This window comes from Zosterops lateralis (genome assembly GCF_965231275.1).
Source record: "Zosterops lateralis genome assembly, chromosome: Z".
NCBI lineage: Eukaryota > Metazoa > Chordata > Aves > Passeriformes > Zosteropidae > Zosterops > Zosterops lateralis.
Window position 1 is genome coordinate 766,325 of NC_139800.1, and position 134,114 is coordinate 900,438.

Genomic DNA, 134,114 nt, shown 5'->3' on the forward strand with positions numbered 1-134,114 from the left:
ATATATATATAATAATATATTATCTATTATATGATTGTATAATTGTGTATTATATATAGATACGATATAATATATATGATATATAATATATATAAATTGTATATATAATTATATATAGAATATATATATAATATATTACATATATTCTTATATAATTATATATAATATTACAATATGTTTTATATTATATATATTATGTTATATATATTTATATGTATAATATATAATATATAATATACAATATATAAAATATTTTATATATTATATAATTAATATATATATAATATAATATATTATCTATTATATGATTGTATAATTGTGTATTATATATAGATACGATATAATATATATGATATATAATATATATAATATAATATATATAACTTAGATATTATTATATATATAGATAATATATATAGATAATATATATATAGATTATATATAGAGAGAGAACTATATAACATTATATATATATAAAAATGTTATATAGTTCTATATATACAGTTCTTCCTGCCCTGGTCGGGTTGAGGCACCATTTGAACACAAAACAGAAAGGAAAAAGGTGTGTGTGAAGCACCTCATCCCCTGAAAAATACAACACATTTTTGCTGAATACGTGGGGACTTTGTCACGGTGTCACAGCCACTCTAACAAGAACCAAGAATAATGGGAGCTTTAAAAAACTGTTATACAGCCCCATCAAAATATCCTGCTTGCTCTACTCAGTCATTTACAGTCACTTCCACATCCTGAAGACATTAGGGTTGAAAAGCAATTTGTAAGAGGAGAGGAGAGGAGAGGAGCAGGATGGAGTAAATCTGAATATACCACGTTAAATTCAGATTTTAGGAGGGGAAATGCAAACTTTGGGGCAGTTTTTGGGTTTATTTCAGAGGCAGGGCTGAAGGGGGTGCAGAGGCCAGGGTGGCACAAAATCTGCATTAAATCCCAGGGTGTTTATAAACACATCATTTCTCCTGTTCCTAAAGCCATTCCTGTGTCTCCAAATCGCCTGGGTGGAATTCCTGCCCTCGCTCCGCTGCGGGTGCCCCTCAGTGTGTTTGTGTTAATGGTAAAAATAAAAATAAATTGTCCTCGGTGTCTCTGTGCCAAGGGCTGATCTCAGGGAGAGCCAGGCCAGCCCTGACACCTGCCCAGAGCTGGGATTTCTGGAAAAAAAACACCCCAGGTAAATAATTAATGGGCTTTTCCTTTGAATGAATGTAACTCGGTAAGAGCCAATTCTTCTTAGGTCTGTTTAAAAAAAAAAACAAACCAAAACAAACAAACAAAAAAAACCCAACCAAACAAAAAAAAAAAAAAAAAAAAAAAAAAAAAAAAAAAAAAAAAAAAAAAAAAAAAAAAAACAAACCAACCAAAAAAAAAAACCCTCAAAAAACCCAAACAAAAAATAAAAAACAAAAACAACAAAAACCCAAAAAAACCCACAACCATAAAACCCTCCAAAAAATAAAACTAAAAAAACCGAACCAAAACACAGACACACAAAAAAACCTCCAACAAACAAACAAAACAAACAAACAACACAAACTCAAAAAACACCCAAAAAACCAAACCAAACCCACACACACAAAAACCACCAAAAACAAATAAACAACAAACAAACAAACCAACCCAAAAAACCAAACCAAACCAAACACACACAAAAACCCCAAAAACCAAAAAAACCCAAAAAACCAAACCAAACCCACCCACACACAAACCTCCAACAAACAAACAAACAAACCCAAAAAAACACCCAAAACCCCAAACCAAACATCCACACAAAAAAACCCAAAGCCAAAAAACACCCAAAAAACCAAACCAACCAACCAACCAACCAAAAAAAACAACAACAAACCCCACAAATAAAAAACCCCAACAAAACAACAAAAAAAAAAAACTCCAAAAAACAAAACAAAACCCCAACAAACCAGCCAAAACACAGACACACAAAAAACCCTCCAAAAAACCAAACAACGAACAAACCCCAAAAACCAAACCAAACCCACACACACAAAAAAACCCCAAACCCAACAAACAAACAACAAGCAAACAAACAAACTCAAAAAACACCCAAAAAACCCCAAACCAAACAACACACACACACAAAATCCCAAAAACCAAAACCCAAACAAACTCAAAAAACACCCAAAAAACCAAACCAAACACCCACACATAAAACCCCCAAAAAACCAAAAAACCCCCAAAAAACCAAACCAAACCCACCCACACACAAACCTCCAACAAACAAACAAACAAACCCAAAAAAACACCCAAAACCCCAAACCAAACATCCACACAAAAAAACCCAAAGCCAAAAAACACCCAAAAAACCAAACCAACCAACCAACCAACCAAAAAAAAACAAAAACCAAACCCCACAAATAAAAAACCCCAACAAAACAACAAACCCCCCCCCCAAAACCCTCCAAAAACCAAACCAAAACAAAACCCCAAGAAACCAACCAAAACACAGACACACAAAACCCCAAAAAACAAACAAACAACGAACAAACCCCAAAAACAAAACCAAACAAGACACACACACACAAAACCCCCAAACCCAAAAATCAAACAAACCCAAAAAACACCAAAAAAACCCCAAACCAAACAAGACACACACACACAAAACCCCAAACCCAAAAATCAAACAAACCCACGAAACACCAAAAAACCAAACCAAACACCCACACACAAAACCCCCAAAAACCAAAAAACCCCCAAAAACCCCCAAAAAACCAAACCAAACCCACCCACCCACAAACCTCCAACAAACAAACAAAAAAACAAACAAACAAACAATCCCAAAACCCACCCAAAACCCCAAACCAAACATCCACACAAAAAAACCCAAAGCCAAAAAACGCCCAAAAAACCAAACCAACCAACCAAAAAAACCACCAAACCCCACAAATGAAAAACCCCAACAAAACAACAAAAAACCCCAAAAAACAAACCAAAACAAAACCCCAAGAAACCAGCCAAAACACAGACACATAAAACCCCCCAAAAACAAACAAACAACAAACAAACCCCAAAAACCAAACCAAACAAGACACACACACACAAAACCCCCAAAAACAAACAAACAACAAACAAACCCAAAAAACACCAAAAAAATCAAACCAAACAAGACACACACACACAAAACCCCCAAAAAACAAAAATCAAACCAACCCAAAAAACACCAAAAAAACCAAACCAAACCCACCCACCCACAAACCTCCAACAAACAAACAAACAAACAAACCCAAAAAAACACCCAAAACCCCAAACCAAACATCCACACAAAAAAACCCAAAGCCAAAAAACACCCAAAAAACCAAACCAACCAACCAACCAACCAAAAAAAACAACAACAAACCCCACAAATAAAAAACCCCAACAAAACAACAAAAAAAAAAAACTCCAAAAAACAAAACAAAACCCCAACAAACCAGCCAAAACACAGACACACAAAAAACCCTCCAAAAAAACAAACAACGAACAAACCCCAAAAACCAAACCAAACCCACACACACAAAAAAACCCCAAACCCAACAAACAAACAACAAGCAAACAAACAAACCCCAAAAAATCCAAAAACCCCAAACCAAAACACACACACACAAAATCCCCAAAAACAAAAATCAAACAAACCCAAAGAACACCAAAAAACCCAAACCAAACCCACACACACAAAAAAACCCCAAACCCAACAAACAAACAACAAGCAAACAAACAAACTCAAAAAACACCCAAAAAAACCCCAAACCAAACAACACACACACACAAAATCCCAAAAACCAAAAACCAAACAAACTCAAAAAACACCCAAAAAACCAAACCAAACACCCACACACAAAACCCCCAAAAAACCAAAAACCCCCCAAAAAACCAAACCAAACCCACCCACACACAAACCTCCAACAAACAAACAAACAAACCCAAAAAAACACCCAAAACCCCAAACCAAACATCCACACAAAAAAACCCAAAGCCAAAAAACACCCAAAAAACCAAACCAACCAACCAACCAACCAACCAAAAAAAACAACAACAAACCCCACAATTCAAGGCTCATCTAAACCAAACCAACCAAACCCTTCCACACACACTGGAAGAGTGATGCCCCTTTGGAAGATGAGCACAAAACCCCCAAAAAACAAACAAACAACAAACAAACCCCAAAAACCAAACCAAACAAGACACACACACACAAAACCCCCAAAAACAAACAAACAACAAACAAACCCAAAAAACACAAAAAAATCAAACCAAACAAGACACACACACACAAAAACCCAAAAAACAAAAATCAAACCAACCCAAAAAACACCAAAAAAACCAAACCAAAACCCACCCACCCACAAACCTCCAACAAACAAACAAACAAACCCAAAAACACCCCAAACCCCAAACCAAACATCCACACAAAAAAACCCAAAGCCAAAAAACACCCAAAAAACCAAACCAACCAACCAACCAACCAAAAAAAACAACAACAAACCCCACAAATGAAAAACCCCAACAAAACAACAAAACCCCCCCCCAAAACCCTCCAAAAACCAAACCAAAACAAAACCCCAAGAAACCAACCAAAACACAGACACACAAAACCCCAAAAAACAAACAAACAACAAACAAACCCAAAAAAACAAACCAAACCCACACACACAAAACCCCCCAAACCCAAAAATCAAACCAACCAAAAAAACCAAACCAAACCAAACACACACACACAAAAACCCCAAACCCAACAAACAAACAACAAGCAAACAAACTCAAAAAACACCCAAAAAACCCAAACCAAATAAAATCCATACACACAAAAAATACCCAAACCCAAAAAACACCCCAAAACCCAACCAACCAACAAAAAAAACCCCAAAACAAAACAAAAAACAAAAAAAACCCAAAACAAACAAACAAAAAAACCCACCAAAAAAACACCCCAGAAACCCCCCCCAAAACAAACAAAAAAACACCCCCAACAACAAAACAAAACAAAACCAACCAACCAACCAACCAACCAAAAAAAAACAAAAAAACAAACAAAAAAACCCAACCAAACAAAAAAAAAAACCCAAAAAAACCACCAACCAACCAACCAACCAAAAAACCCCAAAAAACCCCCACAAAACAAACAAACAAACAAACAAACAAACAAACAAACAAACAAACAAACACACAAAAACCCTTCCAAGTGCAGGTGGTGTTTCTTTCCTGACTCAACTCAGGGGAACTCTTCCAGGAAGGCAGGAGGGTGTTTAAAATGAGTTATTCTCAGCTGAAGGATAATTTTAAGATAATTTTTACTTTACGTACCCAGAACTTGTCAAAACTCCCTCAAAGTCCCGAGCAGAGTCTTTGTCAGGTGGAACTCTGGGGCAGAACTGTGTGAATGCAAAGGAATTTTGGTCTCTGGTGATCCAGAGATGATTAATGGAAGGATAAACTCGTTGGGAAAATAAACAATTTATGGTGGGAACCTTTCCTGACCGGCACACGCGTCCCCATTAATTTAATTCAGGTTTATGAGGTGATTTGGTGTCCAGACTGAGAGTGGGGCAGGGTAAGCCAGGACACGCTGGAGAAGGGGCAGCTGTGACTCCTTTTCAAAGGCTAAAATACATTAAATTGAATGTATTCGATACATTACATTGAAATAAATAAAAATAAATAATAATAAATAAAATAAAATACATTAAATTGAAAGTACGGAACTGGTGAATGTATTCGATACATTAAATTGAAATAAATAAAAAATAAATAATGATAAATAAAATAAAATACATTAAATTGAAAGTACAGAACTGGTGAATGTATTCAATACATTAAATTGAAATAAATAAAAAATAAATAATGATAAATAAAATAAAATACATTAAATTGAAAGTACAGAACTGGTGAATGTATTTGATACATTAAATTGAAATAAAAAAAAATAAATAAAATAAAACACATTAAATTGAAAGTACGGAACTGGTGAATGTATTCAATACATTAAAATTGAAATAAATAAAAATAAATAATAGTAAATAAAATAAAATACATTAAATTGAAAGTACAGAACTGGTGAATGTATTCAATACATTAAATTGAAATAAATAAAAAAGAAATAATAATAAATAAAATAAAATACATTAAATTGAAAGTACAGAACTGGTGAATGTATTCAATACATTAAATTGAAATAAATAAAAAATAAATAATGATAAATAAAATAAAATACATTAAATTGAAAGTACAGAACTGGTGAATGTATTCGATACATTCAATTGAAATAAATAAAAATAAATAATAATAAATAAAATAAAATACATTAAATTGAATGTATTCGATACAATGAATTGAAATAAATAAAAAATAAATAATAATAAATAAAATAAAATACATTAAATTGAAAGTACGGAACTGGTGAATGTATTCAATACATTAAATTGAAATAAATAAAAATGATTAATGATAAATAAAATAAAATACATTAAATTGAAAGTACAGAACTGGTACATAATCCCAGCACTGATTCACTGACGTGCCCCAAAGCAATAATTTTTTTTTAATTGATAACAAATGATCTGGCCTTGAGCACAGACTGAGCAGCCTCAAGCTTTTCTCCTCAGTCCAGGGGAAAGGAACATTTCCTTCCTTGATTTTCCATATGCAATAAATGGCATTAAAATTGCACTGATGCTTCAACTGTGTAACAAACCCCCAGACCTATTTCATGAAGAGATCCTCACCTGTCCCTTCAGTTTGACACCCTCTTCCCTTGCTGTTTTTACCCAAAATTGCCCATTCTCACCCGGAATTTGGGCCCTAAACCAAAGGCCTGAGTCTGTGCCCTAAACCTCCTGCCACAGCAGTTTGGGGTTGTCCCAGAAGCAGATGGAGCAAAATGAGTTGGGACAATAAAGTTGTTGTTTTTTTCCCTGTGTGAGACCCAGCAGAGGTGGAGCAGCTCAGCTCCTGAGCGCCCCAAACTGTTGGGAAAGATGGGACAGGAAGGACTGATGGATAGGATTGTCTGGTAAGAAATACTGCAGGTGTAAAACCTGTGAGTGAAATAGGAATGAAAGCCAGTTTTGGGATGTGACCATGGCAGGCAGGAAAACGGTGATGAGCTGGAGATGGGTTGAAGGACAGGAAAACAAAAGACTCAGGAATGTTGCCTTTCCACCCTGCCAAAGGCATCAGGGAGAAAACAGATAAGAAAAGTGGTCTGTAGAGTTTAGAATATAAAATGACATGATAATACAGTAGTTCTTATAGGCTGCATGCAAAGTTTGTAGGTTTTGTATCTCGCACTGGTTGGTCACTGTAAATTACAATATTCAACACAAAAAAAAAAGATCTAATGGATTGGAACAAGGTGATCTCTCTCTTCTCTGGCCCTCTTACCTCTTTCCCCCTCTCTTACCCTCTTAACTCTCTTCTTTTGCCTCTCTTACCCTCCTCTCTTCTCTCCCCCTCTTGGCCCTTCCTCTCTTCCTCTCTCTCTCTCTTGCTCCTGTTTTCTCCCCACGCTTTTCCCCTGCTCTTGCCCCATTTCTACCCCTGAGCTCTCTTCTCTTCTCTTCTCTTCTCTTCTCTTCTCTTCTCTTCTCTTCTCTTCTCTTCTCTTCTCTTCTCTTCTCTTCTCTTCTCTTCTCTTCTCTTCTCTTCTCTTCTCTTCTCTTCTCTTCTCTTCTCTTCTCTTCTCTTCTCTTCTCTTCTCTTCTCTTCTCTTCTCTTCTCTTCTCTTCTCTTCTCTTCTCTTCTCTTCTCTTCTCTTCTCTTCTCTTCTCTTCTCTTCTCTTCTCTTCTCTTCTCTTCTCTTCTCTTTTCCCTTCCCTTCCCTTCCCTTCCCTTCCCTTCCCTTCCCTTCTCTCTCTCTCTCCCCATTCTCTCTTTAGGGCTTTTCTCCAGCCCAGGCTGGTGGCTGAAGGCAAAGCCCTCTTTACCTGCAATAATACCTGTAATAATAAACCCACGTGTTTCTAGAACATCTCAGCTCTGCAGAGTTCCTTGTCCCACCATCCACAAAAAAATTTCTACACTAAACAGAGCGTGGTACCGAGGCCTCTGCAGGGTTTGTATCAGAGAAATAAAAGTCAGTTTGTGAGGAGACAGGACTTGTCTGCATCACCCACAGACCCTGCCTGCTTTACACGGTGTTTCTGAGAGGAAAACACAGAGATCTGCTGCCCCAGAGCTTGTGTTCCTCCAGCCTTACATGGTATTTCTGAGAGGAAAACACAGAGATCAGTGGGCTGCTGCCCCAGAGCTCGTGTTCCTCCAGCCTGCAGCTCTTCCCACCATCACTGCTTTAAAAATCAAAGCATCTCTCCACACCTGAAGAATTTACAATTATGGATGTTGGTGTGTTCTAGTTGTGATTTACCACAACCACAGGCAAGGCAGAGTCTGTTTGAAGGCGTGAAAAATGAGCTTTAGTTTTTGGTAAATTTTAAGAAATATGTTTAATTAAAAAAACCCTAAGACAATTAGGAGATTAAAAAAGCAAAGTACGGCCAGTGGGGTGACTCGGCACTCAGCTGAGTCCACACTTTGCTATTTTAGAGACATTTGTTAAATATTCTTTTTATTGCATCGGTTTATGAATATTCATATATTTCCATAAACTAGTTTCTGTATTTTAGGAACTGTTTTTTATGTTTTTTCTTTGGGTTTGCCTTTCTAGAGCCTGTGTGTTTCTGGGCTGTGTCTTCATTATCCCCTCCAGCCTGGGCCTTGGAATGTGCTTTTTTTACGTGGCAGATGCTGATACTTGGTGCATCACTAAAATAATATTTTTTATATTTTTACTGGATGTTATTTTGACCAAACAAACAGTTTAAGCAGACTTACATCAACTATTACCACTATGCTTAATTTTTTTTTACTAACAGCAGAAAATAAAAAACCTTATATCCTATATCCTTACCACCACATTATTAATTGTATAGCACACATCTTGTGACAAGACAGTTTTATAATATATATTTATAACAAAGGGCAGGGAGAGTATGTGGAATTCACCTTGATCCACACAGACACCAGGGAATCACATCCCTTTATTTATCTTTGGAGGTTTTGTTGGATTTCAGCCCCAGGACAGCCCTGACAGAGCCCCAGGGGTGGGCAGACTCTGCCAAATTCCAGCTCCCAGGAGGAGAGACCCTGTCAACAGCACGGGTTGGGCTTTGGATCAGCAAACCCAGCCAAAATTTGGGAAATTCCAGCTCCTGGTTCGAGCTGGGGAGAAGATAAAAGTGGGGTCTGTATGTTCATTAACGAGGGAAGGAATGAAGTCACTGCAGGAACAGACTGAGCACAAATTCCCCCACAGGTGGTGGGATTCTGGAAATTGAGATTTCAGGATTTTAGTGTGTAGTGATAAATGTGAGTGAGATGGAGGGTTTTGGGTGTTGGCCAAGTCCTTCTTCTTCATCTTCTTCCTCCTCCTTCTTCATGGGTTTGGGTGGTTTTCTGTAATTGGGTGAAAAAGGTCCATATTGGGGGCCTGGGGTGGTCATTACTGAGCCAGAAATATAAAAAATTATAAAAAATTATAAAAAATTATTAAAAAATTATAAAAAATTATAAAAATTATTAAAAATTATAATATAATATAATATAATATAATATAATATAATATAATACAATACAGTACAATATAATATAATACAGTACAATATAATATAATATAATAATATAAATAATATAAATAAATACCTCGTTATTGGGTGATTAGCACTTAAATAACCTTGGAAAGAGTCAAAGGTACTCTGTTTTACCTTCGTTTTCTAACTTGCTACTTAGAGCTCACAGCTGGTGAGACTGTAATATAGATAAGAAATAATAATAATAATAATAATATTATTATTATTATTAATAATAATAATAATAATAATAAACCGAGTCCCAACACAAAGAAAAAATGATAAAAACCTCACACACAGGAGCGTTTCTGCAGACACAAATACGCTTCCATCAGGATGGTTTATCCTTTAAAATGCTTTTGGAGGGATGGTTTAATAAAGACCACTGGCCACCTGCCTTGAGGCTTCCAGAGCACACCTCCAAAATGTTTCTGGGTATGAAAATGTTGATGCTTTAGAACTTTGAGTGGATTGAATTGTTAGAGAGTAATTCACTAAAACCACTATAAAATATAATATTATATATTATATAATTCACTAAAACCACTATAAAATAAAATATAAAATTCAGAAAAAACACTGTCAGGAAGCCTGAAGTGTATTTATTTATGATAAAAATTCATATGCAGGTGGGGAATGAGAAGAGCCCCATTACCAACTGCATCCTCTCCTCTCCCTTTACAGAAGTGACAATTCCCTGCAGTTCCACAGAGCCCATCTGGGCACCAAAGGCTCAAATGTTCCAGGGCTGTGCCAGCCCACCCTGCTCCCTGTCCCCACAGACAGCTCAGCACCACCCTTCTCACTTTTGTATTGGGATCTTTGTGGTCACAGAGTCCCCAGTTTTTCCTTTTTCAGTGGGACCTCAGTTGTCACTTGTCACTTTTTCATTGGGATCTCTGTTGTCATAAAGTCCTCAGTTTTCTCTTTGGATCTCAATGGTCACAAAATCCCCAGTTTTCACTTTTTACTGGGATCTCTATGGTGATAAGTCCCCAGTTCTCTCTTTTCCATTGGGATCTCTGTGGTCACAAAGTCCCCAGTTCTCCCTTTTTCAATGGGGTTTCAATGGTCACAAAGTCCTCAGGTGTCACTTTTTCAGTGAGATTTCTGTGGTCACAGAGTCCTCAGTTCTCCCTTTTCCACTGGGATCTTTGTGGTCAGAGTCCCCAGTTGTCACTTTCTCAGTGGGATCTCTGTAGTCACAAAATGCCCAGTTTTCACTTTTTTTACTGGGATCTCTATGGTGACGATGTCCCCAGTTGTCCCTTTTTCAGTGGGATTTCTATGGTCACAGAGTCCCCAGGCGTCCCTTTTCCATTGGGATCTCTGTGGTGATGAACTCCCCAGTTTTGTCTTTTCCATTGGGATATCTTGGTTACAAAGTCTCCAGTTTTCCCTTTTTTTACTGGGATCTCTATGGTGGTAAGTCCTCAGTTCTCCCTTTTCCATTGGGATCTCTATGGTCACAAAGTCCCCAGTTTTCAATTTTTCACTGGGATCTCTATGGTGATAAGTCCCCAGTTCTCCCTTTTCCATTGGGATTTCTGTGGTCACAGAGTCCCCCAGTTCTCCCTTTTTCAGTGGGATCTCTATGGTCACAAAGTCCCCAGTTCTCTCTTTTTCAGTGGGATCTCTGTGGTCACAAAGTTCCCAGTTTTCACTTTTTCACTGGGATCTCTATGGTGATAAGGCCCCACTTCTCCCTTTTCCATTGGGATTTCTGTGGTCACAAAGTCCTCAGTTCTCCCTTTTCCATTGGGATCCTTGTGGTCACAAAGTCCCCAGTTCTCCCTTTTCCATTGGGATCTCTGTGGTCACAAAGTCCCCAGTTCTCTCTTTTTCAGTGGGATTTCTATGGTCACAAAGTTCCCAGTTTTCACTTTTTACTGGGATCTCTATGGTGGTAAGTCCTCAATTGTCACTTTTTTATTGGGCTCTCTATGGTGATAAGGCCCCAGGTGTCACTTTTTCAGTGGGATCTCTGTGGTCACAAAGTCTCCAGTTTTCCCTTTTTCAATGAGGTTTCAATGGTCACAAAGTCTTCAAGTGTCACTTTTTCAGTGAGATTTCTATGGTCACAGAGTCCCCAGTTCTCCCTTTTCCATTGGGATCTCTATGGTCACAAAGTCCCCATTTTTTACTTTTTTACTGGGATCTCTGTGGTCACAAAGTCCCCAGCTGTCACTTTTCCATTGTGATCCCTGTGGTCACAAAGTCCCCAGTGTAGTCCCCAGTTTCCCTGGGGAAGAAGAGAACCCTGGAAAAACGCTTTGGGAAACTCCAAGTTTTCAGTGCCATAAGCAAAAGGCTGATTGATGTGTTATGTAAATTGTTGCCAGAAAATTCCTGGTTCTGTGTATGTTCCCATAGGCTGATTTTTGGTGCAAGGATTTTGATATTCACAATCGTTGTCTCCCATTGGACCCTTCCCCAGACCCCACCTTAACTCCCCCCCCACACCAGGGTACATAAACACCCCTGTCAGAGCTCAGGCCCCACATTTTGCCCCTTGTTACTGCCTTGGTCTAGTTTGTTACAATACACTGGACACCTTGTTGTTTGTTATTTTTTTATTATTAAATTTACTTTTTGGACAGGTGGATCAAAGCTGTTTCTCTCTCCATTAAGTCAGCACTGGGCTCTGAGGAAACTCAGAGGGGTCTGATTGTCTGGGCTCAGATTCCCCGGCAGTTTGACCCCAGTTTTCACTTCTTCAGTGGGATCACTGTTGTGACAAAGTCCTCAGTTGTCTCTTTTTCTCTGTGATCTCTGTGGTCACAAAGTCCCCAGGTGTCCCTTTTCCATTGGGATCTTTATGGTGATGAAATCTCCAGCTGTCACTTTTTCAGTGGGATCTCTGTGGTGATGAAGTCCCCAGTTGTCAGGTGTTCAGTGGGATCTCTGTTATCAGTTGTCCCTTTTCCATTGGGATCTCTATGGTCACAAAGTCCCCAGGTGTCACTTTTTCAGCGGGATCTCTGTTGTCAGTTTTCCCTTTTTCAGCGGGATCTCTATGGTGATGATGTCCTCAGTTTTGCCTCTTCCATTGGGATCTCTGTGGTCACAAAGGCCCCAGTTGCCACTTTTTTCTCCGTGATCTCTGTGGTCACAAAGTCCCCAGTTTTCCCTTTTTCAATGGGATTTCTATGGTCACAAAGTCCTCAGGTGCCACTTTTTCAGTGAGATTTCTATGGTCACAAAGTCCCCAGTTGTCTGTTTTCCACTGGGATCTCTATGGTGATGATATCCCTACTTCTCCCTTTTCCACTGGGATCTCTATGGCCACAAAGTCCCCAGATGTCACTTTTTCAGTGGGATTCAGTTAGTCAGTTGTGCCTTTTTCAGCGGGATCTCTGTGATCATGAACTTCTCCCCTTTTCAGCGGGATCTCTATGGTCATGAAGTCCTCGGCCAGTATCACCTGCTGGCCGTCCAGCACGGCCTCAGCCTGTCTCCGCAGCTGGGTGACATCGTTGTCCCTGGTGTCCCCAGTGTCACTGTCCCTGGTGTCGGTGTCCCCAGGGCTGTCCCCTGCAGTGTCCCTGCTGTCCCCGGTGTCCCCCGCGGGGCGGTACCGCTGGCTGAAGTGTGTCAGCACCAGCCTGTGGACGCGGCACCGCCGGGCCAGCTCTGCGGCCATACGGGGCGTGCTGTGTCCCCGCAGCCGGGCCGTGTCCCCGTGGCTGTCCCCCAGCGTGGCCTCGTGCACCAGCAGGTCAGCCCCCCGGCAGAGGCGCAGGGCCGTGTCCCCCAGCGGGGCCGAGCAGTCCCCCAGCACACAGACCTTCCTGCCGGGGACTGGTGGTTCCAGCACGTCCTGCGGGGAAATCACCGCGCCGCTCTCCAGGACAATTTCTGTGCCACTCTTCAGCTTCCCGTACAGCGGGCCCGGCTGCACCCCTAGGGGAAACACCCATCAGAGTTGGGATAATTCATTGTGTTATTATATCCCTGTCAGCTTTAAAACAGCACTCAGATGGGCTAGACGTGAATTTATCTTGCTGAGCACAGCCTCAATATGAAAAACTTAAGAAGATTTCAATATGAAAGTCAATTGATATTTCACAGTTTTCGTGCAAATTAAGAGATTGTAACCTTATCAGGAACAGGATCCTAGAATGGTTTGGGCAGGAAGGCACCTCAAAGTTCACCTTCCACTGTCCCAGGGGCTCCAGCCTGGCCTTGGACACTGCCAGGGATCCAAGGGCAGCCACAGCTGCTCAGGGAAACTATATAAAAAGCCCCCAGTTACATTGACTGTATTAAAGTCACTGGAGATGGGCTAGACATAAAGCTGTCTTGCTGAGCATAACCTCAGTATAAAAAACTTAAAAATAAAGAAATTTCAATATAAAAGTCAATTGATATTTCACATTTTTTGTGCAAATTAGGAGAGTGTAACCTTATCAGGAACAGGATCCTAGAATGGCTTGGGTAGGAAGGTACCTTAAAACTCATCCTGCCATGGGCAGGGACAGCTTTAATTGTCCCAGGGTGCTCCAGCCTGGCCTTGGACACTGCCAGGGATGGGGGAGCCACAGCTGCTCTGGGAAACCACATAGAAAGCCCCCAATTATATTGATTGTATTAAAATCACTTGAGATGGGCTAGACATAAAGTTGTCTCGCTGAGCTACAGCCTCAATATAAAAGTCAATTTATATTTCACATTTTTTCTGCAAATTAGGAGGTTGTAACCTTATCAGGAACAGGATCCGAGAATGGCTTGGGTAGGAAGGGACCTCAAAGCTCATTCTTCCATGGGCAGGGACACTTTTAATTGTCCTAGGGAGCTCCAGCCTGGCCTTGGACACTGTCAAGGATCCAGGGGCAGCCACAGCTGCTCTGGGAAACCACATGAAAAGCCCCCAATTCCAATTACACTGCTCGTATTAAGTCAATAAAATGATGCAAATTCACTGGCCATCTGTTTTCCTGAGCTGTTCAAACCCTGGCACCTGGGCCTGTTCGCTGTCCCCACAGTGAAAACGGGCTGTGACATTCCCCTGACACCATCAGTGTCACACACCAGCTCAGAGCCCTGCACAGGGGTGGGGGGTCAGCTGCCAAAACTGTCTGAGAGAAAAGGGAAAAACTGAGTTAAAATAGATTGTGGAGAGAGAAAAATAGCTTTGATTCGCTAGAACATGTGGGAAGGTGGTCACAAAAAGACGAAAAAAAGAGGAAAAAAAGAGAAAAATAATAAAAGAGAAAAAAAATAATAAAAGAGGAAAAAAACAATAGGAAAAATAAGGTACCCAGGTCTTTCAGCTTCTGCACGTTGAGCCTCCCGGGTCGGGGCTTCTCCTCCAGCACGAAGCCGAAGGAAGGCACGCGGTGGAAGAGGCGGAACGCCCTCACCTCCACCTGCTCATCCTCCAGCAGCAGGTACGAGTCCTCCCCCGGCGCCAGGCGCAGCACCCGCCCGGGAGAGCCATCCCCGCTGTCCCAGCCAGAAAAATCCCTGAATTCCTGCGGCGGGCACTGGTCGGGCGTGGGGACCAGCTCGTGGACGGCGTAGGGGAAGAGGAGCTGCGAGTGGGAGAGCTCCAGGCTCCTCTGGAGGAAGCTGCGCAGCCCCAGCGGCCCGAAAATGTCCAGAGGAGCTTTGCTGCTGCTGTCGGGGCTGCTCTGCAGGCTGAGGGTGCACAGCAGCCCCGGCAGACCGAAGATGTGGTCCCCGTGCAGGTGCGTGATGAAGATCTTGGTGATTCTGGCTGTTGGTTGGAACAGGGGGAAAAAAGAGAGGGAAATAAACAATGTGGCTGAAGCGCTGATTTAGAAGAGTTAAAGGCTTTAGTTAAAATAGATATTGCTGAGGTGAAGTAGATAAAGTTCCCTTCTGTTAACAGAAGCTGGATTGAAGGAATTGATAAATCATAGAAGGAACTGATAAATCACTGAAGGAACTGATAAATCATAGAAGGAACTGATAAATCATTGAAGGAACTGATAAATCACTGAAGGAACTGATAAATCATAGAAGGAACTGATAAATCATGGAAGGAACCAATAAATCATGGAAGGAACTGATAAATCATGGAAGGAACTGATAAATCATACAAGGAACTGATAAATCACGGAAGGAACTGATAGATCACGGAAGGAACTGATAAATCATGGAAGGAACTGATAAATCACGGAAGGAACTGATAAATCATAGAAGGAACTGATAAATCATAGAAGGAACTGATAAATCATAGAAGGAACTGATAAATCACTGAAGGAACTGATAAATCACTGAAGGAACTGATAAATCATAGAAGGAACTGATAAATCATTGAAGGAACTGATAAATCACTGAAGGAACTGATAAATCATAGAAGGAACTGATAAATCACTGAAGGAACTGATAAATCATGGAAGGAACTGATAAATCATGGAAAGAACTGATAAATCACGGAAGGAACTGATAGATCACGGAAGGAACTGATAGATCACGGAAGGATCTGATAAATCATTGAAGGAGCTGATAAATCATGGAAGAAACTGATAAATCATGAAGCTGTCAAACTAGGCTTTTGCATCCTGAATAATCAATAGACCCCATGAATACAATACAATCATAAATCAAACAGTCCTGGAAAAACAGGATTCAGCTGTCAAAGGTTAAAAAGTCAAAGAGAGGAAGACCCATCTTACTTCATCATTTTGGGACCCCACCCCATAAAAAAGACCACCGACCCATTTCAAAGAACAAACTACTCATGCTTAATGGCTTTTTGGGCTAATTACCATACAGAGCAGGGAATGGGATGCACCAGAGTTTTGAATGAGCATTTGTGTTTTGGGTATTCAATACTCCTGTACATAAAAAGACCCTGTGATCCTCTGTGGATTGAGGTATTTGTGTATTTGGGAGGGATCCCGGCGTCGTAATAAACATAAATAAACCTACACTTTCTAACTTTAAACTGTTAGAGAGTCTTTGTCCCTCATAGTTGGATATTTTACATCAATATCCATAGTTTTTTTTTAATAATTCAGACAATTCAGAAATGATCGACGTTTGGCCAGATGTGTGAAATAAGCCAGGAGGGCAATTAAAAACTGTTTAACGAACAAATCCCAACCCAAAAGGTGTTTTTTTTTCCCCGTCCCTTCCACGTGAGGTTTGTTCTGGCCTGATGTGGCAAGAAAAGGCTGCAGAGATGCAAGTTTTAGCTTTTAGCCTTCTACAAGCATGGAAAGGGACTGGCTGGTGTGAAATGCAAAGAAGTGCTGGGGAGCATTTGAGCTTAAATCTTACAGGAAAACTGCAGACTAACAAGGAGCACAATGAGGAATTTATGTTGCTCCTCCTTTTGACTCCAGCCCATCAAAAGATCAAAAATCACCCAATCCAAACCACCATGCTCTCGGGGTTTAAATCCGGTTGTTTCCACCCGAGATTCCAAGGCTGGCTGGTGGTTCGTGTGGGCACGAAGGGAGTGATTTTCCCTCCTGACCTCTGAAGGATTTAGGGTCTGCTGTCTGACTCTGTGTCTCTGTGTCTGTGCTGAGCTCGGTGCTCGGTGTTCGGCGCGAGAATGATGAGGAGTCTCAAGGTCTTGCTTTTCTGGTTTCTCGCGTTGTTTATTAGTTCTTATCTTACAATTCTCTGTGTCCGGCCATGGTGTTCACAGCAGCCTGGACACGAGGTGACTCCCCTGTGTCCGGCCAAGGTGTTCTCAGCAGCTCGGACACAAGGCGACTCCCCCCTGTGATGGGAGGTCGCTACCTCTTATACAGATAACTACGTACCCATTGTTTACAATTCTATGCCAATTTCTATCACCTATACTAACAGGGTCATCTCTACTCTGACCCAATCCACTGAAACTACTTTGTGCCCACGTCACTGCAGAAGATGGATGCCAAGGGAGAAGAAGAAGAACCCAGGGCACCACCCTAAAATCACCATCTTGTCCCTTTGCATCTACATTCTAAAAACCCAAAACTACAAAATCTTCTGCACAGTGATAACTACACTACTCTCAGTAACACCTTTGTGACTTGCAATTCTTCTCTCTGTTGGATGTTTTTCACATGGACCAAAATCAAAGACTGTGTCTTTCTGGGCTCTGTGCCAGGCAAACCCCCCTGCACAGACCCCAGACCCTCTTTTTTGGGTCCCAGGCCTCTCTACCGAGGTCTGTGACTTCCCAGGGCGCCCAGAGGGATGCTCTGGACTCCAACACCATGCAGTTTTGATTTCACAGCTTTTTAAGAGGCAACAACCCCAGTGCTCCTGATGGGTTTGTTTAAAACAAGAGGAAAATTGCTCTGTAGATGTCTGGGCTTTCCTTAGTGCCTGAGCTGTCTCTCCCCAGCTGGGCCCTGCTCTGGCTGGGCCAGAAGAGCCCAGAACTCTCTCTCAATTGCAGACAATCCTTTAACCAGGCTGCCTCTATCTCCTCTCCCACACAGCCAGGCATTTCCTCCAGCACCTGCTGGGACTGAGCCACAGGAACAACAGAATCTCCTTCTTTTAAGATTAATTCAGTATGAAATTCCGTAGAAATTAATCTATCTACGTGGCATTAAACTCCCTGATAGGTTTTGGAGGAGCAGGAATTTATATTTCTGTTTGTAACTGACAGTTCACCTTCATTCCTGGGGAGACAGAAGTCAGCTCCTGCCTCTGAGGACTGTGAAAACACAGTGATTGGAGTGAGCTGCATTTCTGATTTATTTACCAAAAGGTTAAAGTTACCCCCAACACACACAGCCTCGCTCGAAAAGAGACATTCCCCCACAGGAAAGCTCACTGCAGGTTCTGTCAGGAGCTGCCTGCAGATAAACAACAAACCTTTCCTGTTCCCAGCCGGTCTGCGGTGTGCGTTTGGAACTGCCGAGCCCGAGAAATTAATTCAGATTGTTTCTGGGAGGCAGCTCTGCACCGAGGGGCAATCAGAGCTCGCTGCAGAGCAGGTTCTGCAGCTGCTGCCACCCGGAGCAACCCCTTCTGGTGCTCACACTGATTTATCCTGCATGCAAACACCCCTGAGCGGGGACAAAGCGCCTCACCCAGCTCCTCCCCGCCCCAAAACAGCACCGACCTGCCCGGAGGTGGCTCCTCATGAGCTGTGTCTGCGTGCCCTCGCCGCAGTCGAAGAGCCAGCACTGCCCTTCCCTGCGCAGCACCAGCGCCGAGGCGCCCCGCGCCGGGGACGGGAACGCCGCGCCCGTGCCCAGGAAGGTGATCTCCAGAGACATTCCCAGCCTGGGGGCTCCTGGAACAGAGATGGAGATAACAGAGATAAGGGATGGTCAGGGACAGCACCAGGGAAAGGCTGGAGCTGTGCAGGAAGGTGATCTCCAGAGACATTCCTGACCTGGGGCTCCTGGAACAGAGACGGAGATAACAGAGATAAGGGATGGTCAGGGACAGCACCAGGGAACAGCTGGAGCTGTGCAGGAAGGTGATCTCCAGAGACATTCCCGCCTGGGGCTCCTGGAACAGAGATGGAGATAACAGAGATAAGGGATGGATAGGGACAGCACCAGGGAAAGGCTGGAGCTGTGCAGGAAGGTGATCTCCAGAGACATTCCCGGCTGGGGCTCCTGGAACAGAGACAGGGATAACAGAGATGAGGGATGGACAGGGACAGCACCAGGGAAAGGCTGGAGCTGTGCAGGGAGGTGATCTCCAGAGACATTCCCGGCTGGGACTCCTGGAACAGAGACAGGGATAAGGGATGGACAGGGACAGCACCAGGGAAAGGCTGGAGCTGTGCAGGGAGGTGATCTCCAGAGACATTCCTGACCTGGGGCTCCTGGAACAGAGACGGAGATAACAGAGATAAGAGATGGACAGGGACAGCACCCAGGGAATGGCTGGAGCTGTGCCAGGGAGGGTTAGGTTGGATATCAGGGAAAGGCTCTTCCCCCAGAGGGTTCAGGCACTGCCCAGGCTCCCCAGGGAACGGGCACGGCCCCGAGGCTGCCAGAGCTCCAGGAGAGCTTGGACAGCTCTGCCAGGGGTGCCCAGGCTGGGATTGTTGGGGGGTCTGTGCAGGGCCAGGGGCTGGGCTGGATGATCCCCTTCCAACGTAGGATACTCCGTGATTTGATGTATTCATGCAGGGAAACCAACAAACATTTTTATTTTAAGTGAAGCCATCCTCCACAGTTCAGCGTGAGGATCAAACTCCCTTTTCCCTTAAAACATAAAAGTAAAACCTCCCTAGAGCAGGATATGACTTTCAGACAACATGTTATTTACAAGCAGAGATTTCCTTTTTATGTCGGTGCAAACACACAGCCCGAGCACCAGCCCTTTGTGGATTACCAGGGAAAACAGCCCTATCCAGTTGGAACAGCTCTAGCCTCCAACCCCACCATTATTTATTTCCTCTGAGCTCTGTCTAAATGCTGAGTTTTCCTGCCTTCCCTCTAGCAGCCTTTTCAGAACGACTTTCACTGAGCAGTCTCTGCTGATATTTAAACACCATTCTGGATTTCAGGAGCGGCAGCCCAGAGGTGCAGAGAGGAAGGGTCATTTCCCTCAGGGCCCACGAGAGGCAGGGGTGACCCAGAACACGTGTTTGACCCCAAATATCTGCACCCCAGCTGTGGATGTAGCTGTGATAATGTCCAGGTGAGGAACCTGGCTGCTCTGCAGGGCAATCTTTGTGCCAGGGGCAGGATGGACAACAACTCTCTGCTCTCTCACCTCATGGAATGTGTTTTCTCCACCCTTAGTCTTACCAGATTTTGCTACTGCCTTGTTTTCAGAAGAATTTAAAACTCCGGGTGCCTTAATATCTTTCAAAAGAATTTCTCAAGTTTAAGTAGCTTTTAAAGGAGTTTCCACAACTTTCCAGTTTTTCTCCTCTGTGAGGGTGGGGAGGCCCTGGCACAGCTGTGGCTGCCCCTGGATCCCTGGCAGTGTCCAAGGCCAGGCTGGACAGGGCTTGGAGCAGCCTGGGACAGTGGGAGGTGTCCCTGCCCATGGCAGGGGGTGGCACTAGAGGGGCTTTGAGGTCCCTCCAACCCAAACCATTGTGGGATTCTGGAATTCCAGAGGAAAGCACTCTTTTCCCTTGCAGGGCTTGAAGGGTCCTCTCAAGCACGACGAGGTGCAGCCTGACCTTGGGGGCTCAGGGGGAATGATGATTCATGCCCATCACAATGGACAAAATGCACAAAATGCAGAAATAAACGCCTTGAAAATGCAGATATTTGCATTTTCCTATTCCTCTGTGTAAAACAATGGAATAAGACAAGAATCAAATTGTTTGGGTTAGAAGGAACCTTAAAAATACTTGCATTCCCACCCCCTGCCATGGGCAGGGACACCTTCCACTGTCCCAGGCTGCTCCAAGCCCTGTCCAGCCTGGCCTTGGACACTGCCAGGGATCCAGGGGCAGCCACAGCTGCTCTGGGCACCCTGTGCCAGGGCCTCCCCACCCTCACAGCCACCAATTCCTGCCCCACATCCCATCTGGCCCTGCCCTCTGGCCCTGGGAAGCCACTGCCTGTGTCCTGTCCCTGCAGGCCTTGTCCCCAGTGCCTGTGCAGCTCTCCTGGAGCCCCTTGAGGCCCTGGCAGGGGCTGTGAGCTCTGCCTGGAGCCTTCTCTTGTGCAGGTGAAGAGCCCCAGCTGTCCCGGGCTGGCTCCATAAGACATGACTCATTAACCTAAACCCTTTCCATTCCTGTGCCAGCCTGTCCCCATTGATGTTCCAGCAGTGGCACCCAGGGCTGCACTGTGTGGGGACGGGGCCCTTTGTGGCTCCCTTCCAACCCAGGATATTTTATGATTCTATGGTTAAAGAACACCCTGTTATAAATGCCTGTGCCCCCCGGCAGGGGCTCTGAGTTGTCCCTGGAGCCCCTTGAAGCCCCGGCAGGGTCTCGGAGCTCTCCCTGGAGCCCCCTGAGGCCCTGGAGGGGCTCGTAGCTCTCCCCGGAGCCTCTCAGACTCTGGCATGGACTCGCAGCTCTATCTGGAGCTCCCTGAAGCCCTGGAGGGGCTCGGAACTCTCCTGGAGCCCCCTGAGGCTCTGGCAGGGGCTCTGAGCTGTCCCTGGAGCCTCAGCTCTGGCAGGGGCTCGGAGCTCTCTCCCTGGAACCCCCTGAGGCTCTGGCAGGGATTCTGAGCTGTTCCTGGAGCCCTCTGGGCTCTGGAGGGGCTCGGAGCTGTCCCTGGAGCCCCCCTGAAGCCCCAGCAGGGTTCGGAGCTCTCCCTGGAGCCCCCTGAAGCCCCGGCAGGGGCTCTGAGCTCTCCTGGAGCCCTCTGAGGCCCTGTCAGGGCTCTGAGCTCTCCTGGAGTTCCCTGAAGCCCTGGCAGGGGCTCTGAGCTGTCCCTGGAACCCCCTGAGGCCCCGGCAGGGTCTCGGAGCTCTCCCTGGAGCCCCCTGAGGTCCTGGAGGGACTCTGAGCTCTCTTGGAGCCCCCTGAAGCCCCGGCAGGGCTCTGAGCTCTCCCTGGAGCCCCCTGAGGTCCTGGAGGGACTCTGAGCTCTCTTGGAGCCCCCTGAAGCCCCGGCAGGAGCTCTGAGCTCTCCCGGAGCCCTCAGGCTCTGGCAGGACTCGGAGCTCTCCCTGGAGCCCTTTGAGGCCCAGGCAGGGACTCTGAGCTCTCCTGGAGCCCCTTGAAGCCCCGGCAGGGCTCGGAGCTCTCCCGAGGCCCCTCAGGCTCTGTCAGAGGCTCTGAGCTCTCCCGGAGCTCTCCCGGGGCCTCTCAGGCTCTGTCAGGGACTCTGAGCTCTCCCGGAGCTCTGCCGGAGCCCCTCAGGCTCTGGCATGGACTCTGAGCTCTCTCTGGAGCTCCCTGAAGCCCTGGAGGGGCTCGGAGCTCTCCTGGAGCCCCCTGAGGCCCCGGAAGGGTCTCGGAGCTCTCCCGGAGCCCTCAGGCTCTGTCAGGGGCTCTGAGCTCTCCCGGAGCTCTCCCGGAGCTCTCCCGGAGCCCTCAGGCTCTGTCAGGGGCTCTGAGCTCTCCCGGAGCTCTCCCGGAGCTCTCCCGGGGCCCCTCAGGCACGGCCGGCCCGCGCTCCCCTCAGCCGCCCCCGGCTCCGCCCGCGCTCCCGGCCCGGGGTCTGGCCATGTGGGGCACACGATGGGCTCCGGCGGGCCCCGGGGACACGGGATGGGCTATGGGGGTCTGGCCGGGCTCGGTACTGACCCGGAATCGGCCAGAACCGGCTCCCGACCCGGTCTCGGCCTGGCCTGGCCTGGCCTTACCTCCCGGGCGGCCTCAGGCGGGGCGGGCGGCGGGAGGGGCCGTGAGGGCAGAGCCCGCCCTGCGCTCTCGGGGGCGGGAAACCGGCCGTAAATTGCTATTTCAAATTGATTATGTTGAAAAACACCCAGTGCTGGAGCTGCGCCTGGGTTAGAGCAACCCCCAGGCTGGGGATGAGCAGAGGGAGCAGCCCTGGGAGAAGGAGCTGGGGGTGCTGTGGGGGAGAGCTGGACCTGCCCCAGCCTGAACCCCCCGTGCCCTGGGCTGATCCCCAGCGTGGGCAGCAGGACAGGAGGGGGATTGTGCCCCTGTGCCCCTGTGCTCAGGTCAGAGCCCACCTGCAGAGCTGCCCCAGCCCTGCCTCCAACAGCACAGGGACGTGGAGCTGCTGCAGCCAGGCCAGAGGAGGCCACGGAGATGCTGCCAGGGCTGGAGCCCCTCTGCTCTGGAGCCAGCCTGGGACACCTGGGGCTCTTCACCTGCACAAGAGAAGGCTCCAGGCAGAGCTCACAGCCCCTGCCAGGGCCTCAAGGGGCTCCAGGAGAGCTGCACAGGCACTGGGGACAAGGCCTGCAGGGACAGGACACAGGCAGTGGCTTCCCAGGGCCAGAGGGCAGGGCCAGATGGGATGTGGGGCAGGAATTGGTGGCTGTGAGGGTGGGGAGGCCCTGGCACAGGGTGCCCAGAGCAGCTGTGGCTGCCCCTGGATCCCTGGCAGTGTCCAAGGCCAGGCTGGACATTGGGGCTCATGGTCATCTCATGGTCATCTCATAGTCCTGATCACACACGGCCATGGGGACAGGGGAAGGTGTCCCTGCCCACGGCTGGGGGTGGCACTGGAGGGACTTTAAGGTTCCCTTCAATCCAGAGTGTCTCAGTGTTCTCTGATTTGAGGGATTTTTCACTTGTGGGGCTGTGCATTAGTTGGGGTTGTGTTCCCATTGCCACATTTATGGGCTGTTCTCGTGGCCCAGCCCCGGGCACCACCATCCCCTTGTCCTGCCCTGGAATTGTCATTTGGGATGGACCCCGAGGGGCTGGAGCGTGTCCAGGGCAGGGAACGGAGCTGGGGAAGGGTCTGGAGCCCCAGGAGGAGCTGGGGAAGGGTCTGGAGCCCCAGGAGGGGCTGAGGGAGCTGGGGAAGGGTCTGGAGCCCCAGGAGGGGCTGAGGGAGCTGGGGAAGGGTCTGGAGCCCCAGGAGGGGCTGAGGGAATTGGAAAGGAGCTCAGCCTGGAGAAAAGGAGGCTCAGGGGATCCTTCTGGCTGGTGGGACCAGATGGTCATTCACGTTCCCTTCCAACTCAAACCACCCTCTGATTTCATGATTCTAGGAAAGGACCTTAAAGATCATCACATCCAACCACTTACAAAACCCCTTTGCAAAGGGACTTTTTCCAGTCTTGGACAGATCAAGCATTTTTGATTTTTGTTTTGCTTTTTTTTTTTTTTTTTTTTTCAGAATAAAAACCATCAGGTACCACTTAGGCAAAGGGAATGCATTTTTTACTAAGAAAATAGAAGACTAGAACACACATTTCAACAGAGTTACAACGTTATAAAGTAGGAAGAAACCCCAACCAGTTCACATTTTACATAGTTTTAGTTTCAGCTGAGCAATGACCCTCCCAGGCACAGCCAACCCTGTGCAGACAAGGCTGGAACTGCTCCCCAAGCGCCCCAGCCAGGCTTACACTGATCTGCGTACAGGTAGATATGTTTGAGATAGAAATAAATGCAGGTTATTTCGCTGTTTTGTTGGCAAACCAGCCATCTTTAGTCCTAAGAGTATTTTTATTCCCGTTAGGAAGGATCTAGTTGAAGGATGGATGAGACAAAGTCGATGGCAGGCGGAGAGCCGAGTTCAGCCGAGCGCCAGTTTGGGGAATGCGACTCCTGGTGCAGCACAGGCAGGACGTGGTGACAGAATCTCTTCCTGCAGCTGCTGCCCTGGCCCGTGGAGCCCCCAGCACCGTGGGTCAGTGCTGTGGGTCAGTGCTGTGCCCACAGAGAGCTCCTGGCAGCGGGGGAAGCGCGGGGTTGGAGCTGTGCTGGACCATCCTCAGCGCTCTCCTGCAGTCCCACGGAGTGCTGACACCGTCCTGACGTGTCCCTGGGGAGCAGGCAGGGCAGGGTGGGCTCACACAGAGTCAGATGTGCCTTCAGCAGCAGCAGCAGCAGCTGAACGGCTTGGCCCAAATTCAGCTGCCAAGCCAGTGCAGTCAGAGCTTTGCTCTGGGTTTGCTCCCTCCGTGTCACACCGGTCCCTGCCCGCGGCAGGACGGATCATCCCAGAGAGTCCAGGGATTGCAGTGGTTTCTCCAACGCAGGAAGCACCTGGAGTGAGCCAGCAGCCCAAACTGCTCTCAGGCTGGTCTGGAGTCGCAGGCACCTCTGTGTGACCGGCAGAGGAGCTCAGCCCTGCACCTCTGCAGTGAGAAAGAGCCCAAGAACTGCCCGAGGCCCAGAGTCAGCTGAACTAAAACCAGGGTTGGAGCTGTACAATAGTGATCCCCACGCTCCCACAGGAACAGTCACCACGGAGAGCTGCTAATGAGAAGCTAAAAGGTGTATCGTTCATCTTTGCAGGTACTAGCAGAGGAGTGTGACAGAGTTAACTTTTATCCCCGTAAAACAGCGTGCTGGAAACAACAGTACAAAGAGGAAGACACGCACTGACCACAGGAAACCCGTTACACACCACTCTGCAGGTAAAGTGACACTTGGTTTGAAGCTTGGAAAACAAAACACAACGGACCAGGATGCATCACTGTCCACAAACGTAATGGAGAACTTGTGCCACGAGTTGCACTGGGGGTTTAAAATGTTTCAGACACAACATTTTAATCGTCTCCTTCTACGTGTCCCGTTGGCACCTGGGCAGAGGCTTTAGGAACACACAAACCTTGGCAACATCTTCAACAAAAACACATGTACTGTATAAAGAAAGGCTGTGCTTCATTAGATACCTTTACTCCCCCCTAAACACTTCTTGCAGGTTGTTGCCAAGAGGCTCAGTCCTGCTCCTGCTGATTTTAAGGAAGCAAAGTCGGGCAAATCCTGGAAAAGACTGACCTCAGTGAAGTTCCTGATCCTCTTAGAAGGGTTCTGCGTGCCCCAAAGAGATGTGGAAGACACTCTTTTGTATCATTTTGTAAGTCACCAGGGCTGTGTGACAAGCTACAGCACTGGTGGTCCTTTAGGTGATGTGTTTTTTTGACTTACACGATGTAAGATGACAAAATGCATCCTGGTGACACCTGTTTCCCTTTGCATACTGTCTAAGAGAATTTTCTGTACAGAATAAGGACCCAGTAAATATTTTGAATAAGCCAGCAAAGAGACAAAAATCATGTTAAGTAGAATATGAGAAAGGAAACTGGTTCTTTACTAGCCAGCAAGATTAGCAGTTGTAATTAGTTCAAGGATTAACTGTACCTGAAGAAAAACTGAATGTGAATCAATGTATCTTAAAACCCTATATATTAAAAAAAAAAAAATAAAAATCTGGAAAGGACAAAAGAGGGAGTGAAATGGACTTTAAAAACTCTGTGAGCTGGCAGGTTACCTGTTGCCAACAGGAAACATTGGCTGCACACCAAAGGGAAAATCCCACCACGTCCACACTGCAGGCTACAGAGGATGCACAGAGCCTGGCAGACAGAGCCCAGGAGGGTGTGCATGGCCCAGAGCTGGCTGGCACCACCCAGCTGGGACAGGGGACAGGGGACAGAGCCAGCCAGACCTCCAGCACACCTGAGGCAGCCCACAGGACTCCTAAGGGCTGCTTTTCCCTCCCCTCTGCAGTGGGATTTCCAGAAAAATTACTGTGCAGGAACATCTGTGCTTGGGAAAACCCTGCTGCCAGCCAGGTCTCAACGATCCCTCCCTGGCATCAGCAGGGGGGCTGTGCCAGAAAGGGAAAGGGCTGCTCAGAACAGGGAATTTCCCTCATCCTGACTGCAGGATCCTTGCCCAAAGCAGGGCCCCTGCTGCTCACAATTCCCCAACTCCAGCTCTTCCTGAGTGCTACCGATGGCCACTGGTTATGGACAACAGCTGCTGTCCTTGAAAATGAAATAATCAGACTGAAGGGGTGGGCGCGGACCTGTATTTCCTAAGGCAGAGCTAGGGAGTGGTTCCCCTGCCTCTGTGATCACTCTTAGCATGTGATCAGTGCATTTTTGGGTGATTTCTGTTACTCATCTGTCTAATTGGGCTGTTGGCAGAAGGGAGGAAGCTGCTGTGTTCCCAGTACTCTGGAGTCCAGTGATGCAGAACTCCACTGGCACAATACAACTGGATTTTCAGAAGGCAAAAATAATTCATACATTGAATAAATAACTTTTTTTTCTTTTTTCAGTAAGATCACTAATTTAAATACGATAAAAACAAGGCATAGCAAAAATAGATGAAAAAAACACTCTTTGTAAAAACATCCTATGTGTGTGTTGGTGTTTTTTAGACATTAACTTGCAAGTGCAAGCTCATGTGCATGTGCAACTCAGGACTCAGCAGTGAAGCACTTCGAGCCCCACCACACAACATTTTACCACAGCTTGAATACCACAGTTTTTTCCCCACATCACTCTTTTCTGTGTTTATATAATCAGTCTTCTTTTCCCACTCAGGCAGTGCCTTCCCACAGTTTACTGTTCTTTGTATGAACATAATTTTCGAGCCAGAGATTAGGCTGTAGGTGTAAGGGGGGTACTGAGACCACTTTCCCTGCTCTGCTCTGGCCTGTTTTGTGGAGAGATTGTGTTTTGCTGTGTAACTGAAGCATGAGAGCAGTGCCTGCCATGGGTGAATCCTGAACAAGCTTCACTCTGTCTCTTTGGATGATGCTTGTCAGTACAGCACTGCTGGCACATCCATCGAGTTATTTGCTCCTGTCCTTTTTCTGCCTTGCCTGTGGGACAGCACAGTGGCTTTATTTCTGTTCCTGACACATGGCTGCACACTGGGGGAAATCACAGACTGTGTCCATCACTGGTGTCCCTGCCTGTCCCTATGGAGTGACCAGGGCACTCCAGCCTCACTCCCACGGGATCAGGGGAGTGTTCACTGCAGCAAACCTGCAGCACCAGCCCTGGCAAAGGGAAAACTCAGCTGGAGATTTCTGTTCTGGAGTGATCAGTGCAGAGCTCGTAGGCACTGCGTCTTTTGGGTCCAGTGTTCACAGGGGCCAGGAGCACAGGGAACACTTGGTCAGACTCATGTGAACAGCTGCCTGACAACATTTTCTGCTTCAGCTTCATCAGCTGCCTGCGGGGTGGTGGTTCAAAGTGAGTCCACTTTGGAGTGTTTGAGTCTGCAATGCCATAAAACATCACACACCAGTCTTTTTCTGAGAAGAAGGGGGTGCAAGGGAGAAAACAACCTGGCTTAAATCGAACAGAATCTTGGAAAATTAAAAAATTAAGTAAGAAAATCCTTTGGTACATCATCTTGCAGTCCACTGTGTAAAATCCCCTTGTAAAATCTCTAAAAGATTTCCATAAATTACTTCAGGTCCTACCTCTACCCGATAAAATTCATTCCGCAACAGCGTGGCTTTGTTTTTAAAAGCTATGAAGTGATTATTATTATTTTCTGGCTTCCCAAGGACAATTTGAACTAGTTCACATTTTTCCTGAGAACAGATTTCATGGAGTGATGAAAACAAGACTGCAAACTTTCCTGCAGACTCCACACAAGTACATCTCGCTGCTCCTCAAGGAAACAGCAGCCAATGCCACAAGGATGTCTGGACATCTTTAAACATTAAACAACACAGAAGGCCCATTTAGACTCTTGGAGTGGTCTTTAACTGCCCTTTTTTTTTTTTTTTTGACAAGTGGTGTCCCTTGGTATCACAGCTAATGCAGTGTGACAACATTAGGACAATTAGAAGACTGATTATTAAAGGCAGAAATGCGTAATTCTGGAGATCAGTGGTGATGAGAGAGCTACAGTTCATCATCAAACACAGGTAGCTAAAATGTCATTAATGGAATTCTTCAGTGTGGTGCTGGCTCTGAGCTAGAAATGCAACGTCATTATTTAAATTAATTTTGGAGGGCTCTCTCATCCCTGTGGCAGATGCCACCATCCATACAGCTTATCAGGTACTCAGGACAAACCAGGTGAAAAACAGGTTACGACGGGGGAGGGGAGAAAAGAAAACAAACAAACAAAAAAAAGGCAACGCAACGAGCGGAAATAAATTACAGGAGCCAAAGATCATGATTTAAGTTGGTCTGAGAAAGGGATCCCTGCAGAGTAGGAGGCACTGCCTGAGGGGTGCGAGGCCACATCACTGCACCTTGGACTCGGGCCAGTCGTAGACGTCGGGCATGAAGGAGTCGTACTCGTAGGTCCAGACCTTGGAGCGCACGTAGCTGTTCTTGTCGGTGGGCTCGGGGTAGTGGAAGGCCATGTTGTTGGCGTACAGGAACTCCATCACCTGTGGGGTGACACATACACAAACACACACCGGGGTTGGCTCCCAGCCTGCTGCCGGGACAGGTAGCTCACACACAGAGCACCCACACCAGCTCCAGGGCTGTAACAGTGACACACAGAGCACCCACACCAGCTCCAGGGCTGTAACAGTGACACAAGTGACACACAGAGCACCCACACCAGTTCCCGGGCTGTAACAGTGACACAAGTGACACACAGAGCACCCACACCAACTCCAGCGCCGTAACAGTGTGTCTTTTTTGGGGTGCAGCTACAGCCTTTCTAGATCCCAGTCAGCCTCTCCGTAGAGAAACTGCTTGAGAAGAATTCAGGCAGCAATTCCAGCTCACACAACCACACACTTTACTGGGAGCCTTCTCTGCTGGCTCAGATCAATTCCCCAGATCAATTCCAGCAAGTGTTTATTCCCTGTGCTGAAGGTGAATCCTGAGCTAAAGAGAGGGACCATGTGGATTTTCTCAGTTATTCAGGGTCTCAGGTTAGTGGGTGGTACAAGGGGCAGGGCAGGGGGCAAGTGACCATAGGGAAGAGAGGAACAGGACACCAGGCCCCATAACCAATGGGGAAATAGGGAAAGGAAATACCATGGAGGGGTGATAATTTGCCAAACCCAAAGAGAAAATTGCACAATGTCTGCAAAGATCCAAGGGGGAGAAGCCTTTGTTACAGCTGGGGTATCTTTAATCTTTGCTTTTCCAGGGCAGGGCAGTTGGAAATTCCTTTAATGGCACAAAGGACTCCACACAGTGCCTTCACAGTCCCCTAATGCCTCGGCCAGCATCTCAAAATTTAATTTCAGCAATCAGAGGGGCGTGATTTTGGCCCCTGGTCGCTGCCAAGCTGAAGCATCCAACAAAGGGAACGTTTTTATGGGCATCTCTTATTGCAGGCACAAAGAACTGGGCACTCTGTGCCCCAGCAACTCGTGTTCAAGGGTCACACTGTGCAATTCAGCAGGTTAACACAGACATAAACCACTTTTAGTGCAGAGCAATTTTATGTTTCACACTCACCTTGACAGCAATATTAATAGAAACTTCCCTGATATTGGACAGTGGAGGATAAAGTCTGCCTTGTGCAAGCTCTTCATCTGTCAACTGTTCTGCCAATGCCTGAGTTAGAGAAACAAACATTTTTTATTAACTGCACCCCAGGTGTGACTAATAACACGCTAGAGCACCTGAGAGAATCAAGTTGCTCTGAGCACCAGAGTGCTCCCAAAGCACTGCAGTGAGGCATCAGAATCTCAACGTTTTCAGCCTGAGGAACTGAGGATCAGCACACTGTGACCGTAAGCATTGAGCAAAACCAGCTCTGGCATTCCAGGGAATGAATTCCCCACAGCCACGGAAACCCCTGGCCACAGTGACAGCTGCAGAACCCAGGGCAGGGCAGGGCCCTGCTGCCACAGTAATTTACACAGGGACACACTTCCTACTTCATTAAAACTGCAATGGGACCTGATTCTTGGCACAATTTCATTTGATCAAAACATCAAAACACTTTTTTTTTTTTCCACTGTGGAGGGATAAACCAAGAAAAACCAAACAGGAAAGCACTGTGTTCCACCAGGATCAGAGCAAACCCCTGGTGTGTCAGAAGCCACAGCCTGCTCTGCCCCCAGACTCACCTTTGCAGCCTCCAGGAAAACCTTATCGCTGATGTGCCGGACACTGCTGAGGATCACGGCCAGAGCCACCCCTGCAAGGAAATCGCTGACACTTAGGGCCACACCACCTTAAAACGGGCAGCCTGCCCCTGAGAAGCTGCCAGTCATCTCCAGAGTTACCCCTGAAAACCTTCCTGCACCTTTCTGCACTCAGTGACAGAGCCATAGGATGGTTTGGGTTGGAGGAGACCTTAAAGATCATCTGGTTCCAGCCCCTGTGGTGGGCAGGGACAGTTTCCACACTCACAACACTGTGACCATGTGTGCAGCCACTGGACAGGGGAGGTGGCTTTCAGAAGGGGTTGGAGCTTTGCAGCTCAGGGAGGAAAGGGGAAGGCACAGAAACATTCCCAGTCCTGGTTTTCTACCCCCGCCCTGTGCAGATACCACTTTTAAAACTATCAATTCTGAGAATTATTTACATAACTTCAAGTTTGTATTTTCTCCTTTCCTCCCCAAACAAGCAGCAGAATCCATAATGCAGCAGCCTCCAAAGCCTTTAATAATAACACCCTTCTGTTTTCTCAGCAATACCCAGCTGTGTTTGCTCACTGTGTGAGCTCCATGTGCCCCCCATCTACCCTGGACTGGTTGTCCTTCAGCCACTGTTTTTTCCAAGCTCTCACATGCTGCAAACACCTCTGCATGCTGCTAATTGTGCCTCGTGCAGGGAGGGTACAGGCAGCCCAGAGCTAGAGATTAAAGGTGACAGTGTCCTGTGTTACCTGGGAAGATGTAGGCGTTGTTTCCTTGGCCTGGCTTGAAGGTTCTGCCATCCTTGAGGGTCACCAGCTCGAAGGGGCTGCCACTGGCAAACAGGCACCGGCCCTGGGGAAAGAGAGGGGCAGTCAGGGTCAGCAGCCCTGTGAAAAAACCCTGGTTTTTCAGCCTTCTGAATTGTTTTCATTCTTGGACTGGAGTTTTCTCACCAATTGTAAGATAAACGAAGACTGATGTTTTGTAAACAACATTCTTTCCAGGAGGAAGGACAAAATGATGGACTTCTGAGTTGACCACTGAGGTCAGACGGGTTCTCCTCTTGTCCCCCAGTCCTTGACCAAATCCCAGAAGCTCTATAAGCTGAGATTCCAAAACAAATTTTCCTTTTTTCCCTTCATCTCACAAACTGACCGGTGAGGGTGGTTCTTTCATGTGGTGACTCTGACACCCTGAGCAGCCACCCCAGGGCAGGGACAGGCAGAGGACAGAGCTGTGACACCCCGAGCAGCCACCCCAGGGCTGGGGACAGGCAGAGGACAGAGCTGTGACACCCTGAGCAGCCACCCCAGGGCTGGGGACAGGCAGAGGACAGAGCTGTGACACCCTGAGCACCCCAGGGCAGGGACAGGCAGAGGACAGAGCTGTGACACCCTGAGCAGCCACCCCAGGGCTGGGGACAGGCAGAGGACAGAGCTGTGACACCCTGAGCACCCCAGGGCAGGGACAGGCAGAGGACAGAGCTGTGACACCCTGAGCAGCCACCCCAGGGCTGGGACAGGAGCTGTGACACCCTGAGCAGCCACCCCAGGGCAGGGACAGGCACCCAGCAGAGCTGTGACACCCTGAGCAGCCACCCCAGGGCAGGGACAGGCACCCAGCAGAGGACAGAGCTGTGACACCCTGAGCAGCCACCCCAGGGCAGGGACAGGCAGAGGACAGAGCTGTGACACCCCGAGCAGCCACCCCAGGGCTGGGACAGGCAGAGGACAGAGCTGTGACACCCTGAGCAGCCACCCCAGGGCTGGGACAGGAGCTGTGACACCCTGAGCAGCCACCCCAGGGCAGGGACAGGCACCCAGCAGAGCTGTGACACCCTGAGCAGCCACCCCAGGGCTGGGACAGGAGCTGTGACACCCTGAGCAGCCACCCCAGGGCAGGGACAGGCACCCAGCAGAGCTGTGACACCCTGAGCAGCCACCCCAGGGCTGGGACAGGAGCTGTGACACCCTGAGCAGCCACCCCAGGGCTGGGGACAGGCACCCAGCAGAGCTGTGACACCCTGAGCAGCCACCCCAGGGCAGGGACAGGCACCCAGCAGAGGAAAGCTTTTGTTTAATCACATATTTGAGCTGTGACTTGGAGAAACCCCCCCACACACAGAGAATGAAGTTAACCCTGTGTTAACCCTGAGAGCACCACGAGCAGCCACAGGGCCCTTGCAGACCCTGAATAATGGCCCCTGTCACAGGAGGCTGCAATGGAGTGTAAATAATACATCACTTTCTTACTGCGGGGTGGGAGGGCAGAGGGAGGAACTGCTGTGTCAGACTTGGCTGCCACAGCAGTGAAAGGAGTGAATAATGTGGTTTGCTCATTCCTCCTTTGGAAAGGGTTTCAATTGGCACAAAATATCAAAACATGTCTGAGCGTGAACCACACCCTCTAGATAAATGACCCTCTTCTCAAGCAGTAAAACCGCTGAAAGCAAAAAAAAATCTTTACTTTCTTTTGAGTAACAGGTTTAGGAACATCAGTTTAAAACCTTTCAGGCTCCCCAGGACTACTGTGTTTGAAAACAAACTACCAAAGAAGCTGCAGGCTCTGGAAATGCATTTGAATGTCAGGGCACAACCACAACAAAAGCCTTTTTGTGGAGGGAGCAAAGCAAATGGATGCAGGAGAGTACAGGACTAAAAGACAAAGAAAATTAAAAGGCAGCAGAAGCACAGAGAACACACAGGGGCTTCCACAGGCATATTACAGGTGCCATCTAGTGGGAAAAAAAAATGAGGAATGAAAGGTTAGTGGTGGTATCTTTGTTTCTTTGTTGCCTCTGGTGCAGCCTGAGACGCCACCCCCGCCAGGACCAGGCTGTCCCCAAGGCCTGGGGACAACAGGGGGTGACAGCTCCCATCCCTGACAAACTGCATTAGCTCCACGACAAAGACAGGGACGCTGGAGATTTTCGGAGAACCACACAATAGTCAGGGGGTTCTGGAGTCTATTTCACGGGTAATTACTGCATCTTGAAGGGAAAATACATTTTGAAGGGCGAGCTATGGGTCCAGCTGAGGACATGTCAGAGAAACAAAGAGCACGGTGACAACAAACAGCTCAACTGCAGGAAAGTTTAAAGGGACAGAAACATTACAGGATTTATGAGTAAGGACTGGAGCAAAACTACACCTGTTCATTTACTGACCAGCACTGCTTAATTGCCCAAACAACCCACGTGTAAAAACAACTGGAAATGCAGAAAATCATTAATAAAATAAAATATGGATGCAATACAGGAAAAAAACCCCAAAGATCTTCTCTCCACGGGGCTCAGCCTTTACTGTAAATACCACGGTGCTGTTACAGGGAGGCTGCCTGACCCCAGGGAGCAGTGTCCTGCCTCTTCTCCTGACAGCGAGGTCCAGCCCCTCGGGGCTCAGCCACGGCCAGTCAGCCTCTGGCCTTAAAATATCTGTTCATCTCCTCATATTCTATAAGAAGTGCAAGCAAAAATTAGGTTGGTTGCCCCTCTAATTGGGCTCCTGGCCTCCTTCAGCTAGAGATGGCAGCAGTTTTTACACTGATTTATGCCAGCTGAAGTCTCGGTTGCACAGCTAACTCCTGTTTACCTTCTATCCAAGGTAGTGGAATTTATACACTGAAACACTGCCCAGTTCACTCTTCTGGTTAATGCAAGACATCTGAGAGATATTAAATTACCTTCATTTAAAAGTTTGTCCAGGGCAGGGAACGGAGCTGGGGAAGGGTCTGGAGCCCCAGGAGAGGGTGAGGGAGCTGGGGAAGGGTCTGGAGCCCCAGGAGAGGCTGAGGGAGCTGGGGAAGGGTCTGGAGCCCCAGGAGAGGCTGAGGGAGCTGGGGAAGGGTCTGGAGCCCCAGGAGAGGCTGAGGGAGCTGGGGAAGGGTCTGGAGCCCCAGGAGGGGCTGAGGGAGCTGGGAAGGGGCTGAGCCTGGAGAAAAGGAGGCTCAGGGGGGACCTTGTGGCTCTGCACAAGTCCCTGACAGGAGGGGACAGCTGGGGGGGTCGGGCTGTGCTCCCAGGGAACAGGGACAGGAGGAGAGGGAACGGCCTCAGGCTGGGCCAGGGGAGGCTCAGGGTGGATATTGGGGAAAATTTCTTTATCTAAAGGTCTGTCAGTCCCTGTCACAGCTGCCCAGGGCAGTGGTGAGGCCCCATCCCTGGGGGGATTCAAAAGCCCTGTGGATGTGACACGTAGGGACAGAGGTGGCCTGGGCAGAGCTGGGAATGGTTGGACTCAAAATGGTGTGAAGGCTTTTCCAACCCAGACGATTCTGCTGCTAAAATGTATGATCCAGACTTTGTCCAGAGGCTGCCACTGCGGGCTGCAGGTCTCTGCAGCAGGAGCTCCCTGAGCTGACAGCCCCAGGAAGGCGGGAGAGAATCCAGGTGTCAGATGGGGACAGTGGAGGGCCACCCTGGCTGGGAGGGTGGCACTGCCACTGCTGGGGCTGTGACACTGGCAGCTGAGCCCCAGGACAAGGACAGGGCAAGGGAGGAGCTCACAGCCTGCAGCAAGGGACAGGGAGAGGCCTCCACCCGCCCATTTGGGACTGTATTAAAACAATAAAATAGGAACAAAAGGAATCCCTTTCAGCAGCCGCAGCCCGGGGCCTGCAGGGGGTCAGCACAGAGACCCCCGCAGCAGCTGCAGAGTGAAGGAGCAGCCGGCCCGAGCCCCAGAGCCCCCGCCGTGCCCGAGGGTGGGGCCCACACCTCCCTCCCCTCGGCTCCCTGCAGAGCCCATCAGCCCCCCATAAAAACCTCAAAAGGACCACAAAACTGCCCTTTAAAGGCACAGCCGAGGTCTGCACGGGCCAGCAGGATAATGGTTGGGTTATTAAGGAAAAAACCAGCCCCAAACCCCAGCTGGGAGCCCCGCGGGGTGTGCTGGGGGTGTGCAGGGGTGTGCTGGCTGCGAGGGGAGGGCGCAGGACGGGAAGGGGTGTGTTTGTTCCTGACTGACTCTGTGGGGCTGCCAAGGTGCCACAGCTGCTGGGGACAGAGGTCACCCCTGTCTGGGGACACCAGGGGACAGAGGTCACCCCTGCCCTGCCCTGACACACCAGGGGACAGAGGTCACCCCTGCCTGGGGACACCAGGGGACAGAGGCCATCCCTGCCTGGATGGGGACAGAGGCCACCCCTGTCTGGGGACACCAGGGGACAGAGGTCACCCCTGCCTGGAGACACAAAGGGACAGAGGCCACCCCTGCCTGGGAACACCAGGGGACAGAGGCCACCCCTGCCCTGTCCTGGGGACACGAGGAGACAGAGGCCATCCCTGCCTGGATGGGGACAGAGGTCACTCCTGCCATGACACACGAGGGGACAGAGGTCACCCCTGCCTGGAGACACGAGGGGACAGAGGCCATCCCTGCCTGGGAACACCAGGGGACAGAGGCCACCCCTGCCTGGAGACACGAGGGGACAGAGGCCATCCCTGCCTGGGAACACCAGGGGACAGAGGTCACCCCTGCCCTGCCCTGACACACGAGGGGACAGAGGCCACCCCTGCCCTGCCCTGACACACGAGGGGACAGAGGTCACCCCTGCCTGGGGACACGAGGGGACAGAGGTCACTGTGCCATGACACACCAGGGGACAGAGGCCACCCCTGCCTGGGGACACCAGGGGACAGAGGCCACCCCTGCCTGGAGACATCAGGGGACAGAGGCCACCCCTGCCCTGCCCTGACACACCAGGGGACAGAGGCCACCCCGTCCTGGGGACACGAGGGGACAGAGGTCACTGTGCCATGACACACCAGGGGACAGAGGCCACCTCTGCCTGGGGACACGAGGGGACAGAGGCCACCTCTGCCTGGTGACACCAGGGGACAGAGGCCACCCCTGCCTGGGGACACGAGGAGACAGAGGCCACCCCTGCCTGGTGACACCAGGGGACAGAGGCCACCCCTGCCTGGATGGGGACAGAGGCCACTGTGCCCTGACACACCAGGGGACAGAGGCCACCTCTGCCTGGGGACACGAGGGGACAGAGGCCACCTCTGCCTGGGGACACGAGGGGACAGAGGTCACCCCTGCCTGGGGACATGAGGGGACAGAGGCCACCCCTGCCTGGATGGGGACAGAGGCCACCCCTGTCTGGGGACACCAGGGGACAGAGGCCACCCCTGCCTGGATGGGGACAGAGGCCACTGTGCCCTGACACACCAGGGGACAGAGGCCACCTCTGCCTGGGGACACGAGGGGACAGAGGTCACCCCTGCCTGGGGACGTGAGGGGACAGAGGCCACCCGTGCCAGGGGAGCACAGGGCTCCACAGGTGACAGGTGACTGCTGATGGCCTCTGCAGGACTGAGTGCAAGCACAGCCCCTGCACTGCTGGAAGAGCTGCAATCACCTGCTCCAAAGACTCTGCTCAGCCTTTACATTGCAAAGCTTGCTCTTAGTCTCTGCTGCGAGGCCAACACGCTTCATTAAAACACAAAATAATTAAAAAGGGCGGTGGGAAACAAGACTGAATTGATCAAAGCCACCTAACAGCACTGCTGGTCATTCTCTTAGAGAAGTGGTAACAAAATTCGGCCTATTTTAAGCTTCGCAAAACATTGTCAGAAATGGTGAAAAATCTTTTCGAATCACCCCCATTTACTTTTGGCAGAAGGCGATAAAGACCCGTCCTGTTCCATCAGGAAGCCCAAGGAATACCGGAACACTCAGAGCCCTGGTGTTCAGCCCCTGACACCCAGCCCAGATCACACACCTCTGTCACGGTGTACGCCTCCTCTGCAGTGCACTCGGCCTTCACCGTGGGGTTGCTCAGGGCAAACACGATGGGCCGCTCGTTGATGGAGGCCATGGCCTTCAGCACCTCCTTGGAGAAGAGACGCCCTGCCCCAGCAACTCCTGGAGAAACACACACAGAGAGAGAGACAGGATCAGCAAAAATTTACCCTGAATTTTCCTAGTTTTTACCAGATTTTTTTCCCATTTCCCCCCCAAATTTCCCTGAATTTTCCCTGAATTTTTTTTCCCCAAATTCGTAATTTTGTAGGGAATTTTTGGGGAATTTTTTTGGGATTTTTTTTTTTTTTTGAAATTTTGGGATTTTTTTGGGAATTTTTTAGGAATTTTTTCTGATTTTTTTGTGAATTTTGGGCTTTTTTTTTTTGATTTTTGGGGGAAATTTTCGGGAATTTTTTTGGGGGGGAATTTTTTGAGATTTTTTTGGGAATTTTTGTTGGGTTTTTTTTTTTTTTTTAATTTTCGGGAACCATTTTTTATTTTTGGGAGAATTTTTTAGGTTATTTTTGGAGATTTTTTTGTGAATTTCTGGGGAATTTTGGGCAATTTTTTTGATTTTTGGGGGAAATTTTCAGGAATTTTTTTTGGGGGGGAAATTTTTTGAGTTTTTTTTTGGGAATTTTTTGGGGATTTTTTTTTTTTTTTTTTTTTTGAATTTTCGGGAATTATTTTTTATTTTTTGGGAGAATTTTTAGGTTATTTTTGGAGAATTTTTTGGGAATTTTTTGCAAAATTTTTTAGACTTTTTTGAATTTTCTTGTGAATTTTTTCTGAATTTTTTGGGGAATTTTTTAGGATTTTTTTGTGAATTTTGGGCAATTTATTTTTTTTATTTTTGGGAATTTTTTTGGGGGGGGAATTTTTTGAGATTTTTTTTGTGAATTTTTGGGGGACTTTTTTTTTTTAATTTTCGGGAATTATTTTTTATTTTTGGGAGAATTTTTAGGTTATTTTTGGAGAATTTTTGGGGAATTTTTTGCAAAATTTCTTAGACTTTTTTTGAATTTTCTTGTGATTTTTTTCTGAATTTTTTTGGGAATTTTTTAGGAATTTTTTGTGAATTTTGGGCAATCTTTTTTTTGATTTTTGGGGAGAAATTTTCGGGAAATTTTTTTTTTGGGGGGGGGGAATTTTTTGAGATTTTTTGGGGATTTTTTTTTTTTTTTTTTTGAATTTTCGGTAATTATTTTTTATTTTTTGGGCGAATTTTTTAGATTATTTTTGGAGAATTTTGGTGAATTTTTGGGGAATTTTTTGTGAAATTTTTTAGACTTTTTTTTTCTGAATTTTTTTGAGGATATTTTTGGCAATTTTTTGGGAATTTTTAGGACAGCCTCCTCACATTCAGCCCTCAGTCTCCCACCCAGGGCAAGGCTTCTCTGGGGATGGAAACCAGGCACTGCTCCTGGCTGACTGACATCCACAGTTTTCACAGCAACACCTGCTGAGTGTGCTCCAGAAGCCTATTTCACATTGTTTTTTGGTGCGGATGTGTACAAAGAAGATAAGCAAGTGGGAATTCCAGGTGGTTTGTAGATGATTCATCCCAGCTGGGTGTTACCTGTGCAGTGCACACCTGACACTGCTCCTGGCCACGCCCAGCTCACAGGTACAAACACACAGCCATGGTGTATTTGTACAGTGGCTACAAGCTTCAGGGTACTCAGCCAAAGAAAAAACAAAAACAAACAAAAACTCTCTCCTTTTCCAAATAAATCACGTGCCAAGGAAATTGCAGTCACACCAGGAAATACCTGTAATCCTATCTGCCCTCTGCAGAGAGGCACAGTTGTAAATAAACACCTGCAGATGTCAGTGACCTAAGAGCTGCTGCTGATCTGCTCCTTCCAGCTGTGCAGCTGGCACAGCCTGACCAGGGGAGTCTGGGGGACTGAAGGTCTCAAAACACCCAGACAACTCCAGTTAGGGATCTCCTGTAGGAAACACCATGGTTGTGGCTGCTCTCTGTCACTAAGGACACGAGGTTCACAAGGAGCACCACAGCTCAGAATGTATTTTCAAGCAGAAAACTGACCTCACATTTCCATCCTATTTACACCAGCAGAAATGCAGTAGGCTGTCACTGACCTGCCTGGAGCCCTGTCAGCAAATTAAAGGCAGCCAAACCCCACACTGTAGAAAAATAAAAATAACCTCCCTTACCAATGATGGCTGAAGGCCGGAGTACATTCACTGCCTCCTCAAAAGTCTTTGGCATGTCCTCTGGAGGGGGATGTGTGAAGGGCTCCTGGTTGGAATCCACCTTCTGCTCCCGGCCCTGCAGACAGAGCGTTGTTTCCTCCCGTGAGGGCACAGGGAGGGCAGTGCCACCCGTGCTGTGGAACCCCAGGGGTGGTGCTCCCCTACCTCAACCAGCAAGCCGAACTTGTCGAACATCCATATCCTGCTGTAGGCCTCCTCAGAGGACATGCCGCTTTCCATCATGGCCATGACAATCAGGTTGGCAATCCCCAGGGCGGCCTGGCCGAGGAAAGGACTCGGGTTTGTCACAGGTCACAGCACAGCTCTGCCCTCAGCATCCCCCCAAACCCTCTCTGAACACAGGCAATGTTCCCCTGGCTGGGGTAGGCTCCTGGGGCAGCAGCCTCACACCTGCAAGCAGCACAGGAGGGGCAGCTCTCCCAGGGGCTGTGAGCTGTGCCAGCTACACCAACCCACAGTGACACAAGTGCTCAGCCCCCCTGCCATGCGCTGTGTGCCCCCAGCCTGCCCCTCCTGCCCAAGAGAAGGGTGTTCCTGGCCCCCCGTGCCTCCCCTGGCAGGAGAAATGAGGCACAGACAGATGCAGAGCAGGGCTCAGTGCAGCACCGGCCAATTACTGCCATCAGGGCCTTTCCCCAGATGGAGGACTTCTCAGATAATTAAGTTATTTTGTCAGCACCACAGGAGCAATTGTGCTGATGTACCAAGAAGCACAGAGCTGCTCCTGGCGCTGCAGCACCACTAACTGGTGCCTGCTGCAGACTGAATCACCTTGCTGAGAAAAACTCCCTGTACTTCTCTCCAGTGCTATAAAAATTATCACGGTGGTCTCACTACATCATAATTTTATGGTGAGTTTCCCTTCAAATACACACAAGTCCCTGATGCTTTTTTCAAGGCCATGCAGGAAAATGAAGAATGTGAGTCCCTGCAAATGTTAAACACCTTTCTTTCACACAGTCCTGTTTAAACAGAGTCCTTTCTGCTAATGCATTTCAGCTGGCCTTGTATGAAAAGTTGTGCCATGGAATTCAGAGAAAACCTCCACGATGAGAAAATACACATTTCAAATCTCTCTTGCTGCTCTCAGGGCCTTAGGAGGGCTCACCTCTCCCGCTCCAAGGAACAGCACCTTCTGGTCTGTGAGTGGTTTCCCAGTGGCTTTCTGTGCTGCCAGCAGTCCTGCCAAGGCCACTGAGGCTGTGCCTGTGAAAGCAGAGCAAATCTGAGCGCAGCTGAACACACCTACAGGGCAGGTTGTGGCTTTGGGAAGAACTCCTGCACGGGTGTCAGGGAACATGAACAAAGGGTATACCTTGAATATCGTCATTGAAGGTACAGTACTTCTCCCTGTATTTCCTCAGGAAGCGGAAAGCATTGTGGTTCCCAAAGTCCTCAAACTGGATGAGCGTGTTCTGGCCATACCTAGAGAACAGGGCAAACACCCCCATCACTGGACAGAGCCAGAGACAAGAACAGACCCTGCTGTGATCAGTTATCTCTGGGGCAGGCTGTCCTCAGCCTGAGCACCTCTGTCTCTGCTCTGTGCCTGTTTCAGATAACAACAAGCAGCGTGTTCTAGGTCACTGAGGATGTCACTCCAGGGACACACACGCGCGCCTGCCTCAGCTTCTGGTGCTTTCCTTGCTGCTCAGAAGGCTCCTTCAAGGACAGAGAGTCAGGGCTGCTGTGTGGCAGCAGCTCAGTGTCGTACCTGTCGGTGATGGCCTCCATAAACTCATCTATCAGGTCGTCGTAGACCTGCGAGCGATCCCTCTTCTGGTACAGCCCCATGTAAAACGGGTCCTTTAGGAGTGTCTGCAGAGGAGAAAACCAAAGAGAGCAGAGGGTGAATCACTGCCCTGCTCACAGGAGAACACTTCACACACTCCACACAGCCCTGGAACAGCCCCCACCCAGCCTATGTCAGTGTTCTGTAATTTCAGCCGGCACTTGGGGCTTGGTGGTGGCCGCTTCTAAAACGGAACAAATCGATACTGTGAACAATAAACTGCTCTAATAAATCTAATTCCCATTTCCAGCTTCTGAGAAGTCAGGTCAAAACTGACTGACTGCCTGTCTTGCAGTGTTCCGGCATTCCAATTACTTCCAGATGCACCCTTTCATGGATAAATTAATGGGCACTTTTAAATCAGAGTATAGTGAATTCCAAACCACTTACCCTCTGCATAAAATTTTTGAGTTTATCTTAAATAAAAGTGCTCAAAAAAAACCCCCCAAAAAAAAAAAAAAAAAAAAAAAAAATCCCACAAAATAAACCAACCAACCAAACAAAACACCACAAAAAAACCCAAAACAACAACAAAAAAACCCCCACTGCTATAATATGGAATATTAAAAAAAACCACTCGTTTTTATAGGGGTAACTCACTGTGTTATCAGTCCCAACGTCGATGCACACGGGCAGGCATTTATCTGGGTGTATCCCTGCACAGGCTGTGTACAAACACAGCTTTCCCACTGGAATTCCCATCCCATACACCCCCAGGTCTCCAAGACCCAGTATTCTTTCTCCATCAGTGACGACAACAGCCTGATAGGGAAAAAAAAAGAGAAAGAAATAAAAAAGCAGGTCAAATCATACATGATCACTAAAATTTATAAGGATTAGATCAACTGCAGTTGTGTTTTTTTCCTAGCCACAAACTGAGGTATGTTTGCACAATCAAATGAACAACAGATGAGGAGCATTTCCCTCAACCCATAAACCTCACATTTAGGATAAAACACTGATCTTTAAGATGTGCATTACCTTAATTAGCTGCATTCTGCCATCATCGCTAAAGAGCCAAGAATTACTTATAAATATTTATGTTCCCTTCGAATACTAGTAAATCTTAAATTACTCAGCTGAGATGGAATAACAACTAGAAACTAAATCACACAGTGACAGTACCTTCACGTCATTCTCTGGCCAATTGCTCACAATTGACCTGATGTGGCCTCTGTCTGAGATAGAGATAAATAATCCTCTGAAAGAAAGAAAAACAAACAAACCCACAAGTCAGAAATATTTTGTGGGTGACAATTAGAATTTTCACCAAAACTAAGTGTTAATCAGGGCAGTTTAAAATTCAAAGTTTTACAGCCACTGACATAAATCACTCAAAGGACAATATCTGTTCCTGCCTGGGGCGTGACCTAAGGAACCCACCTGGAATCATCCCACCTCAGCAGGGAGTGAGGGAGAAATCCTTTTCAATCTGCATCCCCTTCCAGATGCCCTGTCCTGACACAGATCCTCAGACCCAAAGGAGGGACTCTGATAGCTGGGGAAATCCCTCTGGAATTACAGAGCTGTATGGACCCACAGAAGGGACTCTGATAGCTGGGGAAATCCCTCTGGAATTACAGAGCTGTATGGACCCACAGAAGGGACTCTGATAGCTGGGGAAATCCCTCTGGAATTACAGAGCTGTATGGACCCACAGAAGGGACTCTGATAGCTGGGGAAATCCCTGTGGAATTACAGAGCTGTATGGACCCACAGAAGGGACTCTGATAGCTGGGGAAATCCCTCTGGAATTACAGAGCTGTATGGACCCACAGAAGGGACTCTGATAGCTGGGGAAATCCCTCTGGAATTACAGAGCTGTATGGACCCACAGAAGGGACTCTGATAGCTGGGGAAATCCCTCTGGAATTACAGAGCTGTATGGACCCACAGAAGGGACTCTGATAGCTGGGGAAATCCCTCTGGAATTACAGAGCTGTATGGACCCACAGAAGGAATTCTGCTGGGGTAATCCCTCTGGAATTACAGAGCTGTTTGGCACCTAGAACAGCTGGAAGCGGGGCTGAAGCCCTGCACTTGGGATATTTATTTAGACATCTCCACGTCTGCTTTCAGATGTTTGGTTTCTCAGTATAAATTGTGTCCTGAGATGTATTTTCACAAACTTTCACTGCCCTGACTCGGCACGAGCCTCGTGCGGCTGAACCCAAATGAAAACAAAACAACCCCTTTCCAAACCTCAGGCAAACAGGACGTTTTAGTGACGTTTTCCTGCAGGGAGAACATCACTAAAAGCAGCAGCAGAGTGTGTTTGGTGCCCTTACTTTGGTCTCCTGAAGATGTGTCCGTACTGGGAGCAGGCCAGGCCCACGGTGGGGGTGTACACGATGGGCATTAAGCGCTCAATGTCGTCCTGCAGCACCCTGTAGAACAGCTTCTCGTTCCTCTCCTGGATACCCATGATGTAGATGTACCTGGAATCAACCAGCAAAGGGAAAACTCCACTCACTGCATCCCATTCCTCCTTATTTCCTCGTGGAAGTCCCACCTTCCCTCCCAAGTCAGGCTTCCAGCACTAAAGGGAAGCTGGAAAAGAGGGAGCAGCAGCACTGAAGAGGTGAAATAGAAATTCCTGGCTGGGACACACCGTGTGTGATCACACTGTGATAAAAGACAACCCACGGGTTTACTGCAGGATGCAGCAGGGAGCCTCCTTACTGCTACAAACAAAATCATAAACAATTTTTCACCCAAAAAATGTGTCTTGTGAATCCCAACATCAACACTGAGCCCTATCAGGAAGCTCATTCTGAAGGACTTAGGTGGGTGTGTCAATTAAACATGAATTTCTGCAGATTTACCCACCAATTTGCTGTGTATCAACCCATAGTGAGTCCTGCTGACCCAAGGAGATCAAGATAATGAATTAACATTCTGCCCTAGGCTACAGCAGCTGGGCACTCAGCCAGCACAGATGACACCACTGTTTTGGACCAGCAAGTGACATGATGTGGATTGAAGAGCCACCTTTCAGTTCTGATGAGAACAAAAGAGCTTTGATGTGGTCCAGTGAGCCCCAAGGCATCCCAGTTCTCCTCCTGCCTGCAGCAGACTGTGTATTTTTACAGGCAGAGATATATAAAGATTATGTGAAAACAGTAACGGGATGCTAAAAGCGCAGCGCTCTAAAAATAAAACAAAAATCCTTTGCAGTTCACCAAACCAGTGGGTTAAGTGATAAAAGACATTAAAAAAAAAAATACACATTATGAGACTCAAAATTCTACTCTCGTAGTTCCTTTTTAGCAGCAACTACTGTGTATGTTAAGCACTGGTTTTGGTGCCTCAAACGCTCAATTTACCTTCATCATCACACATTTTTATGGAATGGGCTGAGTGCCACCTTCTGTGCTCTAACAACCTGCCACTCCATCTCAAGTATCACAGAAACACGTATTAAAGGTTATGGGCAGGTTTGCAGCTTTGTTACTTGTTTTCACACATTCTCTTCTGGTGTTTTATGACCCAGAAATACTGGGAAAAAAAAAAAAAAAAACAACCAACCAACCAACCAACCAACAAAAAAAAAAACAACAAAAAAACCCCAAAAAACCACAACAAACACAACACCAACCAAAAAACAAAACAAAAAAAAAACCCCAAAAAAAACCAACACCACAAAAAAAAGCTTCCCAACCTCATTTAACCACGGGATGAAAGCAGTTTTCTGTGCCAAAGTGAAAACAACACCCAAGAGCTGAAAAACCCAGCGGAGGCACGAGAAACCTTGGTTATCCCCACGCAGTATTTTCACATTTCCATTTTATGTCCAGCCTCAATATTCCTGTTTACTCACACAACAGGACGAGGCTGGAGCAGCACTTACTTTTCCAAGGGGTCAGTCATCTTTGCCAAATTCTTGTGGAAGCGTAAGGCTTGGATGTCCTGTGTCTCTATTTTGGGAGGTAGGAGTCCCTGCAGCCCAAGCATTTGTCTCTCGTGCAGGGTGAAGGCCATGCCCTGAAAACGAGAGGTGAGCAACAATTATCAATCCTGGAACTTCCTTTTCCTCGGAACTGCTCCCCTGCACCCTTTTCTCCAGGCAGGGTTGGGTGTGTTTGCCTCTCCTGGGGTTTTCCTCATGGATATTCCTTTTGACCACAGCTTGCCCACATTTCCCAGACCTTGTGCCCTTGGCCAGATTTTGTTGTGGAATTGGAGAGCAGCCGAGAGGTCCTGCTTTCACTTTTTTTTTTTTTTTTTTCACTTTTATCCCCTGCAAGGAGGGGATAATTTAATTCTTTAATTGCTTCACCTGGGTCACCAGGTAAAGGGCCCTGCAGCCACAGGCAGCAACACTCACCCCACAGATTTTTATTTGAATTGCTGCTTCTTTCTGCACACACTCGGTAATACAGCCTGACCACCAAGTTACTGAACTGCCCTGGGGCTTCTGTTAAGATCACAGCTCAACCCAAATACTAATTTTCACTCAGGGATAGATCTAATCTATTTGCCTATTACCAAAAACCCTGATTGGTAGCAAATTACCCGAGTTCAACTGTAAAAACTTCCCATTCTTCTCAATTTGGGAGACTGTGGACAGAAAGTGGATGGAATTTTAATTTATTGTTATTTAAGTATTAATTTGAACTGTCTCTCAACTTTTGGATTCTTAATGCCAAATTAAAAAAAAAAAAAAAAAAGAAAAAAAAAGAGATTAAAAAAGCTTTCTAAGGCTTGTTTTACACCTTGTAATTACACTCCAAATTCCTCCTGCCATCAGAAAGGTCAGAGAGTCAGAATATCCTGACCTGGAAGGGACTCACAAGGATCATCCAAGTTCAACTCCTCAACTGACAAGAAAAAAAAAATCAGTATTTTTCCACCTGACAATAAAGGCATCAATTCTAGAATACAAATATTTTTACCTCTGCTTATCTGAGAACAGACTCTTTGCAGGTATTTGTAGAAAGCATACCCATTCAAAAACTTCTAAAAAGAGTTGTAGTGTAATTCATCACACCTTTATGGTTTCTAAACAACAGTCCTTAGAGAAAAGAATCCCATCATTAAAATATGTACTATTTTTACATGATTTTTCTCTTTCTATTTAGGTCACATTTAATATCGTTTTGTGGGAAATAGAAGAAACCATAAAACTCCCACAGCAGTGTGGATGGAGGCCTAGAGTTAAAAAGATACAAGAGTGAGGACAAGGAACAATAAGACTGTGCTTTTCTGCTGTGCAGAGTCAGGCCTTAGCAAGTAGAAAAATATGTTAAAAATACGTTAAGCAAGATAACAAAGTTTAATAATGAGGCTCTGTGCTGTGTTTACAGAAGAATATAAAAAAAGTTCCTGAGTAACAAGAAACATCAAACAAGCACCTATTGTTAGATATAAAGTATATGTGTAGTTTTAATGATTGGTTTATGCAGATGCCTGTGAACTCTGAACAATTTACTATTGGTTATAAAACTTTCCAAAGGCCATGTAACAGAGAGAATTCTGGCTGCTGTTGGCAGGGCTGAGCTGTTGCCATCTTTCAATTGTCTCTCTCTGTCCTGGGGCTGATGCTGCAATAAAGGGGAATTAGATCCATCAGAATAGTGTCCCACCTTCGTCTTAAGAAGAGATAATTGCCTATCCATCAAACTGTTGGAAGACACAGACAGGATTATTATAAAGATCCGTGTCAAGAAGTGGATAACACTTGCTCTCAAAAGGAAAAAGCAAATCCTCTCCTGTGCCTGCCCTGCTGGTCACGCCGGGACTGAGCTGGGGACAGACCTGCTGAACACACAAGGTGAGCTCGGAGTGACTAAAAATGGGAAACGATGTGTCTCTTGAACAATGGGATGCTTATCACCAATTAAAAACACTTACCAAATCTAAACCTCATATCGAAATCGATAAAAATGAGCTGAGGGACCTCCTAACTTGGGTGAATACCAACTTTCCTATTTAGTGGGCCCTAGATCTTCTCTCACGTTTGATCTCTAGGACCTGGCAAAGCGGAAACTTTATAACTTTATAATTTCTTCACATTTCAACGAGATCAAACCTTGGCCAAGCCGCTTCCTGGCTGCCATGCGGTGTTGGGCATTTTTAAACAGCCCTCCCCACCTGTGGCTTTCCCCTGTCCCCGGGGTGGACCCGGGTCTCCTCTCGCTGCCCACGGCGGCTCCTGTATAAATTCACTCTCCTCCCTCCTCCCGGAGCTTTAGCCAGCTCAATGATTAGGAGGATTTGGAGAGAATTATACCAAGGGCGAGGTGAGAGATCTCATAAGAGCCCTCTCCCTAGGACATTTGTCCCAGGCATTTATTCTTCGCAATTCCAGGGGAGAAAGGGGTAGAACAGAGAAAAGGGAGACAATTTATAGCCCTCGGCTCAGGGAAGAGACAGCTGGACCACAGCCAGTGGGGTCAGAGGAGGAAGGAAGGGTCACTCTGAGTGCTCAGGGACTCCAGGGGGTCAGAAGGGAAAACCATTCCCCTAAAGGATTACAACAGGCTCCCTCAGCTCCTCACAGCCCCGGTCCCTGCATGCCTGGTGAACACCCTTCAGACCCCCGGCTCTCTCCGTGCCCCGTCTCAGCCCCTTGATCCTCTGCTTGCTCCAACTGCTCCGGCCCTGCCGCGGCTCTGCCCGGCACAAATCCCTCCGTGAGCTCGTGTGGATCAGCCTCAGCCTGGGGAACCCGGGTCTGCCTCCATCAGAGCCCCACACGGCCCCGAACGGCCCCAAACAGCCCCGAATGGCCCCAAACAGCCCCACACAGCCCCGAACGGCCTCAAATGGCCCCGAACGGCCCCACACAGCCCTGAACGGCCCCAAATAGCCCCAAACAGCCCCAAACGGCCTCAAATGGCCCCAAATGGCCCCATACAGCCCCACATAGCCCTGAACGGCCCCACACAGCCCCGAACGGCCCCACACAGCCCCGAACGACCCCAAATAGCCCCACACAGCTTCACACAGCCCCGAACAGCCTCAATCAGCCCCAAACAGCTCCACACAGCCCCAAATAGCCCCAAACGGCCCCAAACAGCCTCAATCAGCCTCAAACGGCCCCAAACAGCCCCATATGGCCCCGAATGGCCCCGAATGGCCCCAAATGGCCCCAAACAGCCCCGAACGGCCTCAAACGGCCCCGAACCGCCTCAATCAGCCCTGAACAGCCCCAAACAGCCCCAACGGCCCCAAACAGCCCCAACGGCCCCAAACAGCCCCACACAGCCCCACACAGCCCCGAACGGCCCCAAACAGCCCCACACGGCCCCAAACAGCCCCACACGCCCCCCCGCCCCCCCCACAGCCCCATACGGCCCTAAACAGCCCCGAATGGCCCCACACAGCCCCACACAACTCCAAACAGCCCCGAATGGCCCTGAACGGCCCCACACAGCCTCAAACGGCCCTGAATGGCCCCAAACGGTCCCACACAGCCCCAAACAGCCCTGGCCCTGCCATCCCGCCCCGCAGACCTCTCCCCACCCCTGTCCTTGGACCCCCTGGGCCCTGATAACTCAGCCCTGCTGCCTCTTCCCCTGCATTTCACCAGCAGTTTGACATTCCCTTTATCCCCGGCTGTCCTTCCCCTGCCACCCCGGCCTTTCCCAGAGCTGACACCGGGCTCCTTCCCGTCCTGGCTCCGGGAGGGCATGAACGCTGCCCAGCCACTTATTCCCAGCCTCAGAGAGAGGGAGAAGAGTTTGTCACCATCAGGGAGCTCCACAGCCTGTTCCCACAGCCAGGACATGCCAGCTGTGATAAATGTGGCATTGGGTAAAAATTCGTGATAAAAGAATATAGCAATATATGTTAGATTGGTATTAATATAAAATTAAATAAAAATATAATATAAATAAATATAAAATAAAAAATATATAAAATATAAATATATAAAATATATTATAATATATTAAATATATTATAATATAAATAAATATAAATAAATAAAAATAAATATAAAAATATAAATATATAAAAATATAAATATATAAAATAAAAAAATAAAAATTAAAAAAATAATATAAAATTAAATAAAATTAAATAAAAAGGTACAGTCTGTAGAAACTTTCCCCCAAGCCAGGTTTCCACCGTCCCCCAGTCCTGGGACAAAGAACAGGACAGGAGCCATCAGGAGGAACAAAGACAATCGGCATCGCACCCAGACAGAGAAATTCCTCTCCGAATGAAAAGAGAATTCTCCATCAAGGAATACACATTGAAATAAACATGGGCCGGGCGAGCTCCATCCACATGTGAAAGGACCTTCCCAGAATATGATCTGCAAAGTTCGACAAATCCGGGAAGCCCATCCGAAAATTATCTGGACTATTTGGACTATCCTGGCCACCTGTTTCACCTCAGGACATGAAAACCCCTATAAAACCCCGAGCTGCGACCTGCTCCGTGTGGATTTGGGAAATCCGTGCCTTAGAGTGTGGACCCCTTATCCACCCGGCGCTGCGCTGTGAATCCTTTTGTGGTTTTCTCTCTTTATTGGTGATTGGATTGTTTTATTAATAAATTGTTTCTTTGCCGTTGCATTTATAACACCAGCCTTACGGTCTCCCTCATGGTAACGGGGCAGTTTGCAGGGAAGGGCAGGAAAAGGAGCAGCTGCATCCAAAACACAAACCACACAAACTGCTTCCAGCTCAAATGAAGCTAGGAAACACCCTGCATTCACTACACAAATACCAGATACGAAATCTAGCTCAGATGATGATTTTGCCTTGACTAAATTTGGCCCCATAAATACAAAACGAGACCTTGATTTATTTCTGTCTAACTCAAAGAATCCCTCGTTTTTTGCAAAAACTGGGGACCCTCCAGCAATCATTCCGTAAAGTATTTCACTATGTTTACCTAATTGGTCTGAGATCAGCCGAAATCTCAGGCAGGACAGGGATTCTGATTCATTAAATGGACAACTCCTAGCAGTGTCTGTGGGACACTGTGGAAATTATCTCAACCCTCAGCATGAATCTGTATCACATTACAAAATCAAAGAACTCACACAAGCAATGAAAGACAGTGGGCTGACCTCTCTCTATTTTAATAATGTGGCAAAAAGCATTTTTAATTCCTATGATCTTACTCGCGCAACGTGGCTTCCATGATTTTAACCAATTCACAATTTGATTTTAATCAATTCACAACACATCTTACGGGACTTGGAGTGGAGGAAGCTTCTGAACAGGTAAATAGATAATTATTTCAGTAGTCCCTATGCTCAGTTTAGTATTTCTCAATTAGTGGGGGATGGCCCAAATGACAAGGCACAAGATCAGGTGACTATATTGCCTAGGGGGTATATATATGTATATATATATGTGTGTGTGTGTGTGTATATATATATATATATATATATATACTGCTCAAAGATATAAAAAGTGCAGTGAGAAAAGCCTTCTGGAGGGTGGAACCAGCAAGGATCCAGAGAAATTCCTACTCCACCATCACAGAGATATTGAAAGGCAATGCTCAGATAAACCAGCTCATCCCTTATTAAAAGCCTGTCTTTTTCTAATGCAAACGAGGAGTGCAAAGGAGTTATCTCAGCTTTGCCCAAACAGCCACTGCAGTTCCTCAAATGTGTCACTACAGGACATGAAAGGAATGACATGTACACAGTCAAGTCCTCAAGGCAAAAAGAGGGAAGTTTATTTTTCTGCTTTGATTTATATAGATTTTGGACAACGACCACGGATTGGAGGATGAGGTTGACACTTCTCCAACCACACACTGGTCAAACTAGAAGTTCATCAATTGTCCTTCCTCAAGAGAGGGATGAAAACATCACTTTGTTCACATGAAAATCTGTAGTGGAGAAGCTCCACTACAAAAATGCAAACAGGAGAAAGTTGAAAAAGATCAGGGCGACACAAATGCTTTCAGCTTGCTGTAAACTTAACTCTCCACAGCATCTCGTTAAGTTTCGGTTCCAACTATCAACAGAGGAGAACCACTGCAAAGGTATCACTGGAAATCTCTGCCTCCAGGGATGAGGAACTCACTCACAATTTGGCAATATTTTGTTATACAAGCACCCACAATCCATGATTTTACACTACATGCATAGACAGAGATGGAACAAACTCGTGACAGCGTCACTGCCAAAGTCCAAAATGCTGGACTGGAAATCTCTACATTGAAAATAAAATAAATCCCACCCTGGAAACACTTGGGATGGAGGATGGCTGAACAAACAATTAAACCACAGAAATAAACTCCAGACCAGTGTCAACACCTTGCAAGATTTACCAGAGCTTTTTGGGAGGAATTAATTAGGTCAGGCCTGTCTTGGGAATTACCAATGTTGAACTTGCCCCACTTTGAGTTATTGAGAGGAGACTGTGACATCAAATCTCCTACAATTTTAACACCTGAAATACAGACAGTCCCTGAAAAAGTCACATCAGCTTTCCAAAAGAGACAAGCACAGAGTTGTGCTCTGGAAAAGCTCTTCTTTCTTGCAGTTTCAGGAGAAAAAAATGCAACTTTATGGCCTCATCTTACAACGGGATTCTTCCCGTTAACAAAGGAAGAGATCCTTTGTTAATAATGGGGTGGGTTTTTCTTCCTTATAGATCCTTAAAGACGATTTTAACTATGGAAATGATAGCACAGACTGTAATCAGAGCCAGAACAAGATTATTAACCTTAATAGGTCAAGGTTTTGCAATTATCTATTTACCCTTGAAAAAAGATTACCTTGATTGGGCATTGCAAAATTCAGATGATTTACAAAACTTGATAAATTTTAAAATTACAAAAATTGATAAATTTTCCTGATGTTTGTTCTGTTCATTATCCAGGCCACAAATTGCTGCAAGCAAAATTAAGTTTTAGAGAAAAACCCAAGCTCAGTGAAGAGCCTTTGAGTGCTACAACTCTCTTCAGTGACGGATTGGGGAAAACAAAACAAATCAGTAACAGTGTGTTTAAATCAAACAAATAAAACTTGGGAATCGGATACTGACACAGTATCAGATCCCCTCAAATTACTGCAGTCAGGGCCTTTTAGCTTTTTCCAGAGCTTTTTAATTTAATTACAGACTCTGCTTATGTTCCTAATGCAGTTAAAAGAATAGAGAGATCAGATTTAAAAGATGTTGTCAATGATACCCCATATCATTGGCTTTCATGTCTTTATACAATTTTGTAATTCAGAACTAACCCGTATTTTGTCAGGGCTCATTCCTCACTTCCAGGATTCGTGGCAGAAGGAAATGAGAGAGCAGACAAACTGATAATGGTTGTTTCAAACATTTTTGAAGCAGCAAAGCTGAGTCGTGGCTTTTTTCACCAAAACACACAAGCACTTGTGTGACTGTTTCATGTTTCCAAAAGTCAGGCTAAAGCTGCCATCAATACTTGCCCTGATTGTGCAAACCTCTGTCCCTACAGGAGCTGCGAAACCCACGGGGTTTGCAAAGTTTATAATTGTGGCAAACTAAGTACCCCTCCTTTGGGAAATTTAAAAATATTCATGTGTGATGGACAGTTCTCAGGTGCAGTCTCTGCCTCTGTCCACACAGAGGAAACCAATCATGCCTGTCAGAATTTTTTACAAGCATTTGCTCCACCAGGTGTGCCCCAAGAAGTAAAAACAGACAGTGGCCCTGCATATACAACCCAAAAACTTGACAAGTTTTTGATGGACTGGGGTGTTCAAACACCACACTTTTGGTATTCCCTACTCCCCCACAAGTCAAGCAGTTATTGAAAGGACACATCACACCCTAAAAAGCATTCCAGACCAACAGAAGGGGAGCAGAGGCCATATCTTAGATGAGGCTGAACAAAGCTTTGTATGTTTTTAATTTTTCAAACAGCTCTTTCTCAGTACCCGACCCACCGATTTTCAGGCATTTTTCAAATAGCACACAGGGAAAACGCAAAGAAAATCCCACTGGTTTAATTAGAAACCCTGAGACAGGATAAACTGAAGGTCCTTTTTGACTAATAACTTGGGGGAAAGGGTGTGCTGGTGTCTCCAGAGGTGCTAAGTGGGTTCCAGTGAAGAACATCAAACCATGACACACTCAAGAACACAATGACAATTCCAGGAGCAGAGAAACAAGCAGGCAGGCAGGAGCAGAACAGAGAGACCACGGGCCACACCTGACCTCCCCTGTCCACCTCTGGAACCTGCAAACATTCATTTTTATGCCACTGTGAAAAGTGTGTGAGTTGTTGGTTTCCCAGAGCTCTTTTGCCAAAAGTGTGGTTGGTGTTCCTTGTGTTACATTGTAGAGTCAGAAAAGGGTTTCAACCCTTGTTGAATTTGCAAAGGTGAAATTACCCCTCCTTGCTACAGCTGGCTAGTCCCCAAACAAATTTGGGAAAGTACAAACGCAGAATTTGGGAATTGAGATGCGTGGAAAAGTCTTTTTGCCAAAAAACAGCTCACAAAAGTTATGGAGCTGAATTGAGCGCTGTGCTGGTTCTTGCCTGTCTCATGCAGAGCAGATTTGCCTGTGGAACAACCAAAACCAAATGTCTGGGCTGCCTTAGCCAAGGCTGCAGGCTCAGACACCATTTCCCCGTCCAATTCAAACCCAGAAAAGCCTTCTTCACCCTGTCTAGTCAGGTGCCAGCAAAATAGTGGCCAATACCTATATGTGATGACCCTTCCACCGAAAAGCAACTTCATAGTAAACCAGGTGAAGTTGCTAACGGGAGCAATCCTGTGAGTGACCGGGACATTTGGACCAAAGAACTTCCCAAAGCAATATCCCAACCCTAAGAACTGGAAATTCTTGGTTCTCTAACAATGGATTTCTGCCTTGAGTTTTCAGATAGTGATTGGCAAGAAAGCAGCTCCTCAAAGTACAATGTTACTCCCCATTACTCTCCATGTAGAAACTCAAGTTTTTGGTGCAGTTACTCAGACTGTTGGGGTGGGCTTTCCAGGGTTGACCAATATCCATAACAATTACCAAAAGGACACTGGTTCATTTGTGGGGACAAATGGCAAGGCATTCCATCACACCTGGGAGGTGTTCCATGCAGCACTAGAGAGCTCAGTGACAGCACCAGGGGCTAAACCAGTCATCATGAAAAAACAAACAGGAAAAAGATTTGCCTGTCGATATGAAGAAACCTGTAACAGTGATTTTATTCCCTGGAAAGCTGCAAGAAGAGTCTCAGCAGGTTTGTTTCTAGCCCAAGATGCCCCAGCCATGGCATTGAAATGATTAGATCAGGTGAGGCGTTGGCTGAGTAAACAAACCTATGCCACATCCACTGCAATCAGCGATGTGCTGACAGGTGTCAGCACTGTTACACATGCCACCCCTCAAAACAGAGCAGCAATTAATTTTATTTTACTGGCACATGGACGTGAGTGTGAGGAATCTGAAGGTTTGTGCTGTATAAACCTCTGACCATATCAAATCTATCCACAAAAGCTGAAAGATTGAAGAGCTCAAATCAAAGAAGACAGTGGGTCATGGGGAGATGATTTGTTCCAAGGATGGAGCTTTGGGAACTTTGTGCAATAGGTTTATGTGTGTTGGTTATTTTAGTGGTGGCATTAGTAGTAGTACCTTGTATACTTTGGTGTGGATGATGGACAGAACCATCAGAGAAACCTTTATTGTCTGAGAGAGAGATGTAGGAAATTAAGTCACAGGGAATTCTCAAAATCTCACAGAGATATCACAGGGTCTTGTGCAGATGCCTGCTGACCCCAAAGCACTGTACACAAACATAGACACAGAAAAAGGCTTTGAACTGAGACCTTGGAGCAGAGGGGACTTATCAAAACAAGAAATAGCAATTACTACAGGATTAGATTGCTACTCGTGTCCTTGGAATAGACCAGATCTTTTGCAGCATTAGAATTGCCGTGGTCCAAAGTTAAAGCACTTAAAGCAATCAGAAGAGGTCCCTTAGGTAAGCAGAAAGAAATACATTTAAAAAGGACACACTGTATAAGAGCTCTGCAATGCAGGATGGTTAAGAATTGACAAAGCTCTCAGGAGGGTTTCTTTGTGGGGCAATTGCGGGAAATAGAAAAAGCAGAAAACTCTCACAGCAGTGTGGATGGAGGCCTAGAGTTAAAAAGATACAAGAGTGAGGACATGGAACAATAAGACTGTGCTTTTCTGCTGTGCAGAGTCAGGCCTTAGCAAGTAGAAAAACGTGTTAAACAAGACAATAGAAAAGTTTAATAATGAGGCTCTGTGTTTACAGAAAAGGATAAAAAATCCCTGAGTAACAAGAAACATGAGACAAGCACCTATTGTTAGATATGAAGTACAGGTGTAGTTTTAATGATTGGTTTATGCAGATGCCTGTGAGCTCTTAACAATTTGCTCTTGGATAGAAAACTTTCCAAAGGCTGTGTGACAGAGAGAATTCTGGCTGCTGTTGGCAGGGCTGAGCTGTTGCCATCTTTCAATTGTCTCTCTCTGTCCTGGGGCTGATGCTGCAATAAAAAAGCTCCAGGAATGTCTCCAGCAGTCCTGTCCTGTTATTTGGGAATTAGATCCCACATCAGTGTTTTCACTACATTGACTGAAGCTACTACATTGACTCCACCTGCTTTCCTGTACTGATCCTGCACTATGCTCTGTGGTAATAAAATAAATACCTGAAAGTTAGAAACCAAGAAAAAAAACACAACCCCAAAAAACTTCAGTGTTTTGCCTCTTTGCAGAAAAACTCCAAGTATTTAACCCTAAAATAAATTTATTTTTCTCTGTTTTTATTTTCATGTGTGAAAACCTTTCACGTAATACATTTGATACTAAATACTGATTTCAATTTAACCTTTTACTGTTAGGACAGTAGAGGTTTTCTACAAGTACTCAGAAGTCATTTGCAAACCACTGTTTTCCTTCCCAATCTAATTGTTATCCTCCAGTATTCTTCCAGTACTAAATACAAATAAATTTCAGATGACAGCTCGTTCTTCAAGTTTTCAACCTTGCCACTGCTTTTTGGGGGGTTGATATATATATATATATATATATATATATATATATATATATATATATTTTTTTTTTTTTTTTTTTTTTTTTTTTGTTGGGGTGTAGCAGTCACTTTAGCCACTTAAGTGGTATTTTTTCCAAGAAACTGATCTGAATAATCCAACAATTCCACATAACCATGTAAACAGCACTGACACCAGAGAAAAACCCAGGGAAACACGCTCTGGGTGCCACAGAGGGTTTTTGTAAGGTTGCAAAGGACTAGTTTCACTTCTGCAATACCTCACAAGAAATATATATGCTTTTTGAGCAGAAATGCAAGTTCCACACAAAAATCTCTCAGCTCTCTTCCTCAACAACCCCCAGCCTGCTGCCATCAGCAGTTTAATAACTTTTAAATACAGTTAAATACCTTTTAAATTTTTAAATACAGTTAAATACCTTTAAAAAGCTGTCCTTCCCCAACACCAACTGTGCTTGCAGTGAAAGTGATTTTTAGGCCACAAGGCCGAGCACAGCTGGTAAACAACTGCAGTGTGTTGACTGTTACTTTAGACACCACAAAAACAAAAATGATGCCAAAATATTTACAGTGCTTAAAGAGGAAGAAGGACAAAAGAGTTCACTTTCTTTCCTGTCTGTAGGAAACCCGGGTGTTCAGTGTCTCTGGGGTTACAGTGACATCAAACAGGGCGAATTTTTCAGTGACACTAAGTACTTTCAGCTGTTGATTCACATGACAATTACACCTCACCGCATTGAAAGGCGCTTTAATTGCGGCCTAGGCCTAAACCAGGAATCAGAATGACATCAGAATTTCTGCACGCAGAAACTCAGCCCTTGCTCCAACTGGAACAGGACAAGTTTGGTCCAGAGCTGTGAGATAAAACCCCCTGAGTCCTTCTAACACTCACTGTATCTTTGTCCACGACCATGAGCTTGTTTGGGATTCGGATTTAGATCTGGATTTGGGATTGCCCGTGCAGGATGGAGCTGGGAGCTGCAGGATCACACACTCAGCACTCTCCCAGGCCTCCTGTGCCCCGGCAGGGCTGGGCAGGATGGAGCCAGCCCCAGGACAGCAGGAGGCATTCAGCCCACGCAGCCTGGTGTCCTCAGAGGCGGCACTTAAAGCCAAACTCCCTCTGGTTTTCCCGGGGATTAAGTGCTTTAATACTCCTGCAGCCCTGGCTTAAGCAGCAGGGATCCCTTTCTGCAGGCCAGGTGTCCTTTCCCCAAAGGACTTTCACTCCATTATTCTCCTTGATCCTCCTCACAGCTCAGAACAAACAGGACAGAGCAGGGAGCACATCCAGGAGGAAACTCAAAGCACACCTCAAAGCTTGCAGATTGATTAATTAATTAACACTCCACGGACAAACCCACTGCAACAAAACCAACGCTCTGCTGGGAGGGGGAATGAAAAACGCTGCTGGAGTGAAATGCTGACAGCATTTCAAGCTCACACTGAACCACCACCAACTTTAATCCTCAAACTCTGTCTCTGGGACCTCGCAGCAACTGGTCTCCATCAGACAAAGCCAGTGCTGCTATAAATACCAATTCTAGCTGTGAGCAGCCTGGATGCTGCAGGCAGGATTTTTATGGCACCACTGAGAAAGGGATTCTGAGAGGTTTCCGAGCAGAGAAGTGGCAGTGGTGATAAGTCTTCCCCGCCCGCAGTCTTGCAGCCATATATATAAAAGAGAGTGTACTTTTAACCAGCCATAAATGCTCCAATATACATAAATGCTCCATAAATGCTCCAATATACAGCAAAAATCCTATCCAGGGTTCCTGACAAAGATGTATATGCAGTTTATATCTGAACGGGCTGCTGTCGGGAAAATTAGTTACTCTGCTTCAGAAAAGGTTTAAAAAATTATTTCCTTGTGACTCCCAATGACTGTTAGAACAGATGCAGCAGTGTAGCAGAGCCTTTGAAGCAGCATCATAAACATCTTGAAAATAAAGTAGATTTTATGTTGCGTTGTGGGCTGCTTCTCTTGACTTTGCTCCCTTGGGCTAAACACAAAGTTCACTATTGCACAAGATGCCCCCACTGCAGATTAATAAAGCTCATTCATAAGAATCAAAGGTGTCTTTGCTATCTCTACCGGAGATTAAAAGTTTATGAGAACAAGGTCAGAAGACGAAAATCTCTCCTGACTTCTTTCCTCCTTGATTTTTAAACTCAATTCTCCACCTTTATTCTCCCAGGAGCAGCACGGTCTGTACCCTGGCGGGTGTGGCTGACACAGCCTGGCAGTGCACTGTGACAAAAACTGGATCTCCATCACATTCCAGCCCTTTGAACACCTCCATCCCTCTGCAGGAAAAGGTGACACCAACTCCTGGACCTCCTCTGCAAGGGTGGAACCAGATGTGAACCCCTCTGGTTGATCACCCACACTCAGCCAGCCCACAGTTTGCTAGTTTGATAAAGATGTGGGCGCAGCTGAGAGCACTGCCCTGCAGGAAAGGGGAAAAGCCAGGAGCAGGAGGAGCAGAGAGCCTCCACTCACTGCCAGGGAAGCAGCCCAGCCTCTCCCGGGTGCATTTTCCACGGTTACAGCAGAGCTGCACTCTGCAAATCACCAGCACGATGATTGAAATGGCATCCCTGAACGCCCCGGGGGCATCTCCTTAAACTGCTGTTTTTCCAGCTGAGCAGATGTGCCTGCTCCTGTTCTGCTTTCAGGGCATTAATCCCACAATGAAAAACCCAAGGGAGAGCCCTTCCTCCCTCCACCCCAGGTCCTGAGCAGAACACCTGATCTCAGGTAACGAGGTTTGATCCCCTCCCACCTCCTTTCCCAGCTGGTTACAGATTAAACAGCCCCGTGTCCCCAGATGTAATTTCTCTGGAAAGCACACAAGGAAGCTGATAAAACCTGCAGGTGCGTGGCCAAGCAAACTCCATCCAGGAATCCTTCCTGTGCAAACCAGAACTGCAGGGGGACTTCAGGGCCGGGGGTGTGTGCACGGTTTTTTCTGTCAGTTTCCTGCCTGCTCGGGTCTTTCTCCCTGACTGATCAGAAACTGATAGCAGCCTTTCAGGCACCGCATTTCTTATCAACGAGACAATCACCGTTCCCTCCCCACATCCTGTTTATCCTGGTTTCCCCAGGAAGGCATGGGGGGCACTGAGTATTCCATAACCCAGCTGGCTAAGCCTAAATCTAAAACATATTAAAATAAATGAAATGTGTCAAAAGCAGCGTGCTGAGAAAGGGCAGTGGAAAGGAGTACCTGCTTTTACATCTTCAAGCTCATACAATCCTCGCTTTACATTCTCTTGTCCCAAAAGAGAATTGTTTTACTTTGTCCAAACAGCTTTGACTTTGGTTCTCTTTTTTTCTGTCCATTTTTCGTTCTGAATTGGAAATATACTTTAGGGTATTTCACACAGGTCAGTGAGGTCATGTTCCAATTTGCTAAGAAAATTGTCTCTTTACACAAAGATAAATTTATCGCAGTTTCTAAAAGTACTCTGGAAGCCGTGCATGAAACTAATTCTGAAAAAGCTGTGAATGAACACAGATGAAACTGTGAGCAAAACACGACCACCTGTATAAAAGATGAGACACTGGTAAAATTCCTCTGGTATTATTAACCTGCCACCAGTGAACGTTTCTTCAACATTAATCAGGTGTTTCCATGCACATGTCCATTGCCATTTCCAGGCACCTACACACACACAAAAATGTGCACGTATAAACCCTAAAGATACCAGCTGAAGCCAAAGATTTGGGAGGCACTGACAGTGCAGGAGGAGTTTTTGGACTAGAGAAGGGATTTCCCACAGAAAGGATGGAAAGACTGGAAGGGGCTGCCCAGGGAGGCGTCCAAGGAAGGACAGGAGTGGCACTGAGTGCTCTGGGCTGGTGACAAGGTGGGGATCAGGTGACAGCTTGGACTCTGTGGTCTGAGAGGGCTTTTCCAACCTCGGGGATTCTGTGACAACCCAACTAACAATCCTGAGAAACGGAGTCACAGGAAAAGGGGTAATGGAATCCACCGTGCAGGATACAATCACACACTTCTCCACAAGAACAACAGCTGCCACAACCAAAATCACCAACTAAAGTACAGGACGTGTCACCAATTATTCAGAGTCTGGAATTTTCTGCAAGCCACGGAAAGCAAACACACAGATAACATTACAGGCCAGGCATTTCCAGTGGAGACAAGGACACTCTGATGGCACTCCATGTGGCAGAAGATTTTGGTATCACCAAAATCAGGGGCCTTGTCCTCCTGCATCACCTGTTCTATGATGGAAGAACAAACTCTGGCCCATCTGAAAGACTACACAGTATCAATTAGCAATTTAATTAATTGCCAGCACTAAACCAGTGAGATTGTCCTCACAGTTTCCTAAGCATCCAGCAAAGCTTAAAATGCTGCCTGGGCACAGCAGGGGCCTCCAGCAGAATACAATGTCCTGCAGCCAATTAACTGCAATTTGAATCCCTGTCAGGGAGCAGAAATCACACATCACAGAGGACTCTGAGCAGATGAGGATGCCAGCAACAGTCAGAGCAGGCTCTGCAATAGCCTGGCTGCAGCATGAGAGCATGGCCAGAGAGCTCACTGCCTCCTCCAGGCATCCTGACAATGAACACCTGAAATCTGCCCTGCAGACACAAAAACCCAAACCAGCCCTCCTGACAATGAACACCTGAAATCTGCCCTGCAGACACAAAAACCCAAACCAGGCCCCTGACAATGAACACCTGAAATCTGCCCTGCACACACAAAACCCAAATGAACGCCTGAAATCTGCCCTGCACACACAAAAACCCAAATGAACACCTGAAATCTGCCCTGCAGACACAAAAACCCAAACGAACACCTGAAATCTGCCCTGCAGACACAAAACCCCAAATGAACACCTGAAATTCTCCCTGCAGACACAAAAACCCAAATGAACACCTGAAATCTGCCCTGCAGACACAAAAACCCAAATGAACACCTGAAATCTGCCCTGCAGACACAAAAACCCAAATGAACACCTGAAATCTGCCCTGCAGACACAAAAACCCAAACGAACACCTGAAATCTGCCCTGCAGACACAAACCCCAAATGAACACCTGAAATTCTCCCTGCAGACACAAAAACCCAAACCAGCTCCCTGACAATGAACACCTGAAATCTGCCCTGCAGAAACAAAAATCCAAATGAACACCTGAAATCTGCCCTGCAGACACAAAACCCCAAATGAACACCTGAAATCTGCCCTGCAGACACAAAACCCCAAATGAACACCTGAAATCTGCCCTGCAGACACAAAACCCAAATGAACACCTGAAATCTGCCCTGCAGACACAAAAACCCAAATGAACACCTGAAATCTGCCCTGCAGACACAAAAACCCAAACGAACACCTGAAATCTGCCCTGCAGACACAAAAACCCAAATGAACACCTGAAATCTGCCCTGCAGACACAAAACCCCAAATGAACACCTGAAATCTGCCCTGCAGACACAAAACCCCAAATGAACACCTGAAATCTGCCCTGCAGACACAAAACCCAAATGAACACCTGAAATCTGCCCTGCAGACACAAAACCCCAAATGAACACCTGAAATTCTCCCTGCAGACACAAAACCCCAAACCAGCCCCCTGACAATGAACACCTGAAATTCTCCCTGCAGACACAAAAACCCAAACCAGCTCCCTGACAATGAACACCTGAAATCTGCCCTGCAGACACAAAAACCCAAATGAACACCTGAAATCTGCCCTGCAGACACAAAACCCCAAATGAACACCTGAAATCTGCCCTGCAGACACAAAAACCCAAATGAACACCTGAAATCTGCCCTGCAGACACAAAAACCCAAATGAACACCTGAAATCTGCCCTGCAGACACAAAAACCCAAACGAACACCTGAAATCTGCCCTGCAGACACAAAACCCCAAATGAACACCTGAAATCTGCCCTGCAGACACAAAACCCCAAATGAACACCTGAAATCTGCCCTGCAGACACAAAACCCCAAACCAGCCTCCCTGACCATGAACACCTGAAATCTGCCCTCCACACACAAAAACCCAAACCAGCCACCCTGACAATGAACACCTGAAATCTGCCCTGCAGATACAAAACCCCAAACCAGCCCCCCTGACAATGGATACTTGAAATATGCCCTGTACACACAAACCCCCAAATGAACACCTGAAATCTGCCCTGCCGACACAAAACCCCAAATGAACACCTGAAATCTGCCCTGCAGACACAAAAACCCCAAACCAGCTGGGGCAGCTGTGGTGTCCACCTGCAAGAGACAGGCAAGCCTGGGCAAGAAAAGAAAAGAAAAAAATTATAAGAAAAAACCTATCCAGTGTCAAAGAGCAACAGGGTAATCTGCACAAGGGTGAGGGCTGGGTTCTGCCCCTGATGCTGTCCTTCTGCAGCTCTTGTTTTAGGGACACATGCCTTAGGGGAGACCAAACGTTCTGCAGAGTTGATAGAGGATGTAAAAATTAAATGTAATCAAGTAAAACATGATAATCTCAACAAGCTGAAAGCAAGAGATAGCACCCTTTATCTCTTTCTGTACGTAGATAATATATATATCTATCTATACATGTGAGGCACAAGGGGTAAAGTACTCAGAGTGTTTAATAAATAATTTATGTCTTTGCTGAATATCTAAAATGCATTTCCACAGAGATATTGCATCCAGCAGTATCACTCAGTGAGCTGATCCATTCCAACAGCAGGAGGGACAGGCTGATACAGCAGAGACAAACTAATGCAGAGTGGGGCTCCCTCTCACAACTGTAACTTCTTGGAGACATTAAAACATTAAAAAAAAAATTCAATTGCCATTAACTAGAAGCTCCCTAGTCCCTTCTGCTCCTCAACAAAAAAATTGCATTGTGCTCAGTCCAGCAGTGAATTCCAGGGTTAAAAAGAAAAAAAGGAAGGATATTATCACTATAAAAACAGTAAGAAATGACCTATTGTTCTCATTTCTGAATACTGTTGCATAATCAGCATTTGGAAAAGCTTACAGGGGTTGAAGTAATTTCCACTGGCATGTCAAAGTCTTTGGAGTTCAGAAAGTCTCGAGATAATCTGATCTGGACAAACCACACCAACTTACTCTTTTCTCCTCCCTGACACAGCAATTTCAATTTCAGTTTTGCAGTCAGCCAGTCTCTACCTTCCACAGTTCTCTCTCCCTCTCTTTAAGGAGATGGATTCCTGCAGGACTGAGGGATCTTGCACTCTGCTGTGCAAGGGGAAAGGGAAAAGCAGCTCCACTGCTCAGGAAATGCCCTGTCTGATTTGCCACCTTTCTTGACCACTTCAGACATCTTGGATCACCACCAAAAGCCCTCATCTGATTTCCTACCAGTTTTAACTCACACATTAATGGCTTCAAGATTTGTGAAGGCCACTGCAACTCCAGCAGGAAAATAAACAAATTCAGAGGCTGAGGATGGGCTTGTGGTAATAGGGAACAATTTTGTGAAGGAAACAAAACGCCACTTTCCTGTAAGTCTGCCTCAATGCATGGAACTGACATGATATCTGTCCCTCCCAGTTAGCTCCCATCAAGGTTTATTTTTAGATGCTCTTTCAGAATCTGCACAGGGAGTCCCAACCCTCAGTCTTCCCAGAAAGGGCCAGGGCTAGGACAGAGAGGGCTAAGACATTTTCTGTGAGCAGCAGGCTGAGCTCAAAATTCACTTCTGCACACCCTTAAAGTTGGTCAGTCAGACCCTCTCTCTGCTGAGGGAGCCTTGGCCCTGCAGGTGCCCCAGGAACTGCTCCCCACCTCCACCACCCTGCTCTGGCTCTGCCCCAGCACAAGGGACAAGGGACAAGGTTCACTGTGCAGGAACATCTGTGGACGGCAGGGAGAGGGAACTCGGCACACCTGAGACACTCTTGAGAGAACACGTGGGTTTATCGCAAGGCTCGTGGGTAAAAAGGGCTTTGCCTTCAGCCACCAGCCTGGGCTGAAAGGAAGTCCCAAGGAGAGAGAAAGGGAGAGAGGGTGAGAGGTAAGAGAGGTGGCAGGGGTAAGTGAGATAAGGTGAGTGGGCCAGGAAAGAGAGGCAAGGCAAGAGAGGTAAGGTAAGAGGGATGGGGTAGGTAAGAGGTAAGATAAGAGGGGTAAGGTAAGAGAGATGGGGTAGGTAAGAGGTAAGATAAGGGGTAAGGTAAAAGAAGTAAGAGAGATGGGGTAGGTAAGAGGTAAGATAAGAGGGGTAAGGTAAAAGAGGTAAGGTAAGAGAGATGGGGTAGGTAAGAGGTAAGGTAAAAGAGGTAAGAGGGATGGGGCAGGTAAGAGGTAAGATAAGAGGGGTAAGGTAAAAGAGGCAAGAGGGATGGGGCAGGTAAGAGGTAAGGTAAGAGGGATGGGGTAGGTAAGATAAGAGGGTAAAGTAAAAGAAGTAAGAGAGGTGAGGTAGGTAAGGGGTAAGGTAAAAGAGATGGGGTAGGTAAGAGGTAAACTAAGAGAGGTAAGAGAGGTGGGGTAGGTTAGAGGTAAGGTAAGAGGTAAGGTAAAAGAGATGGGGTAGGTAAGAGGTAAGATAAGAGGGTAAAGTAAAAGAGGCAAGAGGGATGGGGCAGGTAAGAGGTAAGGTAAGAGGGATGGGGTAGGTAAAAGGTAAGATAAGAGGGGTAAGGTAAAAGAGGTAAGAGAGATGGGGTAGGTAAGAAGATAAGAGGGGCAAGGTAAAAGAGGTAAGGTAAGAGAGGTGGGGTAGGTAAAAAGGGATAGGGCAGGTAAGAGAGGTAAGGTAAGAGAGGAAAGGTAAGATAGGAGAGGTAAGAGCAGTTTGGTCAGAGGGTAAGAAGAGAGTGAGGACCTTGTTACAATACATTATATCTTCTTATATGTTAAATATTCTCATTTACCAACAGGCGCGAGATACAAAACCTACAAACTGCACGCAGCCTATGAAAACTACTATATTACCACATCACCCTATATTCTAAACTCTAAAGACTACTTTTCTTCTCTACCTTTTCCCTGACACCTTGGCAGGGTGGAGAGGGAGAGCACTGTTGGGTCCCTTAGCATCCCACTGTTTGTTATCACTCCATCCATCTTCCTGCCAGCCATGCCTACATCTCAAAGCTGGCTTTCATTTCTGTTTCCCTCACAGATTTTATACTTTTAGTCCTTCTGGCCAATCGCATCTGTAAGCTTTTCCTGCGTCATTTTTCCCAACACACCTGTGAGCAGCTGCAGATAAGACAAGACACGTGGGGAGGGGAGGAGAGGGCACCCACCTTGTTGGTGCGCGGGTTCAGCATGAGCGGCTTGCCCTTCTCCTTGGTGTGCAGGTTCTGCCGCACCACCGTGCCGGGCGCCGTGGCCGTGCGCAGTCGGGACAGCATCCTCCCTTCTCCTGGAGCACCTGGAAAGGCAAAGGGAACGCTCAGACACCTCGCAGAGCCAGCAGCAGAACCCGCAGGACTGCTCTGTACATCCAGAGAAGTATAGGCAGCGTGAGACTCTCCTTTTAACACCACGAAGTGATAACCCAAACCCGCCCCGTGGGGCCATGGGGAGGAGAGAGAAGGAAGGGTGTGGAATGCTCAGAGTACAGAGTGGAGGGAACACGCAGGGACCCTGAGGGGAGCTGGCAGGACGTGCGGGCAGCCAGCTCTCCCTGGGTGTTGCCTTACACCCTCACGGCGGGGCAGAAAGGCCAGCGGCAATTTTAACTGTCCGTGGTGACCGCAGCAAATGCCAGCCAGGACAGGACAGCCCGGGCAGGTGCAGCCAAAGAATCCCCACTGAGATCCTCCAGACCTTTCCAACAATGAAATCTCCCTGGCCTGGACAGCGTGGGAGAGAAACTGTGTCTGTCCGTGTTTTAAAACCATGCTACAACGAAAGGTGGAATTAAAATGGCCAAAACTGCCACTGAGCTGCGGATTCCAGGCTTAGATTTTTACTATTACTTAGATTTTTACTATTCCAAACTTTAAAAATAGAAAGGTTATTTTCAGACAGAATACGTCCTTTTAACTAAAGGATGTTTCCTGGAAAGAAGAGGGAAATTTGTTGTAATTGTTAGTATAACTCCAGTTCCAATCCTGACAGGCCTTAGCAACTCTTGAACTCGTTTTACTCCATTATTGATCACAAGCTCTTTGCAGAAGAAATTACCATTTATCACGTGCTTGCGTAAGGCAGCAGAGAATGTGCAGTGGACTCATCTCCCAGAGGTAATTTCAGTGAGACAGAGAGAGAAGGGGAAGCACAGCAGGACCTAAGGAGGACCATGGTCTGTGTGGTGACACGGGGAGGGGACACCCCAGTGAGGACAGGCAGGGACCAGGAGAGGGGACACATCACCCCCCAGCCCAGACAGCCAGGGACAGCAAAGCAGGCCACGAGACATTTTTAAGGAAAGAAATGATGCATGGCTTGGATTTTTAATTTCTTCCAGATGGGAGACAAAATTGAATTAAGGGACAAAACTTCATTATCTAAATCATCGCCTGAATACTTTAGAAGACCTTTCTGTAATCGAATTTGCACATAATCAGCTTTTAAGATGGCAGACTGGTCTTGCGAGTTACAATCTGAGGATTTTCTTGAAAATCTTTACAAGGATTAAAAAAAAAATGCAAACATTTAATATTTTTCATTATTGGTTAAGCCTGAGTTTCTCTTCTACTTGCTGTGAAGTGCAGAGGGAAGCTGCCCTGCATTCAGAAGCATCCCTTTCCCTCAACCTTTACTTGTTTGGTTAGGCCTATGAATGACAAAATTTCCACTCGAGCCTCCTGTGTTTATTTGTTTTGGGGTAAAGACCATAAATTCGCTGTGTGGAGTGGGACAGGAAGCCTTGCCAGCACCACAAACAAATGTTGCCTCTAACGTGCTCGTTCCTCCCCAAACCTGCTCGTGGTGGAGTGAGCACAGCTGGCCTGCCAGGAAATCAGGATCAGACAAGGGAAATTAATTCTGTGCTGCAGAACATGTTAATTTTGTGCTGCCTTTGGGGTCACCCAATTCAGCTTTGACTGGTTTTAGCTCTGGCTGCTCACCTGCCATCACCACATGGTTGCAGGTCCATTTCCCCCGAGCAGGGGAGGCCAAAAATGGTCTGTGACTGCAGTGTCACAGCAAACCCCATCCCACAGCCCCACCAGCCTGGTGACACCGTGGCTGCCACCTGCCACCAGCAAATACCTTAAACAAGGAGTTAAAAAGTGAGACAAACACTACACCTGGCCTTTCTCTAATTAAATGAAAATTACGTTGTTGCAATTAAGAACCAAACAAGATTGTGGCCCGGATTCACTAGAACTTGATCAATTAATTCTAATCAAGGAGGCAGAGGGGAAAAAGGCTTTTCAGAGGAGCGATAGAAATCTGGCTTTCTTCTCTGGTGTGTGAGAGAGGAGATTTGCTCCTCTCCAAGGTGTCACACCAGCACCTAAAATAATTCTCTCGACGAGTTATCTCAGATTCATAAAAGGAGGAGAATCAAGTTTCATTTTCCACTGAGCCCTCTGTTTAGATCCTAGAGATATGATCCCAGGTAATTTATATCCAGCACAAAACCTGACTGGTCGCTCAGCCCTGAGCTCTCCCTCCCCTGCTCTTCTAATTGTTCCCTGTTTCTGTTTCCTCTCCCATCCTGCCCATCTCCTCCAGCTCCTTTTGTCTTGGATTTTTGACTGTGGTTTAGCAAGGGCTCTCCTCCAAAACCCGGCTTAACCCTGACCCCAGAGAGCAGGAAATCCTTTCCCATGGCTGTCCACATTGCTCTGCAGGGCTGCCACGGCCCTGTGTGACCCATCCCAGCCCTGCCAGCCTCCAGCCCTGTCCCTGCACTCCTGGGGAGGGACAAAGGGACACACACCTCATATCTGTGGGTCACACTGCCTTGGGGAGCACTTGTTTATGGGGGGCTGCAAAAACAGCTCTGGGGAAAGGTCCCCAAACCACCACCCGGTCTGAGGGAGATGGAAGGGCTGGATCTGGGGAGTGCTGATGTCTGGGGAGGTTTAAAGCGGTTTAGGATGGTTTTGTAGGAGAGAAGCCAGGCTTGGGAGGGCGGTGGTTTAAAAGAAGAGAGAATTTTGGCAGTAGAGGCTGACAGAGAATCCCGGAGTGGTTTGGGTGGGAAGGGACCTCAAAGCCCATCCAGTGTCACCTCCTGCCATGGGCAGGGACACCTTCCACTGTCCCAGGCTGCTCCAAGCCCTGTCCAGCCTGGGCTTGGACACTGCCAGGGATCCAGGGGCAGCCACAGCTGCTCTGGGCACCCTGTGCCAGGGCCTCCCCACCCTCACAGCCACCAATTCCTGCCCCACATCCCATCTGGCCCTGCCCTCTGGCCCTGGGAAGCCACTGCCTGTGTCCTGTCCCTGCAGGCCTTGTCCCCAGTGCCTGTGCAGCTCTCCTGGAGCCCCTTGAGGCCCTGGCAGGGGCTGTGAGCTCTGCCTGGAGCCTTCTCTTGTGCAGGTGAAGAGCCCCAGGTGTCCCAGGCTGGCTCCAGAGCAGAGGGGCTCCAGCCCTGGCAGCATCTCCGTGGGGAAGGGATGTGAACTGAGGAAAGGGCAGCACTTGCCACGATGTGAGAACACACACAGAGGGCTGAGGTTGTGCAAGGTCCCCTGAGGAGGAACCAGCAAGAAAGAAGCAGAATAGAATGAGGAATAAACTGCCCAAACATGTGTCAGCACAACCAGGATCTCTGTTCTCTCCCCAGAGCCTGACAATGGTGAGAACTAAACAAGGCTGTGGTGCTCCTCCAGACTGAGGCAATTTTTGACTTGCTGTGCCACAATTTAAGGGGATTAAATCCTTCAGCACACCAGAGGACAGATCCCTGCTGTGCCTTATCAGGAGGCATCTGGCCAGGTCAAACTGATTACCAATATGCACAAGTGCCCTTATCTGGGAGCAAATGTTCTGCTGCTCCAATTATGGATTTGTTAAATGGCAAAACCCACTTCTAAGGGAAAGGTTCATCACGCTCTGAAAAGGCAGAATCAGAAAATTGGTCAATTAAAGCAAGGCCAGCTTCAATTACTGCCCAGGCTGCCCTGACCTGTGGATCTCCCCAGTGCCAGGGAGTGTCTGTCAGTGCACAGAAACTTGTCCTGCATGACTCTGCACTCTGCCTTCCTTCACTTGGAAGGGTGGGGAAGCATAAATGCATCTCCAGTGCTCCTGAAATCCTGTGTCAGTGATTTGTTCCAGCCTTTTTTTTCATGCACAGAAACTGCCCAGTGTTGAGGAGCCTTTTTTTCATTGACAAGATGAAATCATTAACTCAAGGCCACAAGGGCCCACGGAATTTCCCATCTTTTAGGCCTCAAATATTTCTAAGCCATAGGAGAGATTTTCTCCCATGTCCCCATAGCAATTTCCAATCTTTTAGGCCTCAAATATTTCTAAACCAACAGAGATTTTCTCCCATGTCCCCATAGCAATTTCCAATCTTTTAGGTCTCAAATATTTCTAAACCAACATAGATTTTCTCCCATGTCCCCATAGCAATTTCCAATCTTTTAGGCCTCAGCCCTTTCTAAACCAACATAGATTTTCTCCAATGTCCCCATAGCAATTTCCAATCTTTTAGGCCTCAAGTATTTCTAAACCAACTGAGATTTTCTCCTGTGTCCCCACAGCAATTCCTCTGGTGAGCCTGCACCACCTCAGGTCTGCTGTGGATGCACAACACACTCTATTCTCTTTTTTTTCTCCCAGTAATAAACAGCCCAGCCTGGCCCACCCAGGCATGACACAAACCAGGCACGCACTGGCTGGCTTCATCACCTCAGCAATGATAAAGCAGTCTAAAATTATTACATTAGGCCGGCGCTGGCTGTAAGTGTGTCTTCCCCACGAGACTTCTACCTAAAGAAAGCAGCTCTCCCTGCACCCACCACCCCTCAGCAGGCCAAGCAGTCTCTTCATTCCAGAACAGGAGCATCCCAGGAGGAAGGAGCAGAGGGCTGAGGATGGGGGATATGGTTCTACACAGCACCTCTGCCTCCCTGAGCTGACCAGATGCTGCTGCTGCTGCTGAGGAAAAGTGAGCAGGAAACAGTGGCAAAACTACTCCAGGTTCCCTCCAGCAAACTCCTGGGCCACCACTTCAAAGGGCATTTCTAAGGCACCTTGAGATCTGCAGATTAAAAGGAACAGTCGTGGGCAGAAATTACTAATTAAGTGTTTGGCAAGGCAGGCAGGCAGGTTATTTTGGAAGCAGGTCTTTAGCATATTGGAATTACTTTTCTTCCCTTTTTTATTCTGAGGCAGCCGGTTCAACAGGCAGAAAAGTTGGGTGTGGAGCACCTGAGTACTGAGTTAATTCACCATTTGAAGCTGGAAACAGTCACTAAACAAAGCACATTTGAGTGAAATCAGATGAGAATTGTTTCAGAACACCTTCCTGAAAAGAGTATTCGTCAATTACTGTAATTTACAGTATGATCGGCCTTCCTGCAGCACAAGGAGAAAGTAGGGCTGAATTGGTATTGGGAGTTTTGGTTGGTAGCAGCTCCTACCAGCCAAGGGAGCTGTACTTTTATACATTAACAAACCTGTCCTATATATTCTGATCCTTAAGCACAAGAAAGTCCATTATCTTTTACTGTGGAAACAGCAGCAGCAGGATTTTTTTGGCCAAGTCTGACAAAATACATTGGCATTCTTGATTTATTTCCATTTGTGTGACTAGAAAGGGTGCTGCTGGTAAAGGTAAGGAGAAAGTCCTTATCCTAAAACCCTTCAGAAACACTCCAGAAATAAGCAGAGAGGTACTCACACTCTGTTCTGGAGAAACTGGTACTCAGCCCTGTGCCAGGGCTGCTCAACTCACACACACAGATATTTTTTGGATTCAAACTGAGAGGTGGACAAGGGTGTTCCCAACAACTGCTGCCCTCACAAACAGGAGTTCTTCCTTGGAAAAACAGCTCAGCACTGAGCACGGAGAACCCAAGCTCCTGGTAGCTCAGTCAGGTGAGGTATGAACCTTCCAACCTCTTACAAATCTCACTTTGACCACTCAGGGCCTCAAAAAGAAACACCCCACTTAAATTACAGAATAGTTTGAGGATCCCTCCATGCACCACGAGCTGCCAGTGCTGCCTCTGCTGCAGTGGAGGTGCTGGCACCACTAATTGAGATGAAAACTCAATTAGTACTCCCTCAACCACGGCAGGCTCCCACGCACTTTGACAGCTGCTGTTGTCTTAGTCTGCAGGAGAAAAAAACCTCCAAAATCCTGCCTTGCTCTCAAGCTGCTGACTCACAAGCCGCCCAGCACGGGATTATCAGAACTTTCCTCCTGCGACTGTAAGGCACAGTTTGTTTTAAAATACAGGCTCGGGTTAAATTTCTACAGGTCTTATCGTGTCTAATAAGGCATTAGACACTGCTGGCTGCACACACACACACACACACAGGGGACACTTGCAGAGCTGCACATTCTGTCCAGCTTTTTCATTTGCCCGTATGTGAATTACAGGTGCAGAAAACCCTCCCTTTGATGTCTGCTACTTTTTTGGAATTATCAACACAAAAATACCAAATAAAGCGACATTTTTGGTGGGTTTGATCTCGCTCGGCTGCGAGGCTGTCCTTTTTCACCAACTCTCCACCACAGAGAGAGTAAATTTGTAAGTTTGCTCGCTTCTTTTCCTATTAACCATGAGATCCTCGCCATGACACAACACTTGGGTTGCTCAGGCAACACCGTTTAGTGGGTTTTTTTTAGCGGGGGCGTGGAGCCAGCGTGTCATCCACACGGCCACTTTTCTTTGAACCAGGAGGCCAAACCCAAGCACTGAACTCTAAAAGTGCCAAGGCGGCGCTTCCTGCTGCCTCCAAAGGCCTCGGCAGCTGCTCCCCAACTTTCACTCTGCACGGCCGGGGAAGTTGAGGGCAGGTGGGGCCCGGGGAGGGGCTGGGCGCTGCCCGAGGCCTGGGGCGGCTCCATCTGTCACCGAACTGAGCGGGGTAAACACGGCCCGGGCTGCCTCCCCCGGCTCCTGGCAGGGCCCCCGCCGCAGGCCGAGCCTCGGGGCCTGGCACACCGTGCTGCTGTTTCGGTTCTACCCCCCTCCGGGGACACGGAGCATCCCGGGCGGGCTCCGCTCCCTCCCCGCGCCCGGGCGGCCTCCAGCCCCCTCAGGACGGCCCGTAGTAGACACGGGTGTATACATATAGAGAGAGAGGCCTTGCGGTGCGCCGCCGCAGTTGGATAATTGTTACCAGAACGGGATCTACCTCCTCGTAAGGCTGCTGACCGCTGAGTGATGCCGGCCGTGGACCTGTTCTTACTGAGCGAGAGCAGCGCCGGCCCGCCCAAGCAGCGTCCAACGCGGAGCCCGCCACTGAATGGAGCCAACATCTCGGCGCCGGGGATGGTCACCCCGGGAGGCGGGTGCTGCCTGTGATTGACAGATAGCGCAGCCAATAGAAGGGAAGGACCCCCTCGCAGGCGACGTAGCGTTTGGCCAATGAACGCTTTGTCCCGCCCCCACAGAGGGGAAAGCGGGACAGGCGCGGAGGGGGTCTGTCGGAGGTTAATTAGGACAGCGCCGACAGCCAATCAGCGTGGAGGGGCGGGAAGAGGGGCGGGGCTAAGGAATGGGGTGTGGGGGATGGGGAACGTGAGGGGATGAGAGTGTGAGGGCACGGGAATGTGAGGGGATGGGAATGTGGGGGAATGGGAATGGGGAGTGTGAGGGGATGGGAGTGTGAGGGAATGGGAATGGGGAATGTGAGGGGATGGGAGTGTGAGGGAATGGGAATGGAAATGGGGAATGTGAGGGGATGAGAGTGTGAAGGAATGGGAATGGGGAATGTGAGGGGATGGGGAGTATGAGGGAATGAGAATGTGAGGTGTTATATCACATAAGGGAATGGGGAATGTGAGGGGATGGGAGTGTGAGGGAATGGGAATTGGGAATGTGAGGGGATGGGAATGTGAAGGGATTGAGAATGTGAGGGGATGGGGAATGGGAATGGCAGTGTGAGGGGATGAGGAATAGGAGGGGATTGGGAGTGTGAGGGAATGGGAATGTGAGGGGATGGGGAATGGGGAATGTGAGTGTGAGAGAATGTGAGGGAATGTGAGGGAATGTGAGGGAATGGGGAATGGGAGGGGATGGGGAATGGGAGGGGATGGGGAATGGGAGGGGATGGGAATGGGAAAGGGGAATGGGAATGGGAATGGGAATGTGAGTGTGAGAGGATGGGGAATGGGAGGGGATGGGGATGGGAATGGGAATGTGAGGGGAGGAGAGTGTGAGGGGATGGGAATGGGAATGGGAGGGGATTGGGAATGGGAGGGGATGGGGAATGTGAGGGGATGGGAATGGGAGTGTGAAGGGATGGGAATGCGGAATGTGATTGGATGGGAGTGTGCGGGAATGGGGAATGGGAATGGGGAATGGCAATGGATATGAGAGTGGGGAATGGGATGGGGAATGGGAAAGGGAAGGGGGAATGTGATTGGATGGGAGTGTGAAGGGATGGGGAACAGGGAATAGGGAATGGGAAGAGGGAATGGGAATAGGGAGTAGAGAATGGGGAATGGGAATAGGGAATGGGGGATAGGGAATGTGATGGGATGGGAGTGTGTGGGAATGGGGAATGGGAATGGGGAATGGCAATGGATATGAGAGTGGGGAATGGGATGGGGAATGGGAAAGGGAAGGGGGAATGTGATTGGATGGGACTGTGAAGGGATGGGGAACAGGGAATAGGGAATGGGAAGAGGGAATGGGAATAGGGAGTAGAGAATGGGGAATGGGAATAGGGAATGGGGGATAGGGAATGTGATGGGATGGGAGTGTGAGGGGGTGGGGAATGGGAAGGGAAATGGGAAGGGGAATGGGAATGGGGAATGGGAAGGGAAATGGGAAGGAGAATGGGAATGGGAAGGGGAATGGGGAATGTGAATGGATGGGAATGTGAGGGGATGGGGAAGGGGAATGGGGAAAGGGAATGGGGAATAAAAATGGGAATGGGAGGGGATGGGGAATGGGAATGGAGAATGTGAGGAGATGGGGAATGTGAGGAGATGTGGAAGATGAGGGGATGGGGAGTGGGAATGGGGAATTGGAATGAGGGAGATGAGGGGATGGAGAATGGGAATGGAGAATGTTAGGGGACGGGGATGTGAGGGAATAGGGAATGCAAGAGGATGGGGAATAAGACTGGGACAGGATCCATGAGAGGTTGGAAGCCATAAGAAGATGGAGGTCTGTGCGGGGATGGGGCTGTGAGGAGCTGGGGTCCATGAGGAGTCTGGATCCATGAGGAGTCTGGATCCTTGAGGGATGGTGGGGCTGTGAGGAGCTGGGGTCCATGAGGAGTCTGGATCCATGAGGGATGGTGGGGCTGTGAGGAACTGAGGTCCATGAGGGATGGTGGGGCTTGAGGAGCTGGGGTCCATGAGGAGTCTGGATCCATGAGGGATGATGGGTCCATGAGGAGTCTGGATCCATGAAGAGTCTGGGTCCATAAGGGATGAGGGGGCTGTGAGTGCCCTGTGGCACACAGGACTGGGCGACCCAGGGACATCCCGCTGGGGAGGAGGCTGAAGGGGAAAGCCAAAGCAGGAGGAAGGAGCAGAGAGCGTTGGCAGGGAAATGGGGTCACCTCACAGAGTTCCTTGAAGCACCATGGAAGCTGCTCCGGGTGTCCAGGGTCACCGTGCTGGATGCCCTGCATGGAATAGGGCTCCCCAAAACATGCAGAGCCACAGCACTGAGGTAACCCCTGCCTGGTCTGCTGCCTCATAGCCTGCAGGGATCCCTGGGTCTCAAACACAAGGCTTGGCAGAAGTCATGGAGGCAGCTAATACTGCAGGTCAGCACTGGAATTGCAGGAGAAAAGGAAAAACACATCACTTTTCCACAATAACACTTGGCTGTTTGTCCTGACAGTGGGAGTCATACCCGTCCCCAGCTCAGCCTCCAGTGTTCAGAGAGGGGAAGTACAAGGGTGTGAAACAGACAGCTCAGCCCATCCCAGCCTTCATCTATCTGCCTCCTCTCCAGCCCAAACTCAGATGTTTTCTGATGTTGCAGAGTTTGAGACTGTTAATCACAGAATCCTGGAATGGTTTAGGTTGGAAAGGACTGCAAAGCTCATCCATGGGCAGGGACACCTTCCTCTGTCCCAGGGTGCTCCAAATGCTGTGCAGCTTTTCCTTGGACACTGCCAGGGATCCAGGGGAGCCACAGCTTGTCTGGAAAACCTGTGCCAGGAGCTCACCACCCTCACAGCCAGGAATTCCTCCCCAGTATCCCATCTCACCCTGCCTGCTCTCAGTGAAAAAGAGAATTTTTTATTTTAACAAGAGCATCTATTAAGTAAGAATTTTAACTCTGTGCCACCGGCACCCAACACGATTTAAACAGTTTGACGTTTGAAGGAGCACTGAGCAGTTAAAAGAAGCAGAGAGTCACTATAGTAACGGTGTCAGATATGTAAACCTGCTTAATCAAAACCCCCTCTCCTAATTATGATTTTGAAGCCTGTCACGAAGAGCACATTCAGCTGCTTTTCCCCCCTCTCCCCCCTCTCCCATCAGCATGACTGTGGCAAGGCTTTGAAACGTCTCTGAATAATGCTGCTCCGCACCTATAAACAAAGGAGGTTGCGAAAATAACCTGCAAGGTCATGACTTCGTGCCAGGCTAAAAATAGCCCCAAATTGGAGGCATTTAAAAAGGCCTGGCTTGGTACCCGAATTGCACAAATCCCTTCTGCTGTAAACCCTTGCCGGGGGAGGATATTCCCGGGGATCACCTAATGAGCAGCTGAGGCCCGGCTGAAACACGCTTTGTTGTGAAAGGAGGGCTGCCTGGAGGGCTGAGCTGTAATTAGTCACAGCAGAGGAAAACCTGCCCCCCGGGGGCTGCAATCTGCCAGGGCAGCACGGCCCGGCTGCGGGTTTTGGTGGGAGGGAGCGTTCTCATTTCCAGACAGAGGCCACAGCCCTCCAGCCTGTTCTCACAACAGCCCGGTGTGGTTTGTTCCCAAATCCAGGCTCCAAACCTTTTCCAAGGCACAAGTCACTGTGGGGAGAAGGTCTGGTCCATGCTTGGTGTCTCAACACAGCCCCATCTGCCATGGAGGGCATGGAATCACTGAATCATTGGGTTGGAAAAACCCTCAGACACTCAAGTCTGAGTGTTCCCCCAGCACTGACCCCTGTCCACGAGTGCCACTAAGTGCCTTAAGTTTTATCTTTTGTGTATTTCACATTCTGTGATGCCCAGGGGTGCAGTTCTGAGCCTCACATTTAGTGTCACTCAGCTCTGCACAGAGTAGGGAGACAAAACAAATCCTTTTGTTGTTGGAGGCCAAAGACAACTCTCCGGCCCAAAAGCACAAACAAGGGCGGCTGGAGGGAGGAACAAGCAGGATGGGACCTCACAACCTGAAGTTATAATTGGACAATTAAACCCAATGTGCAAATGGACCAAAACTTATAAAAGTGTGAAAACTCATGACTGTTTGTCCTTTTTGTGACCATTTTGTGTCCACCTTGGGTGTAGCCCTGGCCATGCCCTGTCCTGCCCAAGGCATATCCTAAAGGCCTTTCAATAAATAGCTACTTTATCCTGTAGCTCTGTCCAGTCTCTGTTCCAGGTCAGCCTTCCCAAGACATCACCACATACACATGTCCCAGGGGATGGGGCCTCACCACTGCCCTGGGCAGCTGTGCCAGGGCTGGACAAACCTTTCCATGTGGAAATTCCCCCTGGTATCCACCCTGAGCCTCTCCTGGCCCAGCCTGAGGCCGTTCCCTCTCCTCCTGTCCCTGTTCCCTGGGAGCACAGCCCGACCCCCCTGGCTGTCCCCTCCTGTCAGGGGCTTGTGCAGAGCCACAAGGTCCCCCCTGAGCCTCCTTTTCTCCAGGCTCAGCCCCTTCCCAGCTCCCTCAGCCCCTCCTGGGGCTCCAGACCCTTCCCCAGCTCCCTCAGCCTCTCCTGGGGCTCCAGACCCTTCCCCAGCTCCCTCAGCCCCTCCTGGGGCTCCAGACCCTTCCCCAGCTCCCTCAGCCCCTCCTGGGGCTCCAGCCCCTTCCCCAGCTCCCTCAGCCCCTCCTGGGGCTCCAGCCCCTTCCCCAGCTCCCTCAGCCCCTCCTGGGGCTCCAGACCCTTCTCCAGCTCCCTCAGCCTCTCCTGGGGCTCCAGACCCTTCCCCAGCTCCCTCAGCCTCTCCTGGGGCTCCAGACCCTTCTCCAGCTCCCTCAGCCTCTCCTGGGGCTCCAGCCCCTTCCCCAGCTCCCTCAGCCTCTCCTGGGGCTCCAGACCCTTCCCCAGCTCAATTCCCTGCCCTGGACACGCTCCAGCCCCTCGGTATCTCTGTTTGTGAGTCTCTGTGGCGCTGCCTGTGCTGCAGAACCAGAGGAGCAGCTGTTCCTCCTTCCTCCGCAGGGCTTTTATCACCGTATTTGGTGCTCACTCAGAGGAGTTTCTTCTGGCACAAGGAATGTTGCTGCCTTGTTGTTGCCAAGAGGAGAACCGTGAGCCCTTGGAGCTCCTGGGCTCTGCAGAGGGAGCCAGCCTGGAGCTGCCATCCCTGCTGGAGCTGTCCCCATGGGTGTCACAGCTCCTGGAACTGCCATCCCTGCTGGAGCTGTCCCCACAGTGTCACAGCTCAGGCCATCCCTGCTGGGGCTGTCCCCACAGTGTCACAGCTCAGGCCATCCCTGCTGGCTGTGCTGGGGCTGTCCCCAGGAGTGTCACAGCTCCTGGAGCTGCCATCCCTGCTGGCTGTGCTGGAGCTGTCCCCAGGAGTGTCACAGCTCAGGCCATCCCTGCTGGCTGTGCTGGAGCTGTCCCCAGGAGTGTCACAGCTCAGGCCATCCCTGCTGGCTGTGCTGGAGCTGTCCCCATGGGTGTCACAGCTCAGGCCATCCCTGCTGGCTGTGCTGGAGCTGTCCCCACAGTGTCACAGCTCCTGGAACTGCCATCCCTGCTGGAGCTGTCCCCACAGTGTCACAGCTCAGGCCATCCCTGCTGGCTGTGCTGGGGCTGTCCCCACAGTGTCACAGCTCAGGCCATTCCTGCTGGCCGTGCTGGGGCTGTCCCCACAGTGTCACAGCTCAGGCCATCCCTGCTGGAGCTGTCCCCAGGAGTGTCACAGCTCAGGCCATCCCTGCTGGCTGTGCTGGAGCTGTCCCCAGGAGTGTCACAGCTCAGGCCATCCCTGCTGGCTGTGCTGGAGCTGTCCCCATGGGTGTCACAGCTCAGGCCATCCCTGCTGGCTGTGCTGGAGCTGTCCCCACAGTGTCACAGCTCAGGCCATCCCTGCTGGCTGTGCTGGAGCTGTCCCCACAGTGTCACAGCTCAGGCCATCCCTGCTGGCTGTGCTGGAACTGTCCCCACAGTGTCACAGCTCAGGCCATCTCTGCTGGAGCTGTCCCCAGGAGTGTCACAGCTCAGGCCATCCCTGCTGGCTGTGCTGGAGCTGTCCCCGCAGTGTCACAGCTCAGGCCATCCCTGCTGGCTGTGCTGGAGCTGTCCCCATGGGTGTCACAGCTCAGGCTATCCCTGCTGGCTGTGCTGGAGCTGTCCCCGCAGTGTCACAGCTCAGGCCATCCCTGCTGGCTGTGCTGGAGCTGTCCCCACAGTGTCACAGCTCAGGCCATCCCTGCTGGAGCTGTCCCCACAGTGTCACAGCTCAGGCCATCCCTGCTGGCTGTGCTGGAGCTGTCCCCGCAGTGTCACAGCTCAGGCCATCCCTGCTGGCTGTGCTGGAGCTGTCCCCACAGTGTCACAGCTCAGGCCATCCCTGCTGGCTGTGCTGGAGCTGTCCCCACCGTGTCACAGCTCAGGCCATCCCTGCTGGCTGTGCTGGAGCTGTCCCCACAGTGTCACAGCTCGCCCACTGCAGGGTGAGAATTCATTCAGGAATTTTCAGTGTGGCAGATGACTATTCCACTATCACTCCACATTTCCTGTGTGCACAGGCTACTGCAGTTTACCAGAGTTCCTTTCCAGAGGGAGCCAGGGGTTTGTGCTGAATTAAAACTGCATCTCCAAAAATCATAATTTACTGTTTGAAGGTAGTTTTCTGCAATCACATCGAGGTGGTTTATTAAATCGCTTTCCTAAAACTGTGTTCTATTTATCTTTAGACTAGTTTTCCTAGACTTCTGGTCATGTTGTGCTTGGTTTTTTTGTCTCTTTGCTGAAGAGAACTTTCTTTTTTCCTCCGTTTTTCTTGTGACAAACCATAGTTGTCGTTACCACTTAATACCTGATAAAGTGGACAGAAAGTTTTTGTTCCCCATCCTTGAGATTGTTTTGTCTCTCCTTTCTATAACATTTTTAGTGTTTTCAAATATCTTATTTAAAGTAATGTCACCAGTGCTGGATCCTGTGGTCCTGTTTTTTCTATCACTGATCCTTGATGCAAATAAATAAACAAACCAAAATAATCTCTGTTCTAGTTGCCCAGATCTGTCCTTTCATTCCTTCCGTGGTGCTACACTGTCACTCCCATGAATTCACTGATAATGCAGCTGTGTGCACACAGCTAAAACAGAACAAATCATTATTTCAGCAGTGATATTGGCTTTTATCTCGCTCCAATCTCAGAAAGTTTTGCAGTTTCGGGCTAGCAGAACAAGCCATCCCTCAGAGGGAGGTTTCTGTGGTTTGATAACAACCGGTCTCGTTGCCTTCTGCTCTTTATTTCTGTTTAAAAAGTGATGTGGATTGTTCACTCTGACACAGTCAGGCTAAGCCTGATGCAGAGGGGTGACCCCACTGACTCTTCACATTTACATCAGGCTGAGGCAGGAGCCAGGCAGTAAAGGTGCCCCAAGGCAAGGCTTGTGAAGAAAAATAATGTCTTTTATTACACCAATCCCACTAAAAGATATTACGGCTCTCCTGCTCCTTTTACTTCTTTAGAGCAACAACATAGCTAGGTATGTTTACACTGTTTCTAATTTTTTTTCTCACTCAATTTTTTTTTTCTGACTGGTAATTTAATTCTGTTTTAAAGTGTATAAAATTTTTCATTTAGCCTTTTTGGGCACCAGTGTGTGCCCTGAGACCAGCTCACATGGGAACACCCCACTCTCCTGCTGAGTGACAAAGTCCTTTGTCAAAGACTGTTATTGCAGGTTAACAGATTTGTCTTTTGCTGCTTTTTAATTTACATTTTACTTCCTCTTTTTGTGATCTGCAGCCTCTTTTCAGGGCAGTCTGACCCCAGGTCATGGGTGGGCTCTGATCTGCTGGGCAGACAAGGATGGGGTGAGAAATCCTGGGATGGGCTGCCCAGGTGAAATTCAGCCTAGATAGAAGGAAAAGGCTTTTTATGCTGAGGACGGTAAATTTATTGAGGCAAATTACAATGAGGGTGGCAAATTTTCCAATGGGGCTGGCCCAGGCTGCCCAGGGAGGTGACGGATGTCCTGTCCCTGGAAACATCAAGGGACAGGCAGGATGGGGCTCTGAGCATCCTGGTCTGGTGGGGAACACAGGCACCGCAGTGAGCAGCTCTCACAGGGGGAGGCTACAGACATTTCAATGCTTTCACCCCCTAATAAACCTGATTTACTGCTGGGGATCCCAGCCTAATCTTAGGGAGCAACCTATAAAACAACCTATTCCTAGGGAAGAACCTATAGAACAACCTATTCTTAGGGAAACACTGAGGGACAGGCGGGATGGGGCTCTGGGCATCCCGTTCTGGTGGGGAACACAGGCACCACGGTGAGCAGCTCTCAGAGGGGGAGGCTGCAGTCATTTCAGTGCTTTCACCCCCTAATAAACATGATTTCCTGCGGGGAATCCCAGCCCAGTCTTAGGGAGCAAACTATAGAACAACCTGTTCTTAGGGAAGAACCTATAAAACAACCTATTCTTAGGGAAGAACCTATAGAACAACCTATTCTTAGGGAAGCATCGAGGGACAGGTGGGACGGGGCTCTGAGCATCCCGGTCTGGTGTGGATCCCAAGCATCACAGTGAGCAGCTCTCAGAGGGGGAGGCTGCAGCCATTTCAGTGCTTTCACTCCCTAATAAACCTGATTTTCTGCTGGAGATCACGGTGAGCCCCTTTCCCCTCCTGCTGCTGGCTGTACCCCCTGCACAGAAACCCGGCGTGTGTTTATTTACGTGTCACTCCAGATGGGCTCTGGAGTCCAACTGCTTTCCATTTTAGACTGAGTGGTTGGTTAGCTCCAGGGTTGGAGACCAGAATAAGTGTCTTTTCTATGTTACTTTGCAAAAAGACACGGTTCCTGATTTAAATAATGTGCATGTCATCATAGTGTTTTTATTGATGCCTCTGAGTTTCCAATGAAAACAATTTTACCACAATTTTACCTGGCCAAAACAGTGTTCCATGATTGTAGATAACTCTTAGGTTTAGTCAGAGAGTACTCATTCATCACTGTATGTGAGGCAGCACTTACAGATCGCCCAAAGAGGTGAAAATTTTAGGGGGAGAAATAAGCAAACAAGCAAAATCCCTGCCAAAACAAAGCCCGAGCCTAATTTTAAACTGGGTGTTTCACAAGATTGCAATATGTTCGGTCTCCTTGCTATTTTTGTCCAAGTCTGGGATGTTGGGAAAGATGGGACAGGAAGGACTGATGGATATGATTGTCTGGTAAGAAATACTGCAGATGTAAAACCTGTGAGTGAAATAGAAATGAAAGCCAGTTTTGGGATGTGATCATGGCAGGCAGGAAGATGGTGATGAGCTGAAGACAGGAAAACAAAAGTCAGGAATGTTGCCTTTCCACCTTGGCAAAGACATCGGGGAACAAGGGCATAAGAAAGGAGTCTATAGAGTTTAGAATATAAAATGACATGGTGATGTAGCAGTTCTCATGGGCTGCATGCAAAGTCTGTAGGTTTTGTATCTCGCACGGATTGGTCACTGTAAATTAGAATATTCAACACAAAAAGAGATAGAATGGATTGTGACAAGGTGATGGCTCTCTTCTCCTGGCTCTCCTACCCTCTTCTCTGTCCCTCTCACCCCTCTTCCCTCACCTCTCTTCCCTTACCTCTCTTACCCTCCTCTCTTACCCTCTTGGCCCATCCCCTCTCCTCTCTCTCACCTCACTTGCTCCTGTTTTCTCCCCACGTTTTTCCCCTGCTCCTGCCCCGTTTTTCCCCCTGAGCTCTCTTCTCTCTCTCTCTCCCCATTCTCTCTTTAGGGCTTTGCTCCAGCCCAGGCTGGTGGCTGAAGGCAAAGCCCTCTTTACCCACCACCCTTGGAATAATAAACCCCCGTGTTTCTAAAACATCTCAAATCTGCAAAGTTCCTTATCCCACCATCCACAAAAAATTTCTACACTGGGACACTGAGAGAGCCATGGACCTTTTATGGACCATCCTCACCATTGGGACCTTTTTTCCAGAAACCATCCCCCTGAATCACATCCTTTGTCCCCGTTGTGCTTTGTTCCATCTCTGCTGGGGGGTTGAGGGCTCTGGGGGCTGGATCCATCCCGCGTACCCCAGGCTGGATTTCAGTACAAAGCTCAGCCCGCACAGAAGGCGAGGACTGCCCTCTTCTGATGGCTCAGGAGATGCCAAGCAGTGACTCCCCAGCCTCTGTTTGCCCGTGGTGGGGACAAAAAGCATCGAACTTGCTGAATTCACCGCGGATTTGGATGTCCTGGGGTCTCGCTGGCCTCACTCAGGCTGGAAAGAGGCGTCCAGGAGGGTCTTAACCCCACCAGGAGGGGCTGCTGACACTGCAGTGGGGTTTAAGGTCTTTAAAACCAGTGTTTCTTGGTCTCCCTCACCCCACAGGCTGTGTGTGCCAGTCACCAGCGCTGTCCCTCAGGGGTCTGTGCTGGGACCAGCTCTGTTCAATGTTTTCATTGATGACATAGATGAGGATATTGACTCTTTCATTAGTAAATTTGCGGATGACACAAAGCTGGGAGCGTGTGTCGACTGCCTGGAAGACAGGAGGGGCTCTGCAGAGAGATCTGGAATGGTTGTGATAAAAATGAAAATTAGAAATGTTAAAGATTTGAAGAGTTGAAACCCTTGATTGTCATAAGTGTATTAATATTTTAAATGTAATAATCCTAAATTGTAATGGTAAAAAGCCACCTCCGTAGTCCCCCTGGAGGAAACAGTGAAGGGGGGGCTACAACCATTCCAGATCAACACACACTCCCAGCTTAGTGTCATCCGCAAATTTACTAATGAAAGAGTCAATATCCTCATCCATATCATCAATGTCGCCCTGAATTTCTTGCCTGTGAAATTTTGTGCCTTTGCAGCGGCTTTCTCACGCTGCTTCACATAAACAGTATTGTATTATTAGAACTTTATCTATGTGTTTACATATTTCTTCTCTAGGAGGAGGAATGTGACTGATGGTCAAGCCCACCAATGATGTTCATAAGGTGGTGACCCTTTTGGCCAATCTTTGGCCTTCTGTACAAAATGTATATAAAGATGGAGTCAGACATTAAAATATATTCATAGCTGCTTGACCTGCTGTGGCCTGCGTGTCTTTTGTGTGTCCAACATAGCGACACGGCTCCCCAGAGCCCGTAGAGCTGCCGCCACGTGGTGCGGGCTGCCAAGCCGGCCCGAGCCCGGCGCGGAGAACCCGTGGCTCCTAGCACGCCGCCGCCAGTGGCGTGGCTCTACCGACGGGGCGGCCTCTACCCCGCCCCGCTCCAAAAAGAACCCACTTCCCCAAACCGTGGCGGTTCGCCGCTAAAGCGCTGCCACCGGCGCCTCCCCCCACCGCCACCATCGACCCCGCGGGACCTCCGAGATGCCCGCTCCCCGAGCGCAGCCATCTCGCTGAGACCTGTTGCGAAATTGCCATGAGGCTGCTGGAGCCCCTGCAGCCCCTGCGCCCCCGGGATGACCCCGTGGAACATGCAGATTAGAAATCCCAAATGCATTCTGGGACCCTTTCCACCACTGACCCCGCGGGACCTCTGAGACGCCCGCTCCCCGACTGTGGCCATCTCGCTGAGACCTGTTGCGAAATTGCCATGAGGCTGCTGGAGCCCCTGCAGCCCCTGCGCCCCCGGGGCGACCCCGTACATGCAGATTAGAAATCCCAAATGCATTCTGGGACCCTTTCCACCACTGACCCCGCGGGACCTCTGAGACGCCCGCTCCCCGACTGTGGCCATCTCGCTGAGACCTGTTGCGAAATTGCCATGAGGCTGCTGCAGCCCCTGCAGTCCCTGCCCCACCGGGGCGACCCCGTGGAACATGCAGATTAGAAATCCCAAATGCATTCTGGGACCCTTTCCACCATCGATCCCGCGGGACCTCTGAGACGCCCACTCCCCAAGCGTGGCCATCTCGCTGAGACCTGTTGTGAAATTGCCATGAGGCTGCTGGAGCCCCTGCAGCCCCTGCCCCACCGGGGCGACCCCGTGGAACATGCAGATTAGAAATCCCAAATGCATTCTGGGACCCTTTTTAACACCGAAAACCCCCTATAAAGATAAATCTAAGTAAGATTTAAACCCACAAAAACCAATACTAAGCTGTGTATACCCTAGAGCATCAATAGAGTTAATTAATCCAATTTTTGTAACTCGCTGTAACCTAAAAATACCAAACGAAAGGTGAGACCCCGAGGCAAACGAACGGAAATCAGAACTCTGAGGAGACTCCCGATGAGGGAAGAGTTCTCCAGCTCTGCTGAACTTCCTGCTGCAGAGCTGACCAGGACCCTCCTCCTCAAGGGCGAACCGGGCTGCAAAAACCCCTCGAGCCACCATTGTAAGAGCTGATTAATAAAGGCATTTTAAGGAGAAAAATATTATCTCCGCCCATTTTTAACAGTTGGGTCTATGGGCAGAGTCCAACAAAATGAAGTTTAATGAGTCCAAGTGTCGAGTCCTGCACTTTGGCCACAATAACCCCTGCAGTGCTCTGGGCTGGGGATGGTGTGGCTGGACAGTGCCCAGGAGGAAAGGGACCTGGGGGTTCTGGTCAGCAGCTGGACATGACCAGCAGAGCGCCCAGGTGGCCAAGAGGGCCAATGGCACCTGGCCTGGATCAGGAATGGTGTGGCCAGCAGGAGCAGGGAGCTCATTCTTCCCCTGGACTCAGCACTGGTGAGGCCACACCTTGAGTGCTGTGTCCAGCTCTGGCCCCTCAGTTTAGGAAGGACATTGAGATGTTTGAACGTGTCCAGAGAAGGGCAACAAAGCTGGTGAAGGGATTGGAAAACAAGCCATATGGAGAACGACTGAGGGAGCTGGGGGTGTTTATCCTGGAGAAAAGGAGACTCAGAGGTGACCTTATCACTCTCTACAACTTCCTGAAGGGGGGTTGCAGACAGCTGGGGGTTGGTCTCTTTGTCCAGGCAGCAACTGACAGAAGGACAGGACACAGTCTTCAGCTGTGACAAGGGAAATATAGGTTGGATATTAGGAATAAGTTTTTCACAGAAAGAGTGATTAAATACTGGAATAGTCTGCCCGGGGAGGTGGTGGAGTCACCATCCCTGGATGTGTTTAAGAAGAGACTGGATGTGGCACTTGATACCATGATCCAGTTGAGGTGTCAGGGCTGGGTTGGACTCGATGATCTTGAAGGTCTCTTCCAACCTACACATTCTGTGATTCTGTGATTCTGTGTGTGCTGCAGGATGAGAATGGGCCCCGCAGAGCCTGGTCAGAGCCTTGGAAGTGGAAGAATCAGCCCCATCACCCTGTGCACACTCCTGTTTCTGCCTTTTCCCTGATGGGCAGCATCCCTCAGCCACAATTTCTGCGCCTTGCAGAAAAATCTGTGAGTGGATAATTGGTGGCACCTCCTGTCCTTCAGCTGGTGATTTTGGTTGTGGCAGTGCCTTGTTCTCAGCCTGGGCTCCCTCGGTCTGGACAAGCTCTCTCTGCTGAGAACACTCTGCTTTTGTCTCCCTGCTGCAGCAGCTGACAGAAATAACAGAGAAACCTGCCAGAAAAGATCCATTAACCTTCACGGGTCTCAGATTGTGCTGGCTTGAGACGCTGTAAAATGCATTTTCTGTGCTTGTTATCCCTGTGTCGTGGTGTCAGCCCTGACTTTTTCTCATCTAGGCAAGGGATGGCATCCTAACCAGTGCAAAACGACTTAATTCCCTACAAAGTGGGGACAGAGCTGATAAGCAGAGTAGCAGCCTGGCAGCGAGGAGAAATGGGTTTTGCTCTTTGAGGAGAAATGGGTTTTGCTCTTTGAGGAGAAATGGGTTTTGCTCTTTGGGTGATGGTTCCCCTGCTGGGCGGTGCTGCAGGCAATCCATGGGTGCTCTGCTGCAGCTGCTGACCCCCAAGGTTCTGCTGGAACTCCTCTGCATTTCATCCCCCCTGTGCTCTCACCAGACATGTGCTGCCAGCTGAGCCTTAAAATCCAGCTCCTCCTGCTGGACAGGATATTAAAACACTGAAACGTGTAGGTTGGAAAATAACATTCTATGACATGGTGAGTTTTTACGTCTCACACAGGGTAAAGGTCAGAAATCCTCTACATCAGTTTTACATTTTATCACTTTACAGAATGCACAGGTATCTGTCTGGCTTTGGGACAGTGTCAGGTCTCTCAGTTATGAGGTGTCTGGACAGGGGGATATGAGCCAGTTACAAACCCTCTGTTATAAAGGGAGTTTTGGCACTTACTCAGAAGCTCTTTGTAGTTTAAATTACAGAGAACCCAACTCAACCAAGATTTCATCAGCGATGGTGTGAAAGGAAGCCTCCAATTCTCGACAGCTTCACAAACAGGATTTTTCTCTTTTCTAAGACCAAGGTAACTTGAGTCTCCTGATAATCCAGACCTACTTGGCTAAGGCGTTTTGTTCCTTTTTTTCTCTCCTGGCCCAAGCTTGTTTTCCCCAGTGCAGGGCACAGGTGGGCTGAGGCTGGATGATGGAATTGATGCCCACAGGCAGGTGAGGATTAGAGAGGCAGGACAGAGCTGCAGTGGAGTAGTTTTTGTGGATGGAGAGGACAAGGAACTCTGCAGACCTGAGATATTCTAGAAACGTGTGGGTTTATTACAAGGGTCATGGGTAAAGAGGGCTTTGCTTTCAGTCACCAGCAAAGCCCTAAAGAGAGAATGGGGAGAGAGAGAGTAAAAGAGAAGAGAGTAAGAGCAAGAGCAGGAGCATAAGAGAGCAAGGGAGCCATCACCTTGTTCCAATCCATTCTATCTCTTTTTGTGTTGAATATTCTAATTTACAGTGACCAACTGTACAAAACCTACAAACTTTGCATGCAGCCTATGAGAACTACTACATTACCATGTCATTTTATATTCTAAACTCTACAGACTGCTTTTCTTATCTGTTTTCTCCCTGATGCCTTTGGCAGGGTGGAAAGGCAAATTCCTGACTCCTTTTGTTTTCCTGTCCTTCAACCCATCTCCAGCTCATCACCATCTTCCTGCCTGCCATGATCACATCCCAAAACTGGCTTTCATTTCTGTTTCACTCACAGGTTTTACATCTGCAGTATTTCTCACCAGACAATCATATCCATCAGTCCTTCCTGTCCCATCTCTCTCAACATCACATGGTTCATCCCTTCTGCCACCTTTGTCAGAGGGGACAGAGAAAATGCTGGCAAAGCTGAGGATGGAAACTTTCATTTTTTGGCTGTGCTCATATCACCCAGCAGACCTGCCAGTGTGGGCTCGGGTCTCCAGAAACAGCAAAATTCTTTTTTTTGTTGAAACACCTGCTGCCAAAATACCAACCCAAAGTGCACAGCCACACACATGCAGCCAACAAAGCTGACTTAAATCACTTTTCCGACCCTCCTGGTGATGATGTGTTGAAATATCTCCCCGGATAAATCCTGCCAGACACAATTCAGCAGGACAAAACATCTCCTGGCTTTCTTCACAGGAATGGGGAGCACTCAGCACCCTGCAGACCCAGACCTGCTCCTGCTCCTGGCAGCTGACACACATCCCAGCAGGTGTGAGCCCATTATTCTTCCCAAAGGTTTGGTGCCAAATCGCCGACCTGCGAGTCAGGTCACAGGCTGGTGTCCCAGGTTGTAGTGTGGGATGTACACAAAGTATTTATTCTATCACCATCTTCATGAACTGTTAAACCAAGTGGGGCAGTGCTCTAGTGTTGGGCTCTTCTGCTCATGGCCCATCAATGCCTTGCCCAGGACTCACAGGGAACTCCCTCCAGGAGCTCTCTCTGTTTAATGGGCCATCAAGGAGCCACTGCACGACTCCTCATCCCATTGGGAGATGCTCCCAATGCCCAGGGGGAGGAGCCAAGCATTCCCACCTGGAGAGAATCTGGGATTTGGGACAGGACAAGCAGCCCTGAGCCACTGGATTCCCAGAGGAGCAGAGCTCCCAGACCTTTCTGTGGGATCACTGCTTCAGGAAGAGCCCCTCACCTGGACTGCTCCCCCCACCCTGCTCAGGCTGTGTTCTGACTCTGGCAGTGCTCCTTTGTGTTATTGCATTGATTTTACTTTATTTTTACCTTTTTACCTTTCTTCTTATTAAATTGTATCTCTGACTTGGAGCCTCTCACTCGTTTTGCTTTCAAACCGCGACAGCTGGAAATAGAATTCTGCTGGAGGGGACAGCAGGGCTCTGGCCCTGGTGTGGCATCAATTTGGGGTGGATTTGTGTGGGTTAATCCTGATAGTGGATGGGGAAACCTGGAACCCAAACTGATGAATTTATTTCCCTGCAGAGGGCAGCCTGTCCTTGCCTAAGATGTCTCGCAGCCCCAAGAGCTGCAGGGCTCTGAAATCAAACAGTTCTGGGCAGGAAACACAGAAATTCCCACCTGCTGGTGGCTGGGGATGAGCTGCCTTGTGGAGACCAGCCCTAGCTGGAGGGTGTCCTGCCAAAGGAGACTGTTGGGAAAGATGGGACAGGAAGGACTGATGGATAGGATTGTCTGGTAAGAAATACTGCAGGTGTAAAACCTGTGAGTGAAATAGGAATGAAAGCCAGTTTTGGGATGTGATCATGGCAGGCAGGAAAACGGTGATGAGCTGGAGATGGGTTGAAAGACAGGAAAACAAAAGACTCAGGAATGTTGCCTTTCCACCCTGCCAAAGGCATCAGGGAGAAAACAGATAAGAAAAGTGGTCTGTAGAGTTTAGAATATAAAATGACATGGTAATGTAGTAGTTCTTATAGGCTGCATGCAAAGTTTGTAGGTTTTGTATCTTGCACGGGCTGGTCACTGTAAATTAGAATATTCAACACAAAAAGAGACAGAATGGATTGTGACAAGGTGATCGCTCTTTTCGCTTGCTCTTTCTTGTTTCTCCCCTCTCTTCCTCTCTCTCTCTCTTGCTCCTGCTTTCTCCCCATGCTTTTCCCCTGCTCTTACCCCATTTCTACCCCTACTCTCTCTTCTATCTCTCTCTCCCCATTCTCTCTTTAGGGCTTTGCTCCAGCCCAGGCTGGTGGCTGAAAGCAGAGCCTTCTTTACCCACAACCCTTGTAATAATAAACCCCCGTGTTTCTAGAGCATCTCAGCTCTGCAGAGTTCCTTGTCCCTGCCATCCACAGAAAATCCTACAGGCCTCAAGGCACTTTTTTTTTCACCCCTCCCATTTTGCAGGTGAGATTGAGGACAGGCACAGAGACCTCAGGGAGGAGCAGGCTGCAGAGCAGGCCCCAGATCAGCTCTGCCTGGCTCCTAAGCACAGATCTGAAGCTGAGTGTGAGCACACAATGCTCATGTGAGGATCCAGCAGTGCACAGACCCCGTCACTCTGCTCGAAGTGGCAGAGGAGAGGAGGGAACAGCTCAGCATTCACTGACAGCTCCTGCGTGCCAGGGATGTAATTTGGAGAGACAAAAGTACCTGCTGTGGGAACAGACCCCTGTGCCCTGTGCAGAGATGACAAACAGGTCTGGCTTTTAACCAGCCGAGTTCAGTCGGTGCGAAATGTCAGTCGGCGCCTCCGGAGACACGGGAGGCACAGCCAGGGGAAGGCACCAGGGCTCCTGCTCTTCTGTGAGAGCATCACTTACAGGGACAAGGTACTCTGCTGACCTGGGGTATTCTAGAATGTGTGGTTTTATTGCAAGGGTTGTGGGTGGAGAGGGCTTTGCCTTCAGCCACCAGCCTGGGCTGAAGGGGAGTCCCAAAGAGAGAGGGAGAGAGAGCAAGAGGGTGTTGTGGTTTGAAAGCAAAACGAGTGAGAGGCCCCAAGTCAGAGATACAATTTAAGAAGAAGAAAGGTAAAAAGGTAAAAATAAAGTAAAATCAATGCAATAACACAAAGGAGCACTGCCAGAGTCAGAACACACCCTGAGCAGGGTGGGGGGAGCAGTCTAGGTGAGGGGCTCTTCCTGAAGCAGTGATCCCACAGAAAGGTCTGGGAGCTCTGCTCCTCTGGGAATCCAGTGGCTCAGGGCTGCTTGTCCTGTCCCAAATCCCAGATTCTCTCCAGGTGGGAATGCTTGGCTCCTCCCCCTGGGCATTGGGAGCATCTCCCAATGGGATGAGGAGTCGTGCAGTGGCTCCTTGATGGCCCATTAAACAGAGAGAGCTCCTGGAGGGAGTTCCCTGTGAGTCCTGGGCAAGGCATTGATGGGCCATGAGCAGAAGAGCCCAACACTAGAGCTCTGCCCCACTTGGTTTAACAGTTCATGAAGATGGTGATAGAATAAATACTTTGTGTACATCCCACACTACAACCCAGGACAGAGGGTATGGGCTAAGAAGAGGGGAGCAAGAGAACAAGGTGGCAGGGGTCAGAGTGCAGGGGGAAGAGAGCAGAGCTGAGAGAGCAGGTAAAAGAGAGCAGGGACCAGAGAGGAAAAGAGAGCAGGGAAAAGAGAGGAAAAGAGAGCAGGGAAAAGGGAGAGTGAGGTCCTTGTTACAATCCATTCTATCTCCTTTTGTGATGAATATTCTAATTTACAGTGACCAACCAATACAAGACACAAAACCCTACAGAATCTACATACAGCCTATAAGAACTACTACATTACCATGTGTTATATTTTAAACTTTAAACCTATATTTTAAACTCTTTAGACTTTTCTCTTTTGCTACATTGACCTTTGGATGCCTCAGCCAGCAGAAGGGTATTGTTCAATCCAAAGGGATTCTCCTCCAGCTGCCCAGGCTGTTGTCTTCAGGTTATAGAGTAACTAAGACTTGGTATCCTACAACTCAAAATAAGCTTCCATTTCTATTTCAATTATAAGTTTCGTATTTTCACAATCTTTTCCTAAGCAATCATATTGATAACCTTTCCCTGACTCATCTTCCCCAACATGTTCAGCTGCAGTATTTCAGTGTGCTGCTCAGCACCTCTCGGCCTGACATTTCTGCTGCCGTGGCCTTTGGTTCCCTGTTTGTTTATCCAGGGGAGGCTGAGCGGGGTCACAGCCTGTCTGAGGATTGAGGGGTGACACACAGAGTGCCACCCAGCCCTGTGCAGGCACCTCTCTGTCCCCACACGGCCCTCTCTGCTGCCAGGGGGACGGTGGGGCAGCTCCCCCAGGCTGTGGTGGCACTCAGGGGGTGCTGGGGCACAGCTCTGGGAGCAGACAGAGGGATGGATGAGAGGTACATGGCTCAGAAATGGCATCAGCCTGGCAACGTGAGCCCCTGACTGGCTGCCAGTTTTGGGCAGAAAGGCTGATTTCTCTGCATCCTTTTGTGGGAAGGGAATGATGAGCTGTCTGGGCTCAGCAGGCTGAGTTAGTGGCAGGAGCACTCCAACGTGCAGCCTTGTTTTGCTGCAGCGACAGACTTTTGAGCCTGTAATGAATAAACATAGTACACCATCTTCCCTGGAGAGAGAGGATTTTCTTCCTCTTCCCTTTCACACATGGGATTACTCGAGGATAATCTCCAGTTCGTATTTAGCTGTTTCCAGGAGGGTTCTCTCTGGTTTATGGACCTCCCTGAGGACTCTGTGCCTACAGTGGGCAGACAGCAGCAGTGCCAGTGTCCCTCCTGCCTTGCCCAGCCTTCCTCACACCAGCTGTGCCCAAGGATTGAGTCTGGAGCTTGAAGAGACGTTCTCAGATGAGATTCTGCTGTTCCTCTGCTTTGGGGACTGGGGAGTGCTCCTTGGTGGGGCGCCAGTGCTGCACACCCACCCACATCCAGCTCCTGTAAAAATGTGGGCTACTTGCTCAGGAGTGGAATAACCCAACTATCAACCACCTCCAGCAAGCTGGAAAAGCAGATGGCTTTACAGAGACAGCCTGGATCCTGTGTGCATTTCATTTGTGAAACAAATGCTGACCTCTTGGTGGTTTTATCCCTACAGCAGCACAGATAAGTTTTCCTCATGGAGGAATTCTCCTCTCCTTGGGTGAGAGGAGGGTGGGAAGATGTGGCTGATGAAAGATGGAACTGTGAGGTTGAACACAAACCTTTCCCAGCCTGGAGTCCTGATGCAGGTGTTCAGCACACGGAACAGGTGAGTTTATGTGCCCTGATGCAGGTGTCCAGCACATGGAACAGGTGTGTTTATGTGCCCTGATGCAGGTGTCCAGCACATAAAACAGGTGTGTTTATGTGCCCTGATGCAGGTGTCCAGCACACGAAACAGGTGTGTTTATGTGCCCTGATGCAGGTGTTCAGCACATGGAACAGGTGTGTTTATGTGCCCTGATGCAGGTGTTTGGCACACGAAACAGGTGTGTTTATGTGCCCTGATGCAGGTGTTCAGCACACGGAACAGGTGTGTTTATGTGCCCTGATGCAGGTGTTCAGCACATGGAACAGGTGTGTTTATGTGCCCTGATGCAGGTGTCCAGCACATGAAACAGGTGAGTTTATGTGCCCTGATGCAGGTGTTCAGCACATGGAACAGGTGTGTTTATGTGCCCTGATGCAGGTGTTCAGCACATGGAACAGGTGTGTTTATGTGCCCTGATGCAGGTGTCCAGCACACGGAACAGGTGTGTTTATGTGCCCTGATGCAGGTGTTCAGCACACGGAACAGGTGTGTTTATGTGCCCTGATGCAGGTGTTTGGCACACGGAACAGGTGTGTTTATGTGCCCTGATGCAGGTGTTCAGCACATAAAACATGTGTGTTTACGTGCACACACACACAGAGGTGAGTTCTGCTGTGCCTGCCTGAGTCCCGGTCAATCTTTTCACCTTTTCTCTCCTCACCTGTGAGGTGTTTTAGGGAAGGCCTTACCTGCAGGACTGGTGGCTTCCCACCATCGAGCTGCTCGTGGGCACAGGAATTTGCAGAACACAGAGAGGACACTTCCGGCTGGAAGTATTTCCCTCCCTTTCTGCACATCACTGCCCACTGGGGAGATGTCACTGCTCCTGGATCCTCACCTGGGGACCCGCTGGGATAATGGTTCTGTTTTGGGAAATGTTTTTGAACATGTGTTAAAAGGACTTTTAAATCTTTTACTTTGGACCTTTGCAGCACCGAACCTGTGTGACGGGAGGCTCCTCACTGAACATCCCATCCTTTAACAGTGGCCAGCAGGATTTAAGGACATGCAGCACAGGGATTTCAAAGGGAGTATTTTGCCATTCAATTTGCCATCTTGTCACCCATGTGACATAAACCCATCAGCCTGAGGGCAGCACACTGAGCACACAGAGACAGAGGGCACTGCCTGCTCCATCCCAGCCCTGCTCACACACACAGAATTGCTGATCCTGGGCTGAGGCTGCCCTTGCCACGGGATCTGGCCAGGTTTAGGCTGTTCCACTGACCCCCATTTCCCTCCTGAAATTCCTGGTAAACTTAGATATATAGAAATATATCCAGAAATGTCCCAGGAGTTCAAAATCCCTGGTAGACACAAACCCTTCGTGCAACGTTGACATACACAGGAATTAACTCTGTTTTTCCTAATAGCCCGTGCTATCAAATATGTCCTTTGGTATATTCTCTGCAAAGCTTCATAAAAATCCATACAAACTTCCTAAAACACCTAATTTTCACTGCAACATTAATGGAAGCAACCACCCTGAGATCCCTTTGTTTACCCTTTATTCCACCACAGCCCAAAACCAGGCAGAGTAGGACCCTGCGTGAAAAGGTCGTGTTTTCTAAGACAGGACCTATTTTATTTTAATAAATAAAAACCTGCTCTGAATTTAGCAACATGATTGTTATAAGCCAGCCTCCCCAGGGCCCAGATGGCAGTTTAAAACACCAGGGTGAGCACGGGCTCAGAAAGTGAAGATGCTCTTTGAGAGGACTCCATTCACCCGAACACCGCGCCGCCTCAAAATCAAACTCTGCCTTTCAAAATGTCAAAGGCAACAATTCACGGGCAAACACCATATGGTGTATTTGTTCTCTTCAATCCCTCTCAGAGCCAGCTGAAAGAGAAAGAACATTTCAGGGCTGAAATGCCTGCATGCCACACCGTACAGTGCTCTCACTGCAAGCTCTCAAAAAGGTGGAATGGAATTGCTCAAAGGGGCAGAATTGATCATTTGCAGTCCAGTCTCCAAAAAGTCTGGTTATAAAATTCACTGACACTATGTTGTGGTTTGACTCTGGGGTCAGGCTAGGGTTTGCACAGGAAAAAACTTCCCAGGATGTCCCCAAAACCCCTTTTAAGAGGCAGCTGAAGTCAGTGTTTTTGTCACTGCAATGGCAAAGCTCTGCAGGTCTGGTTAGTGCAGCTCTGCGATGGTGTAACAGCTGCTGAGTCCCGGCAGGATTAAAAATAAACCGCAGTAAAAATAGGCACATATTTGTGACTGAGGGAGAACAATCACTGGGGCAGCAACAGAGCTGTTGGAGGCATCTTTTTGACATTTAAAGGGGTTTTAAAATCATATTCCTGATGGATTCCCAGGCCCCCACCCATGGCCAGTGTGTGGCCGTAGTGGAAGGGCAGATCCTTGCAAGGAGCACTAGGAAAGCTCCTGCAGCTTCAGGGAGGGATTTTTATGCTCCCTTTAAATAAAATCTGGCACAGATAGGGCCCACATCTCTGAACCCAGGGTGTGCACCCATCCCAAGGCCACCACAAAGTGTCATCAGCAACAGCAGTGCCCCTGTGTCTCTTTCAATTAATGCCTTCTGCAAAGTTACTGAAATACCTGGTGGGTGATCTTGAACTGAAATGATTCTCCAAACTGCATGAAGTGCAGATGATGACAAAGTCTAAATTCCCTCCCTGCCACCCAGGAATTTAGAATTCCCTCCCTGCCAGCAGCAGAGTGCTCAGACAGCCTGAACCTGCCAAAGCAAAGCTGAGGGAGAGCAGCCCAACACCACCAGAAATCAAATATTCATGTGCTGTTGGTCTTCATGTTCACTCTTAAAGGTCCTTTCCAACCTAAATGAATTCTGTGATTTGCAGAAGAAATCTGGACACCAGTACAGGAGCAAACACATAATAATAATAATAATAATAATAATAATAATAATAATAATTTATAAAATAATTACACACTGCCATGCAAGGAAGGCTCAAGCCTTACGCTTTATTCCTGTAAATGAGAGACAAATCTGGCTTGTGATCAGCTAAGCACACTCAGGTAACAAATTAAAGCCATCCCTCTTATCCCCTTTTCCCAGCATGTGATGCTGAGGTTTTAGAACAACATTAAATAAGAGCTCACAAAGCGAGATGGAAAATCCGGAGCGGCGGCAACGCGCTCCTCTGGCTTGTCATGGAGTCAACTTTACACTTTAATTGTGGGCCCACCAGGCAACAGTCCAAAGCAGAACTGTTTCTTTCGTGGCCATAATAAATAGTCCTGCAGGCCTCTGGAGAAGAAGCAACAGCCCATGGGAAATGGCTTCTGGTTTCAGGGGACGTGGCCACCAACGCCTGGTGAGGAGAGCGCCGAGTTCTGGTGTCCAGCCCCAGGGCAGCAGAGGGGCTCTGTCTGTCTGTCTGTCTGTCTGTCTGTCTGGAGAGCTCCCAGAGCCTGCTCTCACCCTGCACTGTTCTCACCCTGTGGTTCTGAGCTCTGTGTCCAGCCCCAGGGCAGCAGAGGAGTTCTGTCTGTCTGTCCGTCTGTCTGTCTGTCTGTCAGGAGAGTTTCCAGAGCCCGCTCTCACCCTGCACTGCTCTCACTCTGCGGTTCTGAGCTCTGTGTCCAACCCCAAGGACAGCAGGGGGCTGTGCTGTCTGTCTGTCAGAGTTCCCAGAGCCCACTCTCACTGCACTGCTCTCACTCTGTGGTTCTGAGCTCTGTGTCCAGCCCCAGGGCAGCAGAGGGGTTCTGTCTGTCTGTCTGTCTGTCTGTCTGTCAGGAGAGTTTCCAGAGCCTGTTCTCACTCACCCTGTGGCTCTGAGCTCTGTGTCCAGCCCCAGGGCAGCAGAGGAGTTCTGTCTGCCTGTCTGTCTGTCTGTCTGTCAGGAGAGTTTGCAGAGCCTGTTCTCACTCACCCTGTGGCTCTGAGCTCTGTGTCCAACCCCAAGGACAGCAGGGGGCTGTTCTGTGTGTCTGTCAGAGCTCCCAGAGCCCACTCTCACCCTGCACTGCTCTCATCCTGCAGCTCTGAGCTCCCCCAGCCCCAGGGCAGCAGAGGGTAGTTCTGTCTGTGTGTCTGTCAGAGCTCCCAGAGCCCGCTCTCACCCTGCACTGCTCTCACCCTGCAGGTCTGAGCTCTGTGTCCAGCCCCAGGGCAGCAGAGGGCTGTGCTGTGTGTCAGAAGAGTTTCCAGAGCCTGCACACACTCACCCTGTGGTTCTGAGCTCTGTGTCCAGCCTCAGGGCAGCAGAGGGGCTCTGTCTGTCTGTCTGTCTGGAGAGTTTCCAGAGCCTCACCCTGCACTGCTCTCACCCTGCAGCTCTGAGCTCTGTGTCCAGCCCCAGGGCAGCAGGGGGCTGTTCTGTGTGTCTGTCAGAGCTCCCAGAGCCCACTCTCACCCTGTGCTGCTCTCACTCTGCACTACTCTCACCCTGTGGGTCTGTGTTCTGGTGTCCAGCCCCAGGGCAGCAGAGGGCTGTTCTGTGTGTCAGGAGAGTTTCCAGAGCCTGCACACACTCACCCTGTGGCTCTGAGCTCTGTGTCCAGCCCCAGGGCAGCAGAGGGGTTCTGTCTGTCTGTCTGTCAGAGCTCCCAGAGCCCGCTCTCACCCTGCACTGCTCTCACTCTGTGGTTCTGAGCTCTGTGTCCAGCCCCAGGGCAGAAGAGGGGCTGTTCTGTGTGTCTGTCAGAGCTCCCAGAGCCCACTCTGACTCACCCTGTGGTTCTGAGCTCTGTGTCCAGCCCCAGGGCAGCAGGGGGCTGTTCTGTCTGTCTGTCAGAGCTCCCAGAGCCCACTCTCTCCCTGCACTGCTCTCACTCACCCTGTGGTTCTGAGCTCCTTGTCCAGCCCCAGGGCAGCAGAGGGTAGTTCTGTCTGTGTGTCTGTCAGAGCTCCCAGAGCCCACTCCTACTGCAGTGCTCTCACCCTGCAGCTCTGAGCTCCCCCAGCCCCAGCCCCTCACCTTGAGCTGGCCCCTCTGGCTGCAGCACTGGGGCCTCTCCCACCAGGGCATGGGCTCTGTCTCCCCTGTGGGACACAGCTGAAGCTCCTGGTGCCCTCTCCTCCCATGGCACTCCCATTTCCCCCTCTGCCAGCTGCTCTGGGTGCCCGAGCAGGACCCTGGGGTGTCAGGGCTGGTGGGATCTGCCCCAGTGCAGGGCCAGCTGCTTCCCAGCCTTGGAGTGTCCCCTGCCACCAGCCAAAGTGCTGAGCTTTAGTTGAGGTATATCAATCATCTGCAACACACCAGAAACCAAACCTCTGTGTCTGTCTCGTTTCCCTTTTCTAAACCACTCTGGGGGACACCCAAAGCCTGGAGCAAAGGCTGGAGACAAATGGCTTTGCCTTTCCAAGGATTTCTCCACCAGCTTTGCCTTCCAAACTCCTTCCCCACCCCTGCACCCCGACCTGCCCCCCATCCCATCCACACAGCCTCCACACAGAGCTGCTGATGGGCCAGAGCAGTGGCATTCCCATCACCCTGGTGTGAGATCTTCACAGTAAAAACACATTTTTGGGCTTGTTGTCGAGGCTACTGCAGCTAAACCTGCACCTGGCAAGAACAGAAACCAGGGCTGACACAGTAAAAACACTGCTGTTTAGTTATCTGAGCCTCACACGAGTTTTCTTCACATCCCAGAGCGGATTGCTTGTTGGAAGGGTAGAAATAATTAATATAGGAGCAGTTAAACATGGGCCTTGCAGTGCTAAGTACAGCAGTTTCTCTTGTACAGACTGTGCTGGACAGCACAGCAACAGGATGGCCAGGAAAGCAGGGACTGTCTTCTCCTGTGGCACTATTTACACACCTTCCGTCCAAAAAGCTGCCGAGTTGGGTTAAATATAAGTATAGAACTTCCATATACAAACTCTCGTTAGTGGGTTAATTATTAAGGTGCTCAGAAGTGTGGATGAAAACAGAAGTTACAGTAGATCAGTTGTGTCTTGGTCTATTTACACACACAGTTGCCTGCTGACACCAGTGTCTTCCCCAGAAGGTGAGAGCAAAGCAGCCAGTTATTAATCTGGTGCCACAGGAACTGTTGTTTTCTTCACGAGATCTTTGCCAGGAGGAAAAGCAGCAGCACTTTAATTCTTTTTTCAGTGGCAGAGGTGGGTGGGTGCCCTTGCTGAGTCCCCTGTGGTGACTGGTGGTGCCAGGTGGGTGGGACACCCTGTTCCCAGCTCTCAGCTCCTCTCCAGCCCTCACCTCTGGAATTTGCTGGTCTCGTGGGCAGCTGTCCCAGGCAGGACTCACAGCACCAGGTTGTCACACTGAAATGCATCACGTGGGCCCTCCCAAGTGCTCGGAAAGCTCAGATCCCCGTGCATCCCCTGCTGCACCCCGTGCAACCGAAGGGAAGGTTTTGGCGTGAGAGAAACCACAAACCAGCAAAATGCACTTAGCAAAAATTTTGTCTTCTCCTCAGAGAAAATAAAAACAAATCCCCAACGGCCCATACTTTGTAGGTCAAATTTCTCCTCCATTCTCAGAGAGTTTTTTTTTGTTTTGTTTTGGGTTTTTTTTGTGTCTGATGGCCAAACTCCACCTATAGTTCCATTCTTTGCTGACCAATGGCTGGCATCACTTTATTCTATACCTGTAGTCACACAGGTGCCTCAGACGGGCTCGAAGTCCAATATTTTGGGAACCTGTCCAACCAGGAGGGTATCTGACCATACCGAAAATGTTAATTTTGTCCTTGTCAATTCAAGAAATTTTGCTATAGAAAAAGAAAGGAAGTTGATTCGACTATACTGTTTGCAAACCTAGCATGTACTGTCACCTTTCCCCTCGTACATTTAAGTTTCAAACAGGTCCCAGAGATCGCAAGGCAAGATTGTTAAGGCAGTGTAAGAAGCTCAGTATTCCATCCACACCCCTCCATCCCCTTAGAAGCACTTCTAAGGCATCAGAAGGGGGGGGGGTGTGTGGTTTGTGCTGGCCTTTTCCCAAAAAGGCATTTGGTACAGAGTGAGGGGAGGGATGCTCAGTGACAGCTGCACCATCCCAAAGCAGCGGGGAGGTGCAGTGGGGCTCCGCGGGGCCCTCACCACCTCTCCTTCTGGTACACCTCTGCCTGCACCATGTCCCCGGGGTGCTCCGAGATGCAGGCCCCGTTGATCTCGTTGAGCTTGTTGTCCGGGAGATCCTCGGGCTTTGTGCAAAGCTTCAGCGCCCTGGAGATGAAAACGTCCAGGTCGAACTCGGGGTCGGTCTCGCCGCTGACCTCGGCGGGCTCCTTGTGCAGGCGGTGAGGGGAGGAGGGCAGGCTGCTCTCCTGCATCTCCGGGAGGGAGCTGGGGCACTCCAGCCCCACCTGCGTGCTCTTCACCCACTGGGCAATCTCCAGAAAGAGGTTGGACGGCTCCTCTTCCAGCGACAGCTCGGCTGCGGGCGCTATGGTCGCCCTTTTCCAGTGGGATAAATCCAAGATCAACTTGGGCTCCGAGTAGTGGTGGGGCTTGCTGTCCCTCCACAGCAGTTTGTCCAGGTAGGAGGGCGACCCCACTTTGTAATCGCAGGATTTCCCGCAGTCGGCGTCGAAAACTCTGTCCATGGATGAGTGGGACAGCTCCAGGAACCTCTCCGAGCTGCTCTGGGAGTATTTCCGCGGGTCCACCTGCGCCTCCTCCGCCGTGGACTCAGAGCCGGCGCGGGGGTCCCGCTGCACCTCGTCCATCTCGTGGTGCTTGTCGTGCCTCCAGTCCAGCTCTGAGGAGAGGCTGATGTGGTACCTGCAAAGACACGCTGCTGTCAGGCACAGGGCTGTGCTGGGGGCAGCAGAGCCCAAACCAGCTCGTGCACTGCTGCTCGCTGCGCCTCGTGCTTGCTGATTTAATGTCTGACTGACGGCTCGTGTCTGTCTGTCTGTCTGTCTGTCTGTCTGTCTTCTTGTGTGTTAAAAGGTCAGGGCGTGAGTAATTAAAATGTCAGGGGGTGAGTAATTTATCAAGAGCCTGAGATGCAGGAGTAAAAGCCCCACAACCAAACCAGGGGGCCTCGTCCTTTAGATGTCCATCACCTCTCTAAGTCCATCACTTTAGGACTAAAACAGGATTAACACCAGTGATTACCAACCTGCCCCTCAGCCCACAGACAGGTGTGAGGCCTTCCTGTTTGGTGACAGAGCAGTAACAGACATGAACCTAAAACCCCTCTGAGACTGGGGATCACCAGTTTATTCTGATGCCAAGGGCAAGAACACTTCTCAAGCCAGCAAAAGTCCTTCCTTGCAATTAGCTGACAATACCCATTCCCAGTTTTTCCAGCCACACCTGATATACTGTTTCCTAACTCAGCTGCCTTTAAAACATGCTATCCCAGGTGTTGGGGCTTTGTCACAGCAATAAACTGCTCCTCAGGTGTCCCACAGCACACAGCCAAAATCATCCTTTGTCCCCAAAACACCTGGCTTGTGCTGCAGAATCCACAGCTTTGTATCCCACGTCCCCAGCTGGGAGGCAGGACAGCCTCACTCTCAGCTCCTCGTGTCACACCAGCTGAGGAAAAGGTGACAAAGTGACCTCCAGCACTGAGTTGCTGCTTTGGGGGTGATAACTGGCAGGGATGCTGGAATTGTGGGGGTACACTGAAGATAAATGTGCTGCTTCCTGGCTGACAGGAGCCCTCAGCCTCCATCCTGATCCTTGTTCACTCAGGCAAAGAGAATAATGACAGTGAAGGCAAGGGGTTACTTTAGGTAATTTTTTTCAATGCTGGTGAAATCCAGTGGATCAGGAAGGTGAGGGGATTAAATTAAATTAAATTAAATTAAATTAAATTAAATTAAATTAAATTAAATTGCTGTGCAGGGAGGAACAATGCTGCAGACACCCTCAGCCAGTTCATGCCCCACAGAAAACTGAACCTCGTTAATTCTTATTCTGCTGATTTTGTCCTGCCTGCTCCAGTGCTGGGACTGGCCCAGTAAAGGGGGTAACCACCCAGAACATGAGAGACCTCAGCTCAAGGCTTTGAGCTGTTCTGAACTTCCAGCACAGCTTTCAGCAAACCACTTAAATGTCAACACAATTCGGGATTTTTTTTGCAAGGCCCCCAGACCTGTGGCCTCTGGGGCTTAGGCATCACTTGAAAAGTGATGAATGCAGCACTCCAAATCAGGCACAAGAATTACACTATTTTGTAAGCTGTGTTACAGGGACAGAGGGCAGGGCTGCAGAGCCACTTTAACCTAGATGAAGACAACTTAAGCGGTGAAAAAAACCAAGAGCAGACTGGCATGTGGAGGCTCAGCTCCTGGTCCCTGGGGAATCCATGATGAGCCTCTGGGTGGCTTCAGCTTGGGCTGGAATTACAATATGACACAAAGAAGGAAAACCAGGCATTTTCCACCAGTCTGGAACACGATGGTGGAATCCAGCCCAGAGCAGGTCAGAGCCTTACCAGCCCAGTTCTGCCTAAAGCTTTTGAGGCAGAATGTGCCCCCCCAGCCCAGCCCTGGCCCTGTACCTGTCCCAGTTGGAGGTGTGGCTCTGGTTGGCCTCCATCAGCAGGATGTCATCGATCTCGTCCTCGATGCGGAACGGGTGCTGCGACACGGGCTCGTCCTCGGGGCAGGAGTAGGGGCTCATGTAGGGGTGCTGCAGCCCCATCTCGGCCGTCAGGCGGTCCATGGGGTTAAATGTCAGTATTTTCTCCAGGAAATCAATAGCTGCCAGGCACAGACAAAACAAGCTCACTAACTCCTCAAAGGCAGTAACAGCTTCTATGGCACGATGAACATCCCACAGCAAACCCCCCTGAAAGAAGGGGTGAATTAAAGTGCCTGGAACTCAGGCAGGCACTCCTGTCCTTGCTACCCTCTCCTGGCTCCGCGCAGGAGCTGTGAGCTGTGGGGAGCAGCCCTGCAGCCTCAGGTGTCTCCTCCTCCAGCACAGCCAGGGAAACAATGAGAGCATCCCATGGGACAGCACCCGAGTGTCACACCCCTGAGGTGCTGCAGCCCCCAGCACAGAGCTGAGACCCCACCCCAGAACGATTTTGGGATTTGACTCCACGCTCTCAGATCCATTTGACAAGCTCAGACAACTGATTTCACGTCTTAGGTGCAGCTGAAGTGGATTAGGTTCACTGTGATTTTTAAAAGCCTTTGGCGTGACTGACGCTATGAAATTATTTTACCCATTAATATTTGAAGAATTCTGAGTGGCTAAAATAATTTTTAGAAAGACCGTGGTGCGTGAACTCTTTCCGTGATGACAGGAAATTTAAGTGCAATTAAACCTAAACGTAGAGGGGTTTGCTGTGATTGCTTTTGATGATTCCTTTAGCTGAGATTACGTGAAAAGGTAAAATCCTGTCGCTGGAGTTGTTGCTTATCCAGCTGATCCTTTCATGGGAAAGTCCCTCTGAGTTCAGGCAATAAAAACAGGAATAATGCCTTTCTTTAGACATGGCTTTGTTATTGAAACCCTCAGAAACATCCCCATTAAAGATGGAATTGTGTGAATGGGACAGTTTTTCCGTGGGGTCAGAACCCCCCAGCAGAAAGGACAGCCACACTGGTGCTTAAACATTAACCAATTTCCCACTGTCTCCCATGAGATTACCTCATCTCCCGGGCTAATTAAGCAGGGAGCAATCAATAGCTCCATAAGGTCACTGACTGCATTACAGGTTATACCTCGTCATGTTCCACGGGGCAGAGAGGCAGGAAAAATGACAATGAGTGATGTCAGGGGTGCAGGTGACCTTTCTTCCCGCAGCCACGGCAGGGAATAAATCTGCTCCTGCTTGCTGGGGGCTGACACGGCCCCTGGGCACCCTGAGCTGAAGGATATTGTGCTGCCAGGACCAGGCACGGGATGTCTGACAATGAGGACTCAACACCAGCAAACCTGAGCTGAGCCTGGTGTTGACACCTTCCCAAAAGCAGGTGGCCAGGTGCAGTCTGACCCTCAGAGGGAGCTCAGGGGAGCACCTGGTCAGTTTTCCTGCCTGTAACAACCTGCAACCAGCTGGGAGGTGGGATATTTATAAAGGAAAACCTTGTGCCTTACTGTACTGCCCAGCTGTGTTCACGCCAGAAGCACAGCAAGAGAACAAAAAAAGAAAAAGAACCTCTGGGCTGAACCATCACTCACAGCTGGGGGTTGTTTAGCCTGGAGAAAAGGAGGCTCAGAGGTGACCTTATCACTCTCTACAACCTTTTGAAGGGTGGTTGTAGCCAGGTGAGGTTTGGTCTCTTTCTCCAGGCAGCAACTGACAGAAGGAGAGGACACAGTCTCAGGCTGCACCAAGGGAAATACAGGTTAGACATTAGGAAAAAGTTTTTCACAGAAAAAGTGATGAAGTACTGGAATAGTGTGCCCAGGGAGGTGGTTGTTCATCATCCCTGGATATGTTTTAAAAAAGACTGGATGTGGCACTCAGGGCCAGGGTTTAGTTGAGGTGCTAGGGCTGGGTTGGACTTGACCATCTTGAAGGTCTCTTCCAACCTAGAAATTCTGTGATTCTGTGATTCTGTGGCACATGAGAAGCCAGGGATACACCTCCCAAGGGCCTTGGGAGGGAATTTCACCCTTAGGAGCTACCTGTGAGCAAACTACAGTATCCTGAGTGCTGTCCTGCAGCAGGGACAGGCCACCTGCGAGGGGACAGCAGTGGGGACATCTGAGCTACAGCTGGGACCACCTGCTGCACAATATCCCCTTCCCAGGCCCTTGTCCTTGCAGGACACCCCTGTGACACCCCAAGGAAACAGCCCTGGGGACACAGTGGCCCGGAGAAGCCCTCCCATGTAGGAGCGTCCGAGATTTACGGGGACAAGGTACTCTGCAAACCTGAGATATTCTAGAATATGTGGTTTTATTGCAAGGGTGGTGGGTGGAAAGGGCTTTGCCTTCAGCCACCAGCCTGGGCTGGAGGGAAGCCCCAGAGAGAATGAGAGAGAGCAAGGTGGCAGGGTCAGAGTGCAGGGGGAAGAGAGCAGAGGTAAGAGCAGGGAAAAGAGCAGGGAAAAGAGAGCAGGGACCAGAGAGGAAAAGAGCAGGGAAAAGAGAGATCGAGGTCCTGATTACAATACATTATATCTCCTTTTGTGATGAATATTCTAATTTACAGTGACCAACCAATACAAGACACAAAACCCTATAGAATCTACACACAGCCTATAAGAACTACTACATTACCATACTGTGTTACATTTTAAACTCTAAAAACTACTCTTTAGACTTTTCTGTTTTGCTACATTGACCTTTGGGTCCCTCAGCCAGCAGAAGGGGATTGTTCAATCCAAAGGGATTCTCCTTCAGCTGGCCAGGCTGTTGTCTTCAGGTTATAGAGTAACTAAGACTCGGTATCCTACAACTCAAAGTAAGCTTCCATTTCTATTTCGATTCTAGGTTTCATATTTTCAGAATCTTTTGCTAAGCAATCATATTTATAGGGTTTCCCTGATTCATCTTCCCCGACACCCCCAGGCCCATCTTGGGTACCTTCACTGTCCACCTCGGGCAGCAGCTTCCGCAGTGGCTTCCGCACTTCCCACGTGCTGTTGATGAACATGGGCATCACCTTCAGCAGCTCCTCCTTGTCCTCCTGGTGGATGACAGGGATGGTCTCCAGGATCAGCTGCATCTGCTCCAGCTCGTGGCCCCCTGAGTGGGAAGAAGACAGGCAAGGGATGAGACAGGGAGGATAAACTGGGGTGGGTGTGGGGTGTTGTCGGCCCCAGGGGTCCCCAAGATCCGTCTTTAAAGGAGTGCAGGTGTCCAACCTCAAGAGGAAAGAGCTGCCACCAGCACCAAGTCATAGCTCTGGTGGTGACAATACCCAAAACTGCTGTGTGCCATTAAATGTTTTTAGTCCTTTCTGTTCAGGATGTATTTATCCATATAACCCAAACCCCTGCACAGGGCTGGGAGGAGAGGAGAGGAGAGGAGAGGAGAGGAGAGGAGAGGAGAGGAGAGGAGAGGAGAGGAGAGGAGAGGAGAGGAGAGGAGAGGAGAGGAGAGGAGAGGAGAGGAGAGGAGAGGAGAGGAGAGGAGAGGAGAGGAGAGGAGAGGAGAGGAGAGGAGAGGAGAGGAGAGGAGAGGAGAGGAGAGGAGAGGAGAGGAGAGGAGAGGAGAGGAGAGGAGAGGAGAGGAGAGGAGAGGAGAGGAGAGGAGAGGCAGCAGAGCACCTCATTAATGAGCACTAATCCCACTCTCCAGCACTCTCTTGGATGTGAGCAAGAGCTCCATGGTGGATTTCCAACCTCCTGCATGTGCAGAGAGGATGAGGAGTTCCACCATTGATTTTCTGCCTGCCAGGAGGGCTGGTTAGAAACACTCTGTCCCTAGAGGCAAGGCCAGCCAGTGGGGCAGGGAGCAGCCTGGAGCAGCCAAAATGATGAGGATTTTCAGGCTACCAAGCCCCTGCTGTCCCAGTCAGGGATTTCAGGCTGCTCCAGTGGTGAGCAGAGCCCGTCTAAACCATAACAAGAAGAGTAACCTCATTTATGGCCCAGCACTTCTGGTCAGCCAGCAGGGAGAGTGGGCAGAGCACCTCACAGGAGATGGAGATTGCTTGCCTGGAGAAAACCCTGTTCCTGTGGGGGTCTCCTGGCAGGGCTCCCAGCTCCCCGTGGGTCAGTATGAGTTTTCCAGACTCACACCCGTGGAGCTGACCTCCAGCACAGCCCCCTTGGATAAGGATAGGGACAATCATCAACGCTAGGAAATTGTCTTCTCCCATCTTCTCCCATCCTGGCCTGGCCACTCCCACAAAGTTTGGTTCAGCCACAGCCAGTTTCACCCCAGAGGGCAGATTTCAGTGACAGGGCAGTGAACTCAGCCTGCCCCAAAGCTCTGCTGACACCAGCCCAGCTGGTCACCACCATCACCACCACCATGTCCACTCGGATCAAAGCCCTGGGAGAAGATAAAGCAACAGGAAAAGCAAAGAAGACAAAGGGAGGGACGCCCTTCCCTTATCAATCCTGGGCGAATTAATTCACTCCCCTACAGAAAAACTAATTTTAGGTCACTCAGAGATTCACAGCGTGACTCCAGGGGGAACTGAAGACATCTACCAGGAAATGAACACTTTGTTAGTCAGGCTAATTCCCAGGCTGTGATCAAAATTACAGGGTGATAAAAAAAGTCACAAAGGCTTTGTGGCTTTTCTCTCAGCGCAGCCCCTGCCACTGAAGATACCTGGCAGCCAAAAGACACCGTGTTCAGTCACACAAAGAAGCTGCTAATGCAACGCTGGAAGCCTTGAATTATGGCTCTCAAGAAACCCCATTCTCTCCCATTAGCCTCTATTTATGGAACTCCCAGGGACCTTTTTCTGAAGGTATTAACTCCTGAAAAGGAAAACACCGACCGCAGACAGAATAAACGCAGCGTGGTGTTGTCACGCAGGGAGAGAACCAGGAGCTCTGCACCCTGTCTTGGGAAAGAGATCCTTCTCCAGGCTTGCAGCCAGGTCCCAGGGAAGCACCCAAACCCTGATCCCATGGGAAAAGCCCCTGTGCCATCTCCTAGCTTTTGGTCACCCCATTGGTGAGCCCCATAGAGATCTGCAAGGACAGATTTTTTCTCCTTTTTACTCCTTTTTCCCCATTTATTCCTGCTTCCACTGATGCTGCCTTTGGTGGAAAAGACACTGGAGGGAGCTGTAGCTGCTCTTCCCTGTTTCCTGTGCTGCTGCTGGTGGGGAGCTCTCCAGAGGTCTGCAAGCCAGATTCCAGCTGCTGCAGATGTGCTGCACTGCTTTGGGAATCAGCTTTGGGACAGCCAGGTTTGCCGTGGCCCCACAGGGCTCTGCACAAACCCAGAGCTGCTCCCAGGGCTGGGGGCCTCCGTGAGGGGCTGGGCTCCACTCCTGCTGCACGTCCAATAATCCCTGTGGGAGAATGGCAGCAGCCAGTGACATCTCCTCCTAACAACCTTAATTTACCTGCCTGGCTTAAGCACCCCAGATAGACTGCCGAGTTAATTATATTGATTTATGCTAAGCACTCAATTTAAACTGCGCCGCTGACGCAGGCTCAGGAACCCTTTTTATCCAGGGCAAGGCTCTGGATAAAAAGGTTTGCAGCTTCCTCTGGGCTGAACACACTGCTGCCAATTCCCACGGGGCAAAGCCTGGTGACCCACAGAGGGCTCTGTGAAACTCTCATCCTGCAGAGGAGGGAGGGAGGGAGGCTGCAGCTGGTGCCTTAAGTCTCAGCTTTTCATGTTTTTCAGATTCTTCTGCTCAGGTGCAGTTCTGAGCCTCACAGTCAGTGTCACTCAGCTCTGCACAGAGCAAGGAGAAAAAACAAATCCTTTTTTTTTGTTGTTGAAGACCAAGGACAACTTTCAGCCCAAAAGCACCAACAAGGGTGGGCTGAAGAGAGAAAAGAAGGATGGGACCTCACAACCTGGAGCTGGAATTGGACAATTAAACCCAAATATGCAAAGGGACCAAAATTTATAAAAATGTGACCAGTGGCCCATTTTGTGACCATTTTGGGTCCACCTTGGGTGTAGCCCTGGCCATGCCCTGTCCTGCCCAAAGTGTAGCCTAAAGGCCTTTCAATAAATATCTACTTTATCCTCTAGCTCTGTCCAGTCTGTGTTCCAGCTCAGCCTTCCCAAGGCATCACAGCTGGCTCGGGATGAACTCCTTCTCCCCAGCAAAGAGAAGAAGAGCAACAGCAAAGGCAAATCCACGTTGCTGTGCAGGTGTCTGTGAGTTTTAGCTGCTCTGAGGGGCTTTATTCTCCTCCTCTCTGCACACCACGGGCACCCTGCCTGCTGCCAGGCTCCTGCCCTGGCCCTGCTCTACTTGCTGGCACAGGAGGAGGCCAGGAAAAAGGGGCAGGGGGCCAGAACCTCCCCATGGCAATGATATATTTTCAAAGCCACCCAAAAGGAGGTGATATTTTGAGCCTGGTTTTGATCCCCACCCGTCAGCCAAGCATCCTGCCAGCACCTGGGGAGTCATTAAATGATTTCACTGGGCTGGAAGGCAGAAGGGGAAGGGATGCTGGCAGCAGGTGTCTGGCAGAGCCCAGCCCGTGTGTGCCCAGTCCCAGCTCTGATCTCCACCTGCTGTGGGCTCTCAGCCAGGGGACGTTCCTGCCTGGCTGCTCTGGGGCTCTCACACAGGCAGAGCACAGATAAATCACACCCTGAGGCCACTTCAGCCTCTGCCTTATCACAAAATGAGCTTAAAGCACCACCTTGGACACCTCTGTGGTGTCAGCCAGCATTTCTTACACTGTGGGATCCACAAAGAGCAAAAAAACCATCCCAGGCTGGGGCTGGGAGAGGGGTCAAGCACAGTCTGAAAAGCCAGGGATGTTTGGATGCTGTGCTGGGATGGCCAGGGGAGGATCTCAATAGGAAAAAAACAAGACAAGGAAGGCTTGTTTTGCTGTTTGACGTGAGGAATAAGCACAGGGGTGTAGGATCATCCATGGATGGCAGGGAGAAGGAGCTCTGCAGACCTCTAGAACACGTGGGTTTATTGCAAGGCTCGTGGGTAAAAAGGGCTTTGCCTTCAGCCACCAGCCTGGGCTGGAGGGAAGCACCAAGAGAAAAGAGAGAGAGAGGGTGTGAGGTAAGGGAGGTAAAAAAGCTACGAGGGGAAAGAGAGAGGTAAGAGAGAGGTAAGACTGGTAAGAGCAAGAGTGGTAAGAGAGTGAGGACCTTGCTACAATCCATTCTATCTCCTTTTGTGTTGAATATTCTAATTTACAGTGACCAACCAGCATGAGATACAAAACCCACAAACTTTGCATGCAGCCTATTAAAACTGCTCTATCACCACATCATCCTGTATTCTAAACTCTAAAGAGACTTTTCTTCTCTACCTTTTCCCTGACACCTTGGCAGGGTGGAGAGGGGCTGCACCCTTGGGTCCTTTTGTTTTCTGTCCTTCAGCCCATCTCCAGCTCATCCCCGTCTTCCTGCCTGCCATGATCACATCTCAAAGCTCAGCCTTCATTTCTATTTCACTCACTGGTTTTGCATCTCCAGTATTTCTTACCAGACAATCATATCCACAAGCCCTTCCTGTCCCATCTTTCCCAACACAGGGGAAGAGACACTGCAGCATCTTCCAGCAAGATTTGACAACGCCCTGCACCTGCAGGGACAAGTGGCACCTGGAGATGTCCCAAGCAAATATCAGGAGCAGACAGGTTAAATGCACAACTTTCAAAGCTGAAATCCCCTTTTTGGTGGCATTGAGGACAAAGAGAAGAAAGGAAAGGGAGGCAATTTTAATGATCTCTTCATAATGGTATTGACTGCTTGTTTTTAAGTGTTCACAAAAGAAACATGGAAGCTGCAGGCAGGAGTGGGGAGGGAGCAGCAGAGCAGCTGTACCCAAGTCTGAGGAGCTCCGTGGTGAGATATCTGTGAAGGAAACATCCTCCTCCATTATTAACGGGCCTGATTATTTATTTACACAACTCTGCAAACAGCTGCTCACAGGACATGCTAAACCTCGTCACTCAGAGCACTGACAGGGGTGGAGGGACAGCCTGGAGGAGCTCTGCTGTACTCCTGGGCAGGGAAGGGCAGCAGGCAGAGGGCAGCTGCTGCACCCCTCAGTGGATGGCTCCGTGTCCCAGCTTGGGAAGCACAGCTTTGCTCCTGGCACAGCATTTTTGGGACTCTGTTAAATACTTTTTTTTTTTTTTCCTCTCAACCCATCAGAGCTGAGCTCCAAATGCTGCCCTGACAACTCCTTGCTGTGCTTTTGTGGTTGCTGTTTCTTGCATTTCACCTTTGTGGCTGCGATTTGTGCTCACAGGTAAATCCTAAAAATGGGTGGAGGCATTCAAATGTCCTCCTTCAAAGGAAAGAAAGAGCTTGAGGACACAAACAAATATTCAAATCCATGGCATAGAGTACAAACCTCCTGGAACAGGGCACCATTCTCTCCTTATACAGGGGAATTCCCTCTGCCGGGCTTGGAATTGGGCAGCAAGGAAGGAGGGAGGGGAAAAAAGGGAATGAAGAGGAGACAGGAACCTACCAGCAAAGAGCATCCTCCCAGTCAGCATCTCAGCCAGGATGCAGCCAGCTGCCCACATGTCAATGGCTTTGGTGTAGTTGTTGGGTGACAGCAGCAGACGGGGGGAGCGGTACCACTTGGTCACCAGGCCTTCAGACAGGTACCCCTGGAAGAGAGCAGAGAGGGGGCTCAGGGAGGGGAGAGCACAGAGAGCTCCCCCATCCTGAGCAGAGAGGGGGATCAGGGAGGGGAGAGCACAGAGAGCTCAGGGAGGGGAGAGCACAGCAGAGCTCCCCCATCCTGAGCAGAGAGGGGAGAGCACAGAGAGCTCCTCCATCCTGAGCAGAGAGGGGAGAGCACAGAGAGCTCCTCCATCCCAAACAGAGGGGGATCAGAAAGGGGAGAGCACAGCAGAGCCCAGGAAGGGGAGAGCATAGCAGAGCTCCTCTGCCCATCCCTGGTCACTCCTCGCTGTGGCCCCACTCCCAGACACCAGGAAATTCCATCCCCACGCCTGTGCTGCTCCCGTGGCAGGCTGGGACTGCCTGCCCTGCAGGGAGCATCGACCTGGTGGACACCAGTGGGGGTAGAGGGACCTCAGTGCTCCACCAGGCAAGGCACCCACTGTTTGTCACCAGGGTACTGCAGCATCCCCTGCGAAGGACAGACGGCTTTGGTGGCACAGATCTGCAGGTCACACCTGCCTGAGATATTCCAGGTCATCTCTGGAGGAGGTGGATGTATCCTACAAATCCCAATCCCTCCTCATGTGAGACACTGCCCAGAAAAACAAAGGGGTTGGGGAGGATGGCCAGTGCAGGGGAAGGAAAGCCTCCTGTAGCAGTGGCTGTCTGCGTGGGGAACAGAACTGCCAAGGGCTCCCAGCCAAGACTCCTGAAAACAAGATGCCATGGGATAAGTGGGAAAGCCCTTCTGAGGAATACCTAGCTGATGCAGGGATGGGAAAATCTTGTTCTTGGTTCACTGAGCCTGAGCCTTGCCTAAAAAATCACATCCCTCCATTGACACCGGCTGCTGGGGCTCTGGCATGGCACAGGAGAGCTCCTCATCCTCAGCCCCACTCTGCTCACAGTCAGGATGTCACAGGACACTCCTCATCCTCAGCCCCACTCTGCTCACAGTCAGGATGTCACAGGACACTCCTCATCCTCAGCCCCACTCTGCTCACAGTCAGGATGTCCCAGGACACTCCTCATCCTCAGCCCCACTCTGCTCACAGTCAGGATGTCACAGGACACTCCTCATCCTCAGCCCCACTCTGCTCACAGTCAGGATGTCCTGGAGCAGCTCCTCATCCTCAGCCCCACTCTGCTCACAGTCAGGATGTCACAGGACACTCCTCATCCTCAGCCCCACTCTGCTCACAGTCAGGATGTCCTGGAGCAGCTCCTCATCCTCAGCCCCACTCTGCTCACAGTCAGGATGTCCTGGAGCAGCTCCTCATCCTCAGCCCCACTCTGCTCACAGTCAGGATGTCACAGGACACTCCTCATCCTCAGCCCCACTCTGCTCACAGTCAGGATGTCACAGGACACTCCTCATCCTCAGCCCCACTCTGCTCACAGTCAGGATGTCCTGGAGCAGCTCCTCATCCTCAGCCCCACTCTGCTCACAGTCAGGATGTCACAGGACACTCCTCATCCTCAGCCCCACTCTGCTCACAGTCAGGATGTCCCAGGGCAGCTCCTCATCCTCATTCCTGATTCCACACAAGAAGATCCCAGCAGAATCCATGGGACAAAGGCCATCACCCCTCTGAATCAGGGCCCTCCTGAGCTCACCAGGGAGATTTGTCACCAGTGCCAAGCACTCAGCAGCCCTGTCTGGAGCCAGGGGGTGTCTCCCAGCCTGGAAATAACTCTGGCATTACCAGGGACCCCTCACCGCCACCCGGGGGTTGGGAATGGATGGTTATTGCATCGGGATAACATTGGAATATTCATAAGTGGCCTTTCCTATATTAAATATAACACATTAGCAGAAGGAGGTAGATTGAAATGCAGAAGGAGCAGCAAAATAAAATTAAATTATAAAGCCGGATTGCATTTAAATGCCACAAGGCATTTGGAGAATGTCAAAATGTAATGACAGCATGAACCGAGTTCACATAAAAACTTAGTTAAAACCTCTGTCTCTACTGATTTAGTTCCACAGGCTGTTTCCAGCTGCACTATACCTGGAGTTGTGCTGCACAGAATTTCCTAGGATGCTGCAGGATGCATCTCTCCTCCACCTCAACACGAGAGCAGTGCACCACCACAAACACCACGAGGCTGATCACACTCCTCTTCCCCCAGTGCAGGTCTGTGTGCCAATTCCCAAATGTGCGAGTCATCAAGCTTTTAATCATAAAGGGCTTGCTTTTAAAAGAACATTTTAATTTTGGCCTTCTCATGATAAGTTGTAATGGAGACTGATTAGCTAAGGAGTTTAATTTAATGCTGTTATATTTTTTGCTAATGCTGCTCAATCAGAAGCAGCACAAAAGCCCCCAGGCATTATCCGATCAAACCACCACTTCTCAGCTGCTGCAATTATTCCCAAACAATGGAGACGCTGGTATTTATTGGAGAATCCCACGAAAATAAACTCTGAGGGCAGTAATCCTGGGCCAACTCTCAGCTGGAGCCATTTCTTCCCTCTCCCAGGAGAGGAGTGCCACCTTCCTTATGGATTTAACACCGTTCACATGTTTCTCCTCTCTGACAGCAAGATGGATCTGAGCTCTCGGGGGTGTGTGCACCATGCAAGATGCATGAGCAATACACTGCAAACATCTGAAAGTCACAACAAGACAACACACTTCCATCCCCAGGCGTGTCTCATGTACTGGAGAAAAATTCCCTGCAAAAACTCACTAAATGGACACAACTTTGGCCTTTCTGCTGCTGTGTGAGGTTCCTGGTGGTGACTGAGTCTCACTCTCCTCTCACTCTCCTCTCCTCTCCTCTCCTCTCCTCTCCTCTCCTCTCCTCTCCTCTCCTCTCCTCTCCTCTCCTCTCCTCTCCTCTCCTCTCCTCTCCTCTCCTCTCCTCTCCTCTCCTCTCCTCTCCTCTCCTCTCCTCTCCTCTCCTCTCCTCTCCTCTCCTCTCCTCTCCTCTCCTCTCCTCTCCTCTCCTCTCCTCTCCTCTCCTCTCCTCTCCTCTCCTCTCCTCTCCTCTCCTCTCCTCTCCTGCCCTTCACTCATCCCCTATCTGCTGGAGAAACCTTGGATTTTCTATCTGCTGGAAAACCTTGGATTCCTCCCCACCACGGAGGGGAGGAACCTGCAGCTGCTCTCCATCCCATCCCAGAGCTGGACCCCTAAACTGCCTTCCAGGGCATTCCACCACCAGGCCCTGCATTATCCCTCCCCTTTCCTGGGGGAAAACGCAGTGAAGGAGTGATTGGAGGTTTGGAAATCAAGACTTTTCTGACCTGTCCTCTCCCCTGGGCAGGACAGCACCCCAGTCTCGAGCAGCTGATACAGCCCCAACACCTTCCCTGGATAAAAACACAGGCTAGATCCCTGTTTTGAGAAAATACCTGAATTCCTGTCCTGCCACCTGCAGGAGAAGTATCTGCAGGACCTACAGGTTCCAGGGAGAAATGCCACCACAGCCATGGGATCCAGCATCACAAAGTCACTGCCATGGGACGAGCACCCACCTGCACCACAGACTCAGCCCTGACATTTTTGGGGCATTTCTGGCCATCACCTAAGCAAGGCAAGGCTCCAGCACAAGAGTTTCACCATTTGTGTAGATTCAACCAGACAGAAAGACCGAGAGCAGGAGCATATTAATTAATTCTAATTAAGATGGAGCATACATCTTCCTGACAACATTCCGTGGACTCAGCACAGCCCTTCCAGCACTGAAGGACCACTAGAAACTCTTTAAAAAGCAACATAATGGAGTTAATTGAAAAATAGAAGTAGTTTCAAGTCTAAGCCCTTCCATGCTGTATATATTTTTTTTTTTTTTGCTTTGCCATTGTCAAGTATAATTTTCCTGCTTCTCCTCTTGTCTTCCTGTGTGTGTGGCAACAGCTCAGGCAATCTGTAAAGGTGATGAATCCACTACAGGTGGGATAAGCATCAAGTTGTATCAGACAGCACAGCAAGGGGGCTGGAAAGCAAAGAAAAATGGATGTTTTTTCAAATCTTTACATAACATTTGTGTGTTTTGCTTGTAACACCAGAAGTGGAAACAACTCCAGGCAGGTGCTGCTGCATCCCTGGTGGCAGCACACTGGACCTGCACTCCACGGGGGCTGAGGGAATTTGGCACACCACTGCAGCACCAAGAGCTGCTGCTGCTCCAGAACCACCCTACCCAACCCTGGGGCTGCTCCTTGGAGCCAGAGGGATCCAGGGAATTCAGGATCCCACCTACTGCAAACCAAACAGCCCCCACGGCACAGCCCAGGCGTGTTTCACACCAAAACCCACCTTCCTGCAGCCAAAAAGCTGCCCAGGTGCAGAGCAGGTGCCCACAGAGTGCAAATCCATCAGGATCCAAGCACAGCCTGTGTGTCCATCAGGCCTCCATCCCCAACCAGGGCTGGGATTTCTGCTGCTGCACCCGGGGGAGCCGGATCAGCTCCTGGTGCAGATAGGGGGCTCAAAAATAGAAACAAGCCCAAGCTTTTGGAATAATCCTGGAGCAGCAGCAAGCTCCTGCCTCTCCACAGCAGGGTTTCTAACCTTATCTGCAGTAACATCTGTGGACGGTGGGACAAGGAACTCTGCAGACCTGAGATATTCTAGAAACATGTGGGTTTATTGCAAGGGTCATGGGTAAAGAGGGCTTTGCTTTCAGTCACCAGCCTGGACTGGAGCAAAGACCTAAAGAGAGAATGGGGAGAGAGAAGAGAAGAGAAGAGAAGAGAAGAGAAGAGAAGAGAAGAGAAGAGAAGAGAAGAGAAGAGAAGAGAAGAGTAAGAGCAAGAGGGCGATCACCTTGTCACAATCCATTCTATCTCTTTTTGTGTTGAATATTCTAATTTACAGTGACCAACCCGTGCAAGATACAAAACCTACAAACTTTGCATGCAGCCTATAAGAACTACTACATTACCATGTCATTTTATATTCTAAACTCTAAAGACTACTTTTCTTATCTGTTTTCTCCCTGATGCCTTTGGCAGAGTGGAAAGGCAACATTCCTGAGTCCTTTTGTTTTCCTGTCCTTCAACCCATCTCCAGCTCATCACCATTTTCCTGCTTGCCATGATCACATCTCAAAACTGGCTTTCATTTCTATTTCACTCACAGGTTTTTCATCTGCCGTATTTCTTACCAGACAATCCTATCCATCAGTCCTTCCTGTCCCATCTTTCCCAACACCCCCTCACCACGATACACTTGGGAATTCTGTTATTGTGAGGGTGGTCCTGTCCCCAGGACCACAGAGCAACTCCCTCACCTCCCAGAACTCCCCCTCACCACGACCCACTTGGGAATTCTGTTATTCCACCAGATGGACTGGAAGCAATTATGCTTGCACAGAACACCAAGTACAAAACTAAAGGAGGATTTCAAAGCTTTCTACTTTACAAAGCTTTACTCCGTAAAGTATTTGCCACAAGAGCTGCCCCTAAAAGGGCTGGTACAGCCCCATGGTGTGGAATTTCTGCCAGTTAATGGTGTAACAAATGCTGCCAGCAGGCAAAGGGAGAGCAGCTCCTCTGGGAACCCTGTGCAGGTGTCCCCAGGTGCTTTGGAACACCCAGAAGGGATAATCCATCTTGTACAGCACAGGGAGGGTAAGGATCATTTTAGTTCATGGTTTGTCACCTGAGGGAAGACATTCAGCGAGTTTCTGTGTCCCCATCAGCACAAAATTCCTGTCTTTCCCAGCCAGGACCACTCCACACTCTGCCCACTGCTGGTGCATCTAACATACCTCTTGGGATGCACAGCCAGAGATGAGTCTGCCCCCCCAATATTCTTTATTGTAAAGCTAAATATCCACTGGCATTAAATATTGGTTTATGCTAATATTTAATGCTTGACTTTGGTGTCTCCCTGCTCTCCCACCCTCCCCTTTACACCCTCTTTCCCTCCCATACCAGGCACAGATGGAATAAGGGCTGTTATTCAGGTAGCATGTGTATTCTAAGCTGTGTTTAACATTCTGCTCACAATCCAGCATGGTTTTATTTGCCATTTTAGCACTCAGCAGGACAGTTTGGGGTTTGAGAAACATCAGGTCAGAAGAGATGTGACCTTTGAGACAAATAACACCACGCAATCTGCCATCTTTTGTGTTAGCAGAGCCCAGCCATTAGTGTAAGCATATTCCAGACACAAAACATGCTAAGAGATAAAAAAAAATCCACATGCTTAAGATGACCCCTCCTCACCCCAAAGGCTCTCAGGAAACCATCAGGACAGAGGTGCAGCTCTGTGCTGCCCTCAGAGGTTTGGATCTACTGGGTCTTTGGGGGATTAATTACCCAAAGGGGCACCCAGGGTGCAGGATTTCATCTGCTCATGGGCACCTCTGCCCCAGCACAGGCTGCCATCACCAAGTCTGGGCTGGGAGGGTCAGTGCTCTGCTTGGGCTGACACCTTAGAGTGGCTTCCTAGAGGAGAGATTAAGATTAAGAGGGTAAAAGGGATTATTTATGGAACGCCTTTAAAAGCTACACCTTGGGCAGGCAGAAGCTGCACCCAGGATGGACAATGGTTAAGAGTTTTTCAGACAATTATCAGTTTGGTCCATAAACCTATCAGAGGTTAATCCTCCAATTACCACTTCAGGTAATGAAGTCACATCCCCCCAGTTTGCTCCCTCCCAATTAATTTTTGTTTATACATGTGGGTTTTTTTTTTTTTTTTTTATTTTGGGGCCTGAGGCTGTAGGGTGTCCTCGAGCTTCAGGCCTAGAGGGATTGTTTCATCTGACTAAAATGTGAAGACAGCTAACTAACACTTTATATGGAGTTTAGAGCTGTGCACTAAAGCAGCACAGGATTTGAGAAATATAAACCCAAAATCCTGAGGCATGGGGGCAGCCCTGGGGTGGAGACCCCACAGCCTCAGGCTCAGTGATGCTCCACTGCTCTGCCTCCTGCTGCTGCCTCCTGCCAGAGCATGGCCACGGAGCTCATAAATCTGTGAGAGCCCTGGAGGAGAGCACAGCTTGAAAGAGAAATAGGGAAAGGAATTGATTTCTCTGAGCCATCTCAGAAGCGCTGGACATCAGAGGCAGGAGGACTGACCCACACCCCACTGAGCCCTGAGACCTCTGCAGGCCCTGGCACCCAGCCCTGGCAAACACAGCCCTGCCCACCAGGAATCACCAATAACTGACATTATCTGCTGTCCTCAGCTCTGCTCTGGAGCAGCATCCAGCTTTCTCTGCACGTCAGATGGGGTTTTTTTGCACTGACGCTCCAGCCTCCCACCCCGTGAGGAGCTGGAGGATGCTCGTGCTATGGCATCTGGCAGAGTTAAACACCAACATGAAGCTGCAGCCCTTGACAGCTCCTTCCACGGCACTGGCTGTTATTGAGGCAACAGAGAATTGCCTGGAAATAACAATAATTCTGCAGCAGACACGAACAGATGACTCCTACCCTGATCCTGCAGTCCCTGACAACATGATGTTCCTTAAACCAGAGACTTTCTGTGTTCATGCAGCCTGCCTTGTTTGCAGGGGGTTTCTCTGGGAGTTACGTGACTTTAAACAGACAAATCACACTTTTGAAAAGCTGGGCACCTCTTCCTGAGCTGGGCCATAAACAGTGAGTGAGGAAGGGACAGGCAGAGTGACAAGGACCTTCCTGCAACCTCATCCCTTTTCCCCCAGCCCTGCTTCTCCCCACAGCCCAGACTTGTATCCAGAATAAATCAGCCCAGGATTATGAGATTGTCTTTTTGCCATCCTCTGCTGCCTCCCCTTCCACACCTCCCTTCACAGAGCAAGGGGCAGAACCCACTGGTAAATGCAAAGTGCATTTAAACCATGGCACAGGCACAACCACAGATCCATGGGGGGACTCCAACCTCACCCACGGACACGTCCAGCTCAAGAAAACAGATTTTATCTCATCTCACAACACCAAACAGTGACTTTAAGCCAGCTGCTTTAACCAGCTTTGTTTTCTCCCAGGAACAGGGAGCTGAAGGAGCCTCTGCCACATTCCTCCACTGCTCAGGAGCTCCAGCCTGGAAGGCAACCTGCATTTTACATCTGCAGCTCTGCTCAGGATCCATTAGCATCAGGACTGTGTGTTACAGAGCCTTCTCACCCATTATCCCAGCCTTCCCCCCTCCCTCCCTCCCTCCTGCTGTCAGCACCACAGGCTGCCCTGGCCACTCATGTTGTTACTGCTTCATGATACACCAGGTACCAAACAGCAAAAAATTTCACATGGTATTTGGATCTGAACCTCAGATGAAAGGATTTAACTGAGTCTTGAAGACCCACTTTTCTCCCCCTATGTTAAATTAATGTAATTGAAACAAGATTTGGTTTAAGGAGCTGGTTGGCACCGAGGTGAGGACAAAGCCCAGCAGAGTGGGTGTGGACATTCCAGGTCTCCTCTCCGTGTGCTTCCAGCAACTTGTGTTTTTTAACAGCAGCAGAGCAAGAAACACAGAGCTCAGTCATTGGGCAAAGCAAGCAAACACAGGCCTCCCCACAGGCCACTGCTGAGACAGAATAAAACACCTGAGCATGTGTTTGTATTGTATACACACAATATAAAGCAATGACAGGCAGGTGAATGGCACTTGAGCCCTCCCTGTGCCCTCTTTGCAGCACTGCAGAGCCCAGAGGACTCTGGCAGAACTCAGTGCATGGCTGTGCCCAGAAAACATGGGAGGCCAGGCTGGGCAGGGCTCTGAGCAACCCCATCCAGTGCAAGGTGTTCCTGCTCATTGCTGGGGGGTTGGACTGAAGGAGTTTTAAAGGAGTTACCCAAACCATGACTCCATGGATGTGTGTCTTGGCTTGGGGCACAGTGGTCACCCAAACCATGACTCCATGGACATGTCTTGGCTTGGGGCAGAGCAGTCACCCAAACCATGACTCCATGGACACGTGTCTTGGCTTGGGACACAGTGGCCACCAAACCATGACTCCATGGATGTGTGTCTTGGCTTGGGACAATGGTCACCCAAACCATGACTCCATGGACATGTGTCTTCGCTTGGGGCACAGTGGTCACCCAAACTATGACTCCATGGACATATGTTGGCTTGGGGCAGAGCAGTCACCCAAACCATGACTCCATGGATGCGTGTCTTGGCTTGGGACAATGGTCACCCAAACCATGACTCCATGGACATGTGTGTCTTGGCTTGGGACAATGGTCACCCAAACCATGACTCCATGGATGTGTGTCTTGGCTTGGGGCACAGTGGTCACTCAAATCATTACCCAATGGACACTTGTCTTGGCTTGGGGCACAGTGGTCACCCAAACCATGACTCCATGGACACGTGCCTTGGCTTGGGGCACAGTGGTCACTCAAACCGTGACTCCATGGACATGTGTTGGCTTGGGACTGAGCAATCACCCAAATCATGACTCCATGGACAGGTGTCTTGGCTTGGGGCAGAGCAGTCACCCAAACCATGACTCCATGGACACGTGTCTTGGCTTGGGACAATGGTCACACAAACCATGACTCCATGGACATGTGTTTTGGCTTGGGGCAGGGTGGCCACTCAAACCATGACTCCTTGACTTGGGGCACAGTGGTCATCAGCAGTGACCACCCAGCAGGGCTCACAGCTGCCCAAAAAGGCTCAGACTCCCCTAGAAGACCCACCATGGCCCAACCACATCACCCAACAAACCCTGGACACCTCCAGTGCATGCTGGCACTACCTACCTTGTGTGAGTAGTGCTGATCCACGATCCTGGCCAGGCCGAAATCGCCGATCTTCAGCACCAGGTCCTCGGTGCTGATGAAGATATTGGCCGGCTTCAGGTCGCGGTGCAGCACGTTGGCCGAGTGGATGTACTTGAGCCCGCGCAGCAGCTGGTACATGAAGAGCTTGGCGTGCTCCTCTGCCAGCTTGCCCTGCTCCAGCAACCGCGCCAGGTCCGTCTCCATGTACTCCTGCACGATGTACACCACGTTGAACTTGAAGAAATCCCCGCGCAGGTTGGCGCCCTTGGGGCCCAGCACCTCATAGACCTTGACAATGTTCTCGTGGTCCAGGCGGCGGATGATCTTGATCTCGCGGAAGGCGTGCTTGAGGCTGCGCGCGTCGCCCAGGGTCAGCTTCTTCACGGCCACCTTGCGGCAGCTGCGGCTGTCCAGCGCCGACAGCACCAGCCCGTTGGCCCCGAAGCCCAGCGGGCGGAAGTTGACGAAGCGGCAGCCCAGGTCGTAGCCGTACATGCTGGCCAGGCAGTCGCACTTCTCTGCCATCGCTCCTCACGCTCCTGCCCGCGCCTCACTCGGAAAGCCGGGATGGTCCCAGGGGCTCCGGGATGAAAGCGCGGTTGGGGATGGAGCCCCTCATCCTTAGCTGCTGATGTCTGGGGAGGGGTCTTGCTCTGAGCTTGTCTTGCCCCGAGTCAGTCTCATTCCAAGCCCATCTTGCTCCGAGTCTGTCTCACTCTGAGCCCATCTCTGAGCCTGCCTTGCTCCAAGCCCGTCTCACTCCAAGCCCATCTCACTCCAAGTCCATCATTTCAAGATGACACAGCGTGGAAATAAACCTGAGGACACACACACACAGACAGAGTGAGAAATAAAATCTTCTAAACTGGGCCAGAAATCAACAGACTTTCCAAGCAGTGTAGAGAAACACAGCGCAGAGATCTCTGTCAAAGCAGAAGGTTTTTTTTTTTTCCTCGAGATTAAAAAAATTATTGCTGTCACATTTTTCAGCCCCTGCCTGGCTTCCCTTCTGTGGTATCCTGGAGACAACGCCAGTGGCACAGCCCCAGCCCCGTGTCCCTGATGCCTCAGCACTGGGGCAGCCAGCTGGTCCCGCTGTGGGGCAGAGCCCAGAGCAGCCCCATGGCCCTGCCCTGCCCCAAACCCTCCCTGCCTGTGGAGGCAGATGAGCCTGCCAAGCCTCTGCCATGGAGGGATGTCCCTCGAATGGAATGTGATAAGCTCATCTCAATCCTCCTTAGGAGAGATAACCCATGGATGAGGCTGTTCTTCCTGGTCAAAGTGAGTTCCCATCACACTCTGATATACCCATGTAGATTCTTTCCAACCCATTGGTTTTTCCCCTTTGGTACCACCCTTGCTTTCCCCCATAAACACCCCAGATTCTGCCCAGTTCAGCAGGGAGCTGTCATCCCTGGGCCCCTTTGCAGGGTGCTGGGCAACAAAGGCTATCCCTGTGGAATAGCCACACCACTCTCCTGTCCCTCCTGAACCTTGCAAAGCAGAGCTAAAACCAGTGCTGAGAGCTGAAATCACTGCTGAGAGCTGAAATCACTGCTGAGAGCTGAAACCACTGCTGAGAGCAGAAATCACTGCTGAGAGCTGAAATCACTGCTGAGAGCAGAAATCACTGCTGAGAGCTGAAATCACTGCTGAGAGCAGAAATCACTGCTGAGAGCTGAAATCACTGCTGAGAGCAGAAATCACTGCTGAGAGCTGAAATCACTGCTGAGAACTGAAATCTGCTGAGACCTGAAATCACTGCTGAGAGCTGAAATCACTGAGAACTGAAATCACTGCTGAGAGCTGAAATCACTGCCGAGAGCTGAAATCACTGCTGAGAGCAGAAACCACTGCTGAGAGCAGAAATCACTGCTAAGAGCAGAAATCACTGCTGAGAGCTGAAATCACTGCTGAGAGCAGAAATCACTGCTAAGAGCAGAAATCACTGCTGAGAACTGAAATCACTGCTGAGAGCTGAAATCACTGCTGAGAGCAGAAATCACTGCTAAGAGCAGAAATCACTGCTGAGAGCAGAAATCACTGCTGAGAGCTGAAATCACTGCTGAGAGCAGAAATCACTGCTGAGAACTGAAATCACTGCTGAGAGCTGAAATCACTGCTGAGAGCTGAAATCACTGCTAAGAGCAGAAATCACTGCTGAGAGCAGAAATCACTGCTAAGAGCTGAAATCACTGAGAACTGAAATCACTGCTGAGAGCTGAAATGACTGCTGAGAGCAGAAATCACTGCTAAGAGCAGAAATCACTGCTGAGAGCTGAAATCTGCTGAGAACTGAAATCACTGCTGAGAGCTGAAATCTGCTGAGAACTGAAATCACTGCTGAGAGCTGAAATCACTGAGAACTGAAATCACTGCTGAGAACTGAAATCACTGAGAACTGAAATCACTGCTGAGAGCTGAAATCACTGCTGAGAGCAGAAATCACTGCTAAGAGCAGAAATCACTGCTGAGAACTGAAATCACTGCTGAGAGCAGAAATCACTGAGAACTGAAATCACTGCTGAGAGCTGAAATCACTGAGAACTGAAATCACTGCTGAGAGCTGAAATCACTGCTGAGAACTGAAATCACTGCTGAGAGCAGAAATCACTGCTGAGAGCTGAAATCACTGCTGAGAGCTGAAATCACTGCTGAGAGCTGAAATCACTGCTGAGAGCTGAAATCACTGCTGAGAACTGAAATCACTGCTGAGAGCTGAAATCACTGCTGAGAACTGAAATCTGCTGAGACCTGAAATCACTGCTGAGAGCTGAAATCACTGCTGAGAGCAGAAATCACTGCTGAGAGCTGAAATCACTGCTGAGAGCAGAAATCACTGCTGAGAGCAGAAATCACTGCTGAGAACTGAAATCACTGCTGAGAGCTGAAATCACTGCTGAGAGCAGAAATCACTGCTGAGAGCTGAAATCACTGCTGAGAGCTGAAATCACTGCTGAGAGCAGAAATCACTGCTGAGAGCTGAAATCACTGCTGAGAACTGAAATCTGCTGAGACCTGAAATCACTGCTGAGAGCTGAAATCACTGCTGAGAGCAGAAACCACTGCTGAGAGCAGAAATCACTGCTAAGAGCAGAAATCACTGCTGAGAGCAGAAATCACTGCTGAGAGCTGAAATCACTGCTAAGAGCAGAAATCACTGCTGAGAGCAGAAATCACTGCTGAGAGCTGAAATCACTGCTGAGAACTGAAATCACTGCTGAGAGCTGAAATCACTGCTGAGAGCAGAAATCACTGCTGAGAACTGAAATCACTGCTGAGAGCTGAAATCACTGCTGAGAGCTGAAATCACTGCTAAGAGCAGAAATCACTGCTGAGAGCAGAAATCACTGCTAAGAGCTGAAATCACTGAGAACTGAAATCACTGCTGAGAGCTGAAATGACTGCTGAGAGCAGAAATCACTGCTAAGAGCAGAAATCACTGCTGAGAACTGAAATCACTGCTGAGAGCTGAAATCTGCTGAGAACTGAAATCACTGCTGAGAGCTGAAATCACTGAGAACTGAAATCACTGCTGAGAACTGAAATCACTGAGAACTGAAATCACTGCTGAGAGCTGAAATCACTGCTGAGAGCAGAAATCACTGCTAAGAGCAGAAATCACTGCTGAGAACTGAAATCACTGCTGAGAGCAGAAATCACTGAGAACTGAAATCACTGCTGAGAGCTGAAATCACTGCTGAGAGCAGAAATCACTGCTGAGAACTGAAATCACTGCTGAGAGCTGAAATCACTGCTGAGAACTGAAATCACTGCTGAGAGCAGAAATCACTGCTGAGAGCTGAAATCACTGCTGAGAGCTGAAATCACTGCTGAGAGCAGAAATCACTGCTGAGAGCAGAAATCACTGCTGAGAGCTGAAATCACTGCTGAGAGCAGAAATCACTGCTGAGAGCTGAAATCACTGCTGAGAGCTGAAATCACTGCTGAGAGCAGAAATCACTGCTGAGAGCAGAAATCACTGCTGAGAACTGAAATCTGCTGAGACCTGAAATCACTGCTGAGAACTGAAATCACTGCTGAGAGCTGAAATCACTGCTGAGAGCTGAAATCACTGCTGAGAGCAGAAATCACTGCTGAGAGCTGAAATCACTGCTGAGAGCAGAAATCACTGCTGAGAGCAGAAATCACTGCTGAGAACTGAAATCACTGCTGAGAGCTGAAATCACTGCTGAGAGCAGAAATCACTGCTGAGAGCTGAAATCACTGCTGAGAGCTGAAATCACTGCTGAGAGCAGAAATCACTGCTGAGAGCTGAAATCACTGCTGAGAACTGAAATCTGCTGAGACCTGAAATCACTGCTGAGAGCTGAAATCACTGAGAACTGAAATCACTGCTGAGAGCTGAAATCACTGCCGAGAGCTGAAATCACTGCTGAGAGCAGAAACCACTGCTGAGAGCAGAAATCACTGCTAAGAGCAGAAATCACTGCTGAGAACTGAAATCACTGCTGAGAGCTGAAATCACTGCTGAGAGCTGAAATCACTGCTGAGAGCAGAAATCACTGCTGAGAACTGAAATCACTGCTGAGAGCTGAAATCACTGCTGAGAGCAGAAATCACTGCTGAGAGCTGAAATCACTGCTGAGAGCAGAAATCACTGCTGAGAGCTGAAATCACTGCTAAGAGCAGAAATCACTGCTGAGAGCAGAAATCACTGCTAAGAGCTGAAATCACTGAGAACTGAAATCACTGCTGAGAGCTGAAATGACTGCTGAGAGCAGAAATCACTGCTAAGAGCAGAAATCACTGCTGAGAACTGAAATCACTGCTGAGAGCTGAAATCTGCTGAGAGCAGAAATCACTGCTGAGAGCTGAAATCACTGAGAACTGAAATCACTGCTGAGAACTGAAATCACTGAGAACTGAAATCACTGCTGAGAACTGAAATCACTGAGAACTGAAATCACTGCTGAGAGCAGAAATCACTGCTGAGAACTGAAATCACTGCTGAGAGCTGAAATCTGCTGAGAACTGAAATCACTGCTGAGAGCTGAAATCACTGAGAACTGAAATCACTGCTGAGAACTGAAATCACTGAGAACTGAAATCACTGCTGAGAGCTGAAATCACTGCTGAGAGCAGAAATCACTGCTAAGAGCAGAAATCACTGCTGAGAACTGAAATCACTGCTGAGAGCAGAAATCACTGAGAACTGAAATCACTGCTGAGAGCTGAAATCACTGAGAACTGAAATCACTGCTGAGAGCTGAAATCACTGCTGAGAACTGAAATCACTGCTGAGAGCTGAAATCACTGCTGAGAGCTGAAATCACTGCTGAGAGCTGAAATCACTGCTGAGAGCTGAAATCACTGCTGAGAACTGAAATCACTGCTGAGAGCTGAAATCACTGCTGAGAGCTGACCACTTGCAGCCACAGGCTGTGCCCACCTTGCTCAGGTTACCCAGCAGCCAGACCTCTGGAAGGGTGTTTCTTGCAAGACCTCTCTCTGTGGGAAGATTGTGGCATTCCGGGTCAGAGCACAGACCCCTCAGCCGTTCTCACCTGCCCAGGAGCCCTGGCAGTGTTTCCCCCAGCAGGCAGGCACCCCAGGGCTTTCTCTCACCCCAGGAGGTGAGCACAGCTTTGCCCTCCTTGTCATTCCCTTTTTGGCACGGGCAGACCCCACCCTGCCCACTGGGACACACAGAGCCCAATGGCAGTAGGTGTTGTGCAGGACAAAACTCAAGTTTTTGGCTGCCTTCTGCATGAGGAGAGGAGAAGAGAGGAGAGAGGAGAGAAGAGAGAAAAGAGAGAAAAAAGAGAAAAGAGAAAAGAGAAAAGAGAAGGAAAAGGGAAAAGAGAAGAGAGAGGAGAGGAGAGGAGAGGAGAGGAGAGGAGAGGAGAGGAGAGGAGAGGAGAGGAGAGGAGAGGAGAGGAGAGGAGAGGAGAGGAGAGGAGAGGAGAGGAGAGGAGAGGAGAGGAGAGGAGAGGAGAGGAGAGGAGAGGAGAGGAGAGGAGAGGAGAGGAGAGGAGAGGAGAGGAGAGGAGAGGAGAGGAGAGGAGAGGAGAGGAGAGGAGAGGAGAGGAGAGGAGAGGAGAGGAGAGGAGAGGAGAGGAGAGGAGAGGAGAGAAGAGAAGAGAAGAGAAGAGAAGAGAAGAGAAGAGAAGAGAAGAGAAGAGAAGAGAAGAGAAGAGAAGAGAAGAGAAGAGAAGAGAAGAGAAGAGAAGAGAAGAGAAGAGAAGAGAAGAAGAGAAGGATCCCATTGATGGCAGTGCTGCCCTGCCCCTGTAGCAGCTCACTGAAGGTTAACCATGAGCAAAACCGTGACCTTTCAGAGGATCATCACTTATCCCCTCCCAACACACGCTGCACCACCAGCCTTCTTCAGCTGCTTAATTTCCCCTTTTCCATTTGCAAGACGCAGAGAACTGTAACTCCTCCTTTCCCCTTTGTTGCCTCACTTTTTCCTTTTTTTTAAAAAAAATTCCTTGAAAATCTTACGGAGGAATTTGCAGTTGTTGAACAGTGTGTCACGTCCATGACTGCCCATGTAGAACCACAGGGCAAAAACAGCAGAGAAATGAGGGTGCAAACCCTCATTTCTGTGCTGAGAGGGCCATGGAGCTTCTCAGTCTGTAACAACCAAAACTGCTCAGGAAAGTGAGGTAATTTTTGCAAAAAAAAAAAAAAAAAAAAAAAAAAAAAGCCTTCAGAACTGTCTGTGAGGATGTGACACCCCCTGAAATCAGATCCCACAAACATCAGCAGCAGTCAGGGGTGCCATCCCTGGTCCTCTTTGAAATCACAGATTTATATTTATTTATTTATATTTATATTTATTTACTTTTATTTATTTATTTTTATTTATATTTATTTATATTTTTATATATTTGTATTCATTTATTTATATTTATATTTATATTTATATTTATATTTATTTATATATTTATATATAAAATATATATATAAAATATATGAATATATAAATATATTTATTTATATATGGAGGATATAAAATTTGTTTTCTTGCCCACTAAGGCGTTAAGAAGCTGGAAGTGGTGAGTGTGGACCACGAGCTGGGTGAGCAGTGGCTGAGCCACCCCTGGAGCACAGTCCCACTCCCCAGAGCCCCTCTGCCTCTTGGCTCTGCCCACCCAGATGCAGAGGCTTCTGAAGGAATCTGTGGCACCAGGGCACACCCTCAGCTCTGGGGGCAAACACCATCCTCTGCTGGGGATGGGGATGTGCATCCAGCCTCAGGATCCCAGCATTCAGGGGAACTTCCTGGCAAAATGTCATTTTCTGGTGGCAGGTGGCCATGCAGAGGTGGCCACAGGCAAGGGAGCGCTTCACACAGCTGTTACAGCTGGGAAAAGACAGTTCTAGACCATCAAAGCACTTCAGGTTTTTCCCTGTGGTTTTTCCCTGCAGATCCTTCATCTGGAAACAGAATAGGACCAAAGGTCTGGAAGCAGGAGGAAACAGGTGGGGTTTTCCCCCCAGATGACCAGCTCAGGGTTCTCCAGGCCCCACATTTCCCTGGAGCTGTGTGTGAGTCTCAGAGGGGGAGGGACACCTCTCCTGCCTGAGCGTGGCCCCCACTCTGCTCCCAAACACCCCCTGACATCCCATCCTGCCCCATATTCACCCTTGTGCCACCCCCTGGGGGTCCTTCCCAGACACGGGGACCTGCAGGGACTGCAGTGCTGCTCAGAGGAGAAAAATTAAAAAATAAAATAAAATAAAATAAAAAATAAATAAAATAAAATAAAATAAAATAAAATAAAAATAAGGTAAAGTAAAATAAAATAATAAAATAAGTAAAATAAAAATAAAATAAAATAAAGTAAAAGAAAATAAAGTAAAAGAAAGTAAAATATTAAATAAGAAAAAGTAAAGTTAAAAAAATAAAATGGAGTTAAAAAATGAAATTAAATGAAATAAAGTAAAAATAAAGTAAAATAATAAAATAAGTAAAATAAAATAAAATAAAAGCAAAATAAAAAAATAAATAAAATAAAAGCAAAATTAAAAAAAGCAAAATAAAGTAAAATAAAGTAAAATAAAATAAATAAGAAAAAGTAAAGTACAAAATAAAACAAAATGAAGTAAAATGAAGTAAAATGAAATGAAATGAAATGAAATAAAATAAAGCAAAATAAAATAAAGAAAAGTAAAATAAAATAAATAAGAAAAAGTAAAGTAAAAAAAATAACATGAAGTAAAAAAATTAAATGAAATGACATAAAATAAAAATAAAGTAAAATAAGGTAAAGTAAAGTAAAATAATAAAATAACTAAAATAAAAATAAAATAAAGTAAAATAAAATAAAGTAAAAGAAAGTAAAAGATTAAATAAGAAAAAGTAAAGTTAAAAAAATAAAATGGAGCAAAAAATGACATTAAATTAAATAAAGTAAAAATAAAGTAAAATAATAAGTAAAGTAAAATAAAATAAAAATAAAGCAAAATAAAGCAAAATAAAGTAAAATAAAATAAATAAGAAAAAGTAAAGTTAAAAAAATAAAATGAAGTAAAAAAATTAAATGAAATGACATAAAATAAAAATAAAGTAAAATAATAAAATAAGTAAAATAAAATAAAAATAACATAAAGCAAAATAAAGTAAAGAAAAGTAAAATAAAATAAATAAGAAAAAGTAAAGTAAAAAAATAAAATGAAGTATAAAAACTAAATTACATAAAATAAAAATAAAGTAAAATAAGGTAAACTAAAATAAAATAATAAAATAAGTAAAGTAAAATAAAATAAAAAGATAGTAAAATAAAGTAAAATAAAATAAATAAGAAAAAGTAAAGTAAAAAATAAAATAAAATGAAGTAAAATGAAGTGAAATGAAGTGAAATAAAATAAAATAAAATAAAATAAAATAAAATAAAATAAAATAATAGACTAACTGTGGATGTGCTCCCGTTGTGTTCCTCACCCCAGAGCGATGGCTCTGTCACTGCCCTTAATCACCAGAGCTGCCCCATTAACCCGGCAGTGGGTTCCCAGCCTGGTCCTCTGCCCTGCACTCCCCAGGCAGCGCTGCTGGGACCCTCCTGCTCCCCGGCAGGAGCTACCAGGGAATAACAAATTCCCAGGGAAAATAATAAATACTGCCAAAAAAAAAAAAAAAAATTAAAAAAAAAAAAAAAAAAAAAAAAAAATCCATCAATCCCCCATTTCTGGATGAAGAAACCCAGCCCTCCAGGGCAGCAGGGAGCAGCGATTTGGGGAGCCAGGGAACAGTTAAAACGAATAAAATGAAGCCATACGGAGCCTCTGCCGGCAGGGAGGATGTGGGCAGGGCAGGGATACCCCTCTGAAGAGCATCTGCCAGCAGTTACAGAGCTGTTTGGCAAGCACCGCCTGCTCCTCTAGTCGGGAAGCAAAAAAAAATTAAAAAAAAAAAAAATAATTACAGCCTCTTCTCAACCCAGCAATTATCTAATGCTGGCTTTTCTGCACGCAAGGGCTGAGCAGAGAGAGAGCTGCTGGTGCGTTCAGGGAGAGGAGAAGGCACCAGGGAGCTGCCTGGGGAAAGCAGGGGCACAAAACCAGACAGGGGACAAAGGGAGGAAGGGGACAGAGAGGGGAATAAATCCTGGATGTCTGCAGGGAAAAGCACCCTGGGCAGGAAGGTGACCTGGCTGTAAGGCCATGGACAGGGAGCCTGAGCTGCCCAAACCACCAGGAGCTGCTGGATGGAGGGTCTGAGCATCACAGGAAGGGTCAAGGGCAGCCTGGGACCTGAGGAACAACCAGGGCGATGTGGCAGCAGTGGGGCTTTTCCATCATGGGGAATTCCCTGAGATTCCCAAGCTGGAGATCCCAGTCTCCACACAGGTCTCCTGGAGAGAGCCTGATGAGGCAAAGAAAATAAATAAAGTAACTAAAATCTGCTGCTGGCAAAGGGGACTCAGTGAAATAGGGTTGGGAGCAGTGTGTTTTAATGTGGTGCCACCAGACCCATCCCTGCACCTCACCTCGGCCCCACTGCCAGAACCACCACACTGCTCTGGCACTCTGGTCTGGGGCTGTGGGACTGGGGGGTCCTCAGGGCCCCCTCCAACTAAATTCCCTTGTGATTCTGTGAGCAGAACTTCAGTCTCATGGGACTATGGGAATGGGGGTCCTCAGGGTCCCCTCCAACCAAACCCCTGTGATTCCCTGAGCAGAACTCTGGGGCTGTGGGACTGGGGGGTCCTCAGGGTGACTGGGTGGTCCTGAGGGTCTCCTCCAACCAAACCCCCCTGTGATTCTGTGAGCAGAACTCCACTCTCATGGGGCTGTGGGACTGGGGGGTCCTCAGGGCCCCTTCCAACCAAACCCCCCTGTAATTCTGTGAGCAGAACTCCACTCTCATGGAGGTGTGGGACTGGGAGGTCCTCAGGGTCCCCTCCAGTCAAACCCCCTGTGATTCTGTGAGCAGAACCCCAGTCTCCTGGGGCTGTGGGACTGGGGGGTCCTCAGAGTGACTGGGGGGTTCTCAGGGTCCCCTCCAACCAAACCCTCCTGTGATTCCCTGAGCAGAGCTCTGGTCTATGGGGCTGTGGGACTGGGAGGTCCTCAGGGTCCCCTCCAACCAAACCTCCCTGTGATTCCCTGGGCAGAACTCTGGGGCTGGGGGACTCTGGTCTCCTAGGACTGTGGGACTGGGGGGTCCTCAGAGTGATTGGGGGGTCCTCAGGGTTCCCTCCAGCCAAACCCTGATTCTGTGAGCAGAACTCTGGGGGTATGGGACTGGGGGGTCCTCAGGGTCCCCTCCAACCAACCCCCCTGTGATTCCCTGGGCAGAACTCTGGGGCTGTGGGACTGGGGGTCCTGAGTGTCCCCTCCAACCAAACCCTCCTGTGATTCCATGGGCAGAGCTCTGTGGGGCTGTGGGACTGGGGGGTCCTCAGGGCAACTGGGTGGTCCTGAGGGTCCCCTCCAGCCAAACCCCTGTGTGATTCCATGAGCAGACATCTGTGGGGCTGTGGGGCTGGGGGTCCTGAGGGTCCCCTCCAGCCAAACCCCCTGTGATTCTCTGGGCAGAACTCCAAGCTCAGGTAGGGGTGGGCGGGATCCAGCCCGGCTCCCACGCCGAGGCTCTTGGCTTCCTCTCGACGCAATGGAAAGAAACCAAGTTCTGCCTCGTCAGCCTAATAATTAATAATTAGTAGAGCTCTAGAAGCACTGAAAGGGAAAACACAGCAGATGAGGGGAAAGGGAAGGGAAGAAAGAGCTCTGTTTTTTTCTGACAAGCAAAGTGACGGCCTTTGTGGTGCTCCTGGCTGTGACACTCCCCAGCTGATCCTGCAATCAGAGGGGCAAAACCACCCCAAAGGATGGCCCTGGAGCCCAGCAAGTCACAGCCCTGTCCTGACCCTCGTGTGCATCTCTGTCACTGAACATCCATGGAAAAGCTGCTAGGAAATACAGGGAGATGTTCCATGTCCAAGGGAGCAGCAGACAACAGGATCCCACAGGAGTGGGAGAGAGGCCAAGGGAAAGGGATTGTGCCCCTGTGCCCCTGTGCTCAGGTCAGAGCCCACCTGCAGAGCTGCCCCAGCCCTGCCTCCAACAGCACAAGGACGTGGAGCTGCTGCAGCCAGGCCAGAGGAGGCCACGGAGATGCTGCCAGGGCTGGAGCCCCTCTGCTCTGGAGCCAGCCTGGGACACCTGGGGCTCTTCACCTGCACAAGAGAAGGCTCCAGGCAGAGCTCACAGCCCCTGCCAGGGCCTCAAGGGGCTCCAGGAGAGCTGCACAGGCACTGGGGACAAGGCCTGCAGGGACAGGACACAGGCAGTGGCTTCCCAGGGCCAGAGGGCAGGGCCAGATGGGATGTGGGGCAGGAATTGGTGGCTGTGAGGGTGGGGAGGCCCTGGCACAGGGTGCCCAGAGCAGCTGTGGCTGCCCCTGGATCCCTGGCAGTGTCCAAGGCCAGGCTGGACAGGGCTTGGAGCCGCCTGGGACAGTGGAAGGTGTCCCTGCCCGTGGCAGGGGGTGGAATGAGATGATCCTAAAGTCTCTTCTCACCCCACCCATCCTGGGATTCTGTGACTCTTTTTGTCTCTGCCTCCTCCACCTGAAACAGCAGCAAACCCCACAGGCCAGGCTGACCAGCCTCCCCTGAGGTCACTTTTCCTGCCCTCCCCATTGTCCAAACCCCACCTGGCTTCTGATACTCCACCAAAAACCCCAAGGAAACACCACCAGCAGCCCCAGCCTCTCCCCTGCCGTGTCTCTCCACGGCTGTTGTAATGAAGAAGAGTTATTTCAGCAGCCTAATGAAAGCTGCTGCTGGCCCCAGCAGTGTCCATAAAACCAGCAGTGACGGAATTTGGCCGTGGAGGACGGAAAATGTGGTCAGCTTTTATGGAGCTGCAGACCAGAGTCCCAGCAGCTCTTCAGGCTGGTGGGGCCAGGTCTGACATCCACTCAAAGAGCCAAAATTCCACGGGGGATTCAGAGGAAGCTGCAGCAGGACACGGCCAGCAGGTCCTGCAGCACGGCAGGGCAGTGAGACCAGTGTGGCAGAGTTTGTGCAGTGTGCAGGGAAAATAAACCTGACTGGATCACACTGGGGGAGGCCCCCAGCCTGCTGCTCATGTGCTCACCAGAGGGCTTTGCTGGCCTGCTGGAGCCAGGAAAACAAAGGGACAGCAGTCCTGGGGGAGCTGAGTGCTGACTTTATGCCCTTTCCCACTTGCTGTCAGTCCTAGCTCAGAGACAGGGCAGTTCTGGGGTGCCCCCAGAAGGAACACACCAGCGGTTCTCCTGGGGTGCAGACCATGAATCCCCTGGATTTAATTAATATCAGTCATGGCCATCACCCAAACCTGCACTTGGGCTTGAGGGAAGGGCCAGGAGCCCCCGAGATGCCACCAGCTGTCACTACGGTGGTGTCACCAGCCATCACCCCCTTGATGTCACCAGTATCATCCCTGTGGTGTCACCAGCATCATCATCCCTGTGGTGTCACCAGAATCACCCCTGTGCTGTCACCAGCCATCACCTCCTAGGTGCCATCAGCATCATCCCTGTGGTGTCACCAGCATCATCCCTGTGGTGTCACCAGCATCACCCCTGTGGTGTCACCAGCATCATCATCCCTGTGGTGTCACCAGCCATCACCCCCTTGATGTCATCAGTATCACCCTCATGGTGTCACCAGCATCACCCCCGTGGTGTCACCAGCATCACTCCTGTGGTGTCACCAGCATCACCCCCGTGGTGTCACCAGCATCACCCACCCCTGTGGTGTCACCAGCATCACCCACCCCTGTGGTGTCACCAGCATCACCCCTGTGGTGTCACCAGC

At 48.8% G+C, this 134,114-nt stretch overlaps 3 protein-coding genes across 3 annotated transcripts; all 3 read right to left on the reverse strand.

The window, feature by feature from the left end:
- Nucleotides 1-12,580: 12,580 nt before the first annotated feature.
- Nucleotides 12,581-18,829, reverse strand: ELAC1 (elaC ribonuclease Z 1; the record flags this gene model as incomplete). The annotated part of the gene is made up of 3 exons (XM_083882828.1): nt 12,581-13,532; nt 14,890-15,348; nt 18,673-18,829. The coding sequence occupies 3 exons, from the start codon at nt 18,827-18,829 to the stop codon at nt 12,955-12,957; spliced, it is 1,194 nt and encodes a 397-aa protein (XP_083738954.1). The 3' UTR covers nt 12,581-12,954.
- A 5,152-nt stretch (nt 18,830-23,981) lies between these two features.
- ME2 (malic enzyme 2) lies at nt 23,982-72,985 on the reverse strand (the record flags this gene model as incomplete). Its single annotated transcript, XM_083882825.1, has 16 exons — nt 23,982-29,242; nt 30,276-30,374; nt 30,893-30,963; nt 31,657-31,759; nt 37,634-37,776; nt 39,838-39,952; nt 40,042-40,155; nt 41,006-41,103; nt 41,213-41,322; nt 41,612-41,715; nt 42,290-42,451; nt 42,815-42,890; nt 43,978-44,127; nt 45,540-45,673; nt 65,883-66,010; nt 72,862-72,985. The coding sequence occupies 16 exons, from the start codon at nt 72,983-72,985 to the stop codon at nt 29,093-29,095; spliced, it is 1,881 nt and encodes a 626-aa protein (XP_083738951.1). The 3' UTR covers nt 23,982-29,092.
- A 26,540-nt stretch (nt 72,986-99,525) lies between these two features.
- Nucleotides 99,526-121,578, reverse strand: MAPK4 (mitogen-activated protein kinase 4). The gene is made up of 5 exons (XM_083884479.1): nt 120,814-121,578; nt 110,983-111,127; nt 105,459-105,620; nt 102,472-102,673; nt 99,526-100,736 (listed from the first exon to the last, which is right to left on the reverse strand). Exons 1-5 carry the CDS (start codon nt 121,357-121,359, stop codon nt 100,049-100,051), a joined length of 1,743 nt encoding a protein of 580 aa, XP_083740605.1. The 5' UTR covers nt 121,360-121,578; the 3' UTR covers nt 99,526-100,048.
- Nucleotides 121,579-134,114: the final 12,536 nt, after the last annotated feature.

Excerpts from the sequence above, each read along its gene's own strand:
- MAPK4 (XM_083884479.1), bottom strand. The coding sequence starts at position 121,359 with ATGGCAGAGAAGTGCGACTGCCTGGCCAGCATGTACGGCTACGACCTG. Across the intron at positions 102,674-105,458 it reads GCCCGAGGTGGACAGTGAAG|CTATTGATTTCCTGGAGAAA; the intron begins GTACCCAAGATG and ends TGTGCCTGGCAG. Across the intron at positions 100,737-102,471 it reads CACACCTCCAACTGGGACAG|GTACCACATCAGCCTCTCCT; the intron begins GTACAGGGCCAG and ends GTGTCTTTGCAG.